Genomic DNA, 144,179 nt, shown 5'->3' on the forward strand with positions numbered 1-144,179 from the left:
TGCTGGGTAAACTGAACTACTCATAAGAGCACAGCTGCTGTGGATGAAACTATCTCAGTGGTGCTCCTCATTACCTCAGAACCACTGGGACGGACTGACTTCGTACCATGATCAAGGTGAAGTTAATCACTGCACGCTGCGTAGGAATACTCTGCCCTTAGTGGAAGTGATCAATCATCGTAGCCAGCTTTGTGCAAACCTGTTGCACCTTTGACCATAGTTAAAGCTTTCAGAAGCGACAGTGGCTAAGGTTTACCTCGGTTTAAATGCAATGTAGAGATCACACAATGATCTTTTTCAGTGGGTGACTTTAACAACCCATGGTCCAAAATCAGATGTCAGCAGGCTAGCCATTATTTCCTCACCTTATCTCTCTGTCTGGCTGCCAAGTCGTTAAATTGATGCTCCAGAGACTTTTAGTGCAACATTATTGGGCCTTTAGAAATCCCTCTTAGAAACCATCTCTCAACAACCTTCTCCTCAATTACCTGTCCTCCCTGCCTCTCCTCCTCATCTTCCTCCTGCCAGAGGGCCTCAACAAAGACAGCCCTTCCAGTGGTGAGATTGTTGGAGGATGCAGTGGATGAGGAGTATTCAACCCTCACTGGGAGATACCTAAATGTGCCAGCAGAGTAATGCAGACACTGCAATACCAATGACATTCTCCACCAGGCTATCTGCATCCCGTGAAAATTGCAGATGCTATGCTATGATGGCACAGGTGAAGACCATGAGAGGGATAGATTGGGAAGACACACAGAGTCTCTTGCCCAGAGTAGTGGAATCGAGGGGCATAAGTTTAAGGTGAAGGGGAAAAGATTTTACAGGAATCTGAGAGGTAACTTTTTCACACTAAGGGTGGTGGGTGTATGGACTAACCTGCCAGAGGAGGTATTAAGGGAGGGGCGATCGCAATACTTAAGAAGCAATTAGACAGGTACATGGCCAGGACAGGTTTAGATGAAGATGGTACCAATGCAGGCAAGTGGGACTAGTGTAGATGGGGCATGTTGTTCGGTGTGGGCAAGTTGGACTGAAGGGCCTGTTTCCACACTGTATGACTCTATAGGCCAAGGAAGAAGGTTTAACCCCTTTCCCCCCCAAAGTCAACTCGCTTTGCAAAGATGACAGATAGCCTAAGAATAAGAGAGTCTTGAAATCTCCAAGAGCGTGCAACATTGACCACAAGAAATTCTTCCTCATGGTCCTCTTGGAATTGTTTCTTCAAGGAGTGATAACTCTTGTGTTGCAGTTGGCTCTGCAGGATCTGAAGGGGAGCTAGAAGTGCCATGAGCGCTGCCTAACCTTTAGGAAACCTGGAGACTGATCCGTTTACCCCACCCCCCCCCCCCCCCCCCCACCACCTCAAACTGAAGGTCTTTGTTGCAGAAAAGAGACACAATATCTCCTAATACTATGGTGCCTGGCGAATACTGTACAGTGCACCCATCACTGTTTGGAATGACCCAGAAACAAAGAACTACAGGTGCTGGCTAATACACAAAAGACACAAAGTGCCGGAGTATCTCAATGGATCAGACAGCATCTCTGGAGAAGAAGAGACAGAAGAAGAGTCTCAACCCAAAACGTCACCTATCAATATTTTCCAAGGATGTTGCCTGAACCACTGGTGTTACTCCTGCACTTTGTGTCTTTAGTTCAGAGATGCAGTGCAGAAACAGGCCCTTCATCCCACCGATCCACACCAACCAGCAATCCCCGTACACTAACACTATCCTACACACTAGGGACAATTTACAATTTTTACTGAAGCCAGTTAGCCTACAAACCTGTACGTCGTAGGACTGTGGGAAGAAACCAGAGCACCCAGAGAAAACCCATTCAGTCACGGGGAGAATATACAAACTCCATACAGACAGCAACAGTAGTTAGGATCAAACCTGGGTCTCTGGCGCTGTAACATAGAAACATAGAAATTAGGTGCAGGAGTAGGCCATTCGGCCCTTCGAGCCTGCACCGCCATTCAATATGATCATGGCTGATCATCCAACTCAGTATCCCGTACATGCCTTCTCTCCATGCCCTCTGATCCCCTTGGCCACAAGGGCCACATCTAACTCCCTCTTAAATATAGCCAATGAACTGGCCTCAACTACCCTATGTGGCAGAGAGTTCCAAAGATTCACCACTCTCTGTGTGAAAAAAGTTCTCCTCATCTCGGTTTTAAAGGATTTCCCCCTTATCCTTAAGCTGTGACCCCTTGTCCTGGACTTCCCCAACATCGGGAACAATCTTCCTGCATCTAGCCTGTCCAACGCCTTAAGAATTTTGTAAGTTTCTATAAGATCCCCTCTCAATCTCCTAAATTCTAGAGAGTATAAACCAAGTCTATCCAGTCTTTCTTCATAAGACAGTCCTGACATCCCAGGAATCAGTCTGGTGAACCTTCTCTGCACTCCCTCTATGGCAATAATGTCCTTCCTCAGATTTGGAGACCAAAACTGCACGCAATACTCCAGGTGTGGTCTCACCAAGACCCTGTACAACTGCAGTAGAACCTCCCTGCTCCTATACTCAAATCCTCTTGCTATGAAAGCCAACATACCATTCGCTTTCTTTACTGCCTGCTGCACCTGCATGCCTACCTTCAATGACTGGTGTACCATGACACCCAGGTCACGCTGCATCTCCCCCTTTCCCAATCGGCTACCATTTAGATAATAGGCTGCTTTCCTGTTTTTGCCACCAAAATGGATAACCTCACATTGATCCACATTATACTGCATCTGCCAAACATTTGCCCACTCCCCCAGCCTATCCAAGTCACCCTGCAGTCTCCTAGCATCCTCCTCACAGCTAACACTGCCCCCCAGCTTAGTGTCATCCGCAAACTTGGAGATATTGCCTTCAATTCCCTCATCCAGATCATTAATATATATTGTAAATAGCTGGGGTCCCAGCACTGAGCCTTGGGGTACCCCACTAGTCACTGCCTGCCATTGTGAAGGACCCGTTTACTCCTACTCTTTGCTTCCTGTTTGCCAGCCAGTTCTCTATCCACATCAATACTGAACCCCCAATGCCTTGTGCTTTAAGTTTGTATACTAATCTCTTATGTGGGACCTTGTCGAAAGCCTCTGGAAGTCCAGATACACCACATCCACTGGTTCTCCCCTATCCACGCTACTAGTTACATCCTCGAAAAATTCTATAAGATTCGTCAGACATGATTTACCTTTCGTAAATCCATGCTGACTTTGTCCAATGATTTCACCACTTTCCAAACGTGCTGCAAAGCTACTGCCACGCCACCACTGTGCCACCGTGCTGCTCATAACCTAGACGCTATGAATTTCAGGGTAAGATTGAACGTCATTTCTACAGCCAGAACGCCAAGTGTGTGAATGTTGAGAACCATTGCCACAGATCACTGACTTGGATACTCTTGATGCATTATTCAGAGATCCAAAGGCAGGAATGTATGTCTCAAAATCCTCCTAGGATCTGCATGTGTCTAGGCAAGGGTTTCTTCCTCCCTTCCATAGGAGTCTCTGAATCTGTTGCCTATACTTCCATGGTTTCCAGCAACGCCAACTAGTACAGCAAACCCAATGAGATAATAATCAAAGTATCAATGCGAAAGTGATAATGAAGGATATCAAAGTTACTCTCTCAGCTTGCAATAAACTCCAAAGCTTTCTTCAGCACACTGCAGAAGTAAGTGTCAAATGACTGTGGCTATTTCACAAACCGCTAGTCAATGAAGAGCTGTAAATAATACGGGTCTCAGTGAGTGGCTAATGGTGTTTCTGTAGCAGAAACAAAAGACATAATTTCAGCTGCAAATGAAAGTTTCACTTCCCTACAGTGCACTTCTCACCAAATGTTTGGCATGCACTAGAGTTATGGCCATAGAACTTAGAACAGAACAGCACAGAAAATGCTCTGCACTCCTGTCCACCCATGGCAAGCCTTCACCTCTCTGCTTATCAACAGCAAAGAAGGTTGAACAGTACAGCAGTGGAACAGGTCCTTGGGCCCATAATCTCTATGCTGAACATGATGCCAGATTAAACTAATCTCCTCTACCTGCATGTGGTCCATATCCCTCCATTCTCTGCATATCCACGTGCCTATCTAAAAGTCTCTTCCATTGATTCCATCTACACTTTACGTTGCCTCAGCAAGGCCAGTAATTAAGGACCAGTCTCACCCCAGTCACTCCCTTTTCTCCCCTGTCCCATCAGGTCAGATACAGAAGTTTGAAATGCATACCTCCAGATTTAGGAACAGTTTCTTACCAGCTGTTTTCAGGCAACTAATCGATCCTCTCATCAGCTAGAGGGGGGTCCTGACCTCCCGTTTATCTCATCTGAGACCTTTAAACTATCTTTAACCAGACTTTATTGGACTCTGCGTTGTACCTTTTATCCGTGTTCTTGATTGTATTCATGCATAGTCTTTTCTTCGACTGGATAGCACACAAACAAAAGCTTTTCACTGTACCTTGGACACATGACAATAATAAACCAAACTTAATTAAAATTCCTCTATCATATCTGTCTACACCTCCAACCCTGGCAACAAGTCCTCCCTCAGCAAGTTTACAAGCATACAAAAATTCCTAGCATATATAAAATTTCATTTCTGGGAACTGTTCTTGAAAGCAACTTTTACAAGTCAGAATTTACCAGAATCATGTGCTCATTTGCTATTTTGTTCTATACTTTGACAGCAGTATATTACTATTCTGTCATATTCTCTGCACTCTATGAATGCACTATATTTTACAATGAAATGAAAAAAAGTTATGGATTAAATAGATGGATGAAATACGTTTAGTAAAAGTGAAATGAAATGTTATAGATTAAATATAAACTAATTGAACATTAGCCTTGCATACCTTAATTCCTTGCATTGACTTGCTCATATAAGTTGCGGTGGTGGATAAGCAGATGAGGAAGAGGTAGAGGAAGATCAGCATAGGAAGATTGCATTGATACTGCTGACGTTAAAGGTGCTGATAGATGGTCAATCTTCACTGTGAATTTGTCCATGGAAGACTACACATTCACCTCTTTCTTCATCACAGATAGAACTTGGAACAAGGCAGACCATCTTCGATGGTGCTATTGACATTCATGAGCCTGGTGCTGTTGGGACATTTTCCCAAGACTTTGCAGTATTATAATAAAGTGCCTGAATGTTTGGCCAGGTCTCCACTTTGACGGCTTTTGGCAGTTCATCTTGGGTGAATCATTTTCTTGAGCGTCTTCAGAGACGTTTTGAGTCTTCACCTTCGTTATGTGTTTGTCAGCTCTTGATTCCTGTCACTGTTTAACATACTCGACCGCAACCTTGAGCTTCAGTTGATGAATCAGCTTGAGAACTTTGTTGGTCACTTTACCAACTGTTACTTTGAAGCTTGTGAAAACATGTACAAACTGACAGCATGTGCTTCAGGCTTTGAAATCTTCTGCCCAATGGGGGACGAGAGAAGAAAGAATGAACAAGGTATGCGTGGTCCTTGATTATGGCTGCTTACCTGAGGCAGCATCAAGATGCAGTCAATGGCAGTGAAGCTGGTTTGTGTGATGTAGCGAGCTGCTAAAGTCTGCAATTTCTTGCGGTCTTGGTCAGAGCAGTGGGCAACCAGGCTGAAACGCATCCGATAGAATTCTTTCTATGGCACATCTGCAGCTTTGTCTACTGAGGAAGTAGAGGCATTGGTTTGCTTTCTTGGTTATAGCATCAATATGGTTGATAAAGGTCAAATTGTTGGTGATATTTACACCGAGAAGATTAAAGCTCTTGACCATCTTCACTTGAGCACTATTGATACGATCTAGGGCATGGACTTCATCCCAATCCTGATGTTGATGACCAGTTCCTTTGTTTTGCTGACTCTGAGGGAGAGATTGTTGCCTTGACATCATGCTACAGTGCTCTCTATCTTGTCTTGTCATTGTTTGAGATCTGACCCACTACAGTTGTGTCATCCGCAAATTTATAAATAGTTGGGCAGAATATGGCCTCACAATCAGTGAGTGTATAGGGAGTATAATAAGTGGCTGAAGCTGCAACCTTGCTTTGAAACAGGTATTGAGAGTTATCGTGGAGGTTGTTTTTGACTCCTGTCCTTATTTGTTGCAGTGTATGGGTCAGGATGTCAAGGATCTACTTGTCAAGAGGGTTGCTGAATCTTAGGTTCAAGGGTTTGGAAATTAATTGAATTGCAATTATGTTAAGTCATTAAGTGTTTAATTGTTAGACAATCCATGAAATAGAAATGGAACAATTTATTTGCAGTAGCATTAAAACAAAATAGTATGAGTATAAAAAAGGCCCGAGTCCCTAGTGCAATCCAGCCAGTTCATAGTTTAGTTGGTATTTGTAGTGTTGAAAAGCCTGATTATTTTGGAAATAAACTGTCCCTGATCCTGGATGTTTAAGTGTTCAGACTACTATATGTTCTTCTCAATTGCAAGAGTGAAATTAGAGCATGGTCAGGGTGGTGTGGGACCTTGATGATGCTGGCTACTTTTTTGAGACAATGCCTCCTATAAATCCCTTCAGCTCACACTTAAATTAATAGTTGACAAACAGCAGCAACTGACCTAGCACTGATCACATGCCTCGAATCTGAAAAAAGAAACGAACCATCACAATCATCTGGTGGAAATATATTCATTGAGGACCTACCCCATCTCCTGCAGCTCCACACATAGAAAACCACTTTATTTCTGAGGGACCCTATTCTTTCTCATGTTACCCCTTATCCCCTTTATACACTTTTGTCCTCAAATGTGGCCTATCCTTGTTCTCCATGAATGCTGCTGGACCCATTGAGTTACTCCAGCAATTTGTGTATTTTCATTATTTATACAATCTCTTCTGAAGAGATTGTACATAAGATAATCAGATTGTACATGAGAAAAGGAGCCAAGGATAGATTCAGAAGCTGGTTGTGTGGTACAAGATGTATTAAGAGAACCCATTGATGGAAATTCCCAGGCAATATCTGGGTAGATTGGTACGGGGCCAAGCAGAAGTAGTTCATCCAACTGAATAAATTCATAAGGAGCAGAAGTAGGCCATTCGGCTCAATGAGTCTACTCACAATTCAATCATCTTTCCTTAACTGCCAATCTCCTGCCTTCTCCCCAAAAGAATGTTTCAATTTCACCTTAAAAATACCCAAGGACGGCCTCCACAACCCTCTAAGTAAAGAAATCCCTCCTCATCTCCAGTCAAAAGGTGTGTCCTTTCATTCTGAGGCTATGCCCTCTGGTCCTAGACTCTCCTACCAGTGGAAACATCCTCTCCACATCCACTCTATCCAGGCCTTTCACTATTCGGTAAGTTTCAATGAGGTCCTCCCCTCATCCTTCAACCCAATCATTCTCAGGATCATTCTAATAAACCTCCTCTTGACCCTCTCCAAGGCTAGCACATGCTTCCTCAGAAATGGGGCTCATTCCTGCTCACAATACTCCAAATAAGAAGGGCATAACTAGCCAACCCAAAGACATCAGAAGGATGGGTAGCAATAAGGCTTGCTTCTCACAAACACAGAGGGTATCCTTAGTGACTTTGATAAGAGGTGCAGTTGTTAAGCTTGCCACCACTAACTTCTCAAGAGCAATTGAGTATGGACAATAAATTGGTTGCAATGCGCAGATGCTGAAAATGAATCAAAATAATTGTGGGGTGAAAATGTGATTGGAAGGATACCGACATACATGAGCGAGGACAATCAGCTTAGTAATTTCATTGAATTGTAGGAGCTTTGCAGCACAGAAGGAGTCTATTCAATTATGCCAGCTCTCAGAAAGCTTACTCCATTGTCATAGTCATAGTCGTATATCATGAAAATAAACCCTTTGGCTTAACTTGTCCAAGCCAATTAACCTGCCCACCTGAGCTAGTCCCATTTGCCTGTGTCTGACCTGTACCCCTCTAAATATTTCCTATCCACGTTCAAGTCTTTTAAACATTATCTTCCTCCCATATCCTTTAACATTTTCGCAAGTTTTTATCCACTATTTTCATTCTATAGTCTGCTTATTTTCTATTTTGCATTACCTGATGTAATGATGTATGGTGGGATTTGCCAAGGTAGCATGCAAAACAAAGTATTTCACTATGTCCCAGTATGCGTGACAATAACCAAACAATACTAATATCAAAACCATTATCTTTTAAAAAAGCTTTGCCCATTGTTTCTGGAAGGATGTTTCTGCCTTACCAGCTCTCCAAAAACTGTTAACTAACTTCTTCCTGGTGACGAATATATCTGTAACTTGTAATGCCTCCAGTTCTTTATACAATGTTGCTAAAAATGAAAACATCTTTACAAATGTTCTTAGAAACCTGTTTTAAACATGCCTTGCCTTATCAATGCCAATTTTCCCCAGAATGATTTTGTGTGCTTTGTCTTAGTATTAATCATTACAGCGTAATCAAATCTGGGTTGGAGTTACTATAAATACACAAGACTTGTGCAAGACTTTGAAGCAGTTCATCAAAATTCTAAGCAGTGAGGTTGTAAACCATGAACAGATTATATACATACTATTCTGAAGTACATTTAAGCAGACCTACATCACACTATGCAAATCATAGAAGGCCTTTAATGTTGGCTTGTTAAAGCAGTGAGAGTTAAGCTTCAAATCAAGAGTGCTTGAGACCAGAAGAGGCTTTACACCTCATATTTTAATCAGCTTTAATTCCCCATTTCTTGCATTAAACATGCTGGATCATTCATTACTACCATATTATATATACTGTACATCATGTTATATATTCCGATTGATTTAGAAATGCAAATAAAATTGTGTGAGCCGAAATTAAAATTAAAGATCTCATTTAAAAAGAACAGCTAATTCATCTTGCAAAGGAATTTATGAACATGAAATAAATTATAATAAATTTGGTAGATGTTATTGAAATACATTCACCATTATAAATAGTGTGCCGATAAACTATCTAAGGAAAGATTCTACATCATACTGAAGAGATAACACTCGCATTTTATTATTTTATACACTATTTTGAAAGTAAACAAAGAGCTACAAAGGGGTTGGTGGGCGTTTGGGTTGAAGTAAAAGCACTGCAAATGGTTAGTGGTCTAAACTTGACAACTTCCTGTTTGCACTCTATATTGATTTTAGATAAAACGCTACCACTTACGGATGTGATTTTTGGCCATCTTACTCAGCCCCCCTCCGCTCATCAGGCACAGAGGATTCTTCCCATCAATGAAAAATAAAAGTGTTATTAGTGTTTACAAAATGTTGAGAATCTCTCTCCTGTCAATCACATCATGAAGGTCACACCCCTTCTGGTGGGAGGGGGAGGGATTATAAAACCCGGAAGTGTGGGTGTGGCTCAGTCTCTGCATGATGGGGGAAGGAGAGGTCACTACTGTCTGAGCGGTGAATCAACTGAGCACACTGAATGTCTACTGAACTGTGAGTGTGGTTTTCTGGTGGTTTCATCCTGCTTGAAATTGTATGAAACTGCATTTGAATTTGGTGGCCTTACTCCCTGCATGAAATGGTGTGAAACTGCACTTGAATTTGGTGGCCTTGCACCCTGCTTGAAATGGCATTAAACAGCACTAGCATGTGGTGGTCCTGCACCCTGCTTGAAGTGGTAGGAAACTGCACTTGAATTTGGTGGCCTTGTTCCCTGCTTGAAGTGGTAGGAAACTGCACGAATTCGGTGGCCTTGCACCCTGTTTGAAGTGGTAGGAAACTGCACTTGAATTTGGTGGCCTTGCACCCTGTTTGTAGTGGTAGGAAACTGCACCTGAATTTGGTGGCCTTGCACACTGCTTGAAGTGCTATGAAACTGCAATTGAATTTGGTGGCCTTGCACCCGGCTTGAAATGAAATTTCAAGGGATAGCTGTGAGTGAGCTGCCAGCACATCAGGCTTGAGTGACTGAGCTTTCACCCCAAGAATCCATTTGGCCCACAATGTCCATGCTAACCCTCTGGAAACCAGTCCCTTCAGCCCACAATACCCATACTAGCGCTTCAAAAAGCCCCCCCACTGGCCACCAATATTGGAATTGTTGGAGAGGTGGAATATTGCGTTGGGGGACCAGCCCTCCTGTGTGAACATGGGACCCAACTGGTCCCACTTAGTCTAATAATATATATATTTTTACACAGCTCTCTTTTCAATCAGATCTTCAACATTTAAATGCAATAAATTGACTATTGTTTTTTAATTGTAACCTGGTTAAAAATGGATAGAATATGCTCCCAGATTAGTTCTTTCATATGGAGTCATTAATAGGAAACAATGGCCTCATTATCTTTGCAGATAGTATAGAAATACACCACATAAAGCCTGTTCCATTCTTTACGCAGTTTAAAAGTTTTGAAACCAGTGCTACTGAGTACAGTCACGATTTTCAGATGTACAATGAGCTTGAATTTATACAAATGTAACCAAGGAATGGAAAGGGGTGGCACAGTGGTGCAGCAGTAGAGTTGCTGCCTCACAGTGCTAGGGACCCAGATTCAAACCTGACTACAGGTGCTGTCTGTATGGAGTTTGCACGTTCTCCCTGTGGCTGCATGGGTTTTCTCCGGGAGCTCCAGTTTTCTCTTACACTCCACAGATGTACAGGTTTGTAGGTTAATTGGCTTCTGTAAACTTGTCCCTACTGTGCAGGATAGTGCTAGTGTATGGGTGATCGTTGGTCAGTGCAGACTTATTGGGCCGAAAGACCTGTTTTCATACTGTATCTCTCAAGTCTAAAGTTTAAATGTTCCCTTTGTACTTCACATGAAAAATAAATGGAAATTTACAGAGGATGACCAGAGAAATGCTTAACCTGTGCAAGTGAATATCCACCTCAATGGTGGAAATTCCACAAATGTCCAACAATAATATGTTATTGGTGTGGGAAGGAACTGGTGATGCTGAATGTTAGACACAAAAAGCTGGAGTAACAATAGACAATAGGTGCAGGAGTAGGCCATTCGGCCCTTCGAGCTAGCACCGCCATTCAATGTGATCATGGCTGTAACTCAGGGTAATTCAGCAGGACAGGCAGCATCTCTAGAGAGAAGGAATGAGTGATGTTTCAGGTTGAGACCCTTCTTTAAACCTTGATGCTGCCTGTCCCACTGAGTTACTCCAGCTCTTTGAGGAACAGGAGTTGGCCAGTTTATTAAATCCTGGGGCTGATCCGTACAGCACAGTTCCTTTCCCCAATATTAATTCTGGAGCTTTAAAAACGTGCTAAAGCTCCATTTTGCAGTATCCGCAAACAGGTCTTTATTCTCTGGAGCGCAGAAGGTTAAGGGGGGACTTGATACTTTAAAATGATGAGAGGGATAGACAGAGTTGATGTGGACAAGCTCTTCCCTTTGAGAATAGGGAAGATTCAAACAAGAGGACACAACTTCAGAATTAAGGGACAGAAGTTTAGGGGTAACATGAGGGGGAACTTCTTTACTCAGAGAGTGGTAGCGGTGTGGAATGAACTTCCAGTGGAAGTGGTGGAGGCAGGTTCGTTGGTATAATTTAAAAATAAATTGGATAGGCATATGGATGAGAAGGGAATGGAGGGTTATGGTATGAGTGCAGGCAGGTGGGACTAAGGGGAAATAATTGTTCGGCACGGACTTGTAGGGCTGAGATGGCCTGTTTCCGTGCTGTAATTGTTATATGGTTATATGGTTTTCATTAAATTTAACTAGAAAAATTCTCGTTTTCTACTAAATATTATTCGAAGTTTAGGTCTTCTCTTTATTTTGTAAGTTTAACCCAAGAAAACGACTTCTGCTCTTTCACACTCAGTAATTTTGCTGCATGGTGCAACTTCAAAAGACCCCCACAGCTGTTTACATTCCTTGCCATACAACTGGATTGCGCTGTTAAATCCAGCACCCTAAGTAAAGAGGTAAATGCTGTTTAACAACTTGCCTCTTTAGCAACATCACAAGGTACTTAACATGAGGATAAACACAGAGAGAATCTATGATGCACAGGAGTGCATTTAGCCTATCATGTCAATGCTGATTTAAAAAAAAAGAGTTGCCCAACCTAATCTGACCTTTAGATCAAAGTCTCACACCCTACACAAGTGGTTACTCATTAAATATAATGAGGATTTTGATTCTATTGCCCTAAGTTTCAGCCTCATTCCTACAACCATCAGGTTCTTGAACCAACCTGCACAACCCCAACACTAATTCGTCAATGGCACACTACGGGCAACATCCTGCACTTCCATTTACATTTTTTAACTGTGTTTTGCACTAATATCTTGTTTTCCTTTTACTTGCAGAATTTATTTGTAATTTATGCTTTTGTGTGTTGTCCGAGTTTATATGCCTATGTTGCTGCTGCAAGCAAGCTTTTCCTTGTACCTGTACATCACCGTACTTATGCATGTGACAATAGACTCAACTTGATTTGACTTATTTAGATTGGAAGCCACCATTGATCAGCAAGAGCAGGCTTATGGGTGAATGGGACTTGGTGTGCGTTGGCAGCAAACCTTTGGACAAATCCACGTTTATTGGTAACAGAAAACTCTTGCCACACACATGTAGCCTCATACAGGAAAACCCAATAATACAGTTCCTTTTTACAAGGCTAACCTTATAGACAGTACTGTTGTTATTGCCTATCCAAATGAATATTGCTGTGAGTTAACTATACATATCTAATTTAATGAGATACACATTTTATTTGATATATTTAGATCTTTGGCTGATTTGAAATCTGCATTTTAATCACTAAAAATATAAACCACACAGATTTTGTTTTAATTTATTGGGAATATAATGTGCTAATAATGCATCTGCATGGATGTTTAAATAGTATTGGGTATTTTCTCTTTAACATTATCTTTACCGTTATTAAACACAGTTTACTATATTGAGAACTCGAAAAGCTGTCAATGTACAATCCTTTGGTAATATGGCAACCGACTTACTGTCATTTTTCATTAGCTGCACCTCTATTGATATTTGCATAATACTTGGTATAAAGTATAGAAACCGTGCTTATATGTTCTGTTTAATGTGCGGGAGATTAATTTTCAGAGACTGTCTTGCTTGGTCCACATCTAATTTGCCATTAATCAAATTCATCCTTCAATCTTCGAGAAGGAGGGTTTGCATACAATATGGTATTTAGTGGGAATTTGATCACAAGCAATGGCTTAGTTTTATTTTTAAGATGCAAAGATCTTTAATGTTGTACTTTTACGCGACTTACAGTAACGGTAATTGTTTGGAAGCAGCTTGTTCTCATCTTATCTTTTATTTTTACTTTTCTCATAGTCTTGTTGCAAGATATATTTTGACACAATATTATAAAATTCCGTGCTCCCTGTGACACTGTGTCACAATAACCAAACCCTATTGCCACTGGTTGACTGGAACATCCTCTTTAAGTAGAAGACAATGACATTTTAATGTGAGGGATTGGTGGCATAGTTTCCGAAATTCTTTTATTTTTGTGTCTTAATCTGACAGGATGAAGTTATCCTGCTGGTATGATGTTTAGTCAAGGAGACAAGCTCATTCAAAAGCATGTAAAATTGAACTGGTGCATAATCTTTTACTAATTTCTTATTTTATACTCCCCTAACTTTGTAAGCTTTCAGCAAAGAAAAAAAAATGTTAAGGATCTGCTCCTCATGAAGAGTGCATCTGCTGCTGTGATCTCTGGCAATGCTAAAGAGAAAGAAGCTAAGTCCCTCAATTACTCGATCCTACAATTAGATTTGTAAGTTATCATTCATATTTTAACAGTATTTTAAGAAGTGGAGAAACACGGAATTGCTGTGCTGATTTTCTGATCAACGTCAGAAAATCCTTCGGAGGGGTGAACCCTCGGAAGGCGCCTGGTCCTGATGGTATACCCGGTCCTGTTCTAAAAACCTGTGCTGACCAACTGGCTGGAGTTTTTACGGACATTTTCAACCTCTCACTTCTGAAGTCTTTCCCACCTGCTTTGAAAGGGCATCAATTATAAGAGCAATTATAAGACCAATTATAAGACCAAGAAGAGCAAGGTGATGTGCCTCAACGACTATCGACCAGTGGCACTACTGTCAGTGGTGATGAAGTGCTTTGAGAGGTTGATCATGGCACAAATCAACTCCTACCTCGACCAAAACCTGGACCCACTGCAGTTTGCTTACCGCCACAACTGATCAACAGTGGATGTGATCTCGCTGGCTCTCCACTCCGCTCTGGACCACTTGGACAACAACAAAATCATATGTCAGGCTGTTATTCATTGACTACAGCTTGGCATTTAACACAATCATCCCCTCCAACCTGGTTACCAAACTCTCATAACTGAGTCCTTGCGCATCTCTCTGCAATTGGATCCTCGAATTCCTTATTCACAGACCACAGTCTGTTCGTATTGGTGGAAATGTGTCAGCCTCGATTAGAATCAGCACGGGAGCACCTCAAGGCTGTGTGTTCAGCCCCCTGCTATACTCACTCTATACTAATGACGTAGCCAATCATAGTACAAACTCCATCACGTTCACTGACGACCCCACTGTTGTGGGACATATCACTGATGGAATGAGTCAGAGTATAGAAGGGAGATCGACCGTTTGACCAAATGGTGTCAGCTCTAACCTGGCTCTCAACACCAGCAAAATCAAGGAACTGATTGTGGACTTTGGAAAGGGTAGGATGGGGTAGGATCTGCTGTTTATATCAACGGATCGATGGTGGAGAGGGTCAAGAGCTTCAAATTCCTGCGCATGTATGTCTCTGAAGATCTCTCCTGGCCCGAGAACACTGATGCAATTATAAAGAAAGCTCATCAGCGCCTCTACTTCCTGAAAAGATTACGTAGAGTCGGTATGTTAAGGAGAACTCTCTCGAACATCTGCAGGTGCACAGTAGAGAGCATGCTGACCGCTTGCATCATGCTTGGTTCGGCAACATGAGTGCCCAGGAGCAAAAAAGACTGCAAAATGTTGTCAACACTGCCCAGTCCATCATCAGCACTGATCTCCCTACCATCGAGGGGATCTAGCGCAGTCGCTGCCTCAAAAAGGCTGCCAGCATCATCAAGGACCCACACCATCCTGGCCGCTCATCTCCCCGCTGCCTTCGGGTAGAAGGTACAGAAGCCCGAAATCTGCAACATCCAGGTTCAGGAATAGATACTTCCCCACAGCCATCAGGCTATTAAACTCAACTCAAACAAAACTCTGATCAATAATAGCCCATTGCACTTTATCTGTTTATTTATGTGTGTGTGTGTGTGTATATATATATAGATATATAGATATAGATAGATAGATAGATAGATAGACATATACATATACATATACATTGGTATATGATCACACTGATCAGTTCAGTTCTGTATTTATTTATGCCTACTGTATTCTGTTGTGTTGAAGGAAAGCAAGAATTTCATTATCCTATCTTGAATCTTGAATCTTGAAAAAGAAAGACACAATGCACTGGAGTAACTCAGCGGGTCAGGCAGCATCTCTGTAGAACATGGATTGGTGACATTTCTGATCAGTACCCTTTTTCAGACTGATTCAAAATGGGTAGGTGATGTTTCGGGTTAGGAACCTTCTTCAGACTGATTTAACATAGGCTGGTGACATCTGAAGAAGGGTCTCGATCCAAAATGTCACCTATCCATCTTATTCAGAATGCAGCCTGACCTGCTGAATTACTCCAGCGCTTTCTATCCGAGGAGATTTACCACAATGCTGCCTGGATTTAAGGATTTCAGCTACAATGAGATTTTAGAAAAACTTGGATAGTTTTCTCTGGAAAGTCGGAGGTTGAGAGGAGACTTGATAGAAGTATATAAAAGTATGAGAGTCATAGATAGGGTAGACAGTCAGAACCTTTTTCCCCAAGGTTGTCAAATTTTGAAAAATGTAGAGTAAACATCTGAAGTTAATGGGACCAGTCTAAAGAAGTGTCTCCTCTGAAATTAACTCACTGTAGGAAATGTTTAACGGACAGAGATGTTTGCTCTATGGGGATCCATCTTAACTGGAAAGTGATATCAAAAGGGATTTGATGTAACCAGGTTATTACATACTGTAGTGTTTAAGAAGGAACTGCAGATGCTGGAAAATCAAAGGTACACAAAAAGCTGGAGAAACTCAGCGGGTGCAGCAGCATCTATGGAGCGAAGGAAAAAGGCAACATTTCGGGGTTTCGGCCCGAAACTTTTCCTTTTTCCTTCACTCTTGATGCTGCTGCACCCGCTGTGTTACATACTGTATGTAGTTTAGTTTAGTATAATTTAGAGATACAATGTGGAAACAGACCCTTCATACACAGTAGGGACAAATTTATAGAAGCCAATTAAATTAGAAACATGCACATCTTTGAAACCGGAGCACCCGGTCATACACATTCCATACAGATAGCACCCGTAGTCGGGATCAAACCTAGTTTCTGGCGCTTTAAGGCAGCAACTTGACCGCTGTGCCACTGCGCCATCCCTACTTGCCTGGATTATTTTGAGCACCCGACACAGAGCTAGAGAACAATCACTTAATCTTGAAAAGAATAAGTTATTCAGTACATTCTTGTTATTTTGGGGACTTTCCCTGGTTATTCCACATTCTGATTTTGTGTTTGTGGACAGAGATTATGTACAAGACGAGATCAACTTCAGTTTGGTTGATGGACACTTCTGTGATACGCCTTTCAGTACCTTGTGCATATGTGAGTCTCAAGTGGAGAATGGTAAAATGCTGAGGATTATTTGTGGTACAGTCAAAGCCTCATCGGATACCAAAAACAACACTTTCTTGGTGTCTGGGATAAATTAGTCCAATCTGGAAGAAGATTAGAAATGGGTTAGGATTTATTGTTCTGTGCACCACAAGAGATGATGTAGATTATTAAATACTCCCTTAAAGCATCTCAAGTAGGCACACTGGTGGCACAGCACTAAATGTTATTCCCATATCATGTATCTATACACAGTAAATGGCTTGATTGTAATCATGTATTGTCTTTCCGCTGACTAGATAGCATGCAACAAAAGCTTTTCACTGTACATTGGTATAGGTGACAATAAACTAAACTGAGAACTGAGAGTGCATTTGCACAGTAGTAGTGTAGCTATTCCACAGCTCCAGCTTCCTGGGTTCAATTCTGACCTCAATTGCTATCTGTGTGGAGCGTGCACATTCTTTCTTTCTCTGTGTGGGTTTCCCATGCGTTTCTTCCCACATCCCAAAGACATGCTGAGATATTAACATATTGAAAGGACATGGTAGGAGAATCAGGAAGAGCATGCAAGGCTAGATAGATTGCAGGAGATAAGTGGGGAACAAAACTTATTGTTATCTGTCAATGCGCCAACTGACCCCTTTCTGCATCATTAAGAAATATATTTACATTGAAAATAAAAAAATACTGCAGATTTTCAGCATCTGCAAAACATACAGAAATGCTGGGAAAATTCAGCAGGTCAAGCTGCATCCGAAAAGAAAAGCAGGCAATGTTTTGTGTCTGCAACCCTTCAGCAGAATATATTTATAACAGGACCTTCCTTCCACGCTCACAAAGTGCCAGAGGAACTCAGCAGGTCAGGCAGCATCTGGGGAGGGAGTGGACAAGCAACGTTTCAGGACGGGACCCTTCTTCAACAGATTGGAATAGGAGGGCAATAGCTTTCAGATCCCGACCCAAAACATTGCCTGTCCATTCCCTCCTGGGATGCTGCCTGAGCCATTGAGTTCCTCCAGCAATTTGTGTTTTGATCAAGATTCCAGCATTTGAAATTCTTTGAGTCTACCTTCTGCACTTCCTGACCTTCTGATCTTTCACTTGCACATACTGTGATTACTGTTGATGCTCAATCAACTCTTCCTTATCATCATCATGCACTGATCCCGCACTCCCTCTTCATGTTTCTCTTGTGTTTCCTCTTTCCTGAGGGGACCAGTAACATTCTCAACCAAGCTCCATGTTCTGGTGCTGGAGATCAGATGAAAGTGAGAAGCCAGATACAAGTGGATGATCTCCCAATATCTAACCATTGGAGATAATGACTTTGAAAGCTAATAGGCAACTGTGTAGCTTAAAATGGTGGATTAAACAATATCTGGTTATTTAGATGGTTCTTGTGTATATATTCAATGCCCACGGTACAATCTGATCCATTATAATCTGCCACACACTTTTGGCATGCAAAGAGGTGAGAAGGACATTTAAATAGCAACCTGAGGGATAACTGTTCGCTTAGAGGGTGATGGGTGTATGGAACACGCTGTCCAATGAGGTAGTCGAGGCAGGTACTATAAAAGCATTTAAAGGATAATCGGACAAGTACATGGATAGGAAAGGTTTAGAAGGATATGGGACAAACACGGGCAAATGGGTGTACCTTAGATGGGACATTTTGGTTGGCATGGAGGAACTGGGTTGCAAGGCCTGTATAATTCTAAGAAGTTCACCTGTTGGAAACTTGTTCTTACCTATTGCATTGGAAAATCAGGCATGACACCACCAGAGAGAGTAACACTCCCAATGTACCTCAGCTTAGATATTCCGCACATTTTGGTGAATGGAGATTGAAGCTGCAACTACCAACCTCAGAGGTGAGACTGATACCAGGTAAACGTTGCCAGATTCTTTGTTTACTCACTCGCCTCTCTGTGCAGATTAACCATTCATGATAGAAGTCACCCATCTTTTAGTTCCAGTCCTCGCAGTAACTCGTATCTACAACACAATGTTGACAGCGGACATTTTTTCGGGTCTTTAAACAAAAACAAAAAGTCGGCCTTCTTAACTCCTGCTGTTGTAAAAAGGAAAGGTTTTCTTTCGGCTTTTGTTTTTTTTATTTACCATGACAGGATGGTGAAATCATCTATTTATTCTCCCCTCACTGTTCCCACCGCCCCCCCAGTGTGCTGTACACATCACTCTTTTGCTGAGAAGAGAAGCAAGCACCCTGCTGCCAGCCCTTGGCTATGGCTGCTCTTAATCCAGCTGCTGAGATTTAGGGAACATGGTTTGAGGTGACTCAACGCCTCGTTCCTCACTGGGAAAATATCTCCCACTGCAACACAGACCCTCTCCAATCACCACCGGTAAAATAGGGGTAATAAATAACATCGCTGCAATGCTCCAACATCCCATTTTAAATGGTACTTAATGCAAGCTGGTTAAGTCAATTATCCTGAGAGTCGGCATTGTGATAGTGCATCGCAATCTGTGGCATGGCTCCCCCATCTTCCCATGTCGGCTGATGGGCTTTTGGTGTTAATATTCAGTCCAAATGCTTTCCACACAAAGAAGAATTGAAGCTTGATCTGTAATAAATTGGGATCAAAACTGCCCATCAAAACCGTGACAGAGAGAGGTATTATTCATGTACAAAGAAGCCTTTCAGCTGTCCCAATGCAGCCAGTGTGTATCTGCTGATGATTCTTTTACATGCTTCTAGCTGTCACTTACTGTCGTGTGAGGGTGATGGTATACACTGCTCATTTCCAGGCTCCGTTACAACCACATAAAATTCCAAATCGGTGGCAGAAATCTGTCCTGTGATTTACACACTATCACAGTGGGTAGTGAGCACCATGCTTTGAACCAGTTGATACCATTTTAAAAGGCTTTGTTTTAATCAATTTCTCTCGCAGCTTCCACCCTAAGGCCAATGAGCTTTTTCTGGTGCCAATCTTCCTCCAAAGTACTTGATCCCTGCTGACACCAGTGAGACACCCAGCCCTGTCACATTCTCTCTCTGTACATTTTCCATAGCTCCCATCAACAGTGCACACTGACAGCCACTCATCAAGCCTGATGCATTGATAACTACTTTAATGTGTTGCAACAATGCAGAACTGTTAGCCAAAGTTGCAACAAAAATAAAAATAAAAGATGTATAATTTTGCACATCTCTTCATAAACACTGGTGGTAAATAACTGTGATATCAGCCCATTGAAGATTGCCAAAGAGCATTTTCTTGGTGTTCGCCTTGTTGGACATAAAGGTCGTGATGGCTTATGTATAGAAATAAACCGCAGATGCTGGTCTATACCGACGATAGACTCAAGTGCTGGAGTAACTCAGCATCTCTGGTGAAAAAGGACGTTTCTAATCGGGACGCTTCTTCAGACTGACATATCTGAAGAAGTCTGAAGCTGAGTGAAGACTTAAAAACTTTTACGTTTCCTGCAATAATTCTGCCACATGATTAATTTTTACACAAAAAAACACTATTTCCACAACTTACCTTACCTTCCGTGCATAATGGCATAAAATTGAATTAATGCCAAGTTTATCATTACTGCCACAAGGTCGCCCTGCATGTCACGTCTGCAAATAGTATGTGCCTCAAACATTGGAGCTGGCTTTACTCAAAGGTTTAAAATCTGCTTTCACACGACTTAAATTGAGTTCAGTTTTTCTTGGTCAACTACAGGAGAATTCGATGTATCCATTATCTTCCACTTGGATCTTCCTTCAAATGATTTTTACTACCCCACTCACTGTCGGGGAACACGATGTCAGACGGGTGCTCCTGGCAGTGAACCCCAAGAAGGCTACCGGCCCAGATGGAGTCCCTGGTAAGGTGCTCAAAGCGTGCGCCCACCAGCTCACTGCCATCTTCACCAGAATTTTCAATCTCTCCCTGGCCCAGGCAGTTATTCCGTCCTGCCTAAAATCAGCCACAATCGTCCCTGTGCCGAAGAAGTCTCCCATCACCAGCCTTAATGACTACCGTCCTGTTGCCCTCACTCCGGTAATCACGAAGTGCTTCGAGAGATTGGTCCTCCAGCACATCAAGGACTATCTACCACCAGACTTCGACCCCCACCAATTCGCTTATCGCCAAAACAGATCCACAGAAGACGCCATCACCGTAGCTCTCCACTCTGTGCTGAGCCATCTGGAGCAGGGGCAGAGCTACGTCCGGATGCTCTTTGTGGATTTTAGTTCAGCCTTTAACACAATCATCCCGGACATCCTCATTGGTAAACTGGGCACTCTCGGCCTCCCCACTGTCACATGTGCCTGGATTAAGGATTTCCTCACAAACCGGCCCCAGACTGTGAGACTTGGCCCCCACCTCTCCTCCACTCGCAGGTTGAGTACCGGTTCCCCACAGGGCTGTGTGCTAAGCCCCCTCTTATACTGTCTCTACACCTACGACTGTAGTCCGGCCCACAACAACAACCGCATCGTCAAATTTGCTGACGACACTACTGTGGTCGGACTTATTTCAAAGGGAGACGAGGCAGCCTACAGAGAGGAAGTCCTGAAGTTGACAACCTGGTGCTCAGAAAACAATCTGGCTCTGAACACCAGGAAAACAAAAGAGCTCATTGTCGACTTCAGGAGGCACAGCACCGACTTAGTCCCCCTACACATTAACGGCGAGTGTGTGGAGAGGGTCAACACCTTCCGGTTTCTCGGCGTCCATATCGCTGCTGACATCTCCTGGACGGACAACACGACGGCGGTCATCAAGAAGGCTCAGCAGCGGCTGCACTTCCTGAGGGTCCTCAGGAAGCACAACCTGGACTCTAACCTGCTGCTGACCTTCTACCGCTCGTCCATCGAGAGCCTGCTGACATACTGCATTACAGCATGGTATGGCAGCTGCACCATGGCAGACAGGGAGAGGCTTCAGAGGGTAACCAGGACAGCGCAGAGGATCATTGGTTGCCCTCTCCCCTCCCTGATGGACATCTACACCTCCCGCTGCCTTAGCAGGGCAAAGAAGATCACCAAAGACAGCTCCCATCCTGCGTTTGGACTGTTCGACCTGCTGCCCTCTGGAAGGCGCTATAGGTGCATCAAATCCAGGACAAACAGACTCAGGAATAGCTGCTTCCCGAGAATTATATCTACCATAAATTCAAATCCACACATGCACTGACTACACCGCCCAACACGGACTTCCATCTGTATATATGTATATATGTATGTAGCGCCGTAGAATTTGTGCACCTATTCCCCCCCCCCCATCTCCCTTCTGTTTTGTTTTTCTGTTTCTTGTTTTTTGTGTAAAATTGTATGTATGCACTGAGTACGAGCAGCTTTCAGTTTCACTGTACATGTATAGTGACAATAAATGGCATATCTATATCTATCTATCTATCTATTTTCTTCCTGCTCATTCTCACCAATCTTCTTGATGTCGTTATCCTCAGGGCATTTAATCACCACTCCAACAGACCCTTGTTCATGACCAACACAGCTTCCCAAATAGATCACTCATGCTCACCCCAGCTTGATCAAATTGTCCAACTTGTTCCTACTTCCCCGTGCAACCTCATCGCCCGACCGAAGATTTGCAGCCAAAGGCAGGACCTGGCAGAGGAAAGGTTTGTGCACACAAGCGTGTAGACCTGTTGCATTATATTTAAATCCTTGGCCTAATGTACGATAGAAATTTGCTGCGAGACTTCACATAGCCTTAGTGTGGCTGCATGTGTATTATCACTTTACAAAGTATTACACTGCCATTCAATTTCTAGTCCAATACACGGGTCCTCCCCAGATTACAGAGGTGTTTGTCTCCCAAACGTTCATTTTATGTACCCACCTTACATAAGTCAACTATTCATAAGCTAGATGGGCCTGTAGTTTGTATACCTACAATAAAAAAAAGATGTACTTTAGCTTTCCACAGCAAAATAGGGAGTGAGATGCATGCTACTGAACAAAGAACACACTTATACTTTCATTGGATTGACAAAGTTACAATTTATTTGATAAGGACTCTAATATATAACTCCTGACACCCTTTCTAATCAAGAACCTACTAATCTCTGCCTTAAAAGTATCCATTAACTTGGTATCCACAGCTGTCTGCGGCAATAACAGATTCACCACCCTCTGACAAAAGAAGTTCCTCCTCATCTCCTTTCTAAAGGTAAATTGTTTTATTCTGATGCTATGGCCTCTGGTCCCAGCCTCTCCCACTGGTGGAAACATCTTCTACTCATCCACTCTATCCAGGCCTTTCATGATTTGGTAAGTTTCAGTGAAGTCCCCCCTCATTCTTCTTTAACCCCAGCGAGTACAGTCCCGTCAAACGCTCATCATATGTTAACCCAATCATTCCTGAGATAATTTATGTAAACAACCTCTGGACCCTCTCCAGTGCCAGCACATGGAACCCAAAACTTCAGCTATGGGGCCCAAAACTGCTCATAATATTCCCAGTGCCTTATAACACCTCAGCATTACTTATAAGGTATCTATCAACCTCTACCTTAAAAAGCATTCATACTGTGCGTCAAATTACCTTCCAAGAAGAAAGTGCAAAAGATTCATGTCTCTGACAAACTCGCTGTACCAAATGAGTGCCCCCCTATTTTTTAATCGTGTCCCTTAGTTTTAGATCCACTACACAAGGCAACAGTAGCTCCACATCTTCACTCTTCTAAACTCCCAGTCCAATCTTTCCTTCCAAGACCATCCACTCACTGCAGGTATTTTTCTATTCTTCTCCCCAGCTAAATGAAATGAATAAAGAAAATTATACCTACAAGTCATTAGAAATATACGGTCACATTCCAATCTACCATCAGCGGTGCCTGCATATGAAGTGGATAACTTGGGCAAAGTTTCACTGGAATCAATGGAAAACATCAGCTGGTATAGAATCTACAGATTATCTGATATTGTCCATTTTACATTTCCATTAGAAAATAAAATTTATTTCTTGGGTGACTACAGCTATACGGTAGGTGAAGACCACAGTTATAGCACACATGTACTAGCTCGTAACTGTGTTGCATCAATGCCAAGCAGTATGTTGGTGTAGATACAGTATATCCCTGGTGTAAAGTGGAGGTGATGATGTTTGTTAGTGCACATACCTGCGGAAATCATGTGCAACATGACAGCCTAACTAGTAATAACTTCCCTGCAAGCCATCAGCACTTTAAAAATAATTAAACCACTATGGTCTTACCATTGGCAAACGCCAGCTGTAACCATGGTAACTCCCCGACCATGGTTGCTGCTGAGCCAACAGGATTTTCAGTAATACATGAAACAACTGGCTGGCGATATGTTCACCATTGGATGGAAATTAGACAATTTGCAACAAAACAACTGCAACATATTTCAAGCATGTTTACCATGTTACCAAAATACCGCACACACAGATACTACTTCAATGCACCTTCACACAAAAGCCTGCAAATGCACAAGTATGTATACATGTAAATACACTCCCTCGCTGTTTTCTCTTTATAAAGGTCTGCTTGTGCTTGTTACGCCTTTGTTGTTACTCTTTCTAATGACCATCACATGTGTATGTAATTGTTCAATTGCTTTCTTATCAGCCAGAACACGAACTCACGTCCTATCACTTCACTCTCTCCTGACAACTAAATTGCATTTCTCACTGTAACCACTCACATAGAAAATAGGACATCCCCTCAGTCAGTTCACATATTCTACAACACCATCTTCTTTCATTTTTTTTAAAATGGCTAGTCATACCAGGGGTGAAAATAACTTAATTTCATACTGGTATCACCAACGTAGCATTTTTAACCTATTTGTATCGATAATATCAGCCATTTTCCATGGTACATCGTTCTCTCCCATACTGGCTAATGTGCATGCAATACACAATAGACAATAGACAATAAACAATAGGTGCAGGAGTAGACCATTTGGCCCTTAGAGTCAGCACCGCCATTCAATGTGATCATGGCTGATCATCCCCAATCAGTACCCCATTCCTGCCTTCTCCCCATATCCCCTGACTCCGCTATTTTTAAGAGCCCTATCTAGCTCTCTCTTGAAAGCATCCAGATAACCTGCCTCCACAGCCCTCTGAAGCAGAGAATTCCACAGACTCATCACTCTCTGTGAGTGTACATGCATATGTACATGCATTGGCATTCACAGACACATACCCACATGCACACATTTACACACACATCCATTCACTTTATTCTTTCCAAATAACTGATACCTAACAGTTGATCTAATATTAATTGCAAAATGTCATAAATTTATTCACCAAATCTTCTTACTCAAAATTACTACACAGTACTGTAGAACTGTTTAGTTTTCCAGATAGCCAGGAGTAGACAACCAACATAGAATAGAATAGAATGCCTTTTATTGTCATTCAAACAGCTTGGTTTGAACGAAATTGCTTTTCTACAGTCTTAACATGTCAGTAGTTAGGTGGGTCTATGCATCAGTGCTATCTCAGAAAATCTGGACACTGGGGTGTCCAAGGAACAAGTAAGTTGGAGAACTATCCAGGATTCATGGAGTCAAAAGTGAAATGGGAATTTGGATGGTGTAATGGTAAAGCACGGTTGTCACGTGAGCGATCAGCAACTTATTCTCCTTTCTCTTTTAATACTTGAAAAGCAGCATTGCTCAGACAATGATGTCAACCCATGCATAACTGAAGCAATAATTAAGTTGGGGCTAGCAATATAAACCACCCAAATAATTTTCTGGAGTGACAAGAACAAAAGTGGGGCAGACACAATTGTTAGTGCAATAAAGTCGATTTTGAATTGTAAGGCTTTAGAAATTTGCCACTTTGCAGTTGATTTTCTAGCCCTATGCAATTAAGGTGGAAACTGAAGGAGGAATGGAGAAGGTTTCTGTATCACACTTGTGAACATCAAAATTGCACAAATAATGGACTACAATATGCTTGGCTCACAAATGTAGTTCGTATAATGAAGCAACCTTCCCCTATTAATTCCACAAAAGAATAGGCCAAACACTTAGCTGGTTTGTTTCTATCTAAAAGAAAATAAGTTGTAGCAGATGTAACAGAGCTAGGTCAGTTGCCGTGATAACAATAATCTGTTCATATGAATATCATAGAGTATTTCCTCAAACAAAAAGAATAGGTTGCTGGAAGCTATCCACAGTTGAATCAGCATTTGAGGAGCGAATGGACATATTAACATTTTGGAATAGCATTTTATTATAACTGGGGAAAAAAACCCAATGGAAAACATTTAAAACACATTAGATCAAATGGAAAAGGAAATACAAAGTGAAGATATGTGGCAATTAAAACATGATTAAAGGGCTTAAGTGACATTGAAGTGAAAGAAGGAAATAAAACAAACAAAAGTCATTTGATGGAGATATATAATTTGCAGGTGGTATTTTAACCTACCACAAATCTTTACATAAAAGTCAAAATGAGAAATGTCACAGTGCCGTGTTTGAGGACATGGACAATTGGACTTCTCATGATACTCGCTCCCACAACCTGTATCTCAAAGCTATCACAATGACTTATCTGCAATACTATTCAATTGACCTATGAAATTATTCAGATAATTAATGGCGATTCAATGTGCATTTCTTGAGTTTGAGTGTCAGGTCGTTGCTCAATCTGTTTATGCGACAGTTCTCCAACTTAACTATACATTTTCAGATGTTCACATGAAAGATGTTGGCTGCCTCATCTTGGCTGATATGCTTTAGTTTTATTGGAAGGCATTCCTAATATATAAGCTAGCTGCTGTAACTAGCTTTATTCTTTCTGACAATCAACTAGCCTAACTTTGGGCTACACTATTTATTTCACTGGTCCCAAGTAAATTGTTCCATTGGGAGGGAAGCTCCAAGATATTTCATGAGATACAGTACAGCATAGTCTCTCTGAGGTTAAATAGTTCCTGTAATGAGAGGTGAGTGGCTTCTGCATATCAAGTGTGAATTAACTGAATGGCAGTGAATGTCTTAAATGAGCAGAATGCTGGACATCAGCCTCTGCTCAAGAAACCCATGTGCTGTCTATTTACATGTGTAAAAGCTGGCTGATCTGCTGATTTTTAGGTAAAAGATCTGCCCCATTATTTATAATACAACGCATTGACTCAACACAATGACATGCGCGGCTTTGGTACATCCAGTGTTTCTTACAATGTACAACATACAACAAGGTACAGAGAGGTCTGCACAAAATCAGCCCTGGTTTAAGACATTTGGGATACTGGTTGAAGAGGAAGAATTAATTACTCCAGAGAAGATGGTCCTAAGGAAATAATGCTGTTGCATTCATAGAACATAGAATAGTATAGCACAGGAACAGGCCCTTTGGTTCAAAATGTCCATGCTGAACATGATGCCAAGACACACTAATCTCAGCTACCTCCATGTGATCCATTTCCCTTTGCATATTTGTGTGCCTATCTAAAAGCCTCTTAAATAACCTGATGGCCTATTGAATCACAATAACTTCTGAGAGATTGTTTCAATCTAGAATAGAGTGCTCAAAGGGAAAGTGAAAAGAGTCAAGATAGTTTGACGCAGGTACTCCTTACATGGGGATGGCTGCGTAAGAACAAAGACTGGATAGACTCGGCTTGTACTCGCTAGAATTTAGAAGATTGAGGGGGGATCTTATAGAAACTTACAAAATTCTTAGGGGGTTGGACAGGTTAGATGCAGGAAGATTGTTCCCGATGTTGGGGAAGCCCAGGACAAGGGGTCACAGTTTAAGGATAAAGGGGAAATCCTTTAGGACCGAGATGAGAAAAACATTTTTCACGCAGAGAGTGGTGAGTCTCTGGAACTCTCTGCCACAGAAGGTAGTTGAGGCCAGTTCATTGGCTATATTTAAGAGGGTGTTAGATGTGGCCCTTGTGGCTAAAGGGATCAGGGGGTATGGAGAGAAGGCAGGTACAGGATACTGAGTTGGATGATCAGCCATGATCATGTTGAATAGCGGTGCAAGCTCGAAGGGCCGAATGGCCTACTCCTGCACCTATTTTCTATGTTTCTATGTAAGGGAGAATCGGTCACAGAGGATGACAACTGAGAAATTAATCTTGATATATATGGCTGGATGGACAGTGGAGTCCACTAATTCCTGGGAATCATATTGTCTTCTGCATCGCTGTTGATGCTTTAGATGCGATCTATAATTTGATTTGAGTTCTGCAGTCACTACGTGTCAAAGCTTCAAAAGCAGCATCTGTGCATCAATGACTGCAGTGACCATGCATCATTTAGATCTAATTGGAGCCCTCCATGGCAAACTAATGCCCCAAGCCTTTTTCCATTGAGTCAGATGTTTCTTGCCAGATTGTTCTCGTTCGCACAAAGTGAAGCACTATCATGCCCCACAGGGGCATAATAACGTAACACAAAGATTTAGAGAAGAACAAGCATGGAGTTTGATGATTTGCTTCTATTCCAAAATATCAGTCTTGATTGCCATCCATGTGGATGACTTTCTTGCACGTTCCTAAGTTGTGATAATGAGGAACAATGTAGGTCAGCTTCAATAAGGAATCTTCAGGAAACCGAAGCATCCGGAGAAAATCTTTACACTCACAGGGAGTATGAACAAACTCCATACAGACAGCACCCATAGTCAGGATCAAACCTGGACTTTTGGTAATGTAAGGCAGCAAATCTACCGCTGCGCCACTATGTCGTCCCAATTTAGTTGGACAAACAAACGTCTAGAATGCAGTTTTTTTTTCTGCATTCCAGGAGTAACAGAATCGGACACTGTACATAGTCATAGCATCGTAGAGCTACACAGCACGGAAATAGACCAAGTTTTAACTCGTACAGGCCCAAATTGCCCATGCTGACCAAGGTTTAACTAAGCAAGTCACATTTACTTGGCCTATACAGCTCCAAACATTACCTGGCCTATACAGCTACATGTACCTGTCCGTGTCTTTTAAATGCCATTATTACATTATTTTTATATCATAATCATATCTGGTATATACAGCTTTATTATGCCAATCTCTATTTGTTAAATAGTAGATTCTAACCATTCAAAATTGAAGCACGTTACACCTGGTGTATAATACTTTTACAGTTAAAACACACAAATATCTAGTTCCAGTTCAATGCAGTTCCAAGCCCCCTCTTTCCTTATATACTACACTGAGGTCTGCTCAACATCGTGTAAATGCATAACTTAATTCCATTCCACATTCAAGTCCTCTCCATCAGTCACAGTGATATATGAATAGGCAGCTGTTTCAGAAATCCATCTACGCCTCACTGAATGGCACCATAAAATAAAGTCAAATGATGGACCATGCATCTGGATTTTTTTTAAGAGTTTTGCTGTGCGTATTAAGTTCACATTGTAGTTATGAACTTGTAAATTCACCCACCGATTCTTTTCTCACAATTGTATCAATAATACAACTACATACTTAATGTAGAAAACTGTGAAGCTAAACAGTGGATTGTGGAGTCCTGTGTTCCAATCTGCAAATAAATAAAAATATTTTTATGGCTAAATCCTGAAAATGTGATAATTCTATCTGAATTGTGCAGTTCAGGAGCTCTCTCTGCTGTGGTTTATGCTGGCCATGAAGTGAGTGAGGTTGTCCTTTATGTAATGCCAATTTGGAAGCAACTAATATTTCTCAGAGCTACTTTGGGTGAGTTGCACTGTCATTTCTCTACATTAATCTTTTTACCATGATTGTTTCCATGAAGATTCGGATGAGTGTGGAACACGTTTTAAGCGGTGGCACAGTTGGATGCAAATCCATTGACTGCAAGAACCCAAAGTTAATGCAGAAGAAAGCTTCATGTATGGGGTCACCAGAAACTGCATATGCTGGAAGCTTAAGCAAAACAGAAAGTGCTGGAGGAACTCATCAAATCAGGCAGTATCTGTGGAGGGAATAGACAGATGATGTTTCAGATCAGGACCTTTCTTCAGACCACATCCAACTAGAGGCATGCAAATACATGGCTATCAATGAAAACAGGCATTGCTGCACCATGCCCTATATTATTGCAATACAATTCCTTAGTCCTATAATAAAGTCTAACATAATATTACATCCTTGTAATAAAGTCTAGCATAGCATTTACCCTCTTGATAAATGTCTGAATCTCCATGTTGACCTACAATCACTCATACAGGCACACCTCCTTCCCTTTAAACCTTGCTACCCAATCTCTACCATTTAACGCATGCCGTCACATTTCTCTACATTATGCTCCATCCACCATGTTCTCACCCATTCAGCTTCTTCATAACCACTTGAAACCTCTCTACCTCCCCCACTGTACTCACAATCTCCCGGGTTTAGTATTGTCAGCAAAATAATAAATAGGATATTTCAGCCCATTTAGAAAAGAGGGTCAAGCACTGAAACTTGTAATCACTAGCCACAGCCTGCCAACCTGAAGATGCTCCATTCATTCCCACTCTTTGCCTCTTGTGAAACTTAAAGGTTTCATGTACTGAGATGGAATGAAAAGCTTTGTTTTGCCTGTTATCCAGACACATCAGATATACCATACATAGATGTACTCAGTTCAAATTTAAATACAATAGATAGAGCAAAGGGGAAGATACAGAGAGCAAATATGATTCTCAAAATATTAGTCAGAAATATAGATTCCCACTCTTCCTGATTGGCTGGTTGTCTCTATTAAACAAAAATGTTTTGCAAAGCTGTTGGACAATGTGTATGCCAGCGACATTCATTAATATTTTGTAATTTGTTATTATTTAGGCTGAGAGTTAAGATGGATCTAGATTGGATTACTCGGGAGAAGTCGCCGCCGCAAAAAAAAAAAAAAGCGGTCTCCCCCCCACAGCCGTGGGCTTGGCCCAATGGTCCTAAGACCTGTGAGGCCTTCACTCCTATGGGCGATCACTGGTCGTTGGTGAATCTCTGGAACTCTCTGCCACAGAGGGTAGTTGAGGCCAGTTCATTGGCTATATTTAAGAGGGAGTTAGATGTGGCCCTTGTGGCTCCGGGGATCAGGGGGTATGGAGAGAAGGCAGGTACTGTTGGATACGCTCCTCGTTACGGCCTCATCGACGACCATGACCATATTGAAATGGCGGGTGCAGGCTCAGGGAGAGATTCAAAATGGCACACTCCTGCACCCAATGGTCTAATTCTGTGTTTCTATGTTGCGGATCACTGGTCGTTTCTACGCTTTATCTCTAAAACGAAACTAAGCCAAACTACAGTGAAACATTTCCATTAATCACACTGGTGAGGTGCGTATCCTGCTGTGCTGAAACTCTTCCATCGCATTTCCCCATTATACTTTCCTCTCTGCCTTAATCTCAGCAAAAAGATTTTCATTCCTGACAAGAAGAATGTTACTTATTAAAAATCCATTTCATTTTGTTGACTCTTAATGTTGCCCACACTTCATTTTAACTGTGATGCAGCCATGTAGTTTCAGTTTGGTATTAAGGGGAAATAATGCTACAGATAAGGCATATATTTAAATTTGATATTAGACTACGTGAAGAGAGTGACCCCTTCTATCTCATACTGATTTCCATTTGCACCAACTGTGGTTCAGACCTCTATTTGATTAGAAGTTGCGTCATTAAAGATGCATTGAAATCTCCTCTGATCTTCATAAAACGTGCGATGAATTGCCTCGCTGAACATGACAACCACAGTCAGGTGAAGTCGGCTTCCAAGGCCTTTCTGCACAGGCTCAATACCAGTCAGCCAGCACACAATGCACGGTGGCATAGTGGTAGAGTTGCTGCTGTACGCAACAGAGACCCGGATTTTATCCCGACTATGGGTTTGTGACCTCCTCGTGACCACATGAGTTTTCTCTGGGTGCTCCGTTTTCCTCCCACATTCCAAAGGCATACAGGTTTGTAGGTTAATTGGCTTCAGTAAAGATTGTAAATTGTCCCTAGTGTGTTGGATAGTGCTAGTATATAGGGATTGCAGGTCGGCACGGGCTCGGTGGCTGAATGGCCTGCTTCCATGCTGAATCTCAAACCAAAACTAATCTCTTTTACATGCAATAAAATGGAGACACAAGAAAATGCAGATGCTGGAATATTGAGCAAAAAAACAAAGCACAAAAGCACCAGTCTGAAGAAGGGTCTCAACCCAAAACATCATGCATTTCTTCTATCCAGAGATGCTGCCTGTCCCACTGTTATTCCATCATTTAGTGTCTATCAATGGCATACCTCAGCAGGTCTGTCAGCAACCGTGGAGGGAATGGAAAGGTATTGTTTCAGGTCACGAGTCTGAAGAAGGGTCCTGATCAAAAATGTCATCTATTCATTCCTTCCACAGATGCAGCCTGACCCAGTGACTTACTACAGCACTTTGTGTTTTTCTTCTACTTTCCACACCTGTGTGCTGCTCTGGCCTGGGTCGGTCTGCAGTGTTAGCAGAGTCTGCCAAATGTAGCTCTCTGCCAGCTATAACTGCAACTGAAACCATATCAAAGCAGAAACACCTCTTGAAAGCGAGTTAATTCCTTTTGTTATTTTTGCAAATCTTTTAAATTAAACACCCCATAGCCAACACTTCCTCTTTGTTTTTTCTACTTACTTTTACATTAGACACCAGATGAAGCGTTACTTAATTTTTTTCCTGACACTTGCATATAGAACAGAACATACAACAGAGTGACAGTATTCTGCCCACAAAGTCTGTGCGGACCAGGACACCAAATTAATCTAATCCCGGTGTATTGTTTGTGGTCTATGTTCCACCATTCCCTGCCTGTTTATGTGCTGTATAAATGCTTCTTGGACATAGATATCATATCTACTTCTACCACAACCCCAGGCTGCATGTTCCAGGCACCTGCCACTCTCTGTATAAAAACATTTGCTTCACATATCTTTCAACATTTCGCCTTTCACCTTAAACCTATACTCCCTGATATTAGAAATATCCACTCTGGGAAAAAGACTCTGACAATCTATACTATCCATGCCTCTATATGTACTTCTATCAGTTCACGCCCTCAGCGAAAACTCCAGAGAAAGCAATGCAAATCTGTACAACCTTTCCAACTAGCTAATACCCCCTTATCCAATTGGCAATCTGTTAAAATTCTTCTGCACCCTCTCCACAGCCTCCCCATCCCTCCTTGAGTTTTAGTTTAGTTTAGTTTAGTTTAGAGATACAGTGTGGTTTCAGGCCCTTCGGCCCACTGGGTCTGTGCCGACCAGCGATTCCCGCACATTAAACTATCCTACACACATTAGGGACAATTTTTTCATTAACCTACAAAGCCAATTAACCTACAAACCTGTACGGCTTTGCAGTGTGGGAGAAAACCGAAGATCTCGGAAAAAACCCACGCAGGTCACAGGGAGAACGTACAAACTCCATACCTGTACTCTGGATCGAACCCGGGTCACCGGCGCTGGAAGCACTGTAAGGCAGCAACTCTATCGCTCGCCACAGTGCCACTCATTCCTGTACTGGGGACAACCAGAACTGCACGCAATGCTCCAAATGTGGCCTAATCAAACCTTTACAGACTGTATCATTCTCTACTTTTATATTCAACACTGTGACACTGTGAAGGCAGATAAGCCATATGCCTTCTTTAACATGCTATCCACTTTTGGAAAGCTGATTCACACTCCAAATCCCTCTGTACATCAATGGGATCTAACAATGTAAGGGCCTGTCCCACTTGGGTGTCATTTGCGCATCACGCTGGTGGCGCGCAAAGATTTTGTGAATCCCTAAATCCTGGGGTGCTGCGCCCGACCGCACGTCACCGCCTACGCCGCCACGCCTCACCACGCGCCATGCGCACATAATGCATGCCATGTGCTCGTCATGACATGACGTCGTGCATCGTGACGCGGAAATGATGTTGCGTAAATGACTCGCAAATGACGCCCTTTACTGTCCTATTTTCCTCTTACATTAGACCTCTGAAAGTGCAATACTCACACGTGCAAATTAAATTCCATCTGCCATTTCACCGTCCTTATCGTCCTAATCGATTCTATGTCAACCTTCCTCATTATCCACACCATTTTCAGATTGCCTGCAATCTGTCTAATCAGATGACTTAGATTCTCATTGAAATAATTTATCTATGTAACAAATAGCAGAGGTCTCAGCAACAGATGACCAAAGATAACAGCAAACAAATCAACGAGGAAGAATAATTTGTTATATTTTTCCTTGTCCATAAAAAATATTTATTACGCTAGTCAAAACCAGTTTTGTTTTGTTTGGAGTATTGTCGCTGTTTCTAATAAAACTTCAAAAAAAGTCCACTCATTATGCATATACCTGTTTCATAAAGACAATGGGCACTCCATTCAAGCAATGTGCTAGGTTTGTCCGATTAAATGGAGGTATTTAACAAGAATTTAAAGGATAGGATGGAAAAAAGAGTGACAACATTATACTAATCAGGTTTGAGATGAGGGCAGGGCTGTTCCCAACCCCCATGCCCCATTCCCAACAAGCCCCTCCCAACCCCCAATGTCATGCTGCCGCCACCTGCTGGTAAGGGCTCTTTGATGCTGCCTCCTCAGTGTTGTAACCAACTTTGCCCATTCCCCAGTGCAAGTTCGCTCTCAGATACAGCACAGTTGCTTTCCTTTACATCACACAGCTGGCTGTGGAGTTCTCCTCCATAATTCTGCAAACACCTTGTTTAAACTCAATTCATTTACAAATAACAGCCTGTGATTTTTGCCCTCTGGCTAAAAGAACTTGATTTACTTATATAATGTGAGCTCTCACCATATGGAAAAACGTGGTTCTTTCTACGTCCATGAATCATTTTTGTGACATTAAGAGGCACCAAGTTTTATTGCATTTTGTTTATCTTCCCTCACCCGAGGCATACACTTCATGCCATCAGTTCTTGATCCCGCAATCTTTGGAATGCAGAAAAGGTGGCCAGTTATTTCAGGGAGAGAAGCGCAGGGTATATCCTAACTTAAAGCAGTGTAATATTATTCTGAAACATAAGATTATTGAAGAAACATCCAAAACAACATTTGAACTCAAGTTGTGGAATAAATGAAAAGAGCACGCAAGCAAGATTGGCCAAAATCAATGAAAACGAGAGAAGATAATATACAATATTTCATCACAGTCGTAGGTTTCATCTGTGAAAGTGAGGACAAGTATTGAGGACAATTAATAAAAGTGATGAGGGAAGGTGAAAGGCAGGCAGCCAACAATAAATCTTCTCAAGAAAGGGAACTGCAAACCCAATTGGTGTTTTGTTGGTGCTTTCTACAAACTCTGGAGATGTTCTTTTACGTCATCTTGTTATCCTGATGTCGTTCTTCAAACACCTCACCTCTTCAATACTGTCACACAAATAACTGAACTGCCTTCTGAACGATAAGTAGAGATTGCATCACTCTAATTGACTAACTGTTTCACTTGTGCGATAGTTTTAGCTGGGTGTGTTGAGTTCACACATGGGTTTCCTCTGGGTGCTCTGGTTTCCTCCCACATCCCAAAGACATGTGAGTTGGAAGGTTAATTGGCATTTAAAATTATCCACAGTATGTAGTTGAGTAGTAGAATTGGGGGATCTGATGTGTATGTGGCACAGTGGTACTGTGGGACAGTGGCATGGCAGCAAAGTGGCACATCAGCACAGTGGCACGGCGGTACCAATGGCATGGTGACACAACAGCACAGTGGGACAGTGGGACAGTGGGACAGTGGTACAGTAGTACAGTGGCATGGCGGTACAGTGGCACAGTGGGACAGTGGCAAAGTGGGACAGTGGCACATCAGCACAGTGGTACAGTGGCACAGTGGGACATATGGAGTTCGTACCTTCTCCCTATGACCGTGTGCGTTTTGCCCAGGTGCTCCGGTTTCCTCCCACATCTTTACTCCAAATACATGCCAGTTTGTAGGTAAATTGGCTTCTGTAACTTTTCCCAAAGGTGTAATTCGTACCTAATCTCCCTATGATCGTGTCGGCATGCTCAGTCCCCAAAGGTGCTCCATGCTTATCTCTCCTAATCTTTAAGTGGTTTAGTGTACTATTGCCAGTAATTGTAGTTGTTAAAGTGGACCTGGTTGCCTGTCATAGAAACTTTTCCCATTAAGGAGTAGGTCGGCCCTTCGAGCCTGCACCGCCAGAAATATGATCATGTCTGATCATGATGGTTCCCGTACCTGCCTTCTCTCCATGCCAGTGGGCCACAAGGGCCTTTTCCCATGCTCTATCTCTGAACTGGCCTAAACTAAATTAAAGTTCCAGGTTCACCAGTGTTCGTGAAATTAGAGTAATTGGGTTGTTAATGACCAGTGCAGACCTGGTATGCCTGTTTCCTTCTCCATGGCTCTAGGTTTTGTGATTAAATCAATAAAGATTTGTTTAAAATACAACAGACGAACAAATAGCAAGAGTTAAAGCTAGATCCTTCTCCTCCTGCTGGATAGTGAAGGGACATTCATGTATCAATCAGCCAATATCTGAAGAAGGGTCTCGACCCAAAGCGTCACCCATTCCTTCTCTCGAGAGATGTTGCCTGTCCTGCTGAGTTACTCCAGCTTTTTATGGCTATCTTCAGTTTAAACCAGCATCTGCATTTCCTTCTTACAAATATTTCTCCATTGTTTGTCTGACCTATATTACTTGTTTCAGGGTCATTTGTACAACAGGCTCATCTAATTGCAAGAGAGAACAATTGAGGCACTCATATCCGCTGTGTAAACCATATTTTCACCCCCAGTTCAGATTTCCATCTCATTGCTGCTTGGGGGCATTGGTGGAATGTTTCCCTGCACAACATCCACTGCATTTCAAAGTAATTTGTTGTACGGAAGACAGATGTTTTCTAGTGATAAAGAGATAATAAAAACAATTAACTCATTCACAGTATAATTGTGAGATTGCATGACCCAAATACATGTAAAGTAAAGCAAGCAGTAGTCACAAGATCATGCTTCATACAGGCCTTAAAGCTCCCACTTCTCAGTGGCAGATTATAACTGTCTCAAGATAATGGAGAGAGTCGAGAAAGTCAAGAGCGTTTATTTGTGAAATGCTCTGGATATGAACCGGAACAATATAATTCCTACTTGCTGCAGCGTTAGGGGCACATCAGATGCAACAAAAACAACAAAAATATATACAATTAATTATTAGTTATTCTAAGTAAACTAGATGGTGATAGCGAAAGTATGTAAAGCAAACATTTGTCGTGGTGCAGTGGTGTTGTGTATGAGCACACAACGTTACCACATTCACCATCAACTCTGAACACCAGGACAAAAGATGAGTGGGGACATTGAAACTTACCGAATACTGAAAGGCTTGGATAAAATGGATGTGGAGAGGATGTTTCCACTCGTGGGAGAGTCTAGGACCAGAGGGCATAGCCTCAGAATAAAAGGGCGTACCATTAGGAAGGAGCTGAGAAAGGATTTATTTAATCAGAGGGTGGTGAATCTATGGAATTCATTGCCACAGAAGACTGTGGAGGCCGTCAATGGATATTTTTATGGCAGAGATTGGTAGATTCCTGATTAGTACGGATGTCAGGGGTTATGGGGGGAAGGCATGAGAATGGGGTTGAGAGGGGTTGTAATACATTAGCCATGATTGAATGGCAGAGTGGACTTGATGGGCCAAATGGCCTAATTATGCTCCTATCACTTATGAACATGAATTTATGAACACCATTCCATATTTATCAAATGCTGTAACACCCATTCATTTATCTCAACGGGGGTTAATTCCCAAGGCTTAGAAAGTCCTTTGCCTAACTCCAAAAGTGCCAATGTTATACAAATTAAAATTGGATTATCCTGGAGTGGAATGCAGGGAACAAATGGAAAGGCCACGTGGAGGTGGTGTTTGAAGTAATGGGTGATTTATTAAAACTGGTGTGCACCAGGAGACCAGTCAAAGCTGATCTCCTGAGCATGAATTTGGTACAGGTTTGCATTCTCAGATGACATGATTACATGGAAACCTGATTAACAGTAAAACTAAGTCTTGATTACAGAATGATGGTTACAGAATGACTTAATTAGGTAACAAACTAGGTCTTGGTTACAGAATAAAATGATTATCCACAATGTCTTATGCAGACAATGCTCTCAGATAGGTAGTAAACCATTTTCTAGGTAATGGTAGCCAGTAGCACTTGTAATCAACCTCTCAGATAGTCAGTCCAAAGGTTCTGTGCTATTTTCAGATGTTCATAGATCAAGCTATGGCCACCCGTACAAAGGAAAGTAAAGGATTGAAAAGCACATTGTATTTTGCCAATGTGATATGTAAGGGTTTGTGAGAAAGACATATCAGTATTGAGCGGGTCTTCAACGAATTAACCGGTGAGATTCAGAGTTAGTGACCAAGATAACATAGACTCCACAAACTTTGTATCTTCTCCTCTGTCAGCAATGCTTTATGGATGCAGTGTGCATCGTACAGCAACTTGTCAGGGATGTGGGCATTGCCTCCCATGCCTATGATGCTTCCAAGTAAGATCAGAGCAGCAATATTATGTGCACACCACAGCTCTAAACTCTTCAGCAAGTCATCCAACATCGAGACTTGGACGTGTCAACATTGTGTTGGCTGTAGAAATGACTGAAGACACACACAAAATTAAGAACATTTGAATCCAAACTGATTTGTTAATATATGATTTGGATAAATATTGTGGCAATACAGTCTGTTCCCTGAAGTTGCCTGGCGAATATCTTAGTTAGACCAATGCTGGGTAATTAGAGATGGGAAGTTAATCTCAGACTTCCACAGACCACATCTAAGGAGCAAATTCAAAATCAATCTACCTAATTAAAAACAAAGATTACATTAACATTTCCAAAGGACTAAATTACTGACCACAGTAAAGGAGAAACAAACTGAATGGAAAGCAAAGTATTGCAAAACCAAACATCAGGCAAAAGGGAGATATATTAATCACTTGTAAACCTAAAACGTTTTCCTTGCTATTTACTCAAATCACAATTGGCAGCGGGAAGTTAGTTAGTCTCAGCACAATTGCATGGAGACACAAATTCACACTATCATTTAGGCTAATAAGTGGTGTGGGAATTAGAATAAACACATTGTGCAGTCCACAATTTGCTTAGATTCTCAGTGCAATGGAAGTTATCCTCAATTTTTTTTTACTGCGAGTGACACATGTTGCCACTGCTTGCAAAGTATTCTTTAATTTAATGCATCATTTGCATCAGATGATAGTGTGTGTTACATTTTCCCCAATGAACTTCATGTTTCTTCCCTCACAAAACAAATTAAGCTGATGTGTGGAATCAGGGCACTCTGGCAATCAAGGGTTATTCAAGACAATTGCACTGGCAGGGACCATACCCACCATGAAGGAAGGCAGTTAGAGATCAGAAATCATTTTCTGTAGCTCAGAAATATAAGTTTATGTTCATAATTCCTAGGACCAGAATTAGGCCATTCGGCTCATCAAGTGCACTCCGCCATTTAATCATCAACCACATTTGTCTCCCCTAACCCTTGACATCCTTGCTAGCTGTCAATCTCTATCTTAAAAATATCCATTGACTTGGCCTCCACAGCCCTCTGTGGCAAAAAAAATTCCACAGATTCACCACCTTTGGCTAAAGAAATGAGTCCTCATCTCCTTTCTGAAGGTGTGACCTTTTATTCTGAGGCTGTAATGTCAGGTCCTAGACTATTCCACTAGTGGAAACATCCTCTCCACATTTGCTCAATCCAGGTCTTTCACTATTAGGAAAGTGTCCTCTCATCCCTCTAAATTCCAGCGAGTACAGGCACAATGCCATTAAACGCTCATCATACATTAACCCAATCATTCCTGGGATCATTCTCGTAAAATCGCTATATCATTGTAACAATTGCTCAGTGCAGTGTCCTAGGCCCAACTCTCGTCGACTGCATCACAAATGACTGTCACCTGACAAGACCTGCCTCTACGTCATTGGAGACCTTTGACATTTTAATCATAGAAACATAGAGTCATGGAAAATGGGAGCAGGAGGAGACCATTCGCCCTTCAAGCCCGCATCACCATTCATTGTGATCATGGCTGATCATCCACAATCAGTAACCCGAGCCTGTCTTATCCCCATACCCCTTGATTCCACTAGCCCCAAGAGCTCTATCTAACTGTCCTTTAAATTCATCCAGTGAATCGGCCTCCACTGCCTTCTGTGGCCAATTCACTGGGTGAATTTTAAACTTTATCATTCTTAAATCTTTGCACAAAATGTTGTACCATTTAACCTTTACCTTTGCACTGTGAACGGTTTGATTGTATTAATGTGTAGTCTTTTTCTTATGGATAGCACGTAAACAAAAGCTTTTCACTGTATGTTGGCACAGGTGATAATAAATAAACTAAACTAAGCAATCTCGCTATTGTACCATTCTGGAATGTGCTGTTCCTTTTCAATGCATAAAGTTATCTTTTATAACAATTTAACATGAGAGAATCTATTTCATAGTTTGGACACCTAATCTATACATAACTAAAGCTCTGATCTAGTAATCTTCCGTTAAGCGATAGCGCTATGATTTTTTTGCCAGCTTACTCACCGTTCTCCGGTGCTGCGATTGCACTGTTTCATTCCAATCGGTGGTCCAATGTAAACGTTAGCAAGGTTTAATAATCTTAAAAATCGCGCGTGTGCAGATCGATCTCCTGCCATTCAGCACCGCGTGGATTGGTCTTTTCTCCTGTCACTCCGCGGGACGGTCCGCCCCTTCCTGCACCATCGCGTCTTTACTGGAGCTGTGGATGGCCAGTGGAGGTTTCCAACCGGACACAATTTTCGGAGGGACCGGAAACTGTTTCAATCTGATCGGTGGAACGAACCAATGTCACACACGTTAGCTCCCCTGCACACACACACCCCGCCCATACCTCCCCACGTCCCCAGCTGCAGGATGCTCCCCACTGGTCCCACAGCAGCGGTAGGCCATGGCAGTGGCAAGGGTAGGCAGTGGTAGGCCACAGCAGCATTAGGCCATGGCAGTGCTCCCCCTCTACCCACTGGCCCCTGACAGCCCCCGCCTGAAGCCGCCCCCTCCACTGGCTGCAGAATGCAACAAGCGCTGCAACAGGAAAGAATGAACTGAATAAATCTCATCTTTAATGTTCAAATTGTTGTCATATTTTACGAGTTATACACATTTTAAGCTTTAATATATCCCTTTTCTACTTGCCGTGCCCGTCAGCTTCGCCTGTTCTACGTCACAATGAGAATGCAATGGGCGGGAAATGCTGCACCGCCAGAGAGCCGTTAAGAGTGAATGGGGGGGTTGAGGGGGGATGGAGTGAGTGCGTGGGGAGACGGGGGGATCAGGGTCATCACAATGAGAACCCGTCAGCCACGCCTGTGCAGTTAGGGGCTATGGGTCAGTGGTGGAACATTGCATTGGGGGAACGGGGTTGCTTTGGGGGTATGGGTGAGTGGTGGAATATTGCATTGGGTAATGGATTTTGTTGGTGGACCATTTCTCCCATATGATTGGGATCCAACGGGTACCACTTAGTCTAGTGTTAACTAAAAACGCACATCTATGCCGACACCAGCCTGGTCACCATGCTCACGTCTTATGGAATTCCACAAGATCAATTTTATTTCAGGCGAGCAAGTCTCACAACGTTTGTGGAGGACCAGGATGGACAGCAAATTCCAGATTTTTGTTTTACTGTATATATAACCAGGAATGATCTTATTCTTATCCCCAAAATAAAATCTGCACCATTCAACCCTAATTCATTTTCTCATATCCATCCTTCAAAGACAGATATTTTTCCATTGTTTGAAGAAGGGCCTCGACCCGAAATGTCACCTGTTCCTTTTCTCCAGTGACGCTGCCTGACCCGCTGAGTTACTCCAGCATTTTGTGTCTATTTACATTGTTAGACTTTTCTTTAGAGATACCTGTAGATGTCGGAAACAGGCCCTTCGGTCCACCGAGTTTGCCCAATTTGCAATCACTCTGTACACTAGCATTATCCTAAACACTAGGGACAAATTACAATTTTACCAAAATTAATTAACCTACAAACCTGTACAACTTTGGAGTGTGGGAGGAAACCGGAGCACCCGGAAAAATCCCACACAGTCACAGGAAGAACATAGAAACTCCATACACGCGGCACCCATAGTCATGATCAAACTCTGGTATCTAGCACTATGAAGCAGCCCTCCCCTGCATACCGCCGTGTTGGGTCACACTCTCCTCCTCCCCAGGCATCCCAGTGGGTAGGTATACCAAGAACTTCCCCTCACTGATGATCGCAGGCATCACGCAGAAAGATATACAGCATTTTCTTTTCTGTAATTCCCATGGGTTTTCATTGTGCCTCCACAGATGGGAGAAAGACCTCACTGGTAAATCGCAGCATCGCGCATCAGATACACAGCATATTCTTTTCTGTGATTTCCTTCTCAACACTATTCTTCTGCTTTCTGCCTGTAATCTTTGACACCCTTAAGAACTTATCAATCTCCGCATTAAAAGATACCTGCGGGTGCTCCGATTTCCACCCACATCCCAAAGGCAAGAGGGTCGGTAGGTTAATTGTCCTTTGTAAAACTTTTCAATTACACATTTAAATGCAGTGCAATGTCAGGCATTTTTCTGCAGCAGTGTGACTGTGGAAAGCATGTTCGGCATCCTCGGTTTGATGTTTCCTTTCTCTCTGGCTGGCTGCAGCTCAGTGGATGTCTGATGGTTCTATTCCAGTGAGGATATACAAACTGTTGACATTTGTTAGCTGAAGGCAGCAGTGGTGATTCTTCAAAAGCCCAGATATATTGTAAATCTGGGCTGCACTCCCATAATGTCCAATATATCCTTCCTGAAGTTAGTTGCCAAAAACTGAAACCAGTACTCCAGATGGATCCTGACCAAACACTGATAAATAACAGCCACCACTCATGATAAACACTGACATTTCATTACTGTTTTTGATTTGTTTCTTTCAACTATGAACCGATGTTTAGACACTTGTGTACATGAACATCAACATTTCTCTTCTCTAAAGTTCTAATTTATTTGTCATTGCATTCACATTATATTGGCTCTTGAATCTTAAGTGGTTGACACTACATTCACTATATTAAACTCTCCCAGCACAATTTTGTTCATTCAAGGGCAGCACAGTGGTACAGCTGGTACAGCTGCTGTCTGACATTACCAGAGATCCTTCCTTACATCATCAGGTTTGATCCTGACCTCAGCCTCTATGTGTATAGAGTTCGTACGTCCTCCCTGTGGCCATTTGAATTGCCTCCAGTTCTCTCCCACATCCCAAAGACATGCGGGTTTGTCGGTTAATACCTTTGTAAATTCATATAACCATATAACCATATAACAATTACAGCTCGGAAACAGGCCATCTCGGCCCTACAAGTCCATGCCGAACAAATTTTTTTCTCCTAATACTTGGAGTTTGGATGAGGAAGTGGGATAACACCGAACTAGTGTAAATGGGTGGTCGATGGTTAGAATGGCCTAGGTGGGGAATGAAGGTCTGTTTCCATGCTGCAACTCTTCCATGATTAAACTATTTAATCTGCCTCTTCCCCCTTCACAATCACCTTCTGGCATCTCACATTATATCAGGTTTAAAACAATGGCAATGGGGGAGGTGCTTCAAAGAATAATTGCACCAATCTGGAACAAAAAACACCAAACTGTCGGAAGAATAACATGTTGAACAGCATCTGCAGAAAGGGTGGAATGGAATTAATTTTCAATGTTTTGGGTCAAGGCCCCGCATCAGGAATAAATTAGGATAAATACTGGGGATCTGGATCACACTGAACTTGTGCAAATGATCGATAGCAGTGATGGAAATGGGGGGTTACGCAGGGGTACGGCATTCCCCTAGTTTTCAATTTCCAGCTCGGATTTAATGAGTACTGCAGAAAGATTCGAGCCATTTATCACTTTATTCAACTCAGACGAAAACGGTTTGTGAACTGCCACTGTTAGCACCTGTTAACAGCCAATAGTTAATTGTAGTTATACTATGTGTCATCAATACATCGATCCACATTCCTCAGTAAATGTAATTGTGTTTTAACACAGCGTTCCTTTGAATAAAATTCAAGGGAGAATTTCTTACCGGACCGCGAGCACAGGCTCAGGTAAAGTCACGTTATTTTATTATTCCACGTTATTTTATTTGCCTCCCTGCCTCTCTGCCTCCGTGCCTCTCTGTCTGCCTCCATGCCTCTCTCTCTCTGCCTCCATGCCTCTCTCTCTCTCTCTGCCTCAATGCTTCTCTCTCTCTGCCTCCGTGCCTCTCTCTCTCTCTGCCTCAATGCTTCTCTCTCTCTGCCTCCGTGCCTCTCTCTCTGTCTGCCTCCGTGCCACTCTCTCTCTGCCTCTATGCCTCTCTCTGCCTCCGTGCCTCTCTCCGCTCTCGAAAACTCGATGATGTATTTTGGGAGGGATTTTGGAGAAAACAGATGTATAAAATGTGCACATTTATAAAATTAGGGTTCAGATATACAAACCTTCAAAAGTAAATGATATGCTACATTTTCAAATGGGAAATAATGGTTAAGAAGCTAATAGAAAACTTGTATAAATCATTGGTTGTGCCATAGTTAGAATATCGTGTTCAATTTTAATGGAACGATATGTCCTTCAGCTAACAAAAATAATGAATAATTAGTCTGAGTTAGTCAATTAGTTAATGGTGCAGTAACGCTTGGTTAGCAGTCACGTTGAATGGTATTCGATATACCAGTTACGAGGGAGAAGGAATAGTCAGAAAACAAGACTCTAAATTTAAATTAACTTTGGGAAAGTGAGGTAGAAGAGTAGACTATGCAGAGCATTGACAAACAATGTGAAATATTCCACGATCTTCTTGGTAATAGACCTGTACATTTTGAAATGAATTGAAATTATTTTCATTCAAAAATGACTGAAAAGCCATGAATGTTATCCCTAACAGGTAGACAGTAACATGGATAAGGGAGTGCCAATGGATGCGGTGTACCTGGACTTTCAGAAAGTCTTTGATTAGGTCCCACACAGAAGATTAGTGGGCAAAATCAGAGCTCATGGTATTGGGCATAGGGTATTGACATGGATAGAAAATTGGTTGGCAGACAGGAAACAAAGAGTAGGAATTAACGGTTCCCTTTCAGAATGGCAGGTAGCGACTAGTGGTGTGCCTCAAGACTCGTTGCTGGGACCGCAGCTATTCACTATATACATTAATATTTTAGATGAAGGAATTAAAAGTAACATTAGCAAATTTGCAGATGACACAAAGCTGTGTGGCAGTGTGAACTGTGAAGAGGATGCTGTGAGGATGCAGGGTGACTTGGATAGGTTGGGTGAGTGGGAAGATGCATGACAGATGCAGTATAATGTGGATAAATGTGAGGTTATCCACTTTAGTGGCAAGAACAAGAGGCAGATTATCATCTGAATGGTAGGTAGACACAAAATGCTGGAGTAACTCAGTGGGTCAGGCAGCATCTCTGGAGCAAAGGAATGGGTGACGTTTTGGGTCGAGACCCTTCTTCTGTATGGTTTCGGGTTAGGAAAAGGGGAAGTGCAACGAGACCTTGGTGTACTTGTACATCAGTTACTGAAAGTAAGCATGCAAGAAATAGCAGGCAGTGAAGAAAAGTAATGAGATGTTGGCCTTCATAATGATAAGGTTTGAGTATAGGAGCAAAGAGGTCCTTCTGCAGCTGTACAGGGCCTTGGTGAGACCACACCTGGAGTATTGTGTGCAGTTTTGGTCTCCTAATTTGAGGAAGGACATCCTTGCTTTTGAGGGAGTGCAACGTAGGTTCACAAGATTAATTCCCGGGCTGGCAGAAATGTTATATGATGAAAGAATGGTGCGACTGGGCTTGTATCCACTGGAATTTAGAAGGATGAGAGGGAGTCTTATAGAGACATAAAATTATTAAGGGATTGGACACGCTAGATGCAGGAAACGTATTCCCGATGTTGGAGGAGTCCAGAACCAAGTGTGATAGTTTAAGAATATGGGGTAGGCCATTTACAACTGAGATGAGGAAAAGCATTTTCACCCAGAGTGTTATGAATGTGTGGAATTATCTGCCTCATCTGTAGGGTAACGGGGGCCGACTCATTGAATGCATTCAAAAGAGAGTTAGATAGAGCTCTTAGGGCTAGTGGAATCCAGGGATATGGGGAGAAGGCAGGAATAGGGTACTAATTTGTGGATGATCAGCCATGATTACATTGAATGGCTCAAAGGGCCAAATGGCCTACTCCTGCACCTATTTTCTATGTATCTAAGTAAAATGCTGGAATAACTCAACAAAACAGATAGCATCTCTGGAGAGAAGGAATGGGTGACGTTTTGGGTCGAGACCCTTTTTCATACTGATGTCTGGGATGAGTGGGACAGAGATAGAATGCAGTCAGAGACAGTAAGACTGGTGGGAGAACTGGGAAGGGGAAGGGGAGGGGATGGAGAGAGAGGGAAAGCAAGGGCTATTTGAAGCTACAGAAGTCAATGTTCATACCGCTGGGGTGTAAGCTACCCAAGCAAAATATGAGGTGCTGTTCCTCCAATTTGCACTGGGCCTCACTCTGACAATGGAGGAGGCCCAGGACAGAAAGGTTAGATTGTGAATGGAAGGGGAATGGCATGAATTCACAGCTTTATCCTGCGCTACTTAATCCAAGGGCGAGCAGACAGACAGACAAAAGCAACGATCATAGAGTGGGAGGAGACCCTTCGGACTGAGTCAGGAGAAAAAGGAACAAGAGATATAGACGGCACTAAGGACAAATGGATGGAAGATATGCCTATATTTTCTGTTTCCCTTTCCATTGACGGTCAGTATGAAGAAGGGTCTCGACCCAAAATGTCATCTATTCCACTCTATAATCATTGCTTTCGTCTGTCTGAGAGAGAGAGATGCAAGAAAGCAGCGATGACATATAATATACAATAAACTATATTATTAATACACAACAAACAAGTTATGCATTCCTGTACTCTTACATGGGTATGACCGCACATAAAAAATCCCCTCCCCCCCCCCCCCCCCCCCCCCCCCCCCCCCCCCGCACCTTCCTTCCCAACCTCAGCCTCATGGACCTTAGAGTACCCCTAGTTCCTAAAACCCATTTCCATCACTGATCGAAAGTCTCTACACACTTGCGCGGAGCCTTTCCTGATTTAGAGAGCTAAATGAGCCAACTTCATATAAGAGGTGGCTCTGAAGATGACAGGACACTCGCTGGCCTCATTGAAACAAAATATTAAAACTTTCAACAAGTCAATTTGATCAAATATGTAAAATAATTTAATTGTTTACTTCTTTGTTAATTATTAATTCTTTATTTAAGTTTCTAGCAGCCCATGTTTTAGAGACATGGGAGGGATGTAATTAATGGGTCTGAGGTGTTTTGTTGAATTATTATTACGTGATCTCTGTTGGTCCAGCAAAATGGATAATCTGGCAAGGCTCTAGAACCTAAGGTGCCAGAAAATCAATGGTTTACCTTTATTAAGATAGAGCAAAATGAAATAACGAACAGCAATATGCAGTTATCTGTTCTACAGTGTTACGTGGTCTGATACTACTTTGCATCTTGCCCCTTTCTTCATGTGGCCTCTACACTTTCAGGCTCACCAGTGGTTGCAGCAGCCAAGCCATAGGTTAGAATCATCCACATCTGAGCTCCAGCTTCTCATTCTTTCTTGTTTGATTGAGGTTTTATGGAACATATTAATGAGATGAGTCACAAGCAGCCAACGGCTAACAAATTGTCATACACTTATAAAGCCAATGATAGAGACGTTTCAGCATCTCTGATAGACATACAATGTGGAAACAGGCCCTTTGGCCCAACTTGCCTACATCAACCAACATGCCCCATCTACATTAGTCCCACCAGCCTGCTTTTGATCCATATCCCTCTAAACCTACCCTATCTATGTACCTGACTAAATGTTCCTTAAACATTGCGATAATACCTGCCTCATCTACCTCCCTCAATACATCCACCATACTTTGTGCAAAAAGGTTACCCCTCAATCATTCCCCCTCACCTTAAACCTATGTCCTCTGGTTCTTGATACCGTTAAGGGTCTGTCCCACTTACACAATTATTTCGGCATCTTGCCAGCATCCGGCATAGGCGCAGCAGGTGACCGAAAATTTTCAAAATGTTGAAAATCCAGGGGTGTCCAGAAAAAGGTACGGCTCTTTGGGTGACTACTCACCACTAAACAGGTGTCACCCCGACCTAGACCGCGACTGCGACGGCAAACTAGACCGCGACCGCGGGGTGACACCTGTTTGGTTGTGAGTTGAAGGAGAAGTTGTTGAGGATAAGGACCAGCTCCTGGTGGGGGATGAAGGTGTGGAGTGACCGGACATCAATGGTAAAGATGAGGGAGTGGGGGGCCTTGAAAATGAAAGTCACTGAAGAGACGAAGAGCATGTGAGGTGTCTTGGACATAGGTAGGGAAGGATTGGACCAGCGGGGATAGGGTGGAGTAGAGGTAATTGGAAATTAATTTGGTGGGGCATGAACAAGCAGAAACAATGGGTCTGCCAGGACAGTTCTGTTTGTGGATTTTGGGTTGAAGATAAAATCAGGTCTTGCAGGGCTGGGGAACGATAAGGTTGGAGGCTTTAGATGGCAGAGAGCAGGAAGAGATGAAGTCAGTAATGGTGAGTCAGATTAAGGCCTGGTGCTCGTCTGTGGGGTCATGGTCCAAGGATAAGTAGGAGGAAGTGTCTGAGAGTTGTTGCCTGGCCTCAGTCCAATAGAGGACAGCATGCCAGACTACTACATCACCTCCCTTGTCGGCGGGTTTGATTACCAAGTCGGGGTTGCTGCAGAGTGAGTGGAGGGCGCCCGATACGTTCAGGGAGGGAGAGGTTAGAGTAGGTAAGGGGAGTCTAAAATTTGAGGCCGTTGATGTCCCGCCGGCAGTTAGAAATGAAAAGGTCTAAAGTGTATTCATTTATTATGTCAGGGGGAAATTGGCAAAGCCGATAGAATAACATATCAACACAATTTTCTCAAAGGTCCTGCAGTACACATTCATTGACTTTAATTTAGACTTTTATAGATACAATGTGGAAACCCACCAAGTCTGTGCCGATATGCAATCATGCCATTCACTAGCACTATCCTACAAACTTGGGACGATTTACAATTTACAGAAGCCAATAAACCTAAAACCTGAACATGTGTGGAGTGTGGGAGGAACCAGAGTAGCCGGAGAAAACCCATGCGGTCACAGGGAGAAGGTACAAACTACTTACCCGTAGTCAGGATCAAACCCAGGTCTCTGGCGCTGTAAGGCAGCAACTCTACTGCTGTGTCACGGTGCCGCCCAGTGTCATGAGTTGGGGCGAGATAACGAAAGGTGAGTTTCATGCTTGTGATGGAGGTGGTGTGGCTGTGGTCATGTGATTTATGTTCAGCCCAAATATCAGCTACCCATGTATTCTCCTTTGTGCATATTCTGTAGCAATAACATAGGCAAGATGTTCCTCTTCGATAGCAAGGGCAATTAGAAGAAATTGGTGGGAAGGAACTGCAGATGGTGTGTACACCAGAGATCGAGACACAAAACCTGGAATAACTCAGCGGGTCAGGTCGCATCTCTGGAGTAAAGGAATAGGTAATGTTTTGGGTCAAGACACAAATAAGGGTGTCAATCCAAAACATCACCTATCCATTTGTCCAGAGATACTGCCTGACCCGCTGAGTTACTCCAGCATATTGTGTCTATCTTCGAAAGCAATTGGTAAATGGTTCATTGTTATCTAATGTACAAAGAAACAGTGAAAGAAAATGCATTGAGTACTGTCCAAGCAAATCATCCCATGCATCAGTACATTCAAATCGTAAATGTAGTGCCAAAGGAGAAAGGAAACAGAGTGTAGAATGTAGTGTTAGCGGATAAGCCATGTTCCTTTCCAGCTGAGTCAGCATTAATATGATTGCTTTGAATATTTTATTTGGTCTTCACGCAGTCCTCCTCCTTCCAATGGGGGCTGATTTGGTGTGGGAGGATGTGGGTGAACAGGAACTGGTGCCTGTTGAAAGATTTAAATACCTGCATTTTTTGTTTTTGTTGTATTCTTCACGGAGGAAGAGGGAACCAATAACACATGCAAAATTAGCCGCAGGTGTTACCACTTCCCAACCACAGGCTTTTTCTTTCAGAGGAGGGACCTTTCCAGATGTACAGAGTATGGGTAACCAGAGAGAGAGAGAGGGAGAGAAATAGAAAGACAGATGCCAGCTGAATGTTTGCCATGACATCTGTTTCTCTTCCTTTTCACGCTACAGAACTATAGATATCTGTCAGCACATTACATTATGAAACATTCATGTTACTCCTTTAACTGCAAGTCACATGTGAACTTTGTTCCCCAGCAACTTTTTCCTAAGCTCTCTGCCCCCCCCCCTCCTCTTCTGGTTTAAACTATTTTAGCAACAAGAAGCAGAGAAGCAAAAGCAGCTGCTTGGCTTCTGGAGTCTCGGCACAGATCCACCAAAGTCCATGATCAATCAGTTCTGGCAAAGTGCCGGCCTTGATAGGTTCACCCCTGGCACAGCAGGTCATCAACTAGAATGGGTACTAAATGTCTCAATATCTTCCGTACTATCTAAGGCAGTGCATAGTGTCAGGAATTTAACCTCAAAACAAAGGTACCTTATTTATGAAACTGCTTACAGAACTAATCTATATCCCAATTTTCCAATTTCAGGTAACCTGTTCTCCCTCCGTCTCTCTCATGTATCACTGGTCAACCCAGGTCATCTCATATATCCAGGGCCGGATTTACCTATAAGCTAGACAAGCTTAAGCTTAGGGCCTGGAGGTCTAGGGGGGCCTCCGGCCAAGGCCACCGTTCAACTCTGGGCGGCCCCCCTCTCTATCTCTCTCTCTCTCTCCATCTCCCCCCGCCCTCCGTGTCCGAGCCGCCCGGCTCCGCTCACTCCTCATCCGCCGGCACGTCCTCCCCCCTGCACATGCGCACAACCACGGCCAGCACATCATCGGCCGCCCTGCGCATGCGCACTGCAACAGCAACAGCAACCGGTCGGCGCTGGGCACTTTGAATTGTGGGAGATTTGGCCGCCATGGCTGTCCGGTCGCTGCCTCGCCGCCGGCGCTGAAAACCAACGCGGAGGGGGCCTCACAAGTGGAACAGCTTAGGGCCTCTCTTCATCTAAATCTGGCCCTGCATATATCTCCTTCTTTCCAACTTTCCACCCAGCCCCCGATTTTCTATCTGAATAAGGGTTTCGGCCCGAAACGTCGCCTATTTTCTTCGCTCCATAGATGCTGCTGCACCCGCTGAGTTTCTCCAGAAATTTTGTGTACCCCCGATTTTCTATCCCCTCCTTTACCTACCCCATCTGCCCATCACCAACACACTCCTCCCACAAAGTCCCTAATCCCCTCAGATACACACAACATGCTGGGGTAATTCAATGCGTTAGCCAGCAGAAAAAGTTAGAAATTGCCATTACATTTTCTCTACGAGTGAAACTGGGGCTTGTGAAAACCTGGAACAAAGGATCTGCCTGACGCTGTCAACAGGATAAGATCACTACCGGTGCTTATCAGACTAACGGAGATTGGAAACTTCAAAATCCAACAGGCAGGGAGCATGAATATGTATAGCTAAACGCAAGAGCGGAACTCACTATCAAAACATGGAGGGGAACCGGGGGACCCAATTTTTTGGCGACCATCGCGCGCGCATGCGCACACACACACACACACACACACACACACACACACACACACACACTACACACACACACACACAGCACACACACACACACCACACTCACACACACACACACACACACACACACACACAGGCTTCGCAGTCTCAATCTACGCTAAATGCAGCTCAACTCATCCTGTCTCACCGGGTTAACTACAGACCTGTCTGGACTGAAGGGATAGCAGTGCTGCTTCTCCACGCTGGCCATATTTCCAGCAAGTCCAGGAAGGGCTGTAGGCTCACCTGGCGGGACAGGCAGAGTTGAGCTGGGTTTAGCGCTGCTTCTCTGTGCTGGCTGTGGGCACCGCGCCCGTCTGACTCCCGACCAAAGAACCTATAGCAGAGGATCTTTGCTGCCGACCTCTCTGGCTGCGGATGAGGCGCAGGTCTGTGCCACGTCTCCCTCCTCCAATCACCGCACTCCATCCTCAGTCGCACCCCCCCCCACTCTTCCCTCCTCCAATCATCGCGCCAAATCATCATGTCCCGCCCCCATTGCCTGCTGACCGACGTCTCACTCGTCCAATCGGCGCCCTCGATCAACAGTCCCACCCCCACTGTCTCGTGGAAAGCGGAGATTTCACCCAGTTTTAAAATACGGGTTACAAAAACTTGGGGGTGAACGTCCCCCACCTCTCAAAACATGGGGGGGACGTGTCCCCTCTCGCCCCACACCCCGGGTTTTCCGCCCCTGGCTAAACGTACAGTATTAAGATTTATTGGAACAGCTGCTATAAAAAGAACTGTATTGGAAAGCGGATGCTTAAAGACAAGCTGTATGGAAAATGGCTGTCACTATGGAGAATCACAACGCCATCTATTGTTTTGAATTCCCGCTCAGTTATTTTGAATTCCAACCTGTAAGCATACGGCTTTACGTCAATACGTCTTAAAGAGATTGTGAGCCAGTATATCCAAAGCTCAGCCACAAGAGGGAGATGTGGAACTTGATTCTAGAAAATAAATAAGAACCATTAAACTCACTGACAAGGGCCAGATATTGTTCATGGAAATGTATCAGAAGTCAAGAAACACGATATGTAAACAACCTAACAAGTTAAATGAAAAGCTGAAGGAGCTCATGAAATCAGATGAGAATGTGAATGAAGTACAATCTAACCTGGTTCAAGCTCTGCAATGAAGTCAGAGAAAACCACGAGTCATTGGTGAAAGTACCACTGCCTGAAAGGGAGCTTGGAAGGCAAAATCAGTTGTTTCATGGAAGAATGGAATCTTTTAATGTTTTTAAACAAGATATAGAAAGGTGGTTATCTGAAGTTGGACAGCAAACTACGAACTCTATAGTTGAAAGTGCCATACAACAAAGTGTTCTGGAATCAGAGGAAATTGGACCTGAAGAAAGTATTTCAAATGTCTCAAAACAAAGATGAAGCCACAAATCTGGTTCTGCAGCATGTGCATCTTCATCGATCCCTGCTCATATTGAAGTTCAGGCAGATAGGGCTGTTCCCTTGGAACGGGCAGCCGCCATGAGAAAAAAAACACAAGCTTGAGGCACAAAACAAGCCATTGAAAAGAAAGTCTGTGCTGGCAGCAACCAATGCCAAGCTTGATCTTGAGCTTGAGGCACAAGAGGAATATTTTAAAATCGAGATGGAACAGTTGGAATTAGAGACGGAGCTGGCGACAACCAATGCAGGGTTTAATGTAGTTGTTCCCACGGGTTCAAGAAGCAGCTCTAGAGTATCTCACGGGAGAAGCTCTTATGTGGGAAAAGGAGCTGCTCAAAGGGAAGCATCAACTAAATTAAATATACGGGCAGATGAATACTTGCCTGATCAGGTGCAACAGGTTGTTAGACCAATACAAACAGCTTATTGACCACATGTTAGAGCTCATGCTATGACCCATCTAACTCAACACTCTCTTCAAAAGCAAAGTGTACAGACTCATGTGAGCTAGGGTGTGAATGGGGCATGTGAGCACAACTCCCCCTGTACTGAATGATGGAAACCAACTTGATATCTGGTACTTAATGAAGAAGCAGAATAAAATTACTCTTCTGGCTGCACAAAATCTCTCCTCTACTTTACCACCAAGACACATTCCTGTTTATGATGGTGATCCTTTGCAGTATGAAGTTTTCATAACGGCATTTGAGAAAGGAGTGGAAAGAAAAAGTACTGATCAGTGATTGCTTCCATTTTCTAGAGCAATACACAAGAGGATATCAAAAGGAGCTAGTCCACAGTTGCTGACATTTGCCTCCATCCGAGTGCTATCAAAAGGCAAAAGGTCTGCTTAAAAAAATATTTTGGTAATGAACATAAGATTTCCAATGCATACATAGTCAAGGCTTTTGCTTGGTCAGTGGTCAAACCAGAGGATGTGAAGGCATTGCATGCATTCCCGCTGTTTCTGCAGAGGTTGGTGCAATGTTATGGAACATCTCAGCTATATATAGGAAATGAATGTTGCTTCCTATATAAAGAACATCCCTCTAAAACTGCCTTAAAAGCTCAGACAAGTGGAGGGATAGGGCATGTCTACTACAGGATGAATATGGACATCGAGCTAAATTTTCTGACCAGGTGGACTTCATGGAGAAGCAAGTGAGGATATTATCAGATCAACTTTTTGGAAACATTCAAGATTTTAGACCAATTGCAACTGGCAATGGTTCTCCTTTTGCTAAAACAATAGAAAGATTGGGACCTAAAGGAAACAATTTTGCAACAACTGTAGTACCCGTAGGAACAGCAGTGCTAGAAAATCCGACAACAGGTGGAATGAGAAGAGATGTGTCTATCACTAATACTCAATGCTCTTGTTTGTTCTGTAATGAAAGTGGTCACACATGAGGGCAGTGTCCACAGATCAGGAAGAAGGGGCACAAAGAAAATATAGACTTCTTAAGGGAGAAGAGAGTCTGCTTTGGATGTTTGAAGAAAGGACACCTGAGCAGAGACTGCAAGAGCCATATAACTTGTGACGTATGCAAACAAGATCATCCAGAAATACTTCATGTTGAACAGAAGAACATAGAGAAGAAGCCGGAGCATCTTCTCCATGGTACCGGTACAGGTAAAAAGTCACAAGGAGGAATCAGTGTTACAAACATAGGCATTTTTGGATCATGGAGGTTAAACAACCTTTTGCACAGAAAGCTTGATGAGAAGGCTGAACACTACAGGACAAAATGATATGATTCTCTTGCTTACCATGAATCAAGAGAAGCCTTTAAACAGTCATCATCTCAGAGTTGGAAATATCTAGTCTGGACAAAGACAATCTTATACAACTATCTGATGTGTTCACACATAAAACCTTGCCTGTTTCTCATCTAAACATTCCCAGACAGGAAGACCTGAAGTATACTTGAAGGATATCAAGATTCCTAAAATAGACTTTGACATCGACCTAGTCTTTGGAACAAATTAGACAATGCTCTTGCAGTTGACTCGAAAAAGAAAGGAGATTGCTATGAGTAGCTTTGAAGAAGATCCTGGGAAACTAAAGGAAAAGGTTGGTAAAAAAAGATGCAAGTCCTTAAAGCAACATTTGGCAGACAGTGTTTATGTCCTGAAGATCTTCTCCAAGCAGAAAGTGTAGTCATCTCTTTCCGTCAAAGACAAAGTTTCAAAGAAGAGCTATCAATATTAGAAGCTGGTAAACATGGTATCAAAAGAAGCAATCATTTGTACAGTAGGTGGTGGTCTGTGTGTAGGTGGTCGGCTGAATAGACAATAGACAGGTGGTCGGCTGATTCCACTGCATCACAAGACTCTTGGCTTATGGGCAGAATATTGGAGATCATACCAGAAGCACAAGGTCTTGTGCGTACAGTATGACTTCAGACTAAGAGCAACATCGTGATAAGTCCGATAACAAAGATATGTCTGCTACAAGAAGCCAAACAAGAAGGAAGAAAAGAAGACAAGAATGCCAACACATATTACATACTTTTGTTTTTGATAATATGTAAAGCTTATATAATTCCTTTTAATGTTTATTGTTTATTGGCAATTGTTTTGTTATATATGTAGAACAATTAGAGGCCGGTGTTTAGGAGCGATTCATGCTTAGGCTAGTTACTGTTGGCATATTATATTATTTTGTCTAGATATTTCTAGCAGTATTTTCTTGAATGCTTGGGGGTGGGCATTTGATACACAGATGGGCGTTACATATATCATAGTTGGAGAGGCAGTGACCAGATCAGACCAGCCACGGGAGTTGAAGAACACAGTTCTTACCAGATAGTAAAACGGAAAGCTACAATTTGTATAAAAGTAAAGAGGATCTAGTATGTTCATCTTTTTGTCTGTACAACTTCTTTAATAAAGAACCAATTAAGATGGAAATAACAACTGTAAGATTTGTTCTTTTGTCTGCGTAAGATCAATCTATTGCACTATTGCATCTGCTTCTACCACCAGCCCTAGCAGTATGTTCCAGGCACCCACTACTCTCAAAATAAAAGACTTGCTCTGCACATTTCCTTTCACATATGTTCCACCAAATGCCTTCTTCCTGTTATGCAGTCCCACGTGAAAGAGAATGACCTGCTTCCACGCCAGTTCTGCGGTTTCCAACGTGGCAAACAAAGTCAAGATGGGAACTGTAGACTTTTCCACAGCTGGGGCAGTAAAAGGCTGTGAGAGCTGGCAGTTTATAAGGTGGTCCACACTCTCTGCAGTGCATTTGTGTGGCCTTGAGGCTCTCAATAAAACGATCATGCTCCAAGTATAATCCATGGAGCAAGAAGACGCAAGATGGATTGTGAGGGGAAAGATGGGGCTCTCTGTCACCTATGCAGTGCAAGCAATGAAGAAAAATAACCAGAATGTGCCACAGTTGGGATGTTTGGTGGAAAAAAAGGTGATAAATGGGAATGAACCATTGGGAGAGTTCAAAGGAACAATGCAAAAAGAACAAACATTTACCTGGCATTTATATGACAGGTAAAATTCACTCCGATGATGTGAGAGGGAAAGAGATCTGACTGGAGAAAATTGAATAAATGAACAGGTTGGCAGAGAGACAGTTTCAAGTGTGGACAGGATTAAAATCTTGAAAGCATATGTTACCAGATGCAAAAACAGCATCTTCTCTGCTGCTATCAGACTCTAGAACAGACCTCTCATAAGCCAGAGATGGTATCCTAATCTTCCAATCTACCTCGTTGCAACTCTTGCACTTTTTTTGCCTGCACTTTTTGTGTAGATGTAACACAATATTCTGCAAATTGTTTTCTTAAGTACTACATTTTGTAGTTATATATGACCCTGATTTGCCTGAAGAGCATGCAAAAACAAATGTTTTCACTGTATCTCGGAGCACACGACCATAAAAGAACAATATAATTTGGGGTGGAAGCGATATTGAACAGTTTGTCCAAGAGTTATTTTTTTGAAGAAGGGAAGGATAATGAAACTGTTTTCTCTGCTTCTACAATATCCGGGAAGTTTTACCACAAATTATTTTGCAACACCAGCACACACAGTAAGTCACATTAAACAATTTTTAAACGAATGACAGATTTAAAAGAACAATTATTGCCTTCAGATCAGAATGACATGATATACGTATTATATTCCTTCTTTAATAATGAAAGATAACATTAATTAAAGCTTAAAAATAATAGTTTAGTCCCTGGGTGCTTCCGTATGCACAACGTGTTTGAGACAATCTTTCCCAGTCTGGATCAAATTAGTTGCAGTTCTCCAAGGCCCCGTGGATGTGGTCCTCATGCTATTGTCACTGCGGTGCAGCAGTAGAGTTGCTGCCTAACACCACCAGAATACTGGGTTCGATCCTGACTATAGGTGTTGTCTGTGCGGAGTTTGTATGTTCTCCCATTGACCGCGTGGGTTTTCCAAGGGTGTTCCAGTTTCTTCCCACACTCCAAGGACGTACAGGTTTGTAGACTAATTAGCTGCTGTAAATTGTAAATTATCCCTAGTGCTTATGATAGTGTTAGTGTATAGGGTGATCACTGATCGGCATGGACTTGTTAGGCCGAGAAGCCTGTTTCCACGCTCTATCTTTAAACCTAAAACTAAAGCTAAAACTAGATGCTGGAAATCTGACCCTCTGTCTAAAGAAATTATAATCATAATCATACTTTATTAGCCAAGTATGTTTTGCAATGTACGAGGAATTTAATTTGACATGCAGTCATTCTAATAAAAAGCAACAGAACACACAAAATACATTTTAACATGAATATCCACCACAGTGACTGCTCCACATTCCTCACTGTGATGGAAGGCGAAAAGAAAGATCAATCTCTTCCCTTCTTTGTTCTCCCGCGATCGGGGGCCTCGAGCTTTCCGTTGACGGGATGATCATGACTCCCGTAGTCGGCAGCGGGCCCTCTGCATCGGAGCAATCAAGCTCCTGCATCGGGGGATCTTAACTCCTCGCGCTGGGCCATCGACCCCTGGTCGGGGCTAGTCGAAACCTTCTCCGATTTTGTAGTTCCCGACTCAGTCTCTCCCGAGACGGCCGGCTCCCGATTTTAATGTCCGGAGGCCGCGGTTTGAGCATCGATCCCAAGCAAAGACTCGGCTCTGATGATAAGTCCACACCCTGCAATGGGGCTCAAAGTCAGTCCCGAGCAAGGCCTCCAGCCCCATGATGTTAGGTTCCAGAGCGACCGGAAATATAACCCGGAAAACAATCACATTTCCGGATTGAAAAAAAGATTCCCCCAACCCCTCCCCCACCCCCACATAAAACAACCAAGAAAACTTTAACACATACGTCCTCCTCATCTCCTTTCTAAAGGTTTGTCTTTTTATTCTGAGGCTATGCCCTCTGGTCCTAGACTCTCCCAGTGGAAACATCCTCTCCACATCCAGCAACTCTAATAATGTGCCACTGTGACATGCAGCTTTAATTAAATATGGTTCAGTTGTGGTGTTAAGTTTCTTGACAGTGGTATTATCCTGAATAACTGTAACCCATGTGATGTTGATACTGGCCTGGTGACATAATGTAAGTTTTCTTGGTCTTTGATCCAATGATAAAGGAATTATGATAATGCAGGTCCTACCTAGATTACTACAAGGTTCAGTTTCTGAGAACTCTTTGTATACAAATAGATTGCAAGTCAGAAATGCAGCTACCCTGCAACCCTGCTCCAGCCAACCAAGGACCGCATGCAGTCAAACTCAGACGTTTAACTCTACCCCCGGATGTCTCTGCAAGATGCAATTATATTGCCATGAACCAAGAATCCACATGATAGAAGATTCCTGCAGCCCTGCAGCAGACGGCAAATCCATCCCGCCGGCCTCCCAAATACTTGTTTGCATGGAAGATAGACACAAAATGGAGTAACTCAGCGAGTCAAGCAGCATCTCTGGAGAGAAGGAATGGGTGACATTCCTGGTCGATACCCTTATTTGCATGTACAGATTTCACATTAGTTGGGCGTTCATAACCTGGGGCAGGCTGGATATTTTAAGTCAAGATAACAAGTGACGTGGACTGAAATTTACATTGAAATAACTTAACACTATTGAAATGGTCTGTTCTTTTCCAATGAAGCCGCTATGAATATTCAGCTACTACAGAGTCACTATATAAATGCAAACCAATATTGGAACAAATGCATGCCACCCAATTTACAATTGCTATGAAAGGTATTTGATGATAACTAAGTGAATTCCATTAGATGTTTCCAGGAAATTTATATTAAACATTAATCCCTTTTTTGATAAGTACTGCATATATTTACCTGTTTACCCTGATATTTTAATAAAAAAAGAACTGCAAATACTGGTTGATACCAAAGATAGACACTAAGCGGGTCGGGTAGCATCTCTGTAGAAAATGGATAGGTAATATTTTAATTCGGGGCCTATCTTCAGACTGAAGAACAGTGCCGACCCGAAACTATACCTATCCATTTTTGCCAGAGATACTGCCTGACCTGTTGAGTTGCCCCAGCATTTTGTCTCCACCCTGATTATTTTCTCTTGTTTAAGCCATTTAAAAATGGTAATTCTGAAGCAATTTTAACCAATGCATTTGTTAAGCATGGTATCTAGTGTCTGCCAGAGTTTACAATGCTCTTTCATAACTGCAAATGTTGTTTCTGATGGATGAGTAATGCACAGGTAACTGAGCAGATGGTGCCTTTATACAAAATCTCCATTAATTGGCAACTTACAGTATTGCATGTAAATACAATTGAAATAATTTAACAAAGTGCAATTTGCAGCATTGCTGGTATTGATTTTATGGCAGAATACTGTGTGGAAAATGCAGAGAGTTAGTGGCCAATTTGTTGATATTGATCTCAGTAAATTGTTCTGAAATTGTTCTAAAATTAGAAAACAAATAGCTCAAATTAAGTTTGAAGTGGTCATGCTTCTTTTGAACATGAGGCTGACTCTAATTAGTTTTCAGGTCAGCACTCTCCTGTTTGAAGAAGGGTCTAGACTTGAAACTTCACCCATTCCTCCTCTCCAGAAATGCTGTCTGAGTTACTCCAGCTTTTTGTGACTTTCTTTTCTCTAATTAACGAAGATCTGCTACTTGAAGCACTTAGAGCCGTGAATTATCAGTGCATTACTGCTCACTATTTTAACTCCCCTTCCCATTCCCATATTGAACTGTCTGTCCTCAGCTTGTTCCACTGCCAGGGTGAAGCCACATGCGAATGGGAAAAACAGCACCACTGGGGTACAACACTACTGGGGTACAACCTATTGCACAATTATCTAACTTCAGGGAACAACCCCTCTTTGCCTCATCGTCCATCTATCTCCCCCCCCCCCTTCCCATTCCCCTTGCACACTTTTCTTTCCATCTACTCCCCCCACCCCCCATCACTATCACTCGACACCCCAACCCACTCGATACTCACCCGTCCCTACTCAAGGTCCTCCATTCCAGCACTCCCCACTTTCCTTTCTTATCAGATTTTGCCATTTTAACGCTTTGTCCTTTCCACTTATCACCCCCAGCATCAGTTACTATCTCCACCCTCCCTAACAACCTGACAATCTTGGCAATCATCCCCTCTTTATTTGGATCTACTTATCACTTGCCAATTCTTGCCCCATCCCTTCCCCTTACTTCTTTCTATCAGCTTTCATCTCCCACTCCATCATTCTGAAGAAGGGGCCCAACCAGAAACATTGGCTGTCCGTGTCCAGATGCTGCCTGACCCACTGAGTTCCTCAATCAATTTGTTTTGCATTACGCTAATAAATTAGTTTCACTTTTGGGCTTGTCTAAATTAACATAATTCTCAGAATTTTACAATCAATGAATTAATTCCTCCAAAAGCAACACTGAAACCAAGTAGTTTATCAACGTCTGTGGCAAGCCTTGTTGCAATAGCAAAGGGAAGAATGAAAAATTGTAGATTATGACAACCTCATCAATTTTACTTGAAAGCCTACATGCTGCATTTATTTTATTCAGTTAAAAGAGGAAAGAATCATGTGGGGAATAGATAGACAGACTCTTTTATCCAGGGAAAAGGGAATCAAGAACCACAGGACTTACAGTAGGTTTAAGGTGAGAGGGGAAAGATTTAATAGGAACCCAAGAGGCAACTTTTTCACTTTGAAGATAGAGTGTATATAGAATGAGCTGCCCGAGGTGGTAGTCAAATAAATGTTTGGAGAAAGATGGACCAAATGTAGGCAAATAGGACAAGTTTAGATGGGCATCTTGATTGGCATGGAAGAGTTGGGCTGAAGGGCTTATTTCAGTGCTGCATGACTCCATAACTTTAATTTTGCCCCAGGCTGATTATGGAGAATTCTCCACCCTGTCAAAATACAGTAGCTCTGCCTATCGCAAAAGCCATTTTACCAATTATTCTTAATTTTACATCATAGATCATGCAACACAATGAGAGGTACATCTATTGTAGGAGATAATCAATGCAAATTATCAATAAAAAGTAAAAGACATTATGTCAGACCATTACACAGCATGCAAAAATACAAATAACATGAAGTGCACTGCTAGCTTATTAAAAAGTTACTGCACTTGATTGCTTATGATTTATAGCTATAAATCATATTGTAAGGCAGCATTATACACAGTTATTCAGTGCAATATTACTTGACACAGATATAATAGATTATAAATAAAGAATGACGTTAAACTGTGGGGCAACACACTGTATTTTTATTAGTGCTGATTGAGACAGGGAAGAGAAAAGCAGATGAATGTCTTTTGTAATATATTATCAATTACAGTGCCATGGATCAAGGGAGATTAGACTAATAAAGTAAAACTATAAAGTGGGTCAATTCTGGGTAACTAATATCTGTCGTAAATGTTTATTAAATGCTTTTTTTTGTTTGCAGAAATAAATATAACTTTTATTTTCTAAAATGCAAATGAATGGGATGCTTGGTATTTAAAAGTGACAACCCATAACAACAGGAGGGATTAGATTAGTCAACTAAATATGCAAACTGGATGGACTCTGGAGACTGTAAATTTATTACAATTTTTCACTGACTAGTTTTAATTCAATGTTACATTGAAAAGCTAGGTAAGACAAATTTCAGTATATTAAGTTCAAGTAATGTATTTAAATGTCCAAAGTACAAAGAGTAAACAGGTGGAGACTGCCTTCATTTATTTATTTTATTAATGGAATGCAAAATCAAATGTGAATTGCTTTGTGAAGAAGCAGTTTTAATATTTCAAAAGCAATTATAGAATCTGGCATTAAAGAAAACACTCCAGGGGTCATATTGTTGGAATTTTGGTAATTTTACCATTTAATTGCCACCAAATGACAACTGCATTCTCAGTTCTAATGGTTCTTCCAGGCATGTTCATCACAGGCTTTCTGTTCTACTATTTTGTTTTTTAAACAGTGCCAGATTTTAACTAGCAACCACAGAAATATTTTTTATTTTTGTGGTAACATTGGAACTTGAAGAACTCCCAAACCACTTACCAGCCAATGAAGTAAAATATCACAGTGTAATATTTAGAATCTCTTATGCTGCTAGCACTTAACATCACACAAAAGTCATAGTTATTATTGTGGAAGTGCTCACTTCATCCTACTCATTTCACCTATTCAGGCTCCGACAATGTAAAGTTATTCACTGTAATCCCACTTCCCTGCTTTTTCACAATTACTTAATGTTTTTATTCTTCAAGTGCTTGTTAATTATCCCAAATGATTCATCCTCAGAAATCATACAGCAATCCATTTAATATTCAATGTATCTGATATGTGATATGAAAACATTTTTAAGCTTTGAAACACATTTCTGGAACAAATCATAAACTAACAGCCTCTTGTTTTTTATTCACCTATCAATGGAAATAATCAATCTCACATTTGCAATCACAAATAATAGCCTTTTTATTGAAAAATACTGTTTTCAAACAATCTATGTCCCTACATTCTATTAAAATGTTATCATTTAGTGCACAGGAGCACCATTACTTGGTGTTTTTTTCCGACAAATCACAAAGCACCCTGACTTGAAAGTATGCTATTGTTGCTTTACCATTGCTCGAGCTGAATTCTGAAACTCAATATCCAGAGGCACCATATATGCCTCACCAGCAGAAGGACTGCAGCAGGTCAAAAGGAAGGCTACACACTACTTTAAACTTGAGATACAGCGTGGAAACAGGCCCTTTGGCCCACTAAGTCAGCACCGACCAGCGATCACCCCATACACTAGCACTATCCGACCCACTAGGGCCAATTTACAACTTTACAGAAGCCAATTAACCAGCGTGTCTTTGGAGCGTGGGAGGAAACTGGAGCACCAGGAGAAAATCCGTGTGGTTACACGGAGAACGTATAAACTCCGTACAGACAGCACCCATGGTCAGGATCGAACCTGGGTCCCTGGTGCTATAAGGCTGTTTTTTTACCTCTACCACTGCACCACCATGCCACCCTTCCGTAACTGAATTGAAGATGGGAAATAAATACTGGTTTTATCATCTCATAAATGATTTTTTATTAAATCTCAGCAATTTTTCCAAAATGCATTATATTTACTTTGGTCTGTAGCTACATTATCCTCGTCCTAGTGTCAATGTTATTCTGGATGATCACCTCCACTTTGCTGATTTAAGAATGGGTGGATATGTTCCTGTTTTACATCTGCAACCAATTATTTTTGGGCAGAAAAGTACATTTAAAATCAATTTAAAGCGTGCGATTAACTGCACTATATCACAGCATCTCAATCAAAAGTTTGCAACACCTACAAAATCAACAGCAAAATTATCAGCTTCTGTCTGTTGCTGCTTAATTGCCCAGGCCAATGGATACATGTTCAGTTGATAATTGAAACTTTCTCAAACTTCTCAACCGTCCGAACAAAGCAGTGTGAATAATAATTCACTGCATATGAAGAAAATAGTTTTCTATAACAACATAGTAATGAAAAGGAGGAAAAAAATGTTACAGAGTTCTTAATCCATGCATGAAACATAACCTGTTACACTTATTCATTCACAAGATATAACTGACACTGAAATGTTCATATATCTGATGGTCTTGAATGCCACTACACTATCTGCCTCCACCACCATCCTGCAACGCATTCCAAGTATCTACCGCTCTCTGGGTGAAAGAAAACTTGCCTTGCATATTTCCTTTAAACTCTCCCCTTTCTAATTAATACTTAATTATTGTAATTCAAATAGTTTTCAAACTCATACTTCTAAATGCTAATCCAACAACGTAATCATTGCAATTGGCACAACAACAAAAATTCTCACTCTTCTCAGTTGCAGTATTGTTTTTATAGATCTTTTCTGGTAAAATTGCAACTTTTATGTCAGAACGCTAACTTCCAGAATTTATTGCAGTCTGATTTCAAAATGTTTTCTGCCATTGGCTGAACTCAACACATCCTGGTCAGCTTTGCTCTTCTCTTGAAAATAATGCAAATCTGGATTTTTTGTTTCTGTAAAAACATGAAAGAATGTTTTCATTCCCTTTGAACTATTGTCAATTAATTTCTTGGATTTATTTTTGTTTATATATATTATCTGTATTGCGTATGGTGTTTACAAGCCTGTTGTGCAGGTAAAAAATTATATTGAAGGATACAAAGTGCTGGAGTATCTCAGCGGGTCAGTCAGGATCCCTGGAGAACATTTGTTATTTCAGGTTGAGATCCCGCGGCATTACTCCAGAACATTGTCTCCTTCTTTGTAAACCAGCATCTGCAGTTCCTTATTTCTGAAAATATAATTGGTCTGTTATCAGTACATATGATAGTTGGACTATTGATAACTGGAAGATTTTTTAACCAATAATACAAGCTGCTGTTGAGTACTGTGCTTGGAACATGTGAGAGATATAAGATTTAGAATACAATTATCCTGATTGTGTTGAAAAATTGTCAGCAGGAAATGGAATCACCCTTACATTAAATTGCAATTAAAATACAAAGTACCTGCTATAACTCCAGGATAAGCGCCCAACTAAGAACACCAAAACCAAAGTATTATCTAACCAAATACACCAACTTACAATAAATGGCTCCATATGCAAAATAAAAACAGCTACCTACAAATTAATTTGTTGTTAAAAGTAAACAAATCCTGTAGATGCACGTATATCATTAGGGTTAACAAATGGGCATCTCCCTTCATTGGTGTTTTGTTGAGTTAGGCCCACAACACCTCAGAAGTCTCAACAATTGGTTCTGGCATCCCAGACCATCCCCCTCTTTCCTTTTTCCTTTTTGTCATATGTTTACTGCATGTCACAGGTTTCCTTTCTGCCCAAAATGACACTATTTCTTTTCCACCAAATCTGGATCTGGATGTGGTAAGCTGAAAAGCTCTCAGTAGAGTATCACTCAGCACTGGACAATTTTATACTGGACAATTTTTACATTTAACAAGCCAATTAATCAAGCCAATGAACCTACAAACCTGTACATTTTTGGAGTGTGGGAGGAAACCGAAGATCTCGGAGAAAACCCACGCAGATCACGGGGAGAACGTACAAACTCCATACAGACAGCACCCATGGTCGGCATTGAGCCCAGGTCTCTGGCGCTGCATTTTGCTGTAAGGCAGCAACACTACCGCTGCGCCGCCATGACTGCCCTACTGCAAATCCACCTACTGCCTTGCTCTGCTTCCACCTTTGAACACAAGGGGCAAGTCCCCCCCCTTCCTATTGTTTGAGGTTCTGCAGTCATAAACAGCCCTTACATGACCCGCAACCATGCACCACAGATCCCTCCAGCTAGACCTCCTCTTTTCTAGGTTTCCCAGTTCATCCATTATCCCTGTTTAACCTGAGCTACTTCCCTTACACATCTCACTGTTTCCTCCTGACGTTGTATCTGCTCTACAACCAATTTTCTCCTCTCTGTTGGACCTGCCTAACTCCACACTGGTTTCCCTGTGCTGAGCCCTAAAAGGCCTGTCCCATGGGTGATTTTTTCAGTGACTGCCGGCAACTGTCACAGTTGTAGCAGGTCACCGAAAAAGCAGCGACTGGACCTCTCCCTATGACAATGTGTACGGTAAGCAACGACAACCTACCACCTAGTCCACGTCAAGCTACGGCAAGCTATCGCCAACCAGTGACCCATGATCCGGTGGGCGGCGCGACTCTCGTATCGGCCTCTGCAGTCTGACCCATTAGGTTTTAATGTAGTTTTTGTTACCTACGAAACTTTTTAAATCTCTCCCTGCACTGGAGACCCGACCTTTTTTTCGTCGGGTTTCCGTTGTCGTTGGGGCCGCAACGAGGAGCGGCCTCCAACAGGAAGAGACCGGGGACTCTGGTGCTACGACTCACCGTCGCCGTCGCGGGGCTGGCCGAGTCCTGAGCGGGTGGAGCGGTGGAGGAGCGCTGCTGCTGCTGCTGCTGCTACCGGAGAGTCGGAGGCTCCAACGGCAGGTCTGTGGACGGTGGCACCGGGAGCCCGCGGCTCCCTGGAGGGAGACCGCTTTTCAGGGCTCTCGCAACGGCGACTTCCCCCGCCCGAGTTGCGGGGTCGAAGAGCTCCTGGAGCGGGGCCTTTACAGCACCACCCCGCGAGGCTTGGAATGGCCTCGGGACTCTGCGAGCGCACGCCGGGGGCTCTAACACCAAGACCCGGTGTGCGACCTCGCATCACCCGGCGTGGCTTTAATGGCCGCGGGACAATCGCCATCGCCAGCCGGGGGCTTTGACTTTGACTATGACATCGTGGGGGGGGAGAGTGCAGTGGAGAGATAAGTGTTTTTGGCCTTCCATCACAATGATGTGATGGATGTTTATGTAAATTATGTTGTGTTGTTGTGTCTTGGGTCTATTTGTTTGTAATGTATGACTGCAGAAACGGCATTTCGTTTGGACCTCAAGGGGTCCAAATGACAATTAAATGTATCTTGTATCTTGTATCTTGTATTAGGACATCCACCTACGACCACACCTACGACAACATAGTACCACATAGGCGACACCCTAGGACAGCCAAGGTCAACCTACGTCCACCCGCGACAATCTATGACAAGCAACGACCCTGTCAGTGACAACTGAAGACAATTCAGTCACCGGTACCTGTCGCCCGTTGATGCAGGCAGTCGCCAATGGAATTCACCGGTCAGCACCGGTGACAACCAACGTCACCTGCCGACAACCTACGTCATCCTGGCAACAACCTATGACAGCACCTATGACAGGAGAAGACAAGCTACATCAAGCCCACAGTCGCCGAGAAATTTTCAAAATCCAGCGGAGACCAGAAAAATGTTACGCCTCTTTAGGCGACTTGAGGAGACTACTCACGACCATACAGGCATCACCCCACGACCATGTGGTGACAGCCTAGCCATCTGTAGTCACCGAAAAAAATCGCCTAAGTGGGACAAGGGCTTCAATGCCTCCTTTCCCTTGCTGCATCATACTAACAATGTCTGTATGCCTCAGAGCTGCTTGTGCTTCTTCTACTGCCTGCTTTGAGTTCCACTTCCTCTAGTTACACTTGGCACCAGATTACTAACTAAGGTATCCTTACATCCCTGATAATTGCAACTCCAATCTCACCTTAGCACACTTAAACTGCTCTGTTAGGCTAGACCATGGGTTGGCAACCTTGTTCTGCATAGGGGCCAGGACACATGTCTGTGAGCGGATGGTGGGCCACATCTATCACGTGTACACATGGGTCCCACCCCCATCCCGCCCCAGATGGCAGGCATCAAATCACGTGTTCACAGGTAGACAAAAATGCTGAGGAAACTCAGCGGGTGAGGCAGCCTCATGCAATCCTTGCATGTCTCACCTGCTGAGTTTCTCCAGCATATTTGTCTACCTTCAATTTTTCCAGCATCAGCAGTTCTTTCTTAAACGTGTTCACAGAACATGCACGGCCGTGCCGGCGGCTTTGCGCAGGATGCGGTACAGCCAGAGCTCGGCCGTGCTCGGCGAGCCAGATGATTACGGGGAAAAAAATCCACCTGCGGGCCGGATGATTTCTGGTTACGGGCTGCATTCGGTAGGTTGCCGACCCCTGGGCTAGACAACGGTAAATGGAGAATATCTTTCCCATATAAAGCCACATTACTAAGACACGGTGGAACTCTGAACCATTTCCTAATATATGAATTAATCAATCTCGCTAACCTTTCCACCTTAGAAATTGGCATCTCATATACTGTCAATGGCCACATCAACCTAGGGCAAGGGTTCCCAACCTGGGGTAAATTTACCCCAGGGGGGGCAAATTTTGTCTACCCATGGGGTAAATCTGCTGATTCTGCATTTGAACATTTTTTTTAAATTATGTCAACATTTTTTATGTATTTAGTTTAGAGGTAGAAATGTTGTTTCTACATCGAGCTATCCTTCATTGTTACATTTCTCCGTGACAATGTATTTCATCCCCGTGCCCAGCGCCTGAGCAGTTACCGTAGTTACGGCATCTCTGTGATTGCATTTCACTCCTTTTCTCCTGTCTGAGTCTCGAAAGTTGAATGTTATTGTTCTTGTGAAAAACTTTGTAATTCACATTCCGTTTTTTTTCCACAGATTATCGTACAATCCTTCGTGTTGAACAAGAAAATAATTTATCTCGAGTCATACGTGGACTTTGGCTTTGATTTCAACATTGCAGATGGCGTTCAGAAACTACAATGTACTTTTTGGTCCAAAGTGCTGGGTAAAGGGTCTCTGAAGCCTTCTATTCTGAATGCTCACTTTACTTCTCGCCATCCAACACACGCAGATGACGACCGGAAATCTTTGCTAGCCAAACGTGCTCAATTTCGTGCAGCTGGAACATTGCCCAGTCTAGGATTTGCACCCAAAAACAAACCTGCTTTGGAAGCATCTCATCGTGTCGCTCCGAGGATAGCGAAAGAACAGAAACCTCATAACATTGGGGAAGAACTTGTGAAACTGTGTGGTATGGATATGGTTTAACTCATTTGTGGAAAAGAAACGAGGATGAAAGTTCAGAAAATTTCATTAGCGAAATGTCATTACGATACGCTCTTGCATTGGTGAGATATCACAGGATATTCTAAGTCAGATCGTGGACGAAATTCAGACTAGTCCAGCAAGAATCAGTCTCCAGATGGACGAGTCAACTGACCTGTCGAACTGTGCACAATTTCTGATCTTTTGTTGTTACTTGCATGCTGTTCAGTTGGAGGAAGAGTTCTTGATGTGCAAAGATTTGGAGGAGATAACAAAAGCAGTGAACATTCTGGACAAAATGAATAATTTCCTTGAACGGAATAATCTTTCATGGAATGATGTGGGCTCGCTATGCACAGATGTGACTCCTGCCATGATCAGTGCCAGGTCTAGATTTACAACACTTGTGAAATAAAGAGCACCACACATTGTTTCTTCCCACTGTGTCCTTCATCGACATGGGAAGCAAAACCCTTCCAGATTGCTTGTAACTTGTTTTGAAGTATGTCACTGAATCTGTGGATTTTATCAGAGCACAAGCTCTCAATCATCTCCTTTGTAAAGTGTTCTGTGAGCAGGTGGGATCAGAACACACTGTCCTCTACCACACTGAGGTGCAATGGCTCTCGAGAGGCCTCGTTTTGTCTCGGGTTTTCGAATTGCGGACTGAAATGGAGATTGTTCTTCGAGAAGGGAAATCCCCTTTGAGTGAACACTTTTGTGATAAGAAATTTATTGGAGCATTAGCTCGCTTGACAGATATTTTTTCTCATTTAAATCAGCTCAATGTTCAAATGCAAGGAAGGAGTGTTACCGTTATTGATGCACAGCATAAAGTGCAGGGCTTTCAGGCAAAATTGGATCTGTGGAGCCGGAGGGTTCAGAGCTGCAATCACGCATATTTTCCCAAATGTGATGATTGGAAGGTGAACGAAAGCGGTGACAATATTCCTGAACTTGACGTTGAAATTTGTCAGCAACTGGTTGCTTAAAAAATCAACTTTGATGATTATTTTGATGGTACGATGTTTGATAATGTTACCTCTTGGATAACCCATCCCTTCGAGACCAAATTGTAAGATATTAATGATGATGACGTGTAAAGATGAATTGATTGATCTTCAATCTTCAACAACACTTCGTGACAAATTTAACTCTTGCATTTGGAGACTTCTCGAAGTTTTAGAGTGGATTGACCGAAGGATTTCCTTTGTTGACTAAGCAAGCTTTCGAAATCATTTGCAACTACTTATCTGTGTGAGGCAGGGTTCTCAACATTGATGGCCATCAAAATGAAGCACCGATCACGATTAGTTCCCAAAGAAGACATGAGACTTGCTCTTTCAACAACTGCGCCAAGAATCTCCAAAATCGTGGGTGAAAAGGAAGAACAAAAGTCTCATTGATTGATGTGATCTCATTGACTGACTGTGTTTGGTTTATCATTAGTTGTTCATAAAAAAGTGAAATAACATTATTATGTGCCATTATTATTGTTATTTGAACTTAAAATAATAATGTTAAAAACAGTATTTTTAAATTTCCCCTTTGTCAGTTGCTTTATTATGGTAGAAGGGTAAACTCAAATTACTGAACAAAACAGGGTGGGGGTAAATTTACTTTCGAAAAGTTGCCAGGGGCAAACGGAACGAGAAAGGTTGGGAACCCCTGACCCAGGGAATAGCCCAAACTGCAAACACCATAACCTCTACTTGCCTGGAAGCCGTGACTTCTCTATCTTTTCTAACCCATCAGTAACATCATTTCTATGTTGCTGAACATTGATGGGGAATATACATTGATGGGGAAGTTCCAAACTTCCTGAGAGATGTAAACATGGATTTAATCACTGGACTTGAATAGACAATAGACAATAGACATTAGATGCAGGAGTAGGCCATATGGCACCGCCATTCAATGTGATCATGGCTGATCATCCACAATCAATACTCCGTTTCTGCCTTCTCCCCATATCCACTGACTTTGCTATCTTCAAGAGCCCTATCTATCTCTCTCATGAAGATTTCCACCTGCCTCTGAGGCAGAGAATTCCACAGACTCGCAACGCTCTGTGTGAAAAAGTGTTTCCTCGTCTCTGGTCTAAATGGCTTACCTCTTATTCAAACTGTGGCCCCTGGTTCTGGACTCCCCCAACATCGGGAACATGTTTCCTGCCTCTAGCGGGCCCAAACCCTTAATAATCTTATATGTTACAATAAGATATCCTCTCATCTTTCTAAATTCCAGCATATAAGCCCAGCCACTCCATTATCTCAGCATATGACAGTCCCACCATCTCGGGAATAACCTACCCTGCACTCCCTCAATAGCAAGAATTCCTTCCTCAAACTTGGAGACCAAAACTGCACGCAATACTCCAGGTGTGGTCTCACTAGGGCCCTGTACAACTGCAGAAGGACCTCTTTCCTCCTATACTCAACTCCTGTTGTTATGAAGGCCAACATTTCATTCACTTTCTTCACTGCCTGCTGTACCTGCATGCTTATTTTCATTGACTTATGAACAAGGACCCCCAGATACCATTATACTTCCCCTTTTCCCAACGTGACACAATTTAGATAATAATCTGCCTTTCTGTTTTTGCCACCAAAGAGGATCACCTCACATTTATCCACATTAAACTGCACCTGCCATGCATCTGCCCACTCACCCAACCTGTCCAAGTCAGGTCAAAGGAGATGGAGGAACTGAGTGAAATCCAGGTAGTCGGGAACTGGTGTTGGGCAAATTGAATGGATTAAAGGCTGATAAATCCCCAGGGCCAGATAGGCTCCATCCCAGAGTACTTAAGGAAGTAGCTCCAGAAATAGCGGATGCATTAGTGATAATTTTTCAAAACTCTTTAGATTCTGGAGTAGTTCATGAGGATTGGAGGGTAGCTAATGTAACCCCACTTTTTAAAAGGGGAGGGAGAGAGAAAACGGGGAATTACAGACCAGTTAGTCTAACATCGGTAGTGGGAAAACTGCTAGTTATTAAAGATGGGGATTGCAGCACATTTGGAAAGTGGTGAAATCATTGGACAAAGTCAGCATGGATTTACGAAAGGTAAATACTGTCTGATGAATCCTATAGAATTTTTCGAGGATGTAGCTAGTAGAGTGGATTGGGGAGAACCAGTGGATGTGTTATATCTGGACTTTCAGAAGGCTTTCGACAAGGTCCCACATACGAGATTAGTATACAAACTTAAAGCACATGGTATTGGGGGTTCTGTATTGATGTGGATAGAGAAATGGCTGGCAAACAGGAAGCAAAAAGTAGGAGTAAACGGGTCCTTTTCACAATGGCAGGCAGTGACTAGTGGGGTACCGCAAGGCTCAGTGCTGGGACCCCAGCTATTTAATATATATATTAATTATTTGGTCAAGGGAATTGAATGCAACATCTCCAAGTTTGCGGATGACACTAAGCTGGGGGGCAGTGTTAGCTGTGAGGAGGATGCTAGGAGGCTGCAAGGTGACTTGGATAGGCTGGATGAGTGGGCAAATGTATTGCAGATGCAGTATAATGTGGATAAATGTGAGGTTATTCACTTTGGTGGCAAAAACAGGAAAGCAGACTATTATCTAAATGGTAGCCGATTAGGAAAAGGGGAGATGCAACGAGACCTGGGTGTCATGGTACACCAGTCATTGAAAGTAGGCATGCAGGTGCAGCAGGCAGTGAAGAAAGCGAATGGTATGTTAGCATTTATCGCCAAAGGATTTGAGTATAGGAGCAGGGAGCTTCTACTGCAGTTGTACAGGGTCTTGGTGAGACCACACCTGGAGTATTGCGTAGAGTTTTGGCCTCCAAATCTGAGGAAGGACATTATTGCCATAGAGGGAGTGCAGAGAAGGTTCACCAGACTGATTTCTGGGATGTCAGGACTTTCATACGAAGAAAGACTGGATAGACTCGGCTTGTACTCGCTAGAATTTAGGAGATTGAGGGGGGGATCTTATAGAAACGTATAAAATTCTTAAGGGGTTGGACAGGCTAGATGCAGGAAGATTGTTCCCGATCTTGGGGAAGTCCAGGACAAGGGGTCACAGCTAAAGGATAGAGGGGAAATCCTTTAAGACCGAGATGAGAAAAACATTTTTCACACAGAGAGTGGTGAATCTCTGGAACTCTCTGCCACAGAAGGTAGTTGAGGCCAGTTCATTGGCTATATTTAAGAGGGAGTTAGATGTGCCCTTGTGGCTAAAGGGATCAGGGGGTATGGATAGAAGGCAGGTACGGGATACTGAGTTGGATGATCAGCCATGATCATATTGAATGACGGTGCAGGCTCGAAGGGCCGAATGGCCTACTCCTGCACGTATTTTCCATGTATCTATATATTCTATGTACCCTGCATTCTCGTAGTATCCTCCGCACAGTTCACACTGCCACCCAGCTTTGTGTCATCTGCAAATTTGCTAATGTTACTTGTAATCCCTTCATCTAAATCTTTAATATATATTGTAAGTAGCTGCAATCTTAGCACCAAGCCTTGCAGTACCCCACTAGTCACTGATGCCATTCTGAAAGGGACCCGTTAATCTCTACTCTTTGTTTCCTGTCTGCCAACCAATTTTTTATCCATGGCAGCACTCTCCCCCCAAAACCATGTGCCCTAATTTTGCCCACTAATCTGCTATGTGTGTCTAATGTTAGATCCGTAAACTGCACTCCATTCCCAGAGGGCTACTGTGGGGAATCTGCCCACTGAACTCATGCTACATTAGTAACTCCATTTATTTCAATGAACAGAACTGCTGTGAGAGAAAAAAATGTTGCCGATAATTCACTATTATTTTTTCAATAATTACACACTTAATTGTTTTATTTCTTAAATATTGTCACATTTTTCCATAGAATTTTTGGTCGTTTATATCTATTTCAATGCTTGCCATGAATATTGTATGATACCTTTGACAGATGGTTAAGCCGAAGGATTTGGGTTAAGTGGCTGGCAAAGAATTTCTGTGGATTGAACTTGTTCAACCTCACCCAAGCAATGTCACATTAGGCTGGGAATCCCTCAACACCTTGACCATTTCAGAGCTAAAATGCAGGAGCAACTCAAGGGGTCAAGCAGCATTTGTGAAAGGAATGGATAGATGACGTTTCGGGTTTGGATTCTTCTGCAAATTGAAGAATTCACATTCTGAAGAAGGGTCCTGATCCAAAATGTCACTTACCCATTTCTTCTCAAGATCCTACCTGACCCATCGAGTTACTCCAGTACCCCACCACTGTGTGTATTACTCAAGATTCCAGCATCTGCAGTTTCTTCTTCACCATATTCAAGTTGCCATTTTTACAGGAAGTAACCACTGGAAGATCTGATTGAGATAAGTGCAGGAAGGGAACAGAAGGCGCAGCCAGCATTCCATGGTATATTCTGAGTCCCCCTCATCCCATCAACAATATTGATTCAAATAGACATTTGCTCTCAACAATATCAACAGCAAGAAAGGAAATTAATCAACTATTTTAAAGACTGCAGAGATGTTGAGAAGGATAACAAGAGGACAAAACTCTGTTGCTGAACCTTCAGCATACCTATGAATTCTTCATTGTGTAGGCACTTCCTAAGCAATGTGGGTCAGAATTCTAAAACAAATTCTGGACGACAATGTAGCATGTAATGCCTCTGCTCCTGACATCATGGTTGGATCACTGATCAATGTGAAGTGAGGACAGCCTAAAAAATATTTTATGAAATGTTGTGGACATTGGATAGAAGTAACACATTACATAGGGCACTTAATCAGTGTTTGAGAGTTGGTACAGGTTCCGTGAGCCAAAGAGCCTGATTCTGAGCGGTGTGTGTCTCCACAGCATGTAGTCCACTTAAACAGAAGTGTGTATTTTCACACAGTTGCTTTGCCTTACAACAAGAATGCAAGCACAGTTATAAGCATCAATATTTTTCTATCTCACTCTACAACCACCCATCATCATAAGCATGGAGGGAGAAAAAGGTAGAGAACAACAAACCACAAAGTGCTGGAGGAACTCAGTAGGTCAGGCAGCATCTGTGGAGGGAATATGTACCTAATAGGGTGTGGGGAGTGCATGGGAAGGATAGGGTGGGTATACTCAAAATTGGAGAATTCAATTGTAATACCGTTGAGAGATAAGCTACCCAAGGTGAAAATCAGGTGCTGGGAATGGGAAAGGGAGTTAAAATGGATATGTGTAGGAAGGAACTGCAGATGCTGGTTTAAACCGAAGATAGGCAAAAAATGCTGGAAAAGCTCAGCGGGTCAGACAGCACCTCTGGAGAAAAGGAATAGGTGACGTTTTGGTTTGAGACCCTTCTCTTTAGAGTGTGGGAGGAAACCGGAGTACTCGAAGAAAACCCACATGGTTGCAGGGTGAACGTATAAATTCTACACAGTCAACACTCATAATCAGGATCGAACGCAGATCTCTGGGCTGTAAGACAGCAACTCGACTGCTGCTCTACCACTATATCTACTCTTCACTTCTATTCTCTAACTTACTCCAACCATCTGACAATCACCCCTTCACCGGTATCATCTTTATCAATTCCCAGGCTTTGTGGTCCCCATCACTCTTTTCTATCTTTCTCCCCACTACTCCAATCTGTCTGAAGAAGGGTTAAGACCCAAAATGTCATCATTGCCCTCCGCAGATGCTACCTAACCTGCTGAGTTACTCCGGAACTTTGTTTTTTGCTCTAGATTCCATCATTGCAGTTTTTAATATCTCTGCGGTAGAGAACCAGTCTTGCCTACCTCTTGTGGCACACATTCCTGCACTCTATTTAAGAGTGACATTGGGAGAAGCCGGGGAATAAGCCTGGTCCTTCAACCAGAGAGTGTTGAGCATGAGATGAAATTAATTAGTTTTAATAATTAGAGCAACATTTGTTCTTTTATCCAATATATCTGTATGCCAGGGATTTAAAGTATTAGGCGTATAATAAAACACGGGCTTTGCAAAGGAAGAAAAACAATTTAAATTGCTCTTTCGTAAAGCAGAAGATTAATAGATTTATGGATGGTTGAGAGTTTAATAAGTCTGTAATTTGCTCTAGGCATGCTTGGATGACATCTAAACCCTAAGATTAAATTGCACTCACTTGCTACCAGCTGTAATTTCTTATAATATGCACTATAATTTCCATAAAGTGAAAACAATACTGACGACAGCAAAGAGCAAGCTAACTGATTGTGAGGCTACTGTGAACATTCTCTGCAGTATAAGACTCTCACAATTCTTATATTCCTCCTCCACTGTCTCCCATGGCAAGAGTTTATTCGTTACCTTTGGACAAAATGGCTAAGTCTAAGCACAGCTAGTAGAGCTGCTGCCTCACAATGCCAGAGGCTTGGGTTTAACCCAAACCTAGAGTGCTATCTGTGAGGTGTTTGCACGTTCTCCCTCTGACCACACGGGTTTCCTCTGGGTGCTCCAGATTCCTCGCGCATCCAAAGACATGCGGGTTTGTAGGTTAATTGGCCGCTGTACATTGTCCCTAGTGTGTTATCCAATATATCACCTGCCTCTTTTCACTTCCCAATTCTATCACTATTTTAATCTACCTGAATCACTTGATGAGACAGGTCAAAGAGTCATAGTCAGAGCTCTGCAGCGTGGAAATGGGCCCTTCAGCCCAACTCATCCCTGTGTAGTTTAGAGATACAGCATGGAAACAGGCCCTTCAGCCCACCGTGTCCACACAGACCAGCGATCCCCGCACATTAACACTATCCTACACATTCAGGGGACAATTTACAATTTGACCAAGCCAATTAGCCTACAAACCTGTATGTCTCTGGAGTGTGGGAGGAAACTGAAAATCTCAGAGAAAACCCACAAACGTCACGAGGAGAACATACAAACCCCATACAGACAGCACTCATAGTTAGGATTGAAACCGGGTATCTGACGCTGTAAGAATTGTAAAACAAGGGGGGAAAAAACAAGCCCATCCAGCCTCTCCTTTTATCATTAGTAGTCATTATTGGCCAATAACTAAACTGGCCAACAACATAAATATAATGGTGTTCGATGCAGGTCAGAAACTAGTTTTCCTTACCGCAAGTAACTCACCTTCTGACACCCCAAAACCTCACCACCATCTGCAAGCCACAAGTAATTTGCATCATGGAATAAACTCCATCTGCATGTGAATACAAATAGTGAATTGGGAAGTGTTGGCAGAAAGAGAAAGAAGATACATGATAGGTTAAATAGTACAGTTCAGATGATACAGTATATCATTTACAGGCCTTTGGGTAAGAGCAAGGAAATGGGGCTGACTCAAGAGGATAAAAGGTCTTTGGTACTGCAATAAAACTATGAAAATACAGTTCCTTCTTTGTAAATGGCATACTCAAAACACTGGGAAATGTGGAATGCACTGACAGCATTTAACACAAAATAATAGTGCATTTAAAAAATAAATGTAAAAGGGAAATCGAAATTCCAGCAGATAGAAATGAAGCGCATAATTCATTTAGAGAGCCAATGCATTTCATAAGTCCCATCACTCACTTCTGGAATGGTGGAAGTATACTACTGCAATGACAATTAATTCAACATTTTATTGCATCAATAAATATGCCTTACTCATGTATTTTTATGTTTTGGAATTATCCATTCATTTTCCCTTCCATGTAATACAGAGTTGGAAATTGGAGCAATCATGTACATCCAAGGTGTTTATAGTCAAGAGTACTGCTCCAGACATTCATAACTCATTTAGATATATCGTTATACTTTGGGTCAATATTGCACATAAAAGGTCAATTACTGAAATTCCAAGAACACGTCCCAAAGCATTTGTGCACTTTAACTCCATTGTTTTACTGATTTGCAACATAAACCAGAGCTCCCTTCAGCTCCAAATTCACTTGATGTGCATTTAGGACCCTTATGTATCACTGCATTATTTTTTTTATGTGTCCCCTATCGTTCAGGCCCAAGCCAGAACTTGTTTTGACACATCTTCTCACAATAAAATAGTGAAAAATAATGAGCAGGGAATGGTACAGAATGGATTTTTTTTTAAATCAGGAATGGAAATAAATGAACAACAGCCACATTGTTGTAGTATTCGATAAGATAATTGTCCAAGGGAATAAACAGCTTCCAGAAATTGGTCATTTTTAATCCACATTTTACCCTCTGAAATCTTTTCTATGGAGCCAACTATAGAAACACCATTCATGGAGTTGTCCAGTAAGAGCCTGTAAATAAAGAACCATTTCACTTGCTTCATTCTTCCCCAGGTGAACCACGCTCCTTTTACTTTAAATGACTTAAACAGTTGATTTCAGGATCAACACAGTAAGCACTGGAGTAACTCAGCTTCTGTGGGTCGGGCAGCTTCTGCGGAGGGAATAGACAGACAAAGTTTTGTGTCAGGACCCTTCTTCAGACTGGTTGGAGTAAGGGGGAGAAAGCTGGAAAAGAGATGGGGGCAGGACAAAGACTGGCAAGAGATAGGTGGATGCAGGCGAGGGAGGGTTTGATTGAAAAATGGGTGGAGTAAGTGATAAAGACTGGAGGTGAAAAGGATACAAAAAAGTGTCAGATAAGGGGAGAAGATGGATGATTGGTCAGAATTAAGAATATGGGCATGGTGGGTGGAGAGGTGAGGGGTGTGGGTGTGGAGGGGAGGGGGTGGAGGGAAAGAAGAGCAGATAATGGGAGAAATGGATGTGCACTGGACTGGGGGCAGAGGTGGGCCTCAGGAAAGAGAGAGGGGAGGGGGGGGGGGGGGGGGGGGATGTTAATTAAAATAAGTTTTAAGATGGTTGACGTGACCCAATTCCCTCCAAAGCATGATGTTTGCCAAAAGAAGATCAATCCTCCAACTAGGTTCCCAACAAAGTGAATGCCTCATAATATTGAGAAAATATTATTTTCATACATAATCACAACACTTCTACTACAAGGTACCAAATCAAGGAAATTTAAATCCAAGCATTGTTGGGAAGAAGTTATTTTCTGTGGAGTAATTTTCCAATTCATTCTGTTGTCCAGGGGGCAATAAAGTGTAATGACCCCCATATCCTGCGGAAATCTTTTTTTAATGATACAGCAGCGGTAATTACTGATTATATTATCTTATACAAGGAAGAGTAATGCAAGGTATTGTAAATATGCTACGCATATGAATAATTCATAATCGTAGATATTCAGAAAAGTCATGAGGCATGAACTTGAAAATTATAGCCCGTTAACCTAACACCTATGGTGGAACAAATAGAGGAGTGCATTAGATGGGCCAGTATCAATTATTTAGATCAGAGTTGACAAAAGTGGTCGTCACAGATTTATTATAGGTTTGTCTCTCAAATCCCCTGGAATGCTTTTAGACGGTAATTGAAAGAAAGAATAGAAAGATTTTTTTTTAAAACAGCACGTTCTAGATATTTTAAATTAAAAATAGAACATTGTACAAACACTAAAATGCACGGTATAAAATGGACAATTTACTCCAACAGGAGGTATTTAGAAATTGAAAACTCATGTAGGTAGCTATCAGAAATCTTTCACCTAATTGGTGAATATGTGGAATTATATTTTTATGTTGTTCGTCAGGATTGAGGATGACTTCGTTCCATGCTGGTTGAGTGGGATCTGATGTGTTTGATGAGATGACTTTGAACAGCAGGCACTCCGATGGGCGAGGTGGTGGGTGAGTAATTTGTGTAAAAGTGCACTCTTTCCACCCTTTACATGGAATCCATTTGTGCTGCTAATGCATTCACTCATTGTTTAATATGATTCTCAAAAGTTCCTTCTCCATATTGAGTTTTCAATGTCTAGAGATTTGCAGGAACCACCTGGGATATTGCATTAATCCCAATGAAAGCAAAAGCAGTTGTTTCAGTCAAGTTCTCCGAAAAGTGTTTGAGGTGTAACTGCTTAAGATGAACATTGAACATTGGTCAACATGAATAAAGATTATAACAATTTGGGCAGCACAATGGCACAGTGGCACAGTGGTAGAATTGCTGCCTTACAGCGCTAGAGAACTGTGTTAGATCCTGACTAAGGGTTCTGTCTGTGTGGAATTTGTACGTTCTCGGTGCGACTCGAGGTTTTCTTTGGGTGCTCCGGTTTCCTTCCACATTCCAAAAACATACAGGTTAGTAGGTTAATTGGCTTTGGTAAAATCGTAAATTGGCCTTGGCTTGAAGGATAGTGTTAGTGTGCGTGGACTCAGTGGGCCTAAAGGCCTATTTCCTCATTGTATCTCTAAAGTCTAAAGTCTAAAGGAAACAATGCAACAGAGTCTAAGCTTATTGGCTGCAAAATGCTTCAGGACATTCTGAAGCCTTCTGATGTCTCAATGGATGCTCTCATGGAGTGCAAATCTTCCTGTTAAAGCTAGTGAGTACTATGTTTTAACATATTTGGAGACTGGTAAATTAAGAGAAGGCGTTGGGTGTATGATGATTCTAATAGTTGGCATATTGCCTAGATGTCCACTTATTTAGTAAGCAAAGAACTTTTGCATGTAAATTTACCTCAGACAGAAACATGTGAGAAAACCCACAATAAACCAAACACCATCACCTGCAATTTTCAGTAGTGGTCATCTTTAGGATCAGGATTACAGATTATTCCCTCATGAACGAGTTAATACAAAATTTGGCTATACTTAACATTCATTAATTTTTTCTGGTGACCTTGTTATGTGAAATAATTAACAACGAGGATCCAAAACTGGAAAGTAAATTTCAATATCACACTGATCAACACTTGATTTGATCTTATTGTACCATTTCAAGGCCTTTCACTCCACCATTTCATAAACTAAATGTTACTGTATACAAACTGTTCGCATGTAGGTATCTGGCATTGCACCAGACATATAATTGGCTCAAATTATGTCTGACTTTGATTTTCTGTCCCACAACCCCAGGAGTGCATTTGTCTCCACTTAACATCTCCTGTGAGAAGTATGGACAATAAAATAGAAAGATTAAACGAGAACTTAGCGTTTGAAGTTTGATCTTTATTTTATGAGAAGTTGAAGTGAGAGAATACATGAAGACCCCACCAGCCCGCATGCGCGTCAATCTGCAGAGCAGCTGTATGAAACCACAGACTAGTTGCTGAACTTAAGCTATAGAAAGATTAACGACCTTAGAACTACCGAATGATCTTTATGAGAAGTAGGGTTGGGAGTGGGGGGCACATATTCCCTCACTTCAACTTCTCATAAAATAAAGATCAAACTTCAAATGGTAAGTTCTCATTTAATCTTTCTATTTTATATCGAAGTCACATGAGTGACTACGTGAAGCCTTCAAAGCTTTGTGGTTTCATGCAGTAACCCAATCTGTGTGTGAAACACTTAAACAGATAAAACATTAATGGTAGAAAAGCATGGGCTATAAATACCATGATGCTAATTTGCGTACATGACCATTGTTCTTAACCAGACCATAGTCTCAATTGACTTTGAGTTAGACAATAACTCATGCAAAACGGTCCAAAATTCTATCTGCAAATATCCAGACATATTCAACCCAAGTTTATAACTTATTAACATGCACTATGTAAGCCTCTTGCTGTATGATGAAAGGAAGTACAATCCATTCTATTGGCTGCTAATGACCCTTCAGCAATATCTTGAGAGACTTTTGAATAATCATAAAGAAACTATCTTTCATCTTATAGGTACTAGCAAGCTCAGTGTACTTGTATACCTAATGACACCCCCCAATCTCCGCTCTGGTGGGTATGCCGTCAACTTCAAATGTACGCAATCATGCCCATTTTGCTTATGAGATAATTCCCATAACAAGCTACCCTAATGTCAGTTATGACCCAGAGACCAAGCCAGAGATTGAGTACAGACAGTGTTCTTTGTGCTGAAATCAGTTGCTAAAAGCATAATCAACTTAAAAAAATACTGCTCCCATTAGGAATACAGTAGAATAATATTTGCATAATAATTTATTGATATACAATGAGTGTAGGCTTCTAGAGCGGTCATATAAAAGACACCCTGCATAATTTTAGTGAACAGCGTGTGAATAACCAATCATTTATTGTCCCTATGGTACTATAGAGAATGACAGCAGCAAATTGTGCTATCACAAAAATGCTTCTCTAAGCCCAACTGAAAGCCACACAAACCTCTGTTATTCCGTTTAAAAGTAACTCACATATTTTGTTCACAAACTTCCCACACAATCATGCAGAGCTAGCTGCCTGAGAAGACAGGCTGCCCCAGCCGTCACTCGTGACCGAGTAAATAGGAGCTGCTTCAGCTGCCTTACCATGGCCTGAATGAATAGGTAAAGTTGGGACTATTAAATTTCATGTTGCCTTATCCTTAATATTGCAAGAGGTATCTACTGATAAACCCCTAAGTCTTATCAGCTGCAAATTTTGCATGTTATTTAAAACTCAATGACACAATGCCCTTTGATCTGAGTAGGGCAGCATTAGCTTCCACGACTGGCTTTGTTATCAAAACACCAGATAATCTGTGCCTCATGTGTATAGATATGGCAAAGTATGCATCTTCAAGATCGATTCTCTGAATCAGTTAAATTGCTGACAGCCAATCATCCATCTTAAACTGGGTAACTAAACACATGATCAGATTAGTCAATTCCTAACCTGATTCGGGATGCTCCGTGTTTCTGTAATCTTGAGAAGAATCAGAAATATACCCCTCGTGTTCTTGGGCCACTCATCCTCCGTGAGATGTCACTGATTCCACTTGGAACCACCGTTCCTCTATTGACCATACGGACAGAAAATCTTTGGCTTCTCTTACCGTGGAAGATGCATTATCTAGTTATTCATACATTTCGCTGATAAAATATAATCAGAACCTTATGACTAGAGCTGAAAACACAGTATCCCCTTGATGTGAGAAAACGAGTTCCCTGTCAACTCTTGACTATAAGAGTCACCACCTCAGCATTCTTCCTCAGAGTGGAATTTAGCATAATGCAAGCCTGAATCAGGAATTGCTTCACAGTCCTCTGACTGAAACCACTTGTCTGAGTCACCAGTTTTGCAACACAATCTCTTCGACCTGCCATTCAATCAGGAATACTGGCATTGAGAGCCTACGAATTATTATAAATACATTTTTGATTCACAACATGAACCTGCAGGTCAGATAAAAATACTATACTTCCTGCTGGTAGCTACCTATCCCAGAGAGGATGGCAATGATGATGTTTCCAACAAACTGAGCAGAAATTTAAACATGTGTTGAGGGAGACTTTAACTACTTCATTCTACTGAGCAGCCTGATAACCTAAATCACAGATGTTGAGGCAGTGCTTCCCTGGTCAATATGACCCAAATGGCCAGCCAGTACCATGATGGTCTACTCTGAACCCGGGTAACCAAGCTGTTCCTACTTGGAACTTACAGAGGTTACTATGCAAGACACCCGACCAATGTCTCTGCATCAACCTGATCTTTCCCAGAGACAGTGAAAAGATACTAGACAGCCCGTGATGCCAGTAAACCAAAACCTGGGCCAACAGAATACTCCATTTCGCAGTTTTGTGGCGGTTAATAAAGAGACCTTACCTGCCAGCATCTCTGAACCCGGGTCGATCTGCTTGTTGGAGCTTCAGCGAAGTTCCATATGCAGACCTTGTCTGACCACATCTTCAGCCCCATGCTTGCCATTCCTTCAGCTGGTGTGATGTTAGGTAGCTGGTGCCGCTGGCCAACTCCTCTTGTAGTGGCTAGCCCGTCCCCAAGGGAACAGCAAATTTAGAGGCAAGAGCAGGCAGCTCTTCCTTATGCGACTCTCATAAATCATGCATTAAAGCATGGGATTCAGGCACATCCTCATGTTCGGAGTCAACTCCACACTGATCTCCGACACTCCCCTAGACAGACTGGGGGCAATACTGCAACCCTGAACCAGGCGTTGCCACAGGCGTATGACTCGAACTGCCTGTGTATGCCTCCGTAACACGGAACATATTTTGTGCCACCATCTCCGACACTCTCTTTATCCGAGTGGGAGGAATATTGCTACCCTGAATCAGGTGTTGCTACAAGCGGATGACTCGAGCTGCCCGTGCATGCCTCCATAACACGGAGCATATTTTGTGCTGCCATCTGATCCATCAGATGTTCCAATTGAGACAAACGGCCAATCACATCTGCCATAAATATGGGGACAGAATCCTCTTGTCCCGAATCATCCAACAGGACTTGTCTCATAGACTTGGCTTTGGTTTTGCCCTGACTCGGGGTTGCCAAGCTTCTCCCTCTTGGAGCCGAATCGGAACTAGCTGTGCAGATCGGCGCTGCCAGAGACTGCAAAGTGGCCATCGGCTTTCTGCACTGCCATGGTCCTCTGCTGTCGGTATAAATCATCATTATTTATTATACTTACCAGACAGGTTGCACCTGTTAGTGATTCCGAGTCCTTGCTCCCTTCTGGAGCCTCAACGGAGTATATCAGGGCAGGAAATAGAGCGCAACCCAGCACAAGGTGGTGCTACCTCAGGCTTCTGGCCCCCATATGACCTGGATGAGCCAGCATCATAATCGGAGACACCTCTTTCCGATACTCCCCATGACAGAGTGGGAGATATTCTGCAACCCTGCCAGGTGTTGTCACAGGCATATGGCTGGAGCCGCCTGTTAATGCCTCTGGTACACGGAGCATAGTTTGTTCATATGATTAAAAGAAGCATATCCCCATTAGATCAGAGATTTGACTGCTCTATAGATATCCACATAGTTGGAGTCTCTTATGAAAGAATCTCCAACAGTCCCCTCTACTGAGTGGAAATTATCATGACGCCACCCTGAACCAGGTGTAACTCCCACAGGTGTATGATAGACACAGCCCAAAAAAGGCTTCCTAAGCCAGGAGCTCTGGACTGCAATGGCAAGTCAAATTTCATGACACCATTAGGTGTATGTGATAATAAATGTCCTTTGTATTCAATTTAATTCATTTTCAATTAAAAATTTATTGGCCTGATAAGATACATCGTTATATTGCCAAAGTATTAAACATGACCTTTGTATCCTATCTGCTACGATAGTCACGAACGTGACCAAGCGGAATCGCTATTAAAAACCTGCCAGCTCTATTTACAGCTGCCCTATAAATAGAGCATACACTGTATGCTGCTCCAGCGTAAGCTGAGCCGACCTCAGCCACAGCATCTATGTTTAAAATTGCACCGGGCAACGGCAGCTGAGCTTACCTGATGGTTGCTCCTGGCCGCGGATATTTTTAACCCAACGGCTGCTGCTAATCTTTTGCAGCTATCGCTGACCTGGCTGCGCCGGCAGCCGCAATATCGAGTCCCAGCTCCTTATGGAGCCTCCATGATGGCCTCAAAATCCGACCGCCTGCTCCTGTTCTGAGCTCCAACAGCGGTAGCCGTCAGCTATTCCGAGCCCGCTGTAACACAGCGGCCTGCTGAAAACAAAATTAACTTACCTGCCAGAGCATTTTCGAACTGCTCCGACTCCCAAGCAATGCGGCTTCGATATAAAATCTACATCTAACCATTGCATACTCCAATGTGTTGTGGCACAAGAGGGGAAAGTACTGTAGGTGCCGCAAAGCATGTTCCACTTCAAATAATGTACCCCAAGTAAATAGCACCATATTCCTTTGTGTTCAATACATTATTTATGATCAACAGTGACTTATTCGGAAACACTGTGCTAACTTTTCCAACAATTTCAATCGGCTTCAGAACTGATCATTCGCTCTCACACATTTTTACCATGAAAAAAGACACAAAGTAATGGAGTAACTCAGTATCAGGTTGGGCAGCATCTTCAGAGGACATGGATAGGTGGCGTTTCAGCTCGGGACCTTTCTTTTGACTGATTTAGTCTGAATCAGTCTGAAGAAGGGTCCCAGCCCGAAACGACACCTATCCTTCAGAAATGCTGTCTGACCTACTGGGTTACTCCATTACTTTGTCTATTGTTTGTAAACCAGTATCTGTAGTTCTTTGTGTCTCCAATTTTCCCACTCTTTTCTTTATGGCAATTGCAACAGTTCAATTCAATCACAAATCCAAAAGGATTTATATTGATGTATGCTCACTTTTTTTTAGATTCATTGTAATACAGAGGAGAAGGGTGTTAAAAAGAAATTTAATTATTTTTGATACAACATGATTATTAGGCAAAAATAAAATGTCCACGTTGGCATTTGTTAAGTTACAGCTGTGCTTTGTTCTATTTCAAAAAATCAAACTCCACTGAATTCCAACTTCTACTAATTGTACTAAAAATTTTGAAATATGTTTGCCATGTACCAGAAAGTGAAATTAATGGAGCAGAAGTGGTTCTGAGGAGACATGGAAGCACCATAGATCTTGTCTAACTGGCACATCAAATCCATTCTTAGCCCACAGAGAGACTTGGCAATGCCAATTACTCTAAAATGACTAAGAATGCAAGAATGGTTTACAAAGTATTTCACTGCACCATATTTAACCACATTTCTGAAATCCTCAAAAATTTATTATTCACGTATACAGACCAAGGAAGTGCAATGATGAAAAGGGCCAAGTAGCACAAAATGAATATAATTCTAATTCGCAAAATTAAAAAAATCAAATCATTTGTGGGGTTTTTTATTTGTACGATGAAATTGATACACAATTAAAAGTTCATGAATGATTATTAGATGGAATAATATTACCTATCACACAATTAACAGTGTTGTGTGTCCTTTATCATCATTACATTTTTGCAAATCTTTCAATCATTTGTTTTATATCTCTCTACTGTATATCACCTTCTATTCTCTGGTTTCCCTTTCCCCTGATTCTCAGTCTGAAGAAGGGTCTTGACCCAAAACGTCACCAATTCCTTTTCTCCAGAGATGCTGTCTGACCCAATGAGCTATTTTTGTGTCTATCTACGGTGTACACCAGCATTGAACCTTCTGAATTTTGTTGTCAGCAGGGCAGTACTCTGTATATCACCAACTTTTACATTTTTATCAAGCCGATTAATCAAGCCAATTAACCAACAAACCTGTACGTCTTTGGAGTGTGGGAGGAAACCGAAGAACTCGGAGAAAACCCACGCAGATCACGGGGAGAGCATACAAACTCCACACAGATAGCACCCGTAGTTGTGATCGAACCCGGGTCTCTAGTGCTGCATTTTGCTGTTAGGCAACGACTCTACCGCTGTGCCACCGGGACTCGGTGCAGTTCCTTCCTACACAATGATGAATAGGATTAAAGAAAAATCTAAAATCTTTGGTAAATATATCAGGAGCAAGAGGATTAATAAGAAAGGAATAGGTTCCCTCAGGCACCAAAGGGCTAATCTATGCCTGGAGACAGGGATGTGAACAGAAATTTAAATGAATACTTCTTATTAGTATTCACCAGTGAGAATGAAGTGGAGGCTGGGAGGTTAAAGGAGGGGTGCTCTGATATTCTGAAGCACAACTGCATCAGGAAGAAGGAAATGCTGGAAATATTGGAGCATAGTATTATGGATAAATCCTCAGGGTCAAATGGAATCTATCCCAGGAAGCTTTTGGAGGAAAGGGAGGACATTGCTGAGGTTCTGACAGAGATGTTTGCATCTTTGTCAGCCACAAGTGAGGTACTGAAGACTGGAGTGGCTACATGTTGTTTCCTTGTTCAAAAAGGGCAGTAGGGACAAATGTGGGAGCTACAGACTGGAGCCTCTTACATCAGTGGTAGGGAGGTTTTTGGAGATGATTCTAAGGGTCAGAACTAATGATCAGTTTGGAAAGTAGGAACCAATAAGGAGTAGTGCATTGATGTACAGAAAATTCAATATGGTATTATGCATGGGAGATCATATCTCACAAAATTGTTTTGGTATTTGATTATAATTGTCACGTACTGAGATACAGTGGACAGTTTTGTTTGCAAGCTATCCAGTCAAATCATGCTATACTAAATAGATTAAATATGATTACATGTTTTAGAAGAGTTGACCAGGAAAATTAATGAGTTCAGAACAGTCAAAGGGGGTATACATGAAGTTTGCTAAGGCTTTTGACATGGCCCCACTTTGTCGGCTGGTCCAGAAGATTAAGGCAGAAGGGAGCCAAAGTGTGTTGGGATGTTGACAACGATCAACTGGAAGGCTGAGTGGAACAGTGGCAGATGAAAGTGTAAATTAATGCACTGTGAAGTCATATTCTGGAAGGCCATATGGAGTAAATGGCAGGATCCTTAGGAGTATTCATGTATAGAGATCTTGAGGTGGAAGCCCACAGCTCCTTGAAAGGGATGACACCAGTGGATAGGGCAGCAAAGAAGGCATTTGATGTTTGCCTTGCTAGACTGAGGCATAGAGTAAAAGAGTTTGGACGTCATTGATTACATACCTGTTGCGCTGCTGCAAGTAAGAATTTCATTGTTCCATTTTGGGACAAATGCTAACAAAACACTCTTAACTCTTGACTGCACTTCAAGTATTTTATGTACCTCCTGCTTGCTCACCATCAATCACAATCAATCACAATAATATTTGATTAGTCAAGTATGTTTTGCAACATTTGGGGAATTTCATTTGCCAAGCCAGACATACAAATAAAAAGCAACGGAACAAACAAAACACATTTTAACATAAACATCCACCACAGTGACTCCTCCACATTCCTCACTGTGATGGAAGGTGAAAAAAAATTTAAATCTCTTCTCTTCATTGTTCTCCCATGGTCAGGGGTCTCGAGTCCTCCGTTGACAGGACGATCTTGACTCCCGTAGCCAATGGTGTTTGGGCCCTCCGCAATCAGCTCCTGCATCGGGGGGATGTCAGCTCCCCCGCACCCGCGATTGGACCCCGGGTCGGGGCTGGTCGAACCTCTGCGTCGTTGGAGCTCCAGACTAGCCGCTCCTGAGACCGCGAGCTCTTGATGGTAAGTCCGCAGGCCACGGTTGGAGCGATCCCAGGCAAGGGATCAGCTCCAATGTTAAGTCCACACCCCACGGTAGGGCTCAAGGTCAGTCCGAGGAGGCCTCCAGCTCCATCGAAGGTTTGCCGCAGAGCGACCAGAGATGCGACCCAGAAAACAATGGCATCTCCGGTAAAGTAAGAAACTGAAAAAAAGTTTCCCCCGACCTCCACCCCCTCCCCCCACATAAAACAAACTGGAGAACATTTACACAAACTTTCAACACACACTAAAAATAAAAATAAAGTTGAAAAAACAAACAAACTGTTGGCTGGGAACAGAACAAATTCATGGAACAGGGGAATCTAGAAGAGAAGGGCACTGATTTAAGAGGAAGGAAGTTTAATGGAGATCTGAGTGGTAGTGCAGGCAGATACTATTACAATATTTAAAAGGCATTTGGATAACTACTTGTCTAGAAAAGGAGTGGTATTATGAGAGCCTAATGTGGGCAAATGAGATTAGTGTAGATCGGGATCATGATCAACATAGAAACATAGAAACATGGAAAATAGGCGCAGGAATAGGCCATTCGGCCCTTTGAGCCTGCACCGCCATTCAATATGATCATGGCTGATCATCCAACTCAGTATCCCATCCCTGCCTTCTCTCCATACCCCCTGATCCCTTTAGCCATAAGGGCCACATCTAACTCCCTCTTAAATATAGCCAATGAACTGGCCTCAACTACCTTCTGTGGCAGAGAATTCCACAGAACATGGACAAGGTGGGCCAAAAGGGGTTCTGTCTGTGCTATGCATTTCTTTGATGTTGTGATTCTATGATTAAGATCCAATAATGTATTATTTATTGCAAAATGGACATTTTCTAAAACAGCACAAACTTCAACTTTGGCCGTTGGTGCAGCAGAGAAATAAATTACAGCTGGCATGAACAAATTGGGCTTGCCAAGTCCGAGTGTCATTTTCTGATGGTGTATCATATGAGTCATGAATAAACATTTTGTTTGTGCATTTTGCCTTTGCATGAAAGCAATCTGTGGAAGACAAAAGCCTCATATAGTAGGAAATCAAATAATTGCCACACACCCAACCACTTGTGGAATCACTCTCAATTCAATATTTAAAAAAAAATTAAGCTGACTCTACAAATAGGTATGTGCAATATTAAACTATGGAAGAACACATATGATCATGTTTGTGTCAATTGGATTAATTGTGGAGCACTACAGTTTACATTTACTTAGAGATGCAGCATGGAAACAGGCCCTTCTGTCCATTAAGTCTATGCTGACTATCAATCACCCATTCACACTAGTTCTATGTTATACCATTTCTTCATCCACTCCCTACACACAAGGGAAAATTTACAGAGGCCAATTAACCTACAAACCCACACATCCTTGGAATGTGGGGGGAAATACGGGGCACCTAGAAGAAACCCAAGTCAGAATGAGAACATACAAACTCCACACAGACAGCACCCAAGATCAAGATTGAACCTAGATCTCTGGCGCTGTAAGACAGCAGCTCAACCATCTGCACCACTGTGCTACCCAGTTGATCTATGTCTCCAATTTAGCAAGCCTGTAGGGGACTAGAAAGGGGGATATGGACTAAATGGAAATTAGCACGGGTTCCCACTTCAGATCACCTTCCAAGACCCTTGCTTGAGACTCATTGAATGTAGATCAGTGCAGCACAGGAACAGGCCCTTCAGCCCACAATGTCCATGCCAAACATGATACCAAGTTAAACTTATCTCCTCTGCCTGCATGTGATCCATATCTGTCCAATCCCTGCAAATCCATATGAAGTGATAGAGTTGAATTATGCTCAATTCTCGCTGCCACCCAGTCTCATCCTTCACCATTTGTACGTTCTCTCTGTGACCATGTGGATTTTCTGCAGGTGCTCCGGTTTCCTCCCACATTCCAACGTGGTGCAGATTTTTAGGTTAATTGGCTTAGGTAAAACTATAAATTGTTCTTAGTGCACAGGCTATTGTTACTGTATGGAGATCACTGCTCAGTGTAGACTCGTGGGCCTAAGGGCCAGTTTCCATGGTTGTATCACTAAAGTCTAAATTCTTCAAACCTGTCTCACACCTTCTGCTCCTATCTCTGGCCTTTATTCCAAACATCTGCCTATCAAAACCCCCCTCGCTTATGTCCACTTATTACCTACCACGCTTTGTCCTGCCTTTCCCATTTTCCAGATTTGTTCTCCCCCCTTGCGATCAGTCTGAAGACGGATCTAGACCCATAATGTCACCGATCCATGTTCTCCAGGGATGCTGCCTGACCAGTTGAGTTACTCCAGCACCTGGTGTCCTTTTGTGTATTAACCAGCATCTGAAGTTTTTTATTTCACCATATAAATGTAATGTAATAATAATAATAATAATAATAATAATAATAATAATAATAATAATAAATACTTTATTGATCCCCTCAGGGAAATTCAGACGTCCAGAAGCCAACAACCAACAAACCCAAACATTCAGAACGAAAGCAGACAAAAAATACATAAAGTACAATATGGACATTAAATGAAAGCAATAAATACTTAAAAAGACCCAATAATTAACTATTAAAAATGCTAAGCATCCCCATACAGCCTAGTGGTCAGTATTATAAAATCTAATGGCTGCAGGGGTGAAGGATCTCCTGAACCGGTCCGTTCTACAGCGCAGAGTGAGGAGCCAGCTGTTGTTCCGTGTGCTCATTTGACCCTCCAGAATTTCATGGAGGGGGTGCCCGGAGTTGTCGTGGATGACCTGCACCCTGCTCCTCATACGCCTCTCAAGCACATCCACCACAGAGTGAGAGGTACACTCTAGGTCCAAATAAAGCACCATTGAAATGAAACACCATTGAACCATTGAACCAGGTTGTACTTGCCTGCAAACGGATGAACGGCAACAACTTCATTTGCATCTTTTGACCACAGTCTGTGTGATTCAGTCCGTAGAATTTAACACAACTTGCTTAAAATATTAGAAAATTCGTACAGAGTAGATAAGCCATCACGTTTTCACAATTGACAAGAGAAACAAGGCTCGGATTTATTTTCCATTTTATCTTTGCACCACGTTTAGATTCAGTTTAAGTATTCTCAGGGCCCAGATTGAAAGTGAGAGTCATGAATCCCTTCATTGCATCAAATATCCATCCCCCTTACTCTCCCATCAATAAAATGCAAATTGCATCATAATTGCACCAAAGACATGAATTGTTGCACTTGCCTGCAAAATCCCGCGATGAAATAGAACGGCATCACACTGTGTGCAATCTTTTCTGTGCTATGATGTGTTTCACTGGGGCCTGTGAGATCTGGTCCCTATGAGCTGGTGCTTTATCGTCCCCTTACTATTTGAAAACTGAATGAAAACTAGACAGACATTTGAAGGAAGATGCATGACAGGAACAAACTTAAAAAAAATGTTTCTCAAATATAAAGACTTTTAACAAATAACAGAGGCTGCAAAGGTTCTCACCCCTGGAAAGGATTATGTGGTGGTCATTACATGAAATTGGCCATGAGATGGATAGGATCAGCAGCTCGATGTTCCAGGATTTTGATGTTCAGACGTGATAAACGGAGAGGTAAAAGAGGTGGAGGAATTGTATTTCTAAATCATGGGGAATGTCACAGCTTCACTCAGAGAGGATGTACAAGGGAGGCAATATGGATAGAGCTCAAACATACACCGTGATGAGATTATACTGTTGGCCTCCGATTAGCCAGATATACAGTAGGTCAGTCATGGACATGGACGGAAAAATGGTAGGTATTGAGTTCAAAAGTAAGGGGAAAATATATAGTTAATGGGAGGACCCTTGGCACCAATGATGTACAGAGAGAAGGAATTGGTGACGTTTTGGGACGAAACCCTTCTTCAGACCCGAAAAGTCTCGAACTGAACCGAAACGTCACCTATTCCTTCTCTCCAGCATCTGTAGTTCCTTCCTACACATGTACAGGGATATCTTGGTCTCCAAGTCCATTGCTGCCTGAAAGTAGCAACACAAGTGGATACAGTGGTAAATAAACATACCATATGTTTGTTCTCATTAGACATGTCATTAAGTGTCAGAGTCAAAAACTATGCTGAGTTTTACAAAAGTTTGGTTAGGTAGCATAAGTGGTTTACAAAGATTAGAATTAGAGGCTATTAGCTAAAAGGACAAGCTGGACAAACTAAAGGGCCTGTCCCACTTAGGCGATTTTCCAGCAGACTGCCGGTGACTGTCAAGTCAAATCAGAATCACTTTCTTAAAAACGCCACCCAATACATTGTTAAATTCATATTTTTAAACAGGAAAAAGGGAAGATTAGCAGTACCAAACCTTAAACAGTTTTATTCGGTATAATCCCTAAATTTAAATTAGGCAAATTCTAAGTGTCAAACAACACTGTTTTGTTAGATTATTGAAAATTCCATCAACTAATTTTAGTATATTGTACCTTCAATAATTAAAATATCATAAAATGTCAGTAGCGTTTAATATGTTACTAAATTACTATTAGTATGTATAATATTCAAAATATATTTATCTTGGAAAAATAAATATTGTTTTATCTCCCATTCTCATTTTCCCAATCTCCCATTTCCATTCCTCCCAGCATGTCACCCTTGTTAAATGTGCACCAATTTCTAAAGTAAAAAAAAACAATAATTCAGAAAAGTAATTAATTTTTATTACATTGAAATGGTTATTAACTAATTACATCAATACGCATCATCTGATGAGATTGGATTGGAGTGAGACCAAAAGGGGAATGTAAATTATTTAAAGGAGAAGTGAATTATTATTTTGCAGCAATTGATCATAAAACCTCTGTTATTGTCTTTAAGTTTAGTAGGTGATCATAAGGCCTTTGTTATTGTCTTTAAGTATAGTAGGTGATAAATAGTGAACAGTTAACTAATTGTATTAACTTCTCTATTTTACTGTTTTATTTTCTTGACTTGTTATGCTCTAAGCAAATACAATCAGCAAATAATGCAGTTTTCTGTGCATTATTGTCTGCAGATGTCTCAGTGAGATTTAAGGGCTCATTGGGTGTCTCGTATGATCTCAGGGCTGGTTATGATGGGTGCCTATTGCAACGGTTATGGGTTTGGTGCAAAAACATCAGCATTTTCTTTTGACATTCCTCACAGCATGTCACCCTTGTTTTATTTCAACACTTCTTTACAATGTGGCTCATGTTCCACAAGTACATCTGTAAATTCAGCGTCCACCCTCCCCCCCTTCCCTTGCTTCCTTTTACCCTTGCAATATTTGTACAACTAATGTAGGTTAATTCTTCAAATATCACTTATGTTAATTGGTATCCCAAACTGCTACATCATTTATGTAAAGACTTCTGGTGAACTTTGAAAAATTAATGCCTTTAATTTTGGTGAATGGCAACAGCAGCAAAGCTCCGTAAATTGCACTTTAATGAGATTTTGCTACAGGGGATAATCTGCTACTGACAGGGAAACATCTTGAAAACATCTGTAGACCTATAATTTCACTCCAAAAATTAGATCCCTCCACATGACTCTTGACACAGATCAGAAGAAAAGAGGGGGAGAAAGAAACTATAGGTACCAAGTTCTTTTATAACCAAGATCAGGCGATGGACAAAAAAACTTTTCCGATGCTGCTACACAGACAAATCAATTTATCTAATGAATTACTGTTTGGATTGATTTAATTAATAAGGAATAATACTTTGTACACTGCTGTGTGTGCTTTATATAATGAACTGAGCATCAGTAGGTATGAAATTCCATGAAAGGATATGCCTGGCTAACGCAACTCGATAGGTGCAAGATAAAAGCTATTCTTGCTAAAAGGTTGATATCAGACCAAGTGTGCAAGTATTGCAATCATTAATATAAGCCATTGTATTAATTCCTGCATACAAACTATGTTTTCATATGCTTCGGCAAAAGATCGCACTGGAATTGAATAAAGTAGAAAACTTCACAGAATATTGGGAAGCTAATTTAAAAATATAAACTCACTAAAGCTGCCAACTATTCAGAACGTTTTCAGCTGAGCTGGATTGCATCTGGTAGGTCTAAAATAAGCTAAGATTGCTCTAAGTAAGACATCACTGTGGGATCAAGCCTTCAGTCCTACCTAGAGAGTGCACATATGCATTTTCAAACATCATTATGCCTAAATTGTGCCAAATCCAGAGCGATTTGGAACAGGTTTTGGATCCTTCGGTCATTTGTAACTGCCAGATTTTAAATCTGTTCAGTTTTAAAACTCAGCTTGTTGCATGTCATTAAAATATATTTCTGCTTAGAAGTTTTTAAATGCAATCGATGAACACAAACTGAGATAAAGTACTTAATAATCTCACTCCACCCTCATTATAACAGAACGCTTGGGAGCCAAGCTTTTTTGCATGTTATAACAAGGAATGCACTATGGTGAATATGATTATAATGAATATTCTTGTGTGTTTAATGCTGAAATTGGGGACTGGGAGCTGATTAAGGTTCTTGGTTGTACTCTGTGCTTTAATCAGCCCTCTGCCCCAACTCCAACATTAAAAAGATGCTGGAGCATTCATTACATCCATTAATAGATGGAATAATTTAGGACTTTGTTCTTGGAATAAGGCAAGCCTATTAACAGCTTACTTTGTCATCCTTCAGACTTGGTTTAAGATATAAACCTTCACCAGACACTTAAATTTGCTCTCTTGAACAACCAAATTATTCCTTTCTACAATCTATTTAATAATGTTCCCTAACATGCAATAATCATTGCATGTGAAAGAATGATAAACACATTATAATAAAACACAGTTCATTGTTTACTTTGGTAACAGAGTGTCTAATTTAATTACATTTTTTTTACCTAATTGATTCTAAGCTTTCTGATTGTTAAGGGTTTTGGATAATGAATTTCACTGCAACAATATTGAGGGAATTACATGAAAAGATTGTGTTTGCAGACTCCCATTACTGACAGTCACATGCAATAGGTTACATCATTTAATTTCCTCTTCAAGTATCTCTGCCTATTTAGGTCTCAGTCTTCTGCATAAGATGAATGTTCCTTGATGTGTCTCTGACCAAAATGTTTAGGTATTAGAAACTGCAGATCATTCAAACTTTTTCCTCAACTTCCTTTTATTTATTTTTTACCAATGATTGACTCTATGCCTAAGATCGACACAAAGTTCTCGAGTAACTCAGCGAGTCAGGCAGCATTTCTGGAGAAATAGGATGGATGTCGTTTCAGCTCAGGACCTTTCTTCAGACTGGAGGAGAGTCCCAACACAAAACATTATCCATCCTTTTTCTCCAGAGATGCTGCTTGACCTGTTGAGTTAATCCAACATTTGTTTCTATCTTTGGTATAAACCAGCATCTGCAGTTCCTTTCTACACTTTACTAAGTCTATGCCCATTTATTATTGAGCTATCTGCTAATTAAGAGAGTTATTTCCCATTTATCATGTCAGGGCCCTCAGTTTATTAAATCATAACTAAATTTCCTCTCATTCCTTCTTGTGGCAAACAAAACAGTCAATGCTAGACATTATTAAAAACCAAAACAACTGCAAATGCAGAAAATCTGAAATGAAAGCAGAAAAAACTGAAAATACTCAGTGGACCAGGCAGCATCTGTTGTGATAAACTTAATATAATGAAATACAATATGAGAGACAGGTAGCTAGAGTAACAAGCAATCTGTTGGAGGAATTCAATAGGTTGAGCAGTAACTATGGGATGAAAGGAACTGTTGATGTTTTGAGCCAAAATTCTGCATCTGCATAAGGAATGCAGAGGGGAGATAGCCAGTAAAAAGAGAGAAGATATGCCTGGAGCCAATGGGTGAGTAGTGGACAGGGAAGGGCAAAGCTTGATGGGCAGAATGAACAAGGTAAGGGACAGAGAAAGATGGAGTTGACAGACAGAGAGAGCTGAGAAAAGGAGACATACATGTGGAAAGGAGATGGAGCCTGGTAGGGATGGGGAGAGTGAAGATGAAGACAACTAGAGACAACTCAGTGCTGGAGTCTGGCGTAAGGAAAGTGATAATGGGAGCAATTAAGCATGAGAAGGGCAGATGGAACCAGAAGGGAAAGGGAGGATGAAAAGAGAAAGAAGATGAGGAGGCATTTCTTTCGTCAGAGGGTGATGATTCAGTGGAATTCATTGCCACAGACAGCTGTGGAGGCTGTCATCAGGTATTTTTAAAGCAGAGATTGATGGATTATTGATTAGTAAGGGTGTCAAGGGTTATGGGGAGAAGGCAGGAGAATAGGGTTGAGAGGAAAAGATAGATCAGCCATGATTGAATGGTGGAGTAGACTTGCTGAATGGCCTAATACTGCTTCAAGAACTTAAGAACTTATGAGAAGATGATGGACTGGAGTGTGAATATGGGAAAGGGAAAAGATTGGAAGGAGAACCAGAATAGGACAGGGCTCACTAATCAGATTGCAGCATGAAAACCATAGCTATTCACTTCCCCGATTAATCTATCATTTTTAGACTATATTAATTTTTATGTGCACAACATCAGATGTGTTACATTGACCTTGTTTGTTTCCTTGTTCAAAAAGCCAATACAAAATAATTAATACCTTAGGTTAACATTCATGCTGATTTTGATTCATCCTTGACATTCCAAATGATAATTTATAACCATATAACAAACCATATAACTATTACAGCATGGAAACAGGCCATCTCGGCCCTACAAGTCCATGCCGAACAAATGTTTTTCCCCTTAGTCCCACCTGCCTGCACTCATACCATAACCCTCCATTCCCTTCTCATCCATATGCCTATCCAATTTATTTTTAAATGATACCAATGAACCTGCCTCCACCACTTCCACTGGGAGCTCATTCCACACCGCTACCACTCTCTGCGTAAAGAAGTTCCCCCTCATATTACCCCTAAACTTCTGTCCCTTAATTCTGAAGTCATGTCCTCTTGTTTGTATCTTCCCTATTCTCAAAGGGAAAAGCTTGTCCACATCAACTCTGTCTATCCCTCTCATCATTTTAAAGACCTCTATCAGGTCCCCCCTTAACCTTCTGCGCTCCAGAGAATAAAGACCTAACTTATTCAACCTATCTCTGTAACTTAGTTGTTGAAACCCATTTATAATGCTCCGCAGATTTTTTTTTCATTTTCCTTTAGTTTTTTGGGGGCTAACTGGTCCATGATCACTTCACCTTTCTCCCATTTTGAATAACTGTGTGGTTTAGGAAGGTTTTATCATTTAAAGAAAATTATATTCAGCCAACACCTGATTGATATTGACAATGGTCAATGAATTGTAAGATCACATCTAATCCACATTAACAGAAACATCTGCCTCTTATCAGGTTTGAATGTTATTGTTTGCATCACGCTACTGTTGATGTAACGATTTCTCAATCTGCACTCAACTTTCTTGTAAGGGCCATCTTATTAACCATCTTGGGTCAAAGCTGCAGCCAATAAAAACATTGTCATCAGCAAACTTGCTGCTTGATGTTCTCTCTTCTCCAGGGAAGATAAGCATTTACTACAATTTACTGCTACCATGTACTTAAGCAAGAGGATAAGTTTAGTTTAGTTTAGAGACACAGCACGGAAACAGGCCCATTAGCCCATGAGGCCACGCCGACTAGCAATCCCCGCACCAATACCATCCTCCACACTAGGGACAATTTACAATTTTTACTGAAGCCAATTCACCTACAAACCCGTATGTCTTTGAAGTGTGGGAGGAAACTGGAGTTCCAGGAGATAACCCACGCAAATCACAGGGAGAACGTACAAATCCTGTACAGACAAGCACCCATAGTCAGGATCAAACCCGGGTCTCTGACGCTGTGAGGCAGTAACTCTACCGCTGCGCCACTGTGCCGATTCAACCTAAAACATCATCTATTTATGTTCTCCAGAGATGCTGTCTGACCTGCTGAGATACTCCAGCATTTTGTGGCCTTTTGTGTGTCAAAGTTTCACCAGCATCTGCAGTTTTTCATTTCTACTTCAACCAATAATCAGATACAAAGCAAAACCACGATTGAGAGAGAGAGAGAGAAATAAAAGGCAGAAAATATACAATTTTAAAAATCTCAAATCATTAAGGTACGTGATTGCTTTGTGGTTAAAGTAAATTTTCAGTATTAGCATTTGTTTTACATGGATTAAGTCAATTTCCTGCACTAATCTCACTTCCTATGAATTCCTTTCGAAAAATCTATGCACTGCTCAATGGCAGGTACTATTCACTGGTGTAAAGTCTATGACATCACACTTCCCACATGCTGGACAGCTGGAAAGTGGCCATCTCAATAAGCTGGTTCACCAACCTGGTCACAATCCGAGCAGGAAAATTAACACACAGAGGTACTTACTCGAGCAAGTGGCTGTCTGTGAACAATTAATAAACATTTTAGGGCAGCACAGTGGCGCAAGTTGCTGCCTTACAGCACCAGAGATCTGGGTTCGATCCTGACTATGGGTGCTGACTGTACGGAGTTTGTATGTTCTCCCTGTGACCTTGGCTTAACAAAATTGTAATGAGAGGTAGGATGAGTGCTTAAAGGTTTGGAGAATTCACCAGGCAGAGAGAAATTTCCACTAGGCACTCGGTATCTTTGCTCATATTGACAAGGAAAGGCTTCATGCATTTTCTACTCAGAGGAACTCTTGCTCATGTGGTCCATACCAATACATGAAACAAATAAAAATGTTCGCTTAGCTGCGCTCCAGTGGAAAATGTAAAAGGTGTAAAGATCTAAGGGAATTGTTTCAATGCTAATGCTTGCAGTTTGGGGAAATTTACAACCAACAATTTCAGCGTGAAATCAGCCCACATAGAGAGTAAAGCAAAACTATTTGTGTTGGATTTTCCTCTTGTGGTGCAAGCACCCTGTCACAGCCAGGAATTATATTTTGGTTTTTTTCTTCTTTGTCTTGAAACAGTTTTGGGAGTTTGCCAACAGATGAACAGCAGCCATCACATAAATTCCGTTGCTATGGGAACAATTATTTTATTTGTAAAGCAATCATTTAAGTGGAGAAGTGGTTTCCAGTAGCGAGCTTGTCAATTAATACACCAGTAATGAATATGAAAACAGATTCAGAAAAAAATAAATTCCAATGGAATATTTTTTTCACAACTCTATCTGTACACACACCCAAGATACAAGTGCTGTGTGAAAAATATTTTGGGGGATTAAATTGCTTTAGATCTGCATTTAAGCTGAAAGCAAGGGTTATAGATGAACCATTCCATTACTGATCCTTCCAAAAATGGGGCTTGGAACTTCCTAAGCAATTGTACATTGACTCATCACAGACATTGAGTAAAACACAAATTGCAGGAGTAACTCAGATGGTCAGGCAGCATCTGTAGAGGAATTGGATAGGCGACATTTGGGTTGGGACTCTCCTTCAGACTGATGATGTGGGAGTTCTAATATTTAGATCCAACGAAACAAACCTCCTTGTGTCCTACCTTTTGACGTGGTCTATTCTACAAGCAACTTGTTTATCAATCACTGTTTGGTGGCACCAACGTTTTGTCTGTCCTTTCACCCTGTTTGTTATATTAGTCTGTCTAAAAGTATGTTTTTGGAGATTTCTTAGTCTTTTCTAAGTGGGGGTGTCGAGGGGGAAAATGGATTCCCAGTCATTTCCTGGTCGAGGATGCGTCTTTTCTCCGAGTTGCATCTTCACCTCCTTCCCCCCTCCCCACCCCCCCGCACCTTGTGGCCTACCAACTGGAATGTCGTGGCCTTTGCTGCCGGAGACCGGCCAGAGCTTCAGCTGCAACGCAGCAGTGAATTACCATCATGGAGCGGGTAATGTCTTACCGGGGATCGCCGTGTTGAGGCTCCGGAGTGTTGGGCCTTCTGCTTCAACATCATAGAGCTGTGGTTTGTGGAGATTCCAGCCATGGGCGGCGTTGACTCTAACATCGTGGAGTCCTGGGACCCCTTGCCGGGGTTCACCAGTGTTGGAGCTCCGTCCAGCTCGGCCTGTGGACTTCGGGAGCCGTGGTGTCCAGTAGTAAGTGGCCGATTCAGAAAATGCAAGTCGCTGAGAGTGTTCTTCTGTCCCGACGTCAGAGTTCTGATCATCCCGGCGAGAGGGCCTGAACATCGGGCCGCTGCAGCGGCAACTGCGGAGGGATTAAAGCCCCCGACCACGGGTGAACAATGAGGAAGAGGACTGAACTTTATTGCCTTCCCTCACAGTGGGAACATTGATTTCACTGTGCGGGAATGTTGATGTTAAACTCTATCGTGTATTGTGTTCTTTTTTATTCGTATGGCTGTATGGTAACTCAAATCTCACTATTCCAAGTGACAATAAATGTGACAATAAATGGAACTTGAACTTGACTTGGGTCGACTGATGCTCTATAACTCTCATCCTCCATTTCATAACCTCATGTCCATTGTGAATTTAAAATGTTTCCACAACATTCCATCTAATGCTAATCTTCTATTTCTGTCCACCACTCCAGGCATCTGAGATGTCCGTGCCTACAAGAAGCAATGCATTTCAAATGAAAAGAATTGGCATTGTTACGCCAACCTGGGGCAAATCAGTGAAAACAGTTGGCTGCCAATTTCCACCAGAATGGTTCTATGCCAGAAGTACATATTGTTCTTTCCAAACAAAATACAAGTTTTGTGTAAATGTTAAAAGCCCTTACCCTTTTAGCTCCACAAAAATAAAAACGCCCAAAGTGTGACGCTTATTACAAATCTACATTTTGAAAACTAGGCTGGAAGAACAAAAAAACATCATCTTTTTCAGTTACTTTGTTTTTCTATTCTTTACAAGCTAAATACAAAAAAAATCTTGAAGTGAAGGAACGTGAAAGTGATTTCTTAGCTACGGCTGAATACCTTTGTACACAAGTTTATTCTCAGTTTCAGTTTTCTTGTTTGTTTTTCACATACGGTCCATCTACATCAATGAATAAAATTCCATGTAGAATGCCTTAAAACATCGCTGCATCATTTTAAGTTTTTAAAAAAAAAATTTAGATATACAGTGCGGAAACAGGCCCTTCGCCCCAATGAGTCCGCACCGTCCAGCGATTTCCACACATTAACTCTATCACACACACTAGGGACAATTTACACTTATACCAAGCCAATTTTACCTACAAACCTGTACGTCTTTTGAGTGTGAGAGAAAACAGAAGATCTCGTGGCAAACCACGCTGTCACGGGGAGAACGTACAAATTCCCTACAGACAGCATCCGTAGTCGGGATCGAACCCGGGTCTCAGGCGCTGCAAGCACTGTAAGGCAGCAACTCTTCTGTTTTCTCCCACCTTGCTGCCCATTCTTAAATGTGAGCACAAATTTAATGTAAACAAAAATAGGTATTGGTTTAAAAATATGCCACCTGTTCAAAAATATACTACTTGATGACAAATATACTACTCGTTTAAAAATATACTTCTTGTTTAAAGGATGAATGAGCAATCATCCGTTTCCTCTCCCAGATCAATATAACTCTGGCCTTAATTATACTCAGTCAGCTCTGCTGGGTGCATTGCTCACACTCCCATGCCAACCTCTCAAAACAGATTGTTTACTCCAAGCTGTACCATAGAAAGAGATTATCAGGTGGGAAGAGTAAAACATTCAAGGTTGTCATCAAGGTTGCCTTGTAAAAAATCCAACAGTGACATTTAAGAGGCTTTTCGATAGGCACATTGATAAGCAGGGAAGGAAAGTATATGGCAGGCAGAGTTTTGGTGTGAACATTTTTGATCAAAGGGCCTGTACCTGTCTGTACTGTTCTATGTTCTGTGGGGAAATACAATAGTTCCCCTGGTTCCTGTGAATCCTTGGCCCATGTCTGCACTGTGCAGAAGCATTCAGTGTGATATAGTGAACATAGAAGAGTACAGCACAGGAACGGGCCCTTCGGTACACAATGTTTGTGCTGAACAAGTCAAATCGATCTCATCTGACTGTACATGATCCATATCCCTCTATTCTTTGCATTTCCACATGCCTATCAAATGCATCTTCAACAACACTATTGTATCTGCCTCCACCATCACCCCAGCCAATGAGTACCAGGCTCCCACCACTCTGTGTAAAAAAACTTGCCCTACGCATCTCCATTAAACCTCCCCTCTCTTATCTGATAGCTATGCCCTCTAGTGTTTGACATTTTCACCATGGGAAAAAGGTTCTGACTGTCTACCCTAACTATGCCTCTCACCATTTCATATACGTCTCCCGTCCACCTTTGATGTTCCGGATAATACAATCCAAGTTAACCCAAACTTTTGCTGTAGCTGAAAAACTCTAATCCAGGCAGCATTCTGGTAAACCTCCTCTACACCCTCTCCAAAGCCTCTACATCCTTTTTAAGAACATTGGAAATCGTGAGGTCATGTAGAGCTGCACTACTTCACACCCTACTTCATCAGGCATCTCCTCCCTATCTATTGTTCCTGCATTGGTGTCATAAATTACTTCAGAAGCCAAAGAGCAGGAGAGGAAGCAATGTTATCCTTGATCCCAAGGAACTGCCGAAGGAGGAACAAGACTTTTGAATTCCATTGAGATAAATGGGAAATGAAAATAGGATGGGTTGTTTAAAAACCCACCAACATGCTATAAAAGGCAAATTCCAACCCAAACATAAAAGGCTATAATAAGGACTACAATTATTCTGCTAAAAGCAAGAGACTCGTTGTGAATAATTATTGGACACTATTTAGCCACCAGCAATAATTAAGATAAATTCACAGGATTCATGTAAAAACCTGTGGCAAAAGTAATTAGAAATGCAAGAGATTGCTGGTGCTGGAATCTGGGCCAACAAACAAACTGCCAGAGGAACCTAAATGGTCTTACAGCATGTGGGTGAAAGAAATTCTGGGGCAGGTTTTCAACCCAAATTTCAACCATTCCTTTCCCATGACAAACGTCACAGACCCACTAAGTTCCTCCAGCAGTTTGTTTATTGCAAGAATAATTACTAAAAGTTGCAAATAAATATATTTCAGATTACAATTCAAAGGAATGAATGAAGCATTTATTTTGGAAAAAAACAGCCCATTAAACAAGCTGTATCATAAAAAAATAATATTGTCCAAACATTTTGACTATGTAGCTGCCATTCATAAATTTGGAGTTAATTCGTTAAAACAAGAACTGTGTGCCAGGTGCATTTTCAAACAAGTTAAAAATATCCACTCTGCAACGAATAACAGATAAATGATCTGAAAAAAAAACATTGAAGCAGATATTCAATTGGTCAGATTAATAAGAAGCTGTAACTTGTTGGGTGCAAGTACCTGGAACAGAATGAGTATTACGCAGCAGGCAATAACAACAATAATGTTGATCACAGCTCTGGTAAAAACAGTCCTTTCTTTGAAGGACAGATGCTTTCTGCCCCAGAACTATTCGACTTCCTCACACCCCCCCACCTCCCCAAAAAGTCCACTTGTTATCTTTGTCCACTTTTGTACATTTACTTCTGATTTCCTGAGTAATTTCCTGTTACAGGTCAGAAGTGTGATCTTTAGCAACCAATTGGCAAAACTATAAAAACCAATAATGCACATGTGACATGAACTAGTTGAACTCAATTGCCTTTCCCATAATTAAAAACATACGGAGGTTCACTAACATAATCATACTGCAGGAGGTCCACAGTGCAAGCTCTAATGAACCCGAGGCATTGTTGGCATACTAAGCAGGTGCTGCTTATAATGCTAATGCCAAATCAGCAGTCACAAAAATAAATCACAAAATTTAGACATCCTTGCTATAAGAATTTTTTTATTACAGTTTGCTACATTTGGGAGACGTTAAAAATATGAGTTCATTTGCTAAAACCATTGATGTTTGATAGGCTTTCGACTGTAGAGATACCGTGGAAACAGGCCCTATGACCCGCCAAATACACGCCAGCATGCAATCACCATATACACTAGGGGCAGTTTACAATTTTCCAAAGCCAATTAACCTACAAACCTGTACGTCTTTGGAGTGTGGGAGGAAACCAGAGCACCAGTAGAAAACCCACGTGGTCACAGGGAGAACATACAGCTCCGTACAGCGTCCGTAGACAGGATCGAACCCGGGTCTCCAGCACTGTTAGGCAGCAACTCTACCGCTGCATCACTGTGCTGCTTGTGGCAGCAATGGCACTCACGTGCTCTTAAAGGAACCCTTAGGTTATAATAGAGCTGGGATGGAGAATGCAGGAGTAGAGGGAAAGAAAATATGGGGAAGGGAATTGGGTGGGAGGAAAAATTGTCAGGAAGGTGGAATTGAGTTTTAATGGTGCATAGGTCCTCAAGCTACAAAATAGCCCATACAAGCAGCCAAGCTGACAAAGTGAATGATGCCATCTGCACAGAGATGAGCTGGAGAGAGAGCACAATGGGCAAGCATGTTGATTACAACAATCTCACAGCATGCGCAGTAGGTGAGTAATAAAATATAACCAAAAATAACCAGCTTAAATTAAGCAGGTTGTGCTAATTTCACCATGGGGTACTTGTTTTATTCTGAATAAATTAGGAAGTTTGTAGGCTCAAATCTTTGATTCAATTTCTGGTGCTAAATGATAAAATGCATCATCATGTGCAAGACATATGAGAGACAAATTGACCACAATAGGCTGAATTTTAACAGGAGGTGTTCGGTCCAATTTTCTGATAGGCAAGGCTTCAGCCAAAAAAATGAATGCTCTTAACCACTAGAGAATTTGGCTGTTAATGTACAAGTTCTGCATAAAAGAACAAGGTCACATAGAAATGCAAGAAAATGCAGATGCTGGAAACTTAAGCAAAATACAACCTGATGGAGGAACTCTGCAGGTCAGGCAGAATGTGTGGATGGAAATGTATACTCGGTGTTCCTCCAGAAGTTTGTTTTTTGCACAAGCAAAAATTAGTTCAATTTAGTTTGGTTTTAGTTGTGTTTAGTTTACAGATAGATGCCTAGATTTCTAGGCATTGTTATTAGATGGCATCAAAGGTGCATCAAGGGACGGGGGTAAGGGGAGGAGGGGGGTGTCAATGGCGTGTGAGGGAAAATAGGTTATAGAGAAATAATTTGGTGAATAAAATTGACGAGATTACTCTGAGGACCAGCGTGGAATCTATGGGCCAAATGTGAGAAATGTAATCTGAGAAATAAAATAATGCTGCAGCATTAATTGAGTTGATAACATTCCTGAATTAGGTGGGTCTGAAGCCCTGTTTTCGAACTCAAGCACATGATCCAGAGTGACAATAATGAGGGAGTGCTGCACTGCCTGAAATTTGATCCTGTGGATTATAATTTAAAATTTGCAGATTTTAAGATTCCAATGGCATTAATAGAAAAGCAGCCATAAGCTTTCTTGTCAACATTTCTCTCCACCAAAGTCATCTTAAATAGATTAAGTAGCATTGACATTTTCTTGATCATCATCTGCTTTGATCTGTTAAAGAAGGAACTGCAGATGCTGGAAAATCGAAGGTAGATGAAAATGCTGGAGAAACTCAGCGGGTGAGGCAGCATCTATGGAGCGAAATAAATAGGCAACGTTTGGGGTTGAAACCCTTCTTCATATGAAGGGTTTCGACCCGAAACGTCACCTATTCCTTCGCTCCATAGATGCTGCCTCACCTGCTGCATTTCTCCAGCATTTTCGTCCGTCATCTGCTTTGATCTGTTGTTTTCACACCATACCCTTCCATATTTCTATTCGCTCTCTCAGTCTGAAGAAGGGTCTCGACCTAAAATGTCACCCTCTTTTCAGAGATACTGCCTGTCCCACCGAGTTACATCAGTGTAAATCAGCATCTGCAGTTCCTTCCTACACATTGCTGTTTGTTTAATTTGGTTTAATATTGTCACGTGTACCGAGGTACAGTGAAAAGCTTTTTTGTTTAGTGCTATCCAGTCAGCGAACCAACTATATATGATTACAATCATGCCATCCACAGGGTGTGGAGACAAGATAAAGGTAATAACATGTAGTTCAAGATAAAGTCGAGTAAAGTCCAATTAAAGATAGTCCGAGTGTCTCTAATAAGGTGAATGGTAGGTCAGGACTGCTCTCTAGTTGGTGATAGGATGGCTTCGTTGCTTGATAGAAGCTGGGAAGAAACTGCTCCTGAATGTGGAGGTGTGCGTTTTCACACATGTACCTCTTGCCTGATGGGAGAGGGGAGAAGAGGGAGCACCACCTTCATAAATGTTTCCCACACTGCCAAAATTAGTTCATTAGATATTAAATGTCCAGGATATACTTTGGACAATCTAAATGCAACTTTCTTAGCTGTAAGATAATTTGTTAATTCCTATACAACACAACTTAATAAGGTTTCATCCATCAAAAGAAGCAATTTAACTAAAAATACTGAGTACCAGATAGATGGTTTGTTAATCCATGAGCCACTGACTAATAATCCACAGCATGGCGAGCACTCCTAGTCAGCTCATTCCATGTTGTATAATAATCAGGAATGAAATGTGTCTGTGCAACAGCACAAAATAAGCAATGGGTAATAGGCAATCCATTTTATATACTGCCAGTTTACTTACTCATCAGCTTCATTGCAGATTTGCTATTTTGTGCAATCGCACAAGAGTTTTTTTTATTGTTTAACAAATTTAATTAAATTATTATTTAACAAATTTTGTTAAATGCAAATTGATCTGATTATGATGTTTGTTACAAGCGGTGTAATGGATAGAGCAATGTCTACCTCCAGATTTAAAAATAAGCAGGCAACATCCCTTCAGCTCACAGTTTATTCATAATTTGACATACTGTCATTTGTTGTCCAACTGAATTTGCAGGTTGGTGTTCAGGTGCTTGGCCGAAAAGCATAGAAAAGAGAATCAGATTTATTAACTTCAATGTTGTAAACATTATGCCATTGTCCAGTGTCAATCTCTTTTGTCTCATGTCTTGCAGTAGTCATTCTATCACCTGCACTTTTACTGCTATCTGGATCCAGAGGCCTCATTGCCTACCTTCCCTGGTTGCCTGGTTTATTAGGAGGCAAAGAACATTTATCATTATTGAAAGAATTTATGAGTTGATGAAATTTAGATTCAAAGAGAAACAGACCCTTCTACCCAACTCATCCATGCTGACAAAGTTGCCTAACCAAGCGAGTCCCATTTGCCCGTGCCTGTCCCATGCCCCTCCAAACATTTCTGACCTGTGTATCTTTCCGAATGTCTTTTAAATATCATAATTGTACTCCCGAGTACAACTTCCCCTGGCAACTAATTCCATGTAGGCACAATCTTGTGTGTGAAATGACTTGTCCCTCAGGTCTCTTTTAAATCTTTTCCCTTTCACCTTAAACCCCTGCCCTCTACTTTTAGACTCTCTTACTCTGGGGAAAAGACTGATGCTATTCATCCTATCTATGCCTGTCATTATTGTATAAACCTCTTTTAGATAAACCTATCAGCTTCATGTTTTCCAGTCAAAAAAAATGCAGTCTACCCAGCCTCCCATTTGACTCAAATCTTCCAGACCCAGTAACAACTCGTCCCTAACTTCCTTAATCTGTAACCTGCCTGGTTAATAGAATGTCACCATATCTTAGGAAGGATGTGCTGGCTCTGGAGAGGGTCCAGAGGAGGTTTACAAGATGATCCCAGGAATGAGTAGGTTAATCTCTCATGAGTGTTTGTCAGCACTGGCTTGTACTCGTGGAGTTTAGAAGAATAAGGGAGGGGGTCCTAATTGAAACATACAGAATAGAAACATAGAAACATAGAAATTAGGTGCAGGAGTAGGCCATTCGGCCCTTCGAGCCTGCACCGCCATTCAATATGATCATGGCTGATCATCCAACTCAGTATCCCGTACCTGCCTTCTCTCCTGATCCCCTTAGCCACAAGGGCCACATCTAACTCCCATAGTGAAAGGCTTGGATAGAGTGGATGTGGAGAGGATATATCCACTAGTGGGAGAGTCTAGAACTAGAGGTCATACTCAGAATTAAAGGAAGGAGGTAGAAATGTATTTAGTCAGAGGGTGGTGAATCTGTGGAATAATTTGCCACAGAAGGCTGTAGAGGCTAAGTCGGTGGATATTTTTAAGGCGCAGATAGATAGATTTTTGATTAGTACAGGCGTCAGAGGTTATGGGGAGAAGGCAGGAGAATGGGGTTAGGAGGAAGAGATAGATTATCCATGATTGAATAGCGGAGTTGACCAGATGGGCCTAATTCTACTCCTATCACTTACAACCTTATGACCTTAAAAGGCCTTTGTGCTTGTGTAGAGGCTTAAGGTCTATTTTAATACTCACTATGCCTTAAATCGTGTACAGGATATAATTTAGCAGTGGAGGGGGAGCAGGATTCCCGACAATGCAACTTTGCCTCATAGAGGCAGGATAAGTTTGTGTCCATAGTAAATGGGTTTTAAGTTTGGGAGAAAAGCATCTAAATTTGAGTCACTGTGCATGTTCAAAACACAAAATGCTGGAGGAATTCAGAATGTTTAAAAAGGAACTGCAGATGCTGGAACAATTGAAGGTAGACAAAAATGCTGGTGAAACTCAATGGGTGAGGCAGCATCTATGGTGCGATGGAATGGGTTAACACCCATTCCTTCGCTCCTGTACTGAAAAGCGAGCCGGCCACAAAGGGTGAGTGCGAAGTGCAGGAAGGGAGCGGGAAGTGGGCATCGGGAAGCGTGTCAACCAAGTTACTGCATGTTCAGCGGCTTCAATCCAGAGCCCGGGAGGGGTAGGACGGCTGGGCTGAGGGCGGGCGGACGGCCGTCTGAGTGCGAGTTGACTGTGAATGGGTGGGGCCACGGCGGGCTTGGGGGGGGGAACGTAACTCGCAGTGCGTGGAAAACAATGCACAGCAGGCGGCGCATGTAAAACAGTGCACAGTAGGCGGCACAAGCAGACCCATTGTGACGACATCAGCTCATTTACTTTCAAAGATATTTCAGATTTGTGAACATTTTCATAAATAACTCAAGAAATAAAGCTCGACATTTTGTCCACTGGTCCTCGATTCCCCTACTCTGGGAAAAAGTGTGAATCGACCCGATCTATTCCTCTCATGATTTTGTATACCTCTATAAGATCTCCCCTCATCTTCCTGCGCTCCATGGAATAGAGACGCAGCCTACTCAACCTCTCCCTCTAGCTCACACCTTCCAGTCCTGGCAACATCCTCGTAAATCTTTTCTGAACCATTTCAAGCTTGACAATATATTTCCTATAACATGGTGCCCAGAACTGAACACAATATTCTAAATGTGGTCTCACCAACATCATATACAACTGCAACATGACCTCCCAACTTCTATACTCAATATTTAGTGTTTAAGAGGGAACTGCAGATGCTGGAGAATCGAAGGTTACACAAGGTGCTGCTGCACCCGCTGAGTTTCTCCAGCTTTTTTGTGTAACCTTCTATACTCAATACTCTGACTGACAAAGGCCAATGTGCCAAACACCTTTTTTACCACCTTATCTACCTGTGACAACCTTTCTGGGAACCATGCACCTATACTCCTAGGGCCCTCTGCTCTACAACACTACCCAGAGGCCTACCATTTACTGTGTAGGTCCTGCCCTTGTTCGACATCCCAAAATGCAATACCTCACACTTCTCTGTATTAAATACCATCAGCTAGTAATTGGACTCCACAATAAAATCCAAGATCCAAATTGTATCCAACTCTCTCGTATACATCACAGATACAGTACTCAGCTAGTAATGGGACTCCACAATAAAATCCATGAGATGCAAGAACGTCTCAAGAGGGGTCTTGCATCTTCTGCCTGCAGTGAAAAATCAGACCTCTTTTGGCTTCCATGTTATATTGTAGCTTTTACGTTAAAGCACAGATGAAATTACTTTGCATCTATGCAGAAACAGGAGCATAATTACAATAATCTTCCAGCATGGGTGAAATTCCTTGGTGAGCTTGTCTTGTGACTGGACACACAAGTCAGGCACTTAAATTAATTTGCTTAAAATGGAGCCAGGACAACAAGTCCACCCAGTTCTAACCAGCCCACCTCAGTGATTTGACATTTTGATGAAGTGAGTCAGAGTGAGCCATACTACGTGTTGTTGTTTCACTCTTAGTATTCATTGTCTATTAAGGTTTGAAAGGTGGATACAATGCACACCTCCACTGCCTCCATGAAACCATTGTTTATTCACCATTGAACCCTGTCAAGACTGCCAGTCAGCTGTCATGCCCTAACTGACCCAATACATGATTTAAGATCATATATTTTTAACTACCTTTACAGCTTGATAAAACACATCGATGCAGCCAGATCTCAGTGGTGCACTAGAATGGAAATAATGCTGAATGTTAAAAAAAAATATATATATATTCACCAAGAATAATTATACACCAAGTGTAAGGGCTGAGCAAAGCAGTAACGGGTGGCAGCCTCTACAGTACTTTCTATTTTCTATCATTCACATTCAAAAGATTTTTTGAAATCATTCAAAGTAACTTTACAGCCATTTATCTTTCTGATCCTGATCAATTGTAATTATATTTTAGAGATTTTTTATGCAAGTTTGAATACATTGTATTGTGAATATTTTGTAAGGGAGCTTTAACTGTCAAGTTAAACATGTGTCTTTTTAAAGCAGAATCTTTTGGTAAAACTTTGTGGTTAATAAAAACAGCAGGAAGGCAGATGTATAGAACTGAACATTTTCCAAATGCTTACGATTCTTAGGTCAACAACTTACAACAAGAGGATGACATATTTTAAATGCTGACGCTGTTAAATATTCTGCAACATCAAACGGATTTTGAATTCAAAGTTTTACTTTGTTCCTGAGTTTAAACAAAAAAAGAAGACTCACAACCACAGAAAGTGCTTTCCTTAGCAATTTTTGTTTTAAATCTAGAGTTGGTCAATGCAAAGGCATTAGTAAGGAGAATGGTTCTCAAAAAAACAAGTCCCAGTCCCATTGTAAATGCACAGAATATAGACACAAAATGCTGGAGGAACTCAGCGGGATAGGCAGCATCTTTAGTTCGAAAGAATGGGTGACGTTTTGGGTCGAGACCCTTCTTCAGACCACAGTCTGCTGACAATTAAAACAAAATTCTGACACCTGCGTACAAATTCTCAATACAGCTGAAATTTGCAATTTAGTGTTTTCCCCAGCTGACCAGTCTAAAACTTCTTAAAACAGGTGCAGTCTCTAATTAAATGCAAAAAAGGTTATATGATTTATCTACCTTTAGCACTATAAAAGATTGTCTTCAATAGTTAGTAAGTTTAGATATTTGTTATTAGCCGATTTGCATCTTTCCCTCTTTTGAGCTATTCTGGATTACAAATATAAATTTAAAACCAATTGTGTGTGATATTCAGAATCTCAAATGTGATGGATCTTACATAGGAGAAAAATTGAACAAAATGCGTGATATGAAACCCAGAGAAATAAGCTGTGTTATGTCTTCTCCCATCCATTAGGATGGAATCCCAGTCAGACCATAATAATGGCATAGAGTTTACTCCAAATTGAATCAGATGGGATAACGCTTAACATCACCTCTATCAAATAACATACTTTATTCAATTTTTCTTCTGTGCAAGATCCATCACTTTTAAAATGCTGTGGCCTAACCTAGTTTAACTTCCAAAAATACAAGACTTTGCACTTAACTGAGATAAATTCCTATCAGTCATTCCCTTCTCTACTTTCCCAGTTGATCTGGATCCTGTTGTAACGTTATGCCCCTGTCCCACTTAGGAAACCTGAACAGAAACCTCTGGAGACTTTGCGCCCCACCCAAGGTTTCCGTGCGGTTCCTGGAGGTTGCACGTGTTTGCCGGAGGTTGCAGGTAGTGGAAGCAGGTAGGGAGACTGACAAAAACCTCCGGGAACCGCACGGAAACCTTGGGTGGGGCACAAAGTCTCCAGAGGTTTCCGTTCAGGTTTCCTAAGTGGGACAGGGGCATTAAACAATGTTCTTCATTGTCCACTCTACCACCAACTTTGGTGTCATCTGAAGGCGTGTTAGCATTTTTGGGCCTAATTCTGTCTTTTAATCTAAACAAGTTCAGGGTTTGATCATTAATGCACACCATTTATTATTGCAAAAGGCTTCACTGGTTTACACGGGTATTAAATCTCAAACATCACATCTTTGAACATTGATGCAAACCATTTATTATTCTAAGGACCTTCATAGGATCACATAAATCTCAAACATCACGGCTTTGCAGATCCAGCAATGGAAAAAATAAATGAGTTTAGCAATTTCTACATCGGTCCCATTGCCAAGCCAAAATAATTCAACCACCTGCCCTGACTTATCAGCTAAAAATATGGCCTCACAAAAGAGAAGAATGATGCCATTCTGTAATTTATCATGCATTTCTTCATTCTGCTACTGTTGTTTCCTGTACAATCATTTTGTTTGGCGTTTGAAATAAAACAAAAATTAGAACCCAAATGAACAAACAGCTACAATTACTGGGTTCTCTTGATTCTACAATACTATGAAAACCATATTGAAACACAATCTCAATTTAGAATCATTTAGTACCTTCAGGACAAAAGCATCTAATGTTTTTATGACAGTAATAACATGTTAGTTGTCATAATAAATCCTGAAACTCCTATAAAAAGAAAATGGTTATGAATGTATAAGTCTTAGCTCATGAACATAACACAAGATTTTTTTTAAATAATTGCAATGTTATTCAATACTGTCTTACATTTTAAATATGACAACTGTTCTGGATGTATACAAAAATATAAACATTTAATTTTCTGAAGAGAGAGCATCAATGTAAAAGACGCAATTGTTAGTGATACAGCATTATAATTATAAAAAAGTACATGGTTCTCAAATAAAACATTTTACTTTTATATAAAAGATCTAAATACATATGCAAATGTTAAGTTGATAGGGGCCTCCAGGAATTGTTTTCTATTATATGATGAATCTATCACCTTTTGATAATCTACAACTGGGAAAAAATTGTAATGCAGAAGAATCCATCATATAATACTATACCTTGAGGCCTATCAGCTTTATTTTTCTCACATATCTACCTGGTTTTTCAGATGCAGTGAGAATGAAAGTTGAAAACAAATGTTTTAGCACACGATGGCCGAGTAGTTGAAGCAATGGAATTAAGATCCAACGAGTTTCCTCACAAGGGGCTCTATCCCCACTCCTGGGAATCTGTAAACTCATGATGTAATACAGTTTTTAATGGACAGCACAGTGGCACAACTAGTATAACTGCTGCCTCACAGCCCCAGAGACCTGAGTTCAATCCAAACCTTCATTGCTGGCTGTGTAGAGTAAAAAACAAATCATTGAAGGAATTCAATGGTTCAGACACCATCCGTGGAGGGAATGGACATTTCAGGTCAGGGCCCTTCTTTGGACTGAGTAGTTTGAAGAAGGGTTCCAAAGTAAAAGGTCCTTATAGACCAAATTGCTCTGAATTCCCAAAGACATGCAAGTTGGTAAGTTAATTGGTTATTGAAAATTATTCCCCGTGCCTTGGTGAATGGTAGAACCGGGAGAATTGATGAAAATGTAGGGAGAATTTTTTAAATTATAGTGGTGTAATGGACGTAATGACAACACGAGTAGATAGATCGGTAAATAAGGCATACAGTATGCTTGCCTTCATCCATCAAACTTAATATGCGTATGTTTCTTACTTTCTTATTTTCTGGTACAGATTCAATTCTCTTCTGAAAGTTCCTATTGTTTCCATTATTTGAATGAAACTATTTGGAATAATGGTGATGCTATGCTCCATTTTGCAGGGGTATTGCTATAAAGTACCACACCGATTTGCACCATATTATGAATACGTAATTGACACAGCAATCCAAATCTGTACAGCAGAAATTATTAAGTAATTTGGAGAATAGATTCTGTACCGTGATCATGTACTATCAAGAAAATGCTGAGTTGACCAATTAGCAGCTAAAACGTTCAAAGCATTTACCAACTTGCCTTTGAACACCCAGCAGCAGCTGTGGTTATTGTTATGCCCAGAGAAATTGCCGTGGCAAATACGTGTTCTTCAGGTGCTAATTATAGAAGGGCTCAGACAAACAGGCTGCATTTTGAAAATATATTAGTGACCAGAATTTCCACTCTTTTAAAAAAAATCACAAGATTGCGCCGATGTTTATGGAGCTTTGCATTCATTTATTCAGAGAAAGATTAGGGTAGACTAGCAGAACCAACCCATTATCTTTAATTGCAGGACTGAAAAATTACACTTAAGCATTTAAAAGGGCAGTCTGTCTGGTAAATTGTTTCACAGGTTACCATATTAATAAATAGAGAACATATTATAATCCTGTGCAAAATATATAAATGGAGCGTACCGTGGAAGCAAATGCTACAGCAAATATATGATCAGAATCAAAAACAATATACGGACCTAGTTTTTTGTAAGAAAGAACCTCCAGCTATAACAAGTCTAGTGTAAGAGTTCTCGAAGCATGAGAACCAAGATAATTGATCTTTCTACGTTGACAGAATAAAACTGCCTTAATATTTTTTATTGTGAAGAAATAAACTATTCCTTCACCATAATTTTCTTTCTGTTTTACATTCATGCAGAATCATCCAGGGCAGGAAAGGTATTTTATGGATAGTTTTTTGATATTACATTAATTCATGCATTTATTTTGTACATCTGCATTTGCTTTAAAAATAAAATAGGATAAATCATGGCCATCTACTTCCTCAGTACTGTTCCACCATTAAATTACACAATGCACAAGATGCATCTTAACTCTATTTGTCTTATTTTTGAAATCCTGACTACTATCCTGTCTAACCAACATCAATCCCAATTTCCAAATTTTCTATTAATTTTCACCCTCAGCATCTTTTCTTTTTGCGGAAACCTATTCTGGAATTCCCTATGGATATCACTGTTATTTCTGAAATGTTACTGCCTGAAATTCATACATTTTAACTCAATCGTTTCCCTGTACTTAGTGAAAGTGGACTGCTGTGTGAAACATAAGGCAACTGCAGCTATACTATTTGCCCATATTGGTATGAAACATGAGAGACAAAAGGGGAAGCGGGATTGCCCATACTCGTACTTCAATATATGATTAAGTAAAGATCACAAATGATATGACTGCTGTTCAAAGCGAGTTATTGCCAAATTATAAATGTAGTCATTTATGGTGTCGAAGGTTGCCCTTTCATTCTTCATGTCTTTGGCAGACAAAAAAAATCTTATTAAAGTTAATCCTATTTTACACTAATTAGTCCATAGACTTGCAGTTAAAACACATCAAGTGTGCATTTAGGTACTTTTTAGACATGATAAGGATTTTATCAACCATCCTTTCAGGGAAGGAGCTGCAGACTCCCACTCCCTAAATATAGGTATCTTTCCTGAAATCTCCTGTAACCATTCTGTTAGTCACCATAAGTCTTTTTCTCCCCAGTTTTGGGCCTATCTGCTAAGAGGTAAGGATCCTTTCTGATCACCCTATTTAAGCCTCTAAAACTGTACACATCCATTAAATTCCAAGACACAAGAGATTACGGAAACTGGAATCTGGAGCAAATAAACAATCTGATGGAGGAATTTGGTGGGTCAGGCAGCATCTGTAGTGTTTTGGATCAGGACCTGCATGAGCCAAGAACAGTACAGCATGGGAACAGGCCTTTTGGTCCACAGTGTCTGTGCCAAACATGATGCCAAGACCAACTCTTATCTGCCTGCACATAATTCATATCCCTTCATTCCCTGCATATCCATGTGCCTATCAGGAAGTATTTTAAATGCCACTATCATATCTGCCTCCACCATCATCTCAGGTTCCACGCACTCACTACCCTCTGATTATCTCCTTTAAACCTTTCTACTCTCACATTAAAACTATGTCCTCTAGTAATTGATATTTCCATCATGGGATAAAGGTTCTGTTTACCCTCTCTGTGCCTCATCCTTTCGCATTTCATCAGCATTTTAGACAATCAGCTCAGTGGTAGAAGGACCTCAGACCATGATTGTAGCTCGCAAAATCTTTGCCCTGGCTACAATGAGGTTCACTGTATGCATCAGCAGATAGTCCTGATCCCTGGAATGTGTCAGTTAGCAAGATTCACGTGCAGATATCTCTTTGACCTGGAAAACTAATACGTTTTAGGCAGTCCAAACTGCATTGTGGAACAGACAAAGTATGTAGCAAGGAACTGCAGATGGTGGTAACACCAAAGATAGACACAAAATGCTGAAGTAAAGGGCCTGTCCCACTTTCACAACCTAATTCACAACCTTTGTTTCTCGTGGACATTTTTCATCAGGCTAGAAAAACGCACCGACCTACTTGATGCGACGAGCACCTACGACTAGCATCACGACCTCCCTATGACCTACCTACGACCTCCTACGACCTCGTGAAGACCATGCTGCGAGTATAGCCCCTGTCCCACTTTTGTATCCTTGGCACGCTAATTACACGGCCTCATGGTCGCGTTGAGCCGCGACGGTCCCGCGATGGTCGCGCACGTCTTCATTCGACTGCCTAGCCATCTGGAGCGTGTGACATCATTTGAAGATGGACACAAAATGCAGGAGTAACTCAGCGGGACCGACAGCTTCTCTGGAGAGAGGGAATGGATGATGTTTCGTGTCGAGACCCCTCTTCAGTCTGAAAGAAGGGTCTTGACCCAAAACGTCACCCATTGTTTCTCTCCAGAGATGCTGCCGGTCCCACTGGGTTACTCCAGCATTTTGTGTCTCTCTTCAATTTTCTTGGCCCCGCTCTGGGAGTAGAAGTGGGGGCGGATCCGGACCGCATCGGCCGTGAGCACCAGGCTGAGCTCGGCTATCGTTTGCCTGCTTCTGCTGCTGTTGGAGGTGAGACGTTGCGTCGCGCCAGGGACTTGGGCCTGTCCCACTTTGGCCGTCAGTTCCGTGACAAGCCGTTGGCGCGCGAAGGTTTAGTTCGCTACAAAAATTTTGGAACTCCGCGCGATGTCGGGCACAACCACATTCCCCTCCGCGCTTCTCATTGGGACCGGCCGCGCATGGCCATACAAAGCCCGTGCACCTCAACGCGACCACGAGGTTGCGTAATTTGCGTGCCAAGGACACGTCAGTGGGACAAGCCCTAATGAGTCAAGGGCATCCTCGCAGAGGTCGTGAATTAGACCGTGAAAGTGGGACAGGCCCTTAACTCAGCAGGACAGGCAACATCGCTGGATAAAAGGAATAGGTGAGATTTTGGGTCAAAACTCTTCTTTAGACCTGCTTCTGAACATTATGAGCCAAAACATCACCAATTCATTTTCTCTACCTGAACCATTGAGTTACTCCAGCATTTTGTTTCTTGCATCATGGAACAGATGAAACTTGATAAAAACCATTGCATTCCTTTCCAGATCAAAAGCACAGTCAAGGGCAGCATGTGGTGGCTAGTGATCTGATAGATAAGGCCTTTCTTAACTTGAGACAACGGAGGCCTTGGGTCTTGTTTGAGAGTTCTCACTCATGAGGCATTCTGTCGAATGGCTTTGTCGGCCCACTCTGGGAACCACCATTTAGAATTCACCACCTCCTTTTCCAACAGAATCTCCAGAACATGCCATATAAGTCACTAACTTGTGGGCAAAGATATTTTATCTACAAAACCTTTTCTACCAGTGACCGGTGGTGCAACATGGAACCTTCCACAGCAATGAGACCAGGCTCATTCTTCACAGCACTGGGAACAAATAGACCCTAAACATGCTATTACATTTGGTCTGAAAGGGTCCCGACCCGAAGCGTCACCTATCCATATTCTCCAGGGATGCTCCCTGACCTGCTGAATTACTCCAGCATTTTTTTCCTTTTTTTTGGAAACCAGCATCTGCAATTCCTAGTTTCTACTGTGACATTTTGTGTTTGTTAACCTGGAGTTTCCACACGGTTGGATGAAGTCATAGATAAAGATGGCTATGAATATATCGGGTATAATTTGTACCATTTTCTTGGGAAACTGGTTTATCACAATCTATCTGGGATCCCTAGACCAAGTAGAAGATGGCTCAGATTACTGCTGCTGGGCAAGAGCAGGGTATGGACCACATGTGTGCCACATGCTGTATGCTTTTCTGGAGTTGCCACCATCGCCTGTGACTGTCTCTCACGTTTACTAAGCATCTTGAGGATGAAGAATCACTTGATGTTCACCTGCATTGAATCTCTTCACCACTTGCCATTCCTTATTAGTTCCGCTGTGCCTGCTCTTCCATTAACCCTGTCTCCCGTGGGAGAAGCTGAGTCTGATATCTTGGCACCTTGAGGTGACTGGGCACGATCGCAGCTGATGTTCACAGTGCGAGGGAAAAATGTTTTCCTGCTTCATTTTGGCTTTGCTTATTCCAGCAAGTGTAAAGTGGAACTTTTACGGCTAACGTGACAAAACACAATGGTCTAAACTTTATGGCCAGTGGGTAAGGAATGGCAGTCACTGATGACACCAACGGAAATCAGCCACAAATTTCGACCAAAGTTTGCAAAGAGAAATTCCCCATTCTCAACACTTTCTGCTTCCCTGCATTTCTGCATGGAGTAATTGGCACAGCAGTAGAGTTGCTGCCTCATAATGTCAGGGGCCCTGATATAATCCTGACTTTGGGTGCTGTCTGTACAGAGTTTGTACTTTCTCTCTGTGACTGTGCGGATTTCCTCCGGTTTCTCAATGGTTCAATGGTCCTTTATTGTCACGTGTACCGAGGTACAGTGAAATTTAGTTTCCCATACTGTCATACAGTCTTTCTACATCTCAAACAACTGCAGGTTTGTAGGTTAATTGGTTTCTATAAATTGCTCCTAGTGTGTTGGATGTGAAACTGGGAAAACGTAGAAGACAGACTTATTGGGCTGAAGGCCCTATTTCCACGCTGTATCTCTAAACTAAACTAGGTTGCAGGTGATGTCATCAAACTAGTCTAACAGTCAATCACAGTGAAGAATACCCTCAGTTGGCAAAGTAACATTCATGCCAATAAAACCTCTTGGCAAATTAAAAGACTTCTTCGCACCTTAACACTGCACCCAAAACCTAGGATTGTGCGTAATTCAAAAAACTGTGCACAGTGGGCAAAATTAAAATAGATCAAGGCTGAAGCAGAAATATCACAAATGTAATAAAAGATTAAAAAATCAAAAGAATTTCATAACCCCTGAGGAAATTAGATTCCATGCGAAAAATCAGATTTTCAGGGCCAGAGAGATTGTTCAACAGTAACCTTTGCTTGTGACATTGCTAAAAATGTAGTCGCCCCTTATTCAACAAAGTATAACATATACAGTATTTTCCACAACTATTCCAGTTAATAAAAAGTCATGTTTCAGGCCAGCAATTCTTTGCTGGTTTTATCATCAAAGCAGTAAATTTTCAGGCCAGCAATTCTTTGCATTTCCATGTTTAACTGCATTGGTGCAAATGTCAGAAGTAGTGGTCTGTGAAAGAGTAAGAATGCTCAACGTTTCACAGTTTCAGATCATACTAGACCAAGTGCAGACCCGTTGGGTCTGTTTCCCCAACGCGTGTTTGCCGGGGGGGGGGGGGGGGGGGGGGGGGGGGGGGGGTGCGGCGTCACACTAACCACCTGGGTCTATTGGGTCTGTTCCTCCAAAGCACGGTTGCAGGGTGGGAATCTGGCTGGGGCTGGTGCAAAGGCATATGTAAATGGATCCATCCCGATTGGACATATGTGAGCATTGGGCATTGTGACATCACACGATGGAAACGAATCAAAAGGCAGACAGGCAGCCGGATGGACAGACGTCGGACGCCGGACGCCGGCAGGCACACAGTTTTAATATATAACTAGACCAAGTGCAGACCAGCTGGGTCTGCTCCCCCAATGGTGTGATCCCCCAACCCAATATTCCACCATGCACCCGTCTCCTCCAATGGAACTGAAGCCGTTCTCAAAAGTAAGATTCCAGCACTGCTCTGCCTCCCTCAGCAGTGGATTAAAAAAAAATCCAATGGCACCTTCCCTGCCTGCTGCAGCAGTGAAAAGTTCAGAGTGTTCCTGTCTTGCAACTTTGTTTCGAAGTGTGTTGGAAGCTGACATGTAAATTGAGAAGCCAGTTTATTTTTGAAATACTTGGGGGTGGGGGGGGGGGGGGGGGGAGAAGGATTTGATTAAAAACGTGTACTTCAACACGACGAAATGTAAAGAGGAGTGGATACTTAGAAAGAAAAGCGAAATCTCTACCGAAATGGAAAAGACCTCGGAGATTGAGCATCTGGATTGGGTGTGGCAATGAATCAAAGGAAGAAATGCAGCCGGCAGCCGTACATGCAAATGGATCCATTCCGATTGGACATCTGCGAGCATCGGCCATTCCGATTGGACATCTGTGAGTATCGGACACGAATCAAAAGGCAGAAAGGGATCCGGACGGCAGCCGGACGGATAGCCCCAGAGTTTTATAGATATACTAGACCAAGTGCAGACCCGTTGGGTCTGTTCCCCCAATGGTGTGATCCCCCAACCCAATATTCCACCATGCACCCGTCTCCTCCAATGGAACTGAAGCCGTTCTCAAAAGTAAGATTCCAGCACTGCCCTGCCTCCCTCAGCAGTGGATTAAAAAAAAAATCCAATGGCACCTACCCTGCCTGCTGCAGCAGTGAAAAGTTCAGAGTGTTCCTGTCTTGCAACTTTGTTTCGAAGTGTGTTGGAAGCTGACATGTAAATGGAGAAGCCGGTTTATTTTTGAAATACTTGGGGGTGGGGGGGGAGAAGGATTTGATTAAAAACGTGTACTTCAACACGACAAAATGTAATGAGGAGAGGATACTTAGAAAGAAAAGCGAAATCTCTACCGAAATGGAAAAGATCTCGGAGATTGAGCGTGTGGATTGGGCGTGGCAATGAATCAAATGAAGAAATGCAGCCGGCAGCCGTACATGCAAATGGATCCATTCCGATTGGACATCTGCGAGCATCGGCCATTCCGATTGGACATCTGCGAGTATCGGGCACGAATCAAAAGGCAGAAAGGGATCCGGACGGCAGCCGGACGGATAGCCCCAGAGTTTTATAGATATACTAGATAGATAGATAGATAGATATTCCATGCTGTTTTAATAACAGTATGAAAGCAGTGAACAGGTTCATCAACAGTGCAAAGGAGATTTCACAGGTATTGTCACAGAAATTAGCTGATAGAGCTGCTGCCTAAGAGCGTCAGAGACCCAGGTTCAATCCTAACCTCAGGTGCTGCATGTGTCAAGATTGCACATTCTCCCTGTGACCGCGTGGTTTTCGCTGGGGTCTTTGGTTTCCACCCACATCACAATTCATGGAGGTTTGTAGATTGAGTGATTGGTCTCTGTAAATTGACCCTAGTGTGTAGGGAGTTCATGAAAAAGTGGGATAACATAGAACTAATGCTAATAGGTGATTGATGGCTGGCATGGACTCAGTGGGCCGAATGGATTGTTTCCATGCTTTATAGAAACATAGAAAATAGGTGCAGGAGGAGGCCATTCGTCCCCTATCAATAACCCATGCCTGCCTTCTCTCCATATCCCTTGACTCCACTAGCCATTAGAGCTCTATCTAACTCTCTCTTAAATCCATCCAGTGACTTGGCCTCCACTGCCCTCTGTGGCAGGGAATTCCATAAATTCACAACTCTCTGGGTGAAAAAGTTTTTTCTCACCTGTCTTAAATGACCTCCCCTTTATCTTTCAATCAATCAATTAAATTTTGAGCTATACATGAACCCATTTTGAATTTGTTTAGCCATGCCGCGAAAAGGTAGTAAGAAACAGTAAAATTTGTTTCACTTTATTTTTAACCAGTAGCTTTTACTGCAAGTGTGTATATTCTGTATGTATTTCATATATTGCACTCCATATCTTCCCCTATGCGCTGTCTATTGTACTCGACTTTGATTTGATTGTATAGATGCATCTGATATGTTTGGATAGCATGCAAAGCAATGCTATTCGCTGTACCTCGGTCCTTGTGACAATAATAAACCGAAACCGAAATATAAACATAAATATATTAAGTATTATTGGTTCTTACATGATCCTGTTCCCTAATTTCTGGTTCACACAGTACTTTTGAAAAAGCCCTCAACATCACAGAAAACAGAAATGCTCTGCAGTAAAGGAGCAGTCAAAATGTAGAAACAAGGAACTGCAGATGCCAAATTTAAAAAAAAAGACACAGAATGCTGGAGTAAGTCAATGGGTCAGGCAGCATCCCCGAAGACATGAATAGGTCAGGATCCTTCCTCAGTCTGATGTTGATAGAAGTTTCCAACCCAAAACTTCACCCATCCATGTCCTCCAGGGATGGTGCCTGACCCACTGTTTTAATCCCGCATTCTGTGTCTTTCCATGGTCTGACGTAACCTGGGATCAGGAATTAATAGGAATAAGCCATTGAAGAAATGGGAAGAGAATATTTAAGGGATGAGAGCACTTGAGCTAGGGAAAGCAGTTAAAATGCAGGTATTTACGGGTAAAAAGTCTCGATATTTTGGATTTAGGAGAGGAAGTGGGTATAGAAAGAGGAAAACTGGAGAAGAATCCAAATATTCAACAGACTTTGCAGGACATTAGAGTAATAGAGTTCCCAAGGATTTAGTTATGAAATATAGAATCTCTAAAAAAACTAGAAAAGACCAAAGCTGCCAATGGAGTTTCTCAAATCATTTGGGCACCATTATGCACAACAGGCACTATATGCATTATCTTCACCCATTATGAGCAAGCTTCTGTTAGTCCTGACTTGCTATAACATGAACTCTATTATTGTAGATATTGGACAGTTTGTCATGGGCTCTCTGATATTTCATGATAGATGTAAGAAATAAAATTAGCAGCTTTGCCAGATTAACATCTTTAATAAAAGTGTCTCAATTTTAATGTGTTTTCTGAATTTTTAATATTTTCCCTCGGCATGAAATGTCAAATCAACTAAAAATGGCAATGCAAATTGCTGTGTACATGGGTAAAGACAGTGGAGAGGAGGGTATTATCTTGGAAAATTAACTAATGCAATCAGTTTGGATAGAAGCAAGAAACAGTAACAGGCAAAAAATGTTGATCGAATTTGCCAACAGGCTCTCAAATGATGGTGGTAATATAGGACAAAGTATGTCAGAAAATGTGAGGAACATCTTACGAGGGAATAGTGTAATCAAAACAAACTTTGAACTGCAATTGACTGGGCATACCAAATAAGCAATAAAAATCTGGAAGAGAAATGCATGGAATTTATACAAGGTCTAGTTCAACACTTTGAGTACCGACTCCAGCACAGGCAAGTTTACATCTAGATTTCTGCAATAAAAAGGAATTAGTTTATAATAGTAAGATTAAACGAGAACTTACCAGTTTGAAGTTTGATCTGTATTTTATGAGGAGTTACGATGAGGGATTACGTGAAGAAGCCCGCTCAGGGCGCAGGCGCGGCATGCTTCCAAGCAGCGGTGTGGAATCACAGACAGACACGTATTTGAAGTAACATAGTGAAGAATAAAGAGACATCAATTATCAGTTTGATCCATGTAATGAGGGTGGGAGCGGAGGGCACGTAATCCCTCATCGTAACTCCTCATAAAATACAGATCAAACTTCAAACTGGTAAGTTCTCGTTTAATCTTACTATTTTACTTCGGAGTCACGTGAGTGACTTCGTGAAGATTTCAAAGCTCTGTGATTTCAAACCGTGTAACAGTTTTACTCACTCACTAACGAAAGCTCTTGAGGAAGGAAGTGTTATTGTAATCAACCAATGAATCTGTTTTGAAAACAAAACGGTATTTATTAACAACAACAAAAACAAAAATAGCTCCCCCGGGCTTTAAATTAAATATTTGCAGTTTCTAAAATTCTGGCTGCAAATACATCAGGTTTCACCAACGGCTTGTGATAAAATGTTCGGAATGTGGATTCCCTTGACCATCCTGCTTTGTTGAGGATAATGTCAATAGGCACATCCATCCTTGCAGCCGATGATGTGGATGCTGCCCTGGTGGAATGAGATTTAAATATATTAATGTCTATCCCAGCAGCTTCCAATACCTGTTTTAACCATCTTGAAATGGTCTGGCTTGTTACCCTGCCATGTGGTTTTTTGTGGCTGACCCATAAGGCTCTCTCACTCCTCGTATATTATTGGTTGTGTCAATGTATATTTTTATGTGGGTCACCACACACAATCGTGGCTCTGGTGGGTAAGCCCGGAATGCCACTAGCGTGTTGGATGTTCCTGGCCTTGATTGCTTTATCAGACCTTGTATTGTGAAGGTTATCTGATCTGACGTTGTTTCCATGCTGTCCAGTCGAAGTTTATGTAATGACTGGACCCTCTGAGCAGATACTAGAGCCATCAGCATGAGCGTTTTTAATGTTAATTGCTCTAAACTGAGAGATCTTGCTGGTGGTCTATCCCGAAGGTATACGAGCACAATACTGACATCCCAAATTTGATTATATCTGGGCTTGGGGGGCTTGCTGTTAAATATGCCCCTCATCAGTTTGACCACCAGCGGATGGGACCCCATGGGCTGATGTCCTGCAGGTTTGAGGTAGCTGGAGAGTGCACTACGTGCCGTGTTGATGGCACTGTAGCTCATATCTTCACGATGATGTAAATCGGCCAGGAACTCTAGAACATTCGCTACTGTAGCTGTTTCGTAAGCAGTCCCCGTTTCCTGGCAGTACCTCTCCCATTTCCTGATGTTGGTAAGGTACTGCCTCTTTGTAGATGTTCTCAGGGATGCTGACATGGTGGTGATGGTTTGTTGCGACAATCCCAGGTCCAGATAAGGTCGGTCTAGAATCTGCAACCCAGGAGATTCATGTCTTGATGGCATGGGTGGCTGATGCCGGACACTGGGTGAGTCAGTAACCCTGGATGACTGGGGAATACCATAGGTGCTTCCACCACCATGTCATGGAGTATTGGGAACCATGGCTGTGTAGGCCAGTCGGGCACTACCAAAATTCCAGATGCTGAATCCATCTGGATTTTTCGAAGTACCCGACTGATGAGGCAGAAGGGAGGAAAGGCATAGAAAACAAACTTTCCCCAATCCAGCGTGAATGCATCTACCGCTGCTGCCTCCGGATCTGGTTCCCACGCGACATAGATAGGTAGTTGGTGATTCAGTCTTGATGCAAATAAATCTATATCTGGCTTCCCATATTGCTTTACAATTTTAGCGAATGTTTTAGGATTTAACATCCATTCGATGTTGTCATTGAATTTGCGTGACCTGGTGTCTGCCACTGTATTTAGCTTACCCAGTAGATAGGTAGCTGAAAGCCAAATATGTCTTTCGACACACCATTGCCAAATCGTATTGACCAATTTGTCGCATGATAAAGATTTTATGCCGCCCATATGGTTAATGTAAGCCACCACCGTAGTATTATCTATTTGTAATCTAACATGCAAGTGATGCATATTGGATACATATGCTTTTAAACCATAAAAGGCGCCCAACATTTCCAAAGAATTAATGCCCAGTGTAGATAGTAATGATGATTCTAAGTTAGTCCATCTACCACCTGTGCTGGATATGGAGTTAGTTGCTCCCCAGCCTTGAGCACTAGCATCTGTTTGGAGTACTACAGTAGCATTAGTAATAAGAATAGGACTATAACTGTGCCAAATATTTTGTATCCACCACTGTAGCTCTGATATTGCTTCAGGGGGTAAACTCATGAGTCGGTCATAATGACCTTTATGTTGTTTTAGTGCCTTTATCTTTGCTCTTTGTAAATTTTGATAGTGCAAAGGTCCAAATTGGATAGCTGGAAATGCTGCTACCATTTTGCCAATTACTGCTGCCACTTGTCGAATAGTTGGTTTTTTGTTTATCTTTAAGTTATTACATGATTGTACCAATGCAATCATCTTTCCCCTTGGCAGGGTAATAGTCATTTGGACTGAGTTAATTGTGAAACCCAGGTAGTCCATAATTGTGGATGGATTTAACTTGGATTTATCTGGATGTAAGACAAAGCCTAGAGTCTCTAGGAGCTGTTTAGTAGCTGATACTGCTGCTACAGCCAATTCCATAGTTTTCCCAACTATGAGGATGTCGTCCAAATATGCCATGACTATATGGTTAAGTTTCCTTAACGTTGCCATGGCTGGTTTTAATATTTTTGTGAATAGTCTTGGAGCTGAAGTAAGCCCATTAGGCAGTGCTTTATACTGCCAAAGCTCCCCCATCCAGATAAATTTAAGATATCTGCTATAATCCTTATGTATAGGTACCAGATAGTAAGCATCTTTGAGATCAATGCTGGCCATATAGTATCCTTTGGAAATCAGTTGTCTAGCAGTCACAAATGTTTCCATTTTGAAATGTATATACTTAACAAATTCATTCAGGGATGTTAAGTCAATGATGATGCGACATCCACCATCCTTTTTACTTTTAGTAAATATGTTGGAAACAAATTCCAAGGGCTCATGACTAGTTTTTTCTATGACCCCTTTGTTTATAAGCCTCACCAGTTCAGCTTGTCCCTCCTGTTGTTCCTTATTGGAGAGTACAAATACCCTTTCGGGCACGTGTTGAACTGGCGGTATTTTTGAGATAAATTCTATTTTATACCCTCGAATACTATTAAGTATATATTTATCATCAGTGATCCTTCCCCATGCTTCTTTGAACAAGTGTAACCTTCCACCCGTTAGTAAGTCACCCTTATTCTCGATATGCGGGTAGGAACCAGATCCACCTACCTCCATGGTTATTGGCGGGGTTGTGGTTTTTTCTTTCGCAATGTTCTTCCCTGTCGACGTGCTGGCGATGTTGGGGGGAGGCGCATTTTCCAGGGGGTCCGCGGCGGGCCCTGACCTAAAAAAGGTCTCTGGGGATAGTGCGGCCCCAAGCTTTGACCAGTCGCATATTCGGGACGCCGACTGGTAGATACAGTGGTGTGCTGCCGCCTGGGTGTAATCAAAGGCTTTGGTATGTTTGTCACCGGTACAGCCCTCATGAGGCTATAGGTCTTGGACGCCTCCTCCATGTCCTTTAGTTGTTTATTCAGGTCCTTCCCGAATAACAATGAGTCGGACTCGACTGATGGGGTTTTGCATAACCCTGCAAACTTTGGATTGAGGGCCGGCCTGATGTTCTCTCTGCGCAGATTATTTAACTCATATTGAGTTGTGCACATTAGTGCAAGAACATCTTGTTGGTGTGTGGTCATCTCCTCCGTCTCGACACCCCGCGCATATGCTGTAATTGCCGACGTGAGGAGGCGAAGTATGCGCTGAAGTTTGACTTCCTGTGCCCGAATTGGTCCCCCCACATTGCCCCAGATTTGAGGATTGAGACTCTTTACTTTGAGAGCCTCACAATTGTCCGGGGCTGTGTGCTCCTCCAGCACTTGGGCGAGCACCTTCTCCTGAAGTGGTTTATTGGAGAGATGGTTAATGCTGGCAGCCATCCTTGGCTCCAGCGGTGCTCCAACCCGTGGGGTAGCGACAAATCGGCTTACAACACCCAGCAGCTGTTCTTCCTGCACACCCTGCTCTCTTTCGACTCCTTCCGCCTGCCCCATATTCAGACCAGCCCTGCCCTGGTCACCGATGCTGACCTCCAATTCCTGGTCCGAGGTCGCAAAGGGAGGTGCCTGGCTCGACACCATGGAGGGGGCGCCTGTCCTGTCTGTCCGAGAGCGCTGCTGCTCTCGGTAGACCATCCCCTCCAATAGCTGCTGGATGCAGCTTAGGCGGCTGTCTCTCCCCCGCTTTGGGGTGGACATTTCCCCCTCCGACGAGTCGGAATCGACCGGCCGGTTTGTCTTCCGGGTGGCTTTCCCAGCCCGCCGTGTAGGCTCTGGCGTGACTGGGACCGGCTCGGTCTTTCAAACCGCTGTTCAAGCGGTAGTACCGCCGGTTGCTGCCCCGCTGGAATCGGCTCCTCCGGTGGAGTTAAAGCACGGGCAGGTCTATGAGCGAGTTTTCTGCGTTGGGACATGTTTCCTAACAAAGAACCAACAACAACTCCCTCCGGTTTCCCAACGCACCGTTCACTTACCTGATGGTGCGTTTTAAAGTGCAGCTGGAGAGCCTGACTCCAGCTGCCGCCGCTGTTGCACTTGCTGGGCGTAATGCCGCGCCTGCGCTCTGAGCGGGCTTCTTCACGAAGTCACTCACGTGACTCCGAAGTAAAATCTTGCAGTTTAGGGGCCTAAAGTGATTATAATATGAAAAAAGAAGATCTATCCATAACCAGGGTCTCAAATTAAAACAAAGCAAATTATAAACCTATTATGCTAAATATGGGAGGCACAGTGGTGCAGCTAGTAGAGCTGCTGCCTCATCGTGCCAGAGAATCTGGATCGATTATGATCTCGGGTGCACTCTGTGGAGTTTGCACATTCTCCCCGTATCCATGTGAATTTCCTTTGGGTGCTCCAGCTTCCTTCAGCACCCAAAGGAAAGGGAAAAGTGGGATAGCATAGAACATAGAACATAGAATGAGTGATCATTGGCCCGGATGGACTCGGTGGGCTAAGAGGTCTGTTTCCACATTGTACCATTCAATTCAACTCAATTTAGCTATGGTAGACAATAGACAATAGACAACAGACAATAGGTGCAGGAGTAGGCCATTCGGCCCTTCGGCCCTTCGAACCAGCACAGCCATTCAATGTGATCATGGCTGATCATCCCCAATCAGTACCCCGTTCCTGCCTTCTCCCCATATACCCTGACTCTGCTATTTTTAAGAGCCCTATCTAGCTCTCTCTTGAAAGCATCCAGAGAACCTGCCTCCACTGCCCTCTGAGGCAGAGAATTCCACAGACTCACCACTCTCTGTGAGAAAAAGTGTTTCTTCGTCTCCGTTCTAAATGTCTTACTCCTTATTCTTAAACTGTGGCCCCCGGTTCTGGACTCCCCCAAAAATCAGGAACATGTTTCCTGCCTCTAGCATGTCCAAGCCCTTAACAACCTTATATGTTTCAATGAGATACCCTCTCATCCTTCTAAACTCCAGAGTAGATTTGACATCATACATAGATCACAAGAAATTTACATCCTTTTAAACACAAAATGCAACAGGAAAAGTGGCCTATTTATAGCTTTCAAGAGAAGTTAAAGATTTAATAAGTTGAAAGGAATAGGCTTAAGATGTTGCCAAAAAAACAGTATGTTTGTGGATTGAGAAACTTTCAGATTCCAGATGAGGATCAAGAAATCGATCATAAAAAAATAAAATACAGGAGTAATCCAGTGAGAAACTTGAAAACAGTTTTAAAACAAAGTTTAGAAAAACTTCAATTATGCAAAAAGGAAGACAAATTATATTGGGGAATAGAAATTAGAATAGAAATTAGGTAGATACGAAATGCTGGAGTAACTCAATGGGATTGGCAGCATCTCTGGAAAAAAGGAATGGGTGACATTTCGGGTCGAGACCCTTCTTCAGACATAGAACGTTTAATAGAAAGTGTTGGATATACCCAACAGGTCAAGTAACTCCTGTGAAGAGAGAAGTAGAGTTATCATTTCAGGTTAATATCTTACCATCAAAGATGTCTAATATGTTGAGTATTTGCAGCTCTTCCTAGTTTTGTTACTTATTTGCAGCAAATACAGTTCCCTTTGCTATTCAATTGAGGAAAAGGGAAGCATTCAATTATATTTTTGTCTATATTGATAAAATATATAGACAAGATAAGCAAACCTGAAATGTTGGAGGGCAGCACGTCTAAAGGGAATGGAGAGTTGAAGGAATGGGGAGTATCATGTTAAACTGCAGAAAATAATGGGACTAAATTCTTAAACTGTAAATTCCCAGGACTTAATGACGGGTACCCCCAAGGTTTTGAAAGAGGTGATGGTGACAGTGGATGCATTAGTTATTATATTCAAGCATTCTCTGGACTATGTAATGGTCTCCACGGATTTGGAACGTTGAAAATGTAAATGTATTTAAGAAAGCAGGGAGAATGAAAACAGCAAACAGGCATTTTAGCCTTTATCAGAGAAAATGTGGCATTTAGGAAAGATACTAGCAATGATCGAGGATCAGTTAATGGACAAAAGACAGGGTATGAACTGGGTATAAAAGGTAATTTTCTAATTTTATTTGATTCTCATTTAGTTTGACTTCTGGAGTGCCGCCCAAACCAGTCCCCAGCTGTTCACAATATAGAACAAGGATTTGGATGAAGGGACCAAATGTAATATATATATATAAGATTGCCATTGATGCAAGGTTCAATTACAATATGAGATGTGTGGAGGTTGCAGAAAGGCTTCAAGAAAAAATGTACAGACTAACTGAATAGGACAGGAGATGGCAAATGAAATACTGTATCATATAAACTTGGCAAAAAATGGAAAGCAAATCTTTTTTTAATAGCAGAAGGTTAAGGGGGGACCTGATAGAGGTCTTTAAAATGATGAGAGGGATAGCCAGAGTTGATGTGGACGAGTTTTTCCCTTTGAGAATAGGGAAGATTCAAACAAGAGGACATGACTTCAGAATTAAGGGACAGAAGTTTAGGGGTAACATGAGGGGGAACTTCTTTACTCAGAGAGTGGTAGCGGTGTGGAATGAGCTTCCAGTGGAAGTGGTGGAGACAGGTTCGTTGGTATCATTTAAAAATAAATTGGATAGGCATATGGATGAGAAGGGAATGGAGGGTTATGGTATGAGTGCAGGCAGGTGGGACTAAGGGAAAATAATTGTTCGGCACGGACTTGTAGGGCCGAGATGGCCTGTTTCCATGCTGTAATTGTTATATGGTTATATGGTTGTTATATAGTTAGAAATTGAAACATGTTGGCGTTCAATGAGGTTTGACAGAGTAGATATGAATTGACATTTCTCCTGGCTGGGTTGCCTTGAACCAGGGCTCACAGCCTCAAAAGTAGAACTTGGCTGCTCAGGGTTGAAATGGAAGAAATTTCTTAACCCAGATAGCAACGAATCCTTGGAATTCTGTAACTCGAATGGGCTATAGAAGTGCAGCTGCTGAGTACAATCAAAACAGAGAGAGATAGATTTTAGGATGTTGAATCAAGAGATGTAGGGTTAGTGCAGGAGAATGCCAGTGAGGTAAAAGGTCATCCATGATCCTGTGAAAAGGCACTGAAAGTGCAAGGCTTTGGTTGCATCACACCTGTTTTTATTTAACTTCTTATGTTCTCATGTTAACCATCATACATACTGTCCAACAATTTACTGTCTTGTAAAATGAGAATTCTGACAATAACCATGGGTAACTGTCAAGGAAGATCAAGGAAGAAAGTAGAACGGAGGCTAATATTAGATCATTTAGGAACTATTGATTGGGGGCCTGACTCGAGGAAATGAATGGACCACTTGCTCCCATTACTTATTCTTTTACGAAACACACTTATCTCAACTGAAAAATGTAACATTCATTCTTCCACATAGTCTTTCAGAAAAATAGAAAAGTAATCAGAGGTCCACACAGAGGGGAGGAACAATCTTCCACAGTGATGTATCTGCTATAGCCGCTGCTGCACAGTGCCAGAGACAAGGGTTCAATCTTCACATCAAGTACTGTTTGCGTTAAGTTTACAAGTTCTCCCTATGACTGCATCAATTACTTCAAGGGGTTACAGTTTCCTCCCACATTCAAGTTTGTAGATCAATTGACTGCTGAAAATTATTCTTGGTGTGTAGATGAGCCGTAGGATTTGTACGTAGTTGATAAGATTGCATTAATGTAGAATTAATATAAATGGATGGTTGATTGTTGGCGCGGACCTGATAAGATGAAGGGCATGGAGCCATGGTATATCTCTGTAAGATACTATGACTCTCTAAACTCTTCAGGTGCCTGATAGACTAATTACTGGAACATTCTACATTCTTCCCATCTTTAGAATGAACAGGTACCAATATGACATATTTTGCAGCATGCATGTGCTTATAATGACAGATACTGTTCTGGAAAGATGTACATTTGACAGAACAAATACCATTCTGAAACATTTCACAGCCTGTTCATGGCCAGAATGGACAAATAGAATTGCAAGTTGAAAGTTAGGTGGAAAATAAACTGTTGACACAAGCTTTGGTATTGTTTGATTGCTTTAAGGAGAAATGTCTCATGAAAACTAAAGAAGATGCAAAAGGTAAATTTAGTTATTTTAATGAAGTCCTAAAAAGCTACGTATTTAATTCTGATCTTTTCAATAAACTATTTTATTTTGATTGTTATTTTTGTGGTTAAGAATTACAACTACTGAGAAAAGATCAGGGTTTGCAAGGATTGTTAGCAAATGTGCATAGGTTTGAGATTCGGGTCAAATGTATTTCACTGGTGATTGGAATGTATTTCACCGGACATCAGAATTGGCCCATGTTTACAGAGAAAGATGCTGTGGAATTTAGTCATGGATTTCCATCTTCCTACTAGAGTTTAGGGATGATCAGCCATGATCAGCCATGATAGAATAGAATAGAATAGAATAGAATAGAATAGAATAGTTTCTTTATTGTCATTGTAACATGGGCCATGTACAACGAAATTTAAAATGTCAGCCAGTCAGTGCAGCATTCAAACATTTCTAAAGCTAACGAAACATCCACGGTAAAATAATAAAGATAAGCAAATAAATAAAAAACACAGACAAAGCACGCATACACACCCAACCCTCCATCCTTCTGTCGATTTCACCGTTACCACAGTCCCTTAGTCTGTATCGCCCCTGCGTTCCTTGGCGGCCACATTTAGTGCTTTTATAGCAGTGGGGTAAAAACTGTTTTGTAGTCTATTTGTCCTTGTCCTTGTGGATCTGTACCGTCTGCCTGACGGCAACAGTTCAAACAGGGAGTGTCCGGGGTGGGAGATGTCCTTTATTATATTCTGGGTTTTTTTGGTGCAGCGGGAACTGTGTAGGTCCTCCAAGGTAAGGAGAGGGCAGCCGACAATCCTCTGGGCGTTGTCAATGGCCCTCTGGAGCGCTTTCCTCTGAGCCACTGTGCAGCTGGTGTACCACACGCATACACAGTATGTTAGTATGCTCTCAATGGAGCACCGATAAAAGGACAGCAGCAGCCTCTGAGTGATGTTGTTCTTCCTGAGCACCCGCAGGAAGTGCAGTCTCTGCTGGACCTTTTTCAGCAGCGCAGTGGTGTTCACGCTCCACGTCAGGTCCTCCTCAATGTGGATTCCCAGGAAGCGGAAATCCGCCACCCTCTCTACACAGTCCCCTCTGATGGTCAGTGGTACCATGTCCGTTTTGTTTTTCCTGAAGTCTATTATTACCTCCTTCATCTTTGAGGTGTTGAGGAGCAGGTTATTTTCTTCGCACCACACTGTCAGCTGCTCCACCTCATCCCGGTAGGCGTACTCGTCCCCCGCGGAGATGAGTCCCACCACTGTAGTGTCATCCGCAAATTTGACAATGGTGTTGCTGTGGTGGGCGGGGGTGCAGTCATGCGTGTAGATGGTGTAGAGCAGGGGGCTCAGTACACAGCCCTGTGGAGAGCCGGTACTGAGGCTGAGGGCCGTGGATGTGTGATGGCCCACTCTGACTCTCTGGCTTCGACCCGACAGGAAGCTATTTATCCACGTACAGGTGGAGTGTGGAAGTCCCAAGTCCCCCAGTTTGTCCACCAGTTTGTGGGGAAGGATAGTATTAAAAGCAGAGCTGTAGTCCACAAAGAGCATCTGCACGTAGCTCCCCTGCTGCTCCAGGTGAGACAGTGCAGCATGGAGAGCTGTGGCTACAGCGTCCTCTGTGGATCTATTCGCTCTGTACGCAAACTGGTGGGGGTCAAAGCTTCGGGGCAGAAGTGATGTGATGTGACCCCGGACCAGTTTTTCAAAACACTTCATCACCACTGGTGTGAGTGCGACTGGCCGGTAGTCGTTGAGGCTGGAGATGTTGTTTTTTTTGGGCAAGGGGACTATGGTGGAGGATTTCAGACAGGGTGGAACAGTGGACTGGGCCAGAGACTGGTTAAAAATCCTCGTCCAGACTCCAGCCAGCTGGTCGGCGCAGTCCTTCAACACGCGTCCAGATACGCCGTCAGGACCAGTAGCCTTCCTTGGATTGATGGCCCGCAGAGTGCGCCTCACCTCATGCTCCTCTATCTTGAGGGGTAGGCTGCTGTAGACCATGTGCTGTGATGTGGCTGTCTCGGGTGGCTCCACTTCAAAGCGAGCAAAGAAGTGGTTCAGCTCCTCTGCCAGCGAGGCGTCACCTTCAACAGCTCCAAGGTTGGTCTTATAGTTGGTGAGATACTGGATCCCCTGCCACACCTGCCTGCTGTTATTACTGTCCAGGTGGTCCTCTATCTTCCTCCTGTAATTTGATTTGGCCTCTCTGATGCCTCTCTTCAGGTTAGCTCGGGCCGTGCTGTATAAAGCCCTATCGCCAGACCTAAAAGCGGTGTTCCTCTCTTTCAACAGCCGCTGGACCTCCCGAGTCATCCAGGGCTTCTGGTTGGGGTAGACCCGGATCTGTTTGTCCACTGTGACCGTGTCCATGCAGTTTTTTATGTAGCACAGTACACTGTCTGTGAACACCTCCAGGTCCAGATCACATTAAATGGCGGTGCTGGCTCGAAGGGCTGAATGGGGTCCTCCTGCACCTATTGGCTATTCTCTATTGTCTATTTACACAAAAATTCAAAGCACATGTACATTGAATTTCTGAGTTAAGTCTAACAGAAGTGATCAACGTGTTAAGTGCATATTTACAAAAGGAGGGGTATGCTTTGAAATTTTAAAGAAACTGCAGATCTGGAAATCTGAAACATAAAAATAGAAAATGCTGAAAAACTCAGTAAGTTAGCCAGCATCAGTGGAAAGGGAAACAGTCAATGTTTCAAGTCAGTGACCCAACAGCAAGTGACCATTAGTTTTTTGCATTGTATTTCAAGACTTTAACAACTAAGCTAAAAATACTGTACAACCTCCGTGCGGTTCCAGGAGGTTCCCGGAGGTTTTTGTCAGTCTCCCTACCTATTTCCACTACCTGCAACCTCCGGCAACAACGTGCAACCTCCGGGAACCACACAAAAACCTTGGGTGGGGCGCAAAGTCTCCAGAGGTTTCCATTCAGGTTTCCTAAGTGGGACAGGGGCATTAACAACACAGTAAATTATAATTTATTACAGGAGAACCATGAACAACCAGTGAAATGCAAGTCATAGATCAATGTGGGATGGTCTATTTTTGGAAAGATCAACATGAAGATGCAGTATAATGTTGTTGGTGCAATTTTGCATGGTCAAACAGCACACCTGAGAGTAGATATTCACAAATGTTTAATGGTTCATGAGCAAATGACAAGGTAATTCTGAAAATACATGGATGCTTTATAACTAGAGAGACTGAATACAAAACAAGATCATCTCTGACTCCTCTCACCCTGGCCACAAACTCTTTGAATCACTTCCCTCTGGAAGGCGACTCCGGACTGTCAAAGCTGCCACAGCTGCCACAGCCAGACATAAAAATAGCTTTTTTCCACAAGTAGTAGCTCAATAACCAAACATGTATTTAGCCTCCTTTTGCTTTGGTATTTTATTTAATTCACATATTTCATCGATAATGTTTTATTATTAAAGTTTTATGTGTCATTTCTAACTGTCACTGTATGTTATGTTGTCACTTGCGGGTGGACAACTTTCGTTGTCTCTCAATGCATTTTGTTGTCTCTGTACTGTACACTGACAATGACAATTAAAATTGAATCTGAATCTGAATCTGAATCTGAATCTGAATCCAAGGCAAATTCCTTCTATGTGAATATTTGGCCAATAAACTTATTCATTCACAATGTCGTTAAACATTCCCAAATCTCCAACTAGACCTTAGCCAGAGTGTTAAGTTCATAAATCTAATATATCCTGAAGAGGAGATGGAATAATCAAGCAGGGTGCTATTGGCGATGATGTGTTTCTGTTATGTGGAGAGTTTGGAGAAGCTGGTGGTGTTCTGCTTAGAAAATGGAAAGGAAACTACAACTGAGGTATTCAAAATCAAAAGGGACTTGACCCAAATCATTTCCTATCCATGTCCTCTAGAGTTGCTGCCAGACTCGCTGAGTTACTCCAGCACTTTGTGTTCTACAAAGAGTAAGTAGGTGGTGGGTATCCATCCATCACACATACAAAAATTGGCAAAAGATCTAGAAAGTGAAATGAGGCCTTTTTTACACACAGGCAACTTTTAAGATTTGGAAAGTATTGCAGGAAATTGTAGTGGAATCAGAATTCATAGGAACTTTCAAAAGGCACTTTGAGGGTACTTGAAAAGAGCTAATTTACAGACAAAGACTGTAATGTGGGATTCAATTGTACAACTCTGGTTAAATGGCCATTTTCTGTGCTGTGAGTTACTTTCAACCATGTTTTATAGAAATCGGCTAACTTCGACAACCAGCTATTAATCAAAGAATGGATGTTACTGCTCGGCTACAGTGTGAAAGTCTGTCCAGTGTCATTCATCACACAGGGATGAAATCACAATGAAGTTTGGTTAACATTTCAAATGGACACAATAGTTCATATGAATCCAATTCTTCCCGGATCTATCTCAATGAGATCAGTTTGCATTGCAGATTTGTAGGCACCCTATCATGTATTCTTGGAATCAACACAATCAAGTAAAAAGACACACAAACATATGTGTCCATGTATGCACATGCCATCAGACAAGCATAAATGCACAGAAACACACGAGTACATAATACTTATCACACAGAAATATGCAAGATTACAAAAGTAATTATTAGCCACGTACAGTCAAGCACAAACACATGCATCCACATGCATCCACATGCATCCACATGCATCCACATGCATTCACAAGCATCCACATGCATCCACATGCATTCACATGCATCCACATGCATTCCACATGCATCCACATGCATCCACATGCATTCCACATGCATTCCACATGCACACACACACACATTCACAGATAGGCGCATGAAAAAAATAGGAACATATGGTCATTTATTGATACAAAAGACAACACTTCACCTCTCAGCCAGTCTCCATGCATCCAAATGACTAGTCAGTGTAAAGAGGTGATGGGTGCAGCAAGTGCTGGATGTATCTAGGTGAGGAAGTAACCTTATTTTCTGCCTCAGTAGTTTGTCACCCTAACGCATAAACATTGAATTCCCTAATTTCAGGTAACCTGCTCCCCCTCATTCCCTCTATCCATCTGGATCCTCCCACACATATCATTTTTTCCCAATCCACTCCATCTGCTCCACTCCAGACATTCCACCCATTTAGTACCCTCCCCTTGACTGTTCCCATCACTAAGCCTCCCTTACTTGATCCAATTCTCCATCTTCCTTTCCCATTAGATTCCATCAGCAGTAGTAGTCCCCGATTACCTCCACCAATCATGCTCCAGCCTCTGTTGTCATCTCCACTCCACTTTCCATTTGGCTCCATTCACCTATTCACCCCTCCTCTACTGGATCTGCTCATCTTGTGCCAGCTCTTGCCTCACCTCCCTCTCCTCACCCCCCCTTGACGTTCTGCCATCATCCACTGCTTCTTATCATTCTGCTAATTTTGAATCTAGTTTTCCAACAGACTTTAGATCACATGTACCCTAACCTTCTGGACCTGCCTGCAGTGCTGGACATCATCAAATGCTTTGCTAAAGTCCATGTAAACCAGTGAAAAGTGCAGTGAAAAACATTGAGGAAACTAATGGGGCAATTGATGCAGCCTTGCTAGATACCCATCTACACTGAGACTATGTATAGAGCGGACTCACTACTTAAGATTACAGTTTTGATGCCGTCATGTAGCAGACTTGAGAGGGTGATGAATTTCTCTATGTGGCCAAATTTGTGGACGATACTCCACAGTCACTCTCGATTGCTGGAGTTAAAGACTTTAGTGAAATCAAGAAATGCCAAAATGTCTGAAGAAGTGTACCCGACCTGAAACGTCACCCAGCGATGTTGCCTGACTCACTGAGTTACTCCACCACTTTGTATCTTTTTTAATAAACCACCATCTGCAATTCCTTGTATCTCCCTTTTTATTGTCAAAATGTTGTCCCCAGATGCTCTTGATGATGTAATGTGGTGAGGATTATCTCCATCTTTTCCATAGGTGGACAGAATCCCCATGGAAATTCAAGGAGAAGCGCTTGGTCTTCTGGTAGATGGCAGTTAACATAAATCATTGGGATGACTTTCCCCACCACAGACAGTAGGGAAACTCCTCTGTAGTTACCACACATACATTCAAACATGTGTACACACATAATTATTTACATAACCACTCACCCACAATGCACAAAAACATGCATACCATGTTACGATTGCTTTCATGCCTCACACATACAAACACTTGCAAGAAATCACAAGCATCTCAGGCAGTCACATGCACATGTGCACACATCTTTTGGATTTTGTGAGCATTTAATTTCACATTGCACACATATAAAAACAATCATGTAATCCAAAAGATGTGTGCACATGTGCAGTTATACTGATGCTAATGCTACAAGTTATCAGCCTGTAATATTAACTCTGATTTTTCTCTCTCCACAGATGCTGCCTGATTTGCTGAATATTTCCCTTTATTTAAGATTTCCTGCATTTGCTGTGCCAGCATTGTTTTTTTTCCTCTCACCTCCGTTCCTATTTATCCCCTTCTATTTATATAAACAAGATAGATGAGCTATGATTAAGAAGCCTTCATCACACTCTCTTAGCCAGCGCCATTATTTTTTTGATCTTTCAGTTATTTTTGGTCTCTTCCGTGTTACAGATATTTTCTGTTCTTTCCAGATTGCCCTTATTCACAATTTAAAATATTTCGACAGATTTCCAATATTTCCTTGTTCTCATTAAGGGTCATCGTCCTGTAATGTTGACCATGATTTTGTCTTTTCACATATGCTGCCTCACCTGCTGAGTATTTCTGCCACCTCGGTTTATTATATCATACTAGTTCCTTACATGCCATTCTGGGAAACAGATCCAAAGACACGTTAAATGATTCACCCATCCCTCATTAATAACATGCAGTTTTGCTTTGAATTTACAGTGCCAAGAAATAGTAAGCAGAATTGAATCCAGATTCTTTGAATCAATTGTGTTACTATTCTCTGTTTGTGTTCTGGGAGTTGTTTCGTCTTGAATCTGGCTTGGCAGCTTATAACAGTATGGTTCTTTCTGGCATCTCATTGCCTCCAAATCAACATAAAAATTCAAATTCAGTAAATAAAGTGACAAGCTGTATTTTGTCAATCAATCAAAGGTGTCTTGTCCTTTTCTTATTACTGATATTGCTGTGATTTATTTACATTTTAATTATTCAGATGTTTATTATGTACAATGGGATGAAATTTGGAGCCTCATATTTTCTTTCTACACATTCAGTGCATGCTGCAATTATAGCCACAGATATCTGTTTATTTGATGAATTCTGTTTCTTCTACATAGTTTGATAAATAAGAAAATAAGTCAAAACCTACTTCATATACAGTAATTAAGGTGAAAAATCTAGTCATGATGCAAATCCTTAATTGGACTCCAGGAGAGATATGCGAAATTTCTCTTTAATAATACGAGATGACTGGGGACAGAAAAACAAAGCATGCTAAAATATGGTTTAGAAGTTCAATTAATCATGAACTAGAAATCATCCAATTTAGCATTCCTCATTCAGTAGCTCTCTAGATTCAGGTAATGTTCCTTTAATCATCTGATTGCACTATTGAGCCTATTTTTATTTGGGATGTGTAATACAAAATTTGTATTCTATATCTTCATTTTTTTTAAGTCTTCTGAAACCTTTGGATAGTCTGTGTGTATTATGGCAAATCACTTCTATCCAATGTTTAAGTGAATCATTAGGATTTTTTTTCAATGGTGTCCCATTAGCATTCATGTTTAATATATGTGTTTTATGGTAACTCATTTAAAAAGTCAAAGGTTTCAGTGTAAAACAAACCTCCCATGTGCAGTTACCTCCTATAATATGTAGGAGGTTGTGAATATCTCCATGAATGTGATGCACTATATTTCAAAAAATGTGGCTCTTCCAATCACATAGATGTAGAATCACACAGACTGTGGATGCTGTTAATTTTACACGAAGACCACCTTCCCTTTCACTCGAGAACCAGATATATGTATATATTACATGCATATACATATACATATATATCTACACAAGCACACACACATCAACATGCATTTATACATACATACCTATTCTTACACACATACATATGCAAACACAAAGCCCATATTTAAAAAATAATGTAGGCCTGTTTTCCAGGAACATGACTGTGGTTGCCAGTCAGTGCCTGCAGTTTAGTTCAGCACTAAATTATCTCAGTTGGTTTGAGTATATATATATATATATACATATATGTGTGTGTGTGTGTGTGTGTGTGTGTGTGTGTGTGTGTGTGTGTGTGTGTGTGTGTGTGTGTGTGTGTGTGTGTGTGTGTGTGTGTGTGTGTGTGTGTGTGTGTGTGTGTGTGTGTGTGTGGGGGGGGGGGGGGGGGGGTAATATATATTACACAAATATATATATATACATATAATCATAACATTTTGGTTCTCATATTTGACATCATCAGTACCACTGGGAAACATTTTAAGCTGCTCTTTCCTCTTCTTAAGCAGTGTCTTGGGGTTGAGGATGACTCCGTTCTCCTTCAGTTCTGTGGGTACTGAGGTGACTAATGGGTCCAATGCAAGATTTGTAGACACTGTCAGAGGAGTTGCTTAGCAGGGGAAGGGGCTCAAGTGAGGACGCCAGCATTCATTGCCTATTCCAATCTCTCCTCGGGACAGTGGCCTTACTGATCCAATTTGCTCCTTCTTATGAAGACATACTCAAGAGTACCGTTGAATAGAGAGGTCCAGGATTTTGACTGAGTGATAATGATGAAAGAGCAAAGTATTTCCAGGTCAGGATGGTGTGCGATTTAAAAGGCGATCTGAAGGTGATGTTTTTCTTTGATTGCTGCTCTCATGGGTTTAAAAGGTCCTGCCAATTGAGTTAGTACTATACATTTGATAGATGGCGTGAACTACAGCCACATTGTGATAGTGGTGGTGGGTGTTAATGGTCTGTATGGATGATTGGGAGCCAATAATGTAGGCTAATTAATCTTGGAAGCTGCCAAACGACTTGAGTGTTGTCAGTGCTGCACTCATCCAAGCGATTATAAAGTACTCTATCATACTCCTGATTTGTGCCTCGCAGATAGTAGGAAATGCTAAACTTAGTTTCCTAAACTTCATTTTAAACTATTCTAATACTAATTTTTTCATTCAGCTTTGCTTTTCCTCATCCTGTCTCATCACAAGTTCTGTGCAACATTTAAAGGACAAAGGACGTCCCTGTGACTAACATGCAGCTTCACTAATCCTTATGGCGGTTTCCATCATACTGACATGCCAGCATGTGGTGATCAAAATTTATATTATGCCAGAACTAAATCCAAAACCCTGATTTCTCAACCCAACATGATTTAACAGCAAGGTGAGCAATATGATTTAGTGTGCTATCTATCCTGTTATGAAAACAACTGCTTGGGAAAGAACATAAATGATCTCTGATTCATGTTCCCATATGCTGAGTGACAGGACAAGTTCCCGATCAGTCTTTACATCTGGAAGAAAATAAAGTATTTCGCAGCACAAGTGGGTTAAAACTTCAGAGGACGGTCATTCTAGGATGATCGTGTGCTCTTCTAGGTTATCACAATGGGAAATTCTTCAGGGATCTTGTGAACTGCTTTTTTCCTGCTCCCTAGTTTTGAAGAATGAGAGGGGACTTGATGGAATCATATAAGATCATAAGGTGTCATGACAGGGCAGATGTGGAGAATGCAGAAGGTGAATGTAGGATGCGGGGGGCTGAAGTAATTGCTCAAAAAGACAGGATCACCTATTTAACATAGGAATTAATCAATTCGCTTAGATGGCTTGAGTGAAAATCTTCCACAAAGAGCATCAAAGAGCCTTGAAGTATTTTTAAGGCAGAGTAAGTTAGAAACTTGATAAACAATGTAGTGAAAGCTTACCATGAGTCAAAGAGAATGCAGAATTGAGGTTACTACCAGATGAAACATTATCTTATTAAATTGCAGAGGAGGTTTACAAGTCAAGTAATCTACTCTATATTCATAGGAAGAGCTGCAGTAAATTTGATAGAAAGCCACAGACATGGCATAGAGTGGATTATTGGCAACGTTCCAAAGTTGTTTGGCAAGGACTGAAGGATCTTCCATGCTTTGATTTCAGACAATACCCTATTTCAATGAAGAACAGTTTCAATAAAGGGTTGGATCAACACCAACAGAATTCGTGTGTGCTATAACTTGGCTATAAAGATCCTGGTTGACTCCAATGAGAAACTGAATGAAATTCTCTTCTGCAGTATAAGGTTAAGTTCAGACTTTGTCGCAAGAAAGCGACCTGCTGGAACTGCTCAGTAGGTCAGGCTGCATCTGTGGAGTCAGAAGGATAGGAAATGTTTCGGGTCAGAACCTGTAATGTCCTGACTTTAACCATTCAAATTTCATTTTATTATAACAGCAAATGTCTATCTAATGAGGAGATCTTGTGTAGCCTCTGAAGTTTGGAAGAAAGAAAGGTGATGTAATTGAAAAAATATAGCAATTCTACCACCATCCATCATGTTGCGTGATAGAATATTTAGGTCAACATGGCTCCGACTGAACAAAAAAGTGTTCCTTATTTCTTTCCTGAGAAGGTGGTTGAAGTCCCAAACCACAACATGGCTCTGACTGAACAAAAAAGTGTTCCTTATTTCTTTCCTGAGAAGGTGGTTGAAGTCCCAAACCAGGGAAGTATTAAAATCATAATCTTCAGACGGATATAGAGTCATAGAATCATGCAGCGTGGAAACAGGCTATTCTGCCCAACTCACCCACAGCCATCAACATGCCCCATTTACACTAGTCCCACCTGCCTGCATTTGGTCCATATACTTCTAAACCCATCCCTTCCATGTACAAATGTTTTTTAAGCATTGTGATATTACCTGCCTAATCTATCTCCTGTGCAGCTCATTCCATATACTGATCACGACTTGTGTATAAAAGCTTCCCCTCAGGTTCCTATTAAATATTTTCCCCCTCAGCTTAAACCTATGTCCTCTGGTTCTTGATTCCTCTACTGTGGGCAAAAGACTGTGCTTTTACTATATCTATTATCTATTCCTCTCATGATCTAATACAACTTTATAAGATTAACCCTCTTATAAAGAGGGGGGATAAAATTAGAAAATAAAAAATCAAATTGTTTCTTTCAAGTCAGCCTAGCCTGTATATCTGCACATCAGCTGCACAACCAGGAAATAGTGAAATAAATTGTGTATATCTTTATTTCAGATCATCCGAAAAAAGGAAAATGGAAAATGGAACTCCAAGTGAGAATTGAACACACCGATGTTTTAGAAAAGAGTCCATAAGGTTTTAATCAAATTGCATCAGAATTTCTCAAG

Source organism: Leucoraja erinacea, chromosome 14 (genome assembly GCF_028641065.1).
Source record: "Leucoraja erinacea ecotype New England chromosome 14, Leri_hhj_1, whole genome shotgun sequence".
Taxonomy (NCBI): domain Eukaryota; kingdom Metazoa; phylum Chordata; class Chondrichthyes; order Rajiformes; family Rajidae; genus Leucoraja; species Leucoraja erinaceus.